The following is a 144,179-nucleotide window of genomic DNA, read 5'->3' as shown; positions in this document are numbered from 1 at the left end:
TATGGTGAATTTACTGTCTATTGATGATGGGTCTACGTTATAGTTTAAGGACTATTAGCATTTGGAATTAACCAAAACATTATGAACCATGGCTTAGAAGCAAATCAAACCAGGACCCGTAATTCAATTTACTCAGTTCCATAACATCCCGTCGTTCAAGTTTTATTAAGCCAGAAATTAAACTCGACTTGGGCGATGAACACCACTCTGAATCATTGAACTGAAATAGATAAATTGAAACTTTAACATATTACATATACAAATTTTGAATCAAAAGAGTTTTTTTTTTTTTTTTTGAAATAAAAAAAGAGTAAGATATTATTATTAAGGTTTGGTCACTGACAGAATACATCTGTTTCAACCAGTAATTTTAATAGAAGACTGCAAAAAGTCGCAGAATCATAACTAATATGAAAGTGAAACAACTTGTTTTCGCTTTTTTTTTTGTACAAAACTTTGAAAGCAGAAAACAATCTACACGTTCTGTAAATAAAACTCCTTCACAAACAAAAATTTGTGTTCCATTTCTCTTTTTAAGCTTAATTTATAAAACATCACATTGTTTGGACTTCCTTTTCTATTTTCAAAGTTTTACTTTATTGTACAAGAAACAGTAACAGACCCTATAAGTTTACATCGCTGCTTCCATTCCATTAAAGCTTAAGCTTATAATGTGCTAAAAAATTGGCATGAACAGAAAGAAAAAAAAATACACTACTAGAAATCTCAGAATCAAGACATTACCATCATATCAACTAAGTAAAGCACAGCAGGAAGCACACATTGACAGAACATGATAATCACTAGTAAGCATTCACCTAAAGAAGTAAAAATTCTGAGTTGTTTCCCATACTGATTATTTTAGAAGATAGGAGACTGACTTTTAGCAACAAAAGGGTTACACATCAAGTCAAAAAAATCCAGAGTCATGGCATTACAATCATACATGTCTTCACACCAGCCACGATGCCAAAGATCGCAGTACATACGAGACAAATTTGTTGGAGCTTAAGTTATGCCGAAACTAAAACATCTTTCTGATTGTCATTACATTTCAATTGATACTATGATCTGATTGAAGTCCTTCTTAATCGGCCTAGCTGTTTGTCATCTTATTTTCAAAACTGGTTAAGTTGAAAAATTATGGAATCAGGGAGAAAATTATAGCAGTGATTGTCTATAAAAAAGCTCACGTTTTAGGCAGTTTTTTTCCCTTAAGTTTTGTTTGGGATAAGATTATGTTTTTGACTTTCTTATGGTACTGCTTTTCAAAAGAGTTGCAATATCAGGCTTTCATAGCCATTGGGAAAGAAACATTTTACTATACTTTCTTCTCATTGTTCACCGAAGGACTTCTCATAAGCACTTACAAATAAGTTATTTCTATTACAAAAGGTAAAATCAAATCAAATCATTTTCTTGTAAATTATAAGCCGTTTTCAAAGCTATCTAGACTGAACTTATGAAAATAAGCTGAAAACAGCTTATGAACATGCCATTACCTGTTATAAAAGTTTTTCGTAACAGTCTCACAAGGGCTTTTATATTAATAGATAAGCTAAAATAAGTCAATCCAAACATGCCAAAACTCACAAACAATACCCGAAGCATCAATAACAGTTTCATCAAGGGATATAAAACTAACATGAGATGCTAGAACAATAACAGTTTCATCAAATCGGAAGCGTCAATAAAAATTGAAAAACCCTAAAAAAAAGAAAAACCCTAGTTTGGTGGGTTTTGCAAAAAGAGAGAGAACCTGAAGGAGTGTTTGTTGATAACGAAGAAAAGCGATTGCGAGACTGTGATCGGAGCAAGTGAATGAAACTCATTGCATCAAACTCTGAATCTCACTCTCTTTCTCTCTTTGTGTGTGTAATGTAATAATCAAACCAAGTATCGTATAGTACAGTGATTCGATTCAACTCAACTTAACTAACACGGGTTTTGTATTGTTTTAATTACTCAATATTCAGATTCTTAAACATCAAAAAGGGCATTTGGTCTAGTGGTATGATTCTCGCTTAGGGTGCGAGAGGTCCCGAGTTCAATTCTCGGAATGCCCCTGTTTTTATGTTTTTTAAAAAGTTATATTCTCTTAAAGTAGAAAGGGTATTCTTTCATAGTCAAGTTATGTAGCACATATTTACTCTTGTTTTGTGTTACAGAAACACACATGTTTTTATAAATGATTATATACACCTGTATCTCCCTTCTTTAATTATATATGCAACGATCTCTTCTTAATATTTTCTTTTCTTTTTACCAAAATTTTCTTTTTTACTTTTAAAATTTTAACAACTTTTAAACTATTTTTTTTTGTTGGCAATGCAAATAATTGTTTGATTAATTAACATATTAAAATGTACATAATTTAGACATTATATATATATATATATATATATATATATATATATATATATATATATATATATATATATATATATATATATATATATATATATATATATATATATATATATATTGATGTATATATATTGATGTAATGATGTTGATCTCTGATACAATGACGCAATTGTAGATTTGCAAGGTTATCACTTTAAGATCCAAGTCAATTATAAAGTCTAAGATGAGTGAAGTGAAATTATGAGATCAGAAAAGTGTATCTTAAGTCTCACATGTGTAGATTATATAGGTTGGATAATTATGATTGGGAGTTACATTTTTAGGTTGAATATTTGGATCTTATTCGTATTGGGTCTTTCATCAGTCAAAAACAGTTGCCCCTAAGGTTTGCCGAGTGTTATATCAGTCGGTAAGTATTCTAGATTTGAGATCAGTATCTTGATATGGGAAGGCCATGAGACTATGGCAAGGTTAGTTGGGAACAAGCACATTGAATGTATTTCCCATTGTTGAGATGATTCGTCGATTTTTCAAGCACATGGTCTTAGGGTCGCAAGTTAGGGTGTGACACTCTTCTATAGGGCATTCAAGTGCACTTGAGTTTGCTTATGTTTCCAATGTGAAATCTTACTGTTGATTTTTAACTTCATGTTTCCCTTTTGATCTGACTCGCTGCTCGGTTCCACTATATAAGGGTTCCTTGGTTCTTTGGGTGAACCTCGCCCTTCTTGAAAGTCAACTTCTCCTTTTGTAAAAGCAATTCCCTTTATTTCCAAAAGCCTCTGATTGAGCATTTGTCTTCTTTGAAACATGGTTTTTCCAATTTGAATTTAACCTTTACCTTTGTTGTCAGCTTCCATTGTCTTAAAGTATCATTCTTACCTTGAGCTTGTTTTTTGTATCTCGTCTTTATTTTTGCTATGACTCATATAAATGATCATCCTGTAAACCTGTATAGTGATTCAAGGAATATTGGTTTCTCTTATTTAGTTAGAATATAAGCATATACTAATTCAAACTCCAACTTTTCAGTTAATAGCTGTCATACGGTGAACTGGACTTTTTTGTGGTTTTAATCGCAATGTCGCGGTTAGCAAGAGTCGCCACCGACTTTTCTTTTATCCAATAAGGAAAGGTGGAAAAGAACAGGAAAGACCTTAATTTAGATTTTGGGTTCGGGAGGTACATTATACAAAGGGAAGGTGTTAGCACCCTTTGTATCCATGGTTATCCATGGGCTCTTAATTGCTCGATCACTTATATTATTTTTGTCTAAAAAAGTGTTTGTGAATTGTTTGGAAAATTGTTTTGAAAAGAGAATTTAACTTCGTAATGATTCTTGTATGAATGTATACAAAGTGGTTATCCCGTTTTAGTTTTGAAAATTGTTTAGAAAAATATAACTCGGTAATGATTCTAGTATGAATGTATACCAAGTGGTGATTTTCTAAAGGCATTTTGAAAGGTGTGAGGTGCAAAAAAAATGTTTTAAGTTGTGAGCCAGCAATTAAGAGTTATACCGACCCAAGGTCTTTACGGGCATTTCCTATCCTTATGAGGGTAAAACTGTCCTTATTATTGAGAAATAAGTAGTTTTATCCTTTGGATGTAAAAGGGTCATCGTAGGGTCATCGATTGGTCATTGAAGGCAACAGTTATGAGGATACCTTAGCATTCGAAGGGACTATCATCATTTAACCGTAGGCAACATCGGAGGGTCATCGAGGGACAAAGTTGTATATTCGAAGGCAACATCCGAGGGACTATAATTTATTTTATGATGATTTAACCGAAGGGTCTTTGCTAAGGGTATCCCCACGTTCGCGGGACATGACCGTAATATCGTAATCGTAAGGCAACAAAGAGAGGTCCAAGATCACTTATTCAAAGGCAAAGTTTTACAATTAATTATATAATTAGGATGAAACTCCACATTAAAATTATTAAAAATAATATATTAAAAAATTAATACATTAGAAATTAATACATTAAAAAATTAATTTAGGGTGAAACTCCACAAGGGTATCCCACAAATAAAGTGGAATACCTAGCCAATAACCTTTTCCTGGGATATGTGAACCTTTACGAAACTCAAAAAAAAGAAACATGTCAGAACACCAAATCAGGGTGCAATCGAAGATTACACCGGAGAAATATCACAACAATAAATAGGATAGGATGAATAATGCATGGCTATGATAAAAACATAAAAAAAAACAGACTAGAAGAATCAGGTACTGTCTCGTTCGCCTCTGCCTCGCCTAGCGAAGGCCACGGATTTTGAATTTGAAAACAGCCCCATGTTAGGAACTTTGAATTTTATGGCATTTTATCACAGGAATAACATGGTCAAACATTCAGGGTATTCAGGCATATTTAAATTCCCATACGAAAGCAAATTATATATCAACATTTAATCATGATGCATTATATATGTAGATATGGCCAATTGAAAGTATAAACAATAGAGATACGCAAACCTGTTTGCCAATTCAAGGTTGAAGGGATTGACCACTTGTAGTATCGGAATAAGTTAGGCAGCGGGAATTGGACGGCGATGGCTTCGGTGCAGATGGGCTGCCTTCAGGGTTTCTTTACTCTGAATTCTCCGGGTAGGCAGGGTTCCTATGCCAAAGTTTCTATCCGTCCTTCTCTGTTCTCTCTCTTTCTTTTTCCTCAAGGTTTTGTTCCAAGGAAACATCAGAGTGTTTTGCTTCTCTTCCTTCTTTCTCCAGTGAATCTCCCAGTGTAAACTCCAAGTGTGACTCCCCTACTGAAACTTCAGTATTTATAGACTAATTTCGTGGGTAATGGGCTTGGAATGAGGGAGACCCAAGTCCAAAATAATTTGTTATATTTTATTTATTTATTTATTTTAATTATTTAATTAATTAATTAATTAATTAATTAATTAAAAAAAAAATCTCTTTTTTTTTTTTTTTCGTTTCTCGTTTTTTTTTTTTTTTTTTTTGGGCTCAGAATGAAGCCCGAAATTTTTGTTGTCTGTCAGCTTCGCTAGGCGAGCGCGTAGCGAACAGGCCAGTTTGGGCCATTTTCTGGATTGGGCCATCCGTGAGCTGGGCCTTTGTTTCTTCAAGATCAGTGTTATATATGAGTCGGAATGCCTTGCAAAATGTCTTGAAATATTAATGGGCAAATTTTGGGGTATGACAGCTGCCCCTGTTCAATATTCTTGGACCGAGAGAGTTAGAATGGTGTGTACGCCATTCGTGGTCTGGAGGTGGAAGATTATTGAACACTAGAATGCCCCAAAAATTTGCACTTGAGAATCGACAGTTGGTCTTGATGGAGATGGGCTTAAAGATGCCATCCGGGAGGTTTGATGACGAAAGCTTCAGGTCGCGCCGTATATTAGGCCAATTTGAAGACATGGGTGCCACACTGGGTCGTACGTTAGACCGTATAATGAGTCATCCATTAGGCTGCCGACTTCGCTGGGGAGTCGGAGTGTGTCATATGCTGTTGGGGATAAAGGATCAGAATGGACCATACGCTAGATCGTATCTGAGTTGCAGAATGAGCCGTACGTTAGGCTGAATCTGATGACGAAAGGGGTAGTCGTACGTTAGACTACACTTCAGAAATGTACCGTATGTTAGGTAGGATCTGATGATGAAAGGGGTAGTCGTACGTTAGACTACACTTCAGAAATGTACCGTATGTTAGGTAGCATCTGAGGGGATGGACATCCGAACGGGTCGTACGTTAGACCGTCGCAGAATGAGTCGTCTGTTAGGCCGCATCTGATGATGAAAGCGGTAGTCGTACGCCAGACTACACTTCAGAAATGTACCGTACGTTAGGTAGCATCTGAGGGTTGTAAGATCCAAACGGGTCGTACGTTAGACCGCGTTGGGGTTGTTGAAGTTCAGAATGGATCGTACGTTAGATCGTATCCGAGTTGTAGAATGAGCCGTCCGTTAGGCTGCATCTGAAAAAGAAAGTAGTCGTACGCTAGACTACACCCCTGAATGTACCGTACGCTAGGCAGCATCTGAGGATTTGAAGGTCCAAATGGGTCGTACGTTAGACCGCATTGGAGTTGCTGAAGAAGTCATATGTTGGGCTGAATCAGAATGAACCGTACGTTAGGCTGTATCTGATAACCTGTATATGTTGTACTTGCAATAAATGTCTGGGATGGGCTTAGAGATGCCATCGTTAGGAGGATATCGAAGTGTTGTCAGAATGAATGTTCCCATGAACTGTATTTGAAATATGTATCTGAATCTTGAATGTGATTGATAAAGGTGTCTGTCTGAATGAACCTTCTACTTTGACTATATCAGGAGGATAATTAACCTGCAAAGAAAAAGTTAGCTTCATGCTATGTCATGATGCATGAGATGTTTCGTGTTATGCTAAAATAAATGTGAATGTTGTATGCATGCGCATGCTGTGAAAGGATGTAATGAATGAGTTATGCGTATGAGAAGTTCTGCTTGGGGACTCTACTGGGGAAAATAAATCCCCATCTACTGATTTGAGACATTTGTGTCGATGACCCTTTCTCGGCTGGGGATGCTTGATTTCTGTCTGATGGTGGAAATATTCAACAGAGCCTGGCTGGGGATGGATGAGATGATCAATCTGTCTGGTGACGCCGACCTCTGTTGGGGAGTAACTGGCTGTGCCTGGGGATACTGCCATTTTCTGAGGAAAAAAAAACAGGCTTGCTGGGGAAGAGAATTGGTAGCGGATTCATTGGAAGCATGATTAGACCTTTTCCTTGATCCTGAAGTCGGGTAGTAATTGCTATTGCTATTCTATGCATGTATTTTTTGGTAAACATCAGTCATATTCAAATGCACATATTAATTCAAATTAAATCAATGGACATTTACGCAACCAAAACAGAAAAGTAAAAACAAAAGCATCTTTTTTTTGAAAGAGGGTTGTATTGATTTTGAAAGGAGGCCTATAAACAGGCAATTTGTGTACAAGGAGACAGAAATCCTAGTAAGAGGAAATTGTCGAAAACAAAGAGAAAGCTATGTGGAAGAAGTCCTATTGATTTTAAGCCTACTACTGTCATTATGTCTTCGAGCATCTCATCCCTTGCTGTCGGATAGAAGTGATTGGCTTGGTCAGTCCCTCGAACTTGGATGAAAGTTGACTGAGAACGGGACACAGTCATACGCTTTAATCCCTAATTTTTGCCTGGACCGCCTTTTCAGGTTTTCAGTCCACCAGGATACCCTTTTTTGCCCAAGCCGCCTTTTCCGGTTTTCGACTTGCCGGGTGTATATTTTTTTTTATATATCCCTAATTTTTGCCCGAACCCTTTTGGTTCGCCGGGATGCCCTTACTTTTGCCTAGATACGTCGATCTAGCGGGTCTCTTTTATGCGTAGTATTTTTTAACTATGTCCGCGTTCACGGGATGTGGGAAGTCTTCACCATCCATTGTAGCGAGTATCATGGCTCCACCTGAGAATACCTTCTTAACTACAAATGGCCCTTCGTATGTGGGAGTCCATTTGCCTCTGGGGTCAGTTTGTGGTAGGATGATGCGTTTGATTACCAAGTCGCCAATTTGATACACTTGTCTCTTGACCTTTTTGTTGAATGCCCTGGTCATGCGCTTCTGATATATCTGCCCGTGACATACAGCCGCAAGTCTCTTCTCATCCATCAAATTTATCTGATCGAGTCGAGTCTGAATCCATTCGTCCTCGTCTAAGCCCGCCTCTTTCATGATCCTTAGAGAGGGAATCTGAACTTCCACTGGTAAAACGACTTCCATTCCGTAGACTAAAGAGAAAGGAGTTGCCCCTGTCGAAGTTCGCACGGAAGTACGATAACCATGAAGAGCAAATGGTAACATCTCATGCCAGTCTTTGTATGTTACCGTCATCTTTTGTATAATCTTCTTAATATTCTTATTAGCCGCTTCTACAGCGCCGTTCATCTTTGGCCGGTACGGAGAAGAGTTATGGTGTTTTATTTTGAACTGCGTGCAGAGTTCAGTAATCATCTTGTTGTTCAAATTAGTGCCATTGTCAGTGATAATTCTCTCAGGGACGCCGTATCGGCAGATGAGGCTGTTCTTGATGAATCGTGCCACCACATTCTTAGTAACAGAAGCAAATGAGGCTGCCTCCACCCACTTTGTGAAGTAATCAATAGCAACAAGGATGAAACGATGTCCATTAGAGGCGGTAGGTTTAATCTCGCCAATCATATCAATGCCCCACATTGCAAAGGGCCACGGCGCGGTCAACACGTTTAATGGAGCAGGAGGCACATGTACTTTATCCGCATAGATCTGGCACTTATGACAAGTTCTGGAGTGATGGTGGCAATCAGTTTCCATGGTAGACCAATAATACCCTGACCTCAGAATCTTCTTGGCCATTGTATGTCCACTAGAATGAGTCCCAAAGATACCGTCGTGCATGTCTTCCATAATCTTCTCTGATTCCTTTCTATCCACACAGCGAAGCAAAGTCGAATCATGGTTACGTTTGTACAATATTCCATTACTCAAAAAGAATTTAGCGGAGAACTTCCTCAGAAATTTCCTGTCATTGATGGATGTCCCTTCAGGGTATTCCTGAGCTTCTAAATATCTTTTTATCTCGTGGAACCAAGGCTTCTCTTCTACTTCATCAGCGTTAAGTTCATAACAATATGCTGGTTCGTCTAGTCGTTCAATGGTAATCCGGGGAGCTTCATTGTCCCATCTGACCCTGAACATAGATGACATGGTAGCTAATGCGTCTGCCAACTGGTTCTCCTCTCGTGGAATATGTTCGAATGTGATCTCTTCAAAGTATGGGATTAATGTCAACACCCGTTCTCGATAAGGGATGAGATTCGGATGTTTAGTGTCCCATTCTCCTTTGACCTGACTGATTACCAAGGCTGAGTCTCCGTACACCTTCAAGAACTTGATTCTTAGGTCTATAGCAGCTCTGAGTCCCAAAATACACGCTTCATACTCAGCCATATTGTTGGTGCATTCAAAACATAGTCTAGCGGTGAAAGGCGTATGGCCACCCTTGGGGGAAATGATCACGACGCCAATACCGTTGCCCAATGCGTTAGACGATCCATCAAAAACCATAGTCCATCGGGATCCTACTTCGGGTCCTTCCTCTGGTCCAGGTTCTTCATAATCAGTAACAAGCATGACATCCTCATCTGGGAACTCAAAATTCATAGACTGATAATCATTCACTGCCTGATGAGCCAAATGATCAGCTAGCACGCTTCCTTTGATTGCTTTTTGGGTGGTATACTGGATATCATACTCTGTTAAAATCATCTGCCATCTTGCTATTCTTCCGGAGAGGGCGGGTTTCTCAAATATGTATTTGATAGGATCCATCTTAGAAATCAACAAAGTGGTGTGATTCAACATATACTGTCTTAGTCGGCGAGCAGCCCAGGCCAAAGCACAGCAAGTTTTCTCGAGCAGTGAGTATCTTGTTTCACAGTCGGTAAACTTTTTGCTAAGGTAGTATATGGCATGCTCTTTTCGACCAGACTCGTCATGTTGCCCCAACACGCACCCCATTGAGTTTTCTAAAACGGTCAAATACATGATTAGAGGTCTTCCCTCAACTGGTGGTACCAGAATCGGAGGTTCTTGGAGGTACTTCTTGATTTTGTCAAAAGCTTCTTGACATTCATCATTCCATATCATCTCTTGATTTTTTCTCAGTAACTTGAAGATGGGTTTGCAAGTAGCGGTCAAATGGGAAATAAATCGGGCAATGTAATTCAAACGTCCCAAGAAACCTCTGACTTCTTTATCCGTACGGGGAACTGGTGTAACACCTCAAAATTTGCCCTCCTCTCTTGGGACTAAGCTTAACATATTGCATACATGTTTAGGTCATTAGGCATTGCATATTGCATATCATGTGGTTACATTGTGCAAGTCATCTTCCCAAGTCTTGGTCAGAGGATGAGAAAATCAAAGTGCAAGCCTAGGGTTTATTAAATGATCATTGGCCATCTGAGGATTGGACTGTGGATTAGGGTTTCATGATTCTCAAAGGATGCTGGTCTTCATCTTGATAGCAATGATACATCATCATCATCATGGTTGGGTGTCATCAGAAGATTGAAGCGGATTCCTTGAGATTAGGGTTTTGACCACTGGTCAACCCTAATCAGTTGCATTGGGCCAATCAGGGCATAATCAGGAGATGAGGTTTATGATGGATATGGGGTTCATTCTTTGATTATATTGTGCTTATGGAAGCTAGGGTTTCACCCTTGAGCCATTTCAGTTGGAGATTGGGGTTCAGATTGATCAATGCATGGCCAGATTCATCTGTCAGATGAAAAGTCAACTGTGGTCAACTGTGCATGATCTGATGGATTTGGAGGTGAAAATGAGTTGGATACACTTCATTCATGTTGGAACAAGTGTTAAAGGACATTGCAAAGCTTAAGAATGAATAAAATCAAGTCAGGACAAAAACTGTCAAAAATAGAAAGTGACTTGTAATGGAAGTTTCCAAAAATGGAAAGTTTTGGACCTCAAAGCCACGTGTCCAAGGAAGCTTCAAATGAAAAATTGTTCAACATGAAAGTTGTAGATCTTGTTCTCACCTTTCCAAAAAGTCCAAGAACTTGAAAATCCAATGTATGGTTGGAAAATTATGGCTCAGTGAAATTCAAAAATGACCCATAATCAGGAGGCCATATTTTCCACATGCTTTGTCCAAATTGCAAGTTCTTTATATGCACAAACTCCATTTGACATGTACTTTCATGGTGCATAATTGGATTTTTCCAAAAGTGGTCAATGCAAAAAGTCAATTTTCAACTGGACAGTTAAATGGACCAAGGGCAAAATGGTCCAACTTTCAAAATAATTGGAATTTTTGAGTGGGGATTTTTGATACACCTCATGAATGGCATTTAAAATGTGTTGGAATCATCACTTCATGGCTAGGCTTCATGGTTTGGGATTTGGCTTGAAAAATGGAAGTTGTAAATTGGACATAAACCATCCACATGGTGAAAATGAGAATGGCATATCCAATGAGCATGAACCAAGTTTCAACAGCTCACACATGGTATTTGGAAGTTGTGTGAGCTGTCAAATAGGTGGCAATGAGCTGTCATTGGAAATTCCCCTTTTGCCCTCACTTGAAAAATTAGCACTTTCATTAACAATTCCAATTTGCATAATTACATGATTAAGCTTGGATTAGTGCATCATATATAATCTTAATCACATGCTAAGCATAACAGAAAATCATTTTCACCAAAATTCAGATCTAAAAACTTTCACATTCTCTCAATTTCATCAAGAACACCATAAACACAAGAATTCATCAAACTCCTTCAACTCTTGCTCAAATTCGAGGATTCTTGCTGTATCAATCTTTATTCAACCTCTACTCCATCTGTTTTTGTGTATCATCATCAACTACACCTTGAATCGTGGCTGTCAATGCAAGCTCCATTAATGGTGAATTGAGGTTTTCATGCACGAAAGGCCATAGCAATTGATTCTGAGCACATCATTCATCTTCATGGAGCTTATGTGGCGTCTGTTTCGCATCAAGACAGCTTGAAAGCTTCGATTTCCACACTGCCATAACAGGTATCACCAGAATTCGATCATCATGATTTGCTTCATGCTTATGTGCGTTCTATAGGTCATGTTATGTAGATTACAGTGATGTGTTTGGTCTGTGAAATGATGAACCGTAGCTTAAGAAATCTGGATTTGAAGTTTCAATGTCAAACCCTAACTCGTTCGATCTGAGAGTTTTAGGAATTGTTAGGATAAATCGGGTTCATATTCGTGATCTACAGGTTCATACGGTTCTAACGGCTATCTATTTGCTAGTTTTGGTGATGATTTGAGAAATTCGTGTTCTTGAGTGGCTGGAGGAAGGAGATGAAGTCTTCTGCGCCATTTACTGTTTGATTTTCATTTCCATTTGAAAATTCAAATTAGCGTTTCCCGCTCCCGCCATCACTATTTACAAAATTGCCATTACTGAAAATTAATTAATTAATTTAATTCATTAAAAATGCTAAAAAATTCATATTACCTTAAAAAATTCATAAAAAATTGTAGAAAATTCAGAAAAATGTGGAAATTTTTGTGTTGACTTTGTTGTTGAGTGTAGAATTTGTTTGACCTATTGGTCAAAGTTGTGCATGGCAAAAATATTGTTTGACCTAGGCTTGTTTCACATGTGTCCATTTTTGATACCGTGCACCATTTGGTTCATGAAATACTCATAGTGTTAAATAAATTCTTGAAAATTTTTGTGATGATTCTTGACTGATTGATGCTCATTTCCATGTAAATTTCATGAGTTTTTGATACCTGATCATTGAGTTATGAATTTTGGAACTTAGGTGTGACAATTTGTGTCACACCTCTTTATGTCAATTTGCTGGATTTAATTGAGTGACCTATACTTGGTGAAATGATGTGAAATTTTGCATGATGGTTGATTAACATGTCAAGATGCTAGGTGAATTTTTGTGGAATTTTACATTGCATTTTCAAATTGATTGTGATTTTTCATTTCTGGTGGTTGAATTTACAAGCTCATGTGATACATGTTGGTAGATTTAATGTGAAATGCTCATATGGTATTGAATAATCATGAAATTTGATATGCTTGTAATAGACACATTGTGTGACATCCCTGTTTTGGTCTCATCCATTTCTTTTTTGTTTTCATTGAGTTATGAATTTTTGAAGTGGATGTATGTGTTGATGTTGTGATTTGGAGCCTATAATTGTGTCTGTTTTTGTTGATTTTCATTGACATGGTTCCATTTGCCCAATTAAGCTGAAATTTGGTGTGCCATACCTGGATTAGGTCCTGTTTAGGTGTAATTTATTTGAGAATTTTTGAAGTTGTTTTGGTGTGGATTTGAATGCAATAGTTCTGTTTGCATGTTTGATGCTTCATTTGAACTAGTTTGCCTTATTTTGTGCATAACATGAGCATGATGAATGATATAAACATGAGACTAATTATGTTGACTCTTGTTTGACTTTAGCTTGAGTTTGGTTAGAGATACCTTGCTGTTTAGGAATTTTTCTTGCCTTTGGACCCTAGGCTTAGCCTAGTGGTCTTGTTGCTAATATTTGCTTGATTTTTCAGGATCAAAAGCATAATGCACATGGAGAATGAATCAAGTTAAATGCAATTGATGTTGTTTGATGTTTGTACACTAACATAACATTGTTTTGTAGGTTGTGAAGTTTGGGCTTGAACTTTGAGCTTGCTTTGTTGTGCATTGATCTGTATAGATTAACTGATTGAACTTTTGCTGTTTAGTTTGTCTGTCTGAGTACTAACTGTGTTTGACTGTTTCCAGGTACTTTTAGTTGCTCAGTTCCTTGTGAACTTTTGCTTTGCTTTGCTTAAGCAACTTGCATTGAGGTAGGTCCTCTTGACTTCATGTAGTCTGGAGACCCGGCTGTTACCGGGCCGGGCAAATAAATGTCTGAAGTCCTCCTTAAGAGGCGATGATTGTGATTGTTTAATTTTGTGCCTAAGCAGGTGAAAGTCCTCTAAAGAGGCAATTGGTGGAAGTTAGGGATAAGCAATCTATCCCCCACTATTCTGTGAGTCTTCTCCTTGCTCCCATTACATGGTTGTAGCATTGAGATCCAAGCCCAAGATCCTGTGCAGTGCACATTGTGTCAGAGTCTCTGAGTATAGAAGGGTTCCCCTATTCTGGACCCATGCTCATTTGTCAGAAGCTCTCCCTGGTTAGGGATAAGAGCTGTGAGGTCTGATCCTCACTTCATCCTTTCATCTGCTTCACCTTAGCCTCGTAATGGCAAGGTTAAGAGCAAACACAGCCCGTACAGACGACTTGTTGAGGCAGTCAAACCTATTGTGTGAGCCACTTGTTTGGTTATAGTGCGTGCTATGTGGACATCTGTTTGAGATGCTTGTTCTCATTGGATGTATGCTTGAATTATTCTGTATGCTTGCTTCTTTCCTGGATAGGAGTAGTTTGCTTATGCAAGTAGGATAGAAAACTGAACTTAGGGTAAACGATGCATGACAACACTAGGCTCGAGTCCAGCTCCCTAGTAGTGTGTCGTTCCCCGGTTTCTGGCTGAAATCTTTTTCCCTTTCAGGGGAACTACATCGCCCTGATCCTCGTTCCAGACGAGGTATGTAGGCAGGGGGTCGTGCGAGACCTCTCCGGGCAACCTTTTTCTTTTTTGCGTGTGTTTGCTTGTTATCTGATTGTATGCTTGGGTTCGGATGCCGACGTAAGCCCAGTGATTGGCTGTCGGGCTCCACGTTTGCCCTTTTGAGCGTGTTTTGGTTCGGATGCCGACGTAATTCCATCAAGTGGTTGTCGGGCTCCATGTTTGCCACCCTTGCTTGTTTGTATGTTTTGTGTTGTTTGGCGTGCGTAAGCCGAACTACAGTGGCTCTGATTCTTGTTCCAGACAAGATATGTAGGCATAAGGTGCGATACCTTATCGAGCTCCCTTCTCCTAACCCCACCTGTGTTCCCTTGTGTGTGTGTGATGTTTTAGCAACCTTTTCTTTTCTTAGAACGTGGATCCCGTCGAGTACGACGGACGTGAGGGGTGCTAATACCTTCCCCTTGCGTAACCGACTCCCTTACCCGTTCTCTTTGGTCGCAAGATCATTTCCTTTCCAGGTTTCTCTGAGCGTTTCCTTTCCCTATTTTGGGATAAATAACGTGCAGTGGCGGCTCTGTGTTGTATTTTTGTTTGAGTCTCGCCGGTTGGTTTTCGCAGGATGCGACAACTGGCATCTCTTGAATAGCTCTCACCTTGGCTGGGTCGACCTCAATACCTTTACCACTGACAATAAAGCCCAAGAGTTTACCAGATCTTACTCCAAAGGTGCATTTGTTCGGGTTCAATCTCAACTTGTATTTCTTCAGCCTCTCAAACAGTTTGTATAAATGATCGAGATGTTCTTCTTCAGTATGAGACCTGGCTATCATATCGTCCACATATACTTCTATTTCATGATGGATCATGTCATGGAACAAAACCACCATAGCACGCTGGTACGTTGCTCCTGCGTTCTTTAAACCAAACGGCATTACTTTATAACAGAAGGTGCCCCATTGCGTCACAAACGTAGTCTTCTCCATGTCCTCAGGTGCCATTTTGATCTGGTTATAACCCGATAATCCATCCATGAAGGAGAATACCTTGTGTTGAGCGGTGTTGTCTACCAGAACATCAATGTGTGGCAGTGGGAAATCATCCTTGGGACTCGCTCTATTCAAATCTCTGTAATCCACACACATTCGCACCTTACCATCCTTCTTTGGCACTGGTACCACATTAGCAACCCATTGAGGATAAGAAGTAACCGCCAGAAAACCAGCATCGAATTGTTTCATGACTTCGGCCTTGATTTTCTCGGACATTTCAGGACGCATGCGACGAACCTTTTGCTTAACAGGACGACAATCTTCCTTCGTCGGCAAACGATGCACTACTATATCGGTATCTAGCCCTGGCATGTCTTCGTAAGACCAAGCAAAAATCTCCACATAGTCATGTAGCATTTGAATCAATCTTCTTTTGACACTGATTTCCAAGCCTGCTCCTATTTTGACTTCTCTCTTGTCCACCTCGGTACCCAGATTTACAGTCTCAACTGACTCCTCATGCGGCTGTATAGTCCTTTCTTCTTGTAGTAACATTCTGGCAAGTTCTTCAGGTACTTCACAATCTTCCTCACTTCCGTCTTCGGCTCGGTAGATCGGATTTTCAAAGTCATAATGAACAGTAGTAGAACTATTATCAACAGGATCCAGAGTGGATAGGGATCTGCAATTCGTTACGTGTGTGTGTATAAGAAAACATAGCTCGTTCGAAAGATAATAGGAAAGACAAAGAGCGCAATATTTGAATGCAAAACGTCCATTGATTTATTGAATATAAATATGCTTATGAAAATGACAAAACCCTTAACAAATTAGCTATTGTGCCTCGGGCATAGACACAATGCTTTAAGAAGTTTGATTGTAAAAGAAAATTAAAATTTGCAATTCTAGAATAAACAATAACAATTACTCCTGACTAAAGGAAATCGGGATAATGTCTTCAGTCTTCCAATTGTTGAGTCCGTCACCAATTGTTGGGAAAATCCAGCTATCCAAGTCACAATCACTATCAGCATCTTCCATAGCATTAATCTGATTTTTGACTATCTTTCCAGAGTTAAACCCCAGGCCAGCTTTATCAGACTTGTACGGTACATTGATCAGTTGACCCCAACCAGCACGATCACCATTTTCAATCGCGGCTTGAGCATCTTTCAGAGAGATCATGACAGGGGGAGCACGAACAACCTTGGGCACAAGGGGAGTTGGCTTAAGGACAGGACTGGGTGGAGGAACCACTTCAAATGACTGAGAAGGAGTCTCAAAGAATTCACCATCCATCTCGACGTATTTGAAGGCTTGCACACTACTGACAATATACTCTTCTTCTCCACATACAGTGACAACCATGCCTGCTATTGGATACTTCAGCTTTTGATGAAGCGACGAAGCTACCGCACCTGCCCCATGGATCCAAGGGCGCCCCAACAAGCAGGAGTAGGCGGGACGAATGTCCATCACGTGAAAGGTAGTGTTGAAGACTTGAGGTCCTATCTTGATAGGGAGAACCACTTCACCATAGACAACACTCTTCGCACCATCGTAAGCACGCACCACAACATCACTAGGTTTCAGTTCAATGCCTTTGTAGTCAAATTTATCGAGTACAGCTTTCGGGAGCACATTCAAGGAAGAGCCGTTGTCGATCAACACGTGAGCCAGGGTGATCCCCTCACACTCGATGGAGATATGCAGAGCTTTATTGTGATTCTTTCCTGCTGGCGTCAGGTCAGCATCGGAAAAGCCTAGGCCATTGTCAACAGTCAAATTAGCAACATAATGTTCGAATTGATCGACGGATGTTTCTTGAGGCACATGAGCGGTCTTCAAGAATTTCATCAATGCATTGGCATGGGATTCAGAGGATAATAACAAGGACAACATTGAGATTTTAGACGGAGTATGCCCCAATTGTTCCACTACATCAAAATCGCTCTTACGGATGATTTTCAGCATCTCTTCCATTTCCTGTTTGGCAACATCTTCAAAGTAACTTCGACCGATGTCTCTGACTGAGGAGGATTGACTGGTCTTTTTCCTCGAATTTCGGGAGCGGGAGGTGAGATTTCTGGGGAGTAGATCCTTCCACTTCGAGTAACTTTACTAGTCCCCACAATATCATTAGGATTAGCAGAACTACCAACTTGCTTTATGCCATGGATGTAAACGTCGCCTCCATAGTTCCACGGAATAGCTTTGCTGGAGGAATATGGCACGGGGCCAGGTGCGGTAATAATCAGGGGAGCCACTTTGGGCTCAGCGGTAATCTTCACAGGCACTCTAGTAGCGGTAATCTTCACTGGAGCTTTGGACCTAGCAATCACAGATACCTCTTCAATAGAGTTGTCCACCTTAGGAACCCTTTCAAATAGAATTGTACGATCATCCATCAGCCGTTGAATGCCGTTCTTCAACTTCAAACAATCATTGGGTCGGAGTACACAGAGATCGCAATCTTCAGCACAACCTGGAAATAAACCAGCTTGCAATAAATTCTTCTTAACAATCAAGAGAGGAGATGCTAAATCAGCAACGTCAGTAACGTGAGAATTGTCGTCCACAACATTAACATTCTGGTCATGATTAGGCATAGGTGCTGTGATGACATTGGGGGTCGCCGGAGGATCAAATTCAATTTCTCCAGCGTCGATCATATCCTGAATCTTGTTCTTCAACAACCAGCAATCATTCGTATCATGCCCGGGGCTATCGGAGTGATAGGCACACCTGGCGTTGGGATTATAACGAGGAGAAGTAGTGTTGGGATTTGCAGGAGGGCCTCTGAGGGTAATCAAATTGGCCTTTAACATACTCTGCAGTGCTTGGGTTAAAGTCATATTGATCTTGGTAAACTGTCTTCTTGACCTGTCTTGTCTGTGTTGGAAGTTCTGAGATGGCGGTGCGGCAATTGTAACTGCCCCAACAGTATGGTCACGATTCTTCTTGTTATGCTTCCTCTCACTGTACACAGCATTTGATTCATTCTTTCCCTGATAGGACTTTTTGGTGCTTGCAGAAGTAGCTGCCTGTATCTTTCCACTTCGAATGCCGCTTTCAACCCGTTCACCTGTCAAGATAAGTTCAGTGAAACCTGACGAGGAACTTCCCAGTAGATGGCTGTAGAATGGGCCAGTCAGTGTACCCATGAACATGTCCACTAACTCTCGATCAGTCATAGGGGGTTTGACTCTGCCAGCCAAATCTCTCCACTTTTGAGCATATTCTTTGAAACTTTCTTTAGAGCCCATAGTCATATTTTGTAGCTGTAGCCGAGTAGGCGCTAACTCAGAATTATACTGGTAGTGCTTGTAGAAAGCTGTTGCTAAATCAGTCCATGTGCGGATGTTAGAGCTCTCAAGCTGATAATACCACTCTAACTGTGTGCCAGACAGACTCTCTTGGAAGAAATGGATCCACAGTTTCTTATCAGTAGTGTGCGGCTGAATCTTTCTCACATAAGCCCTTAGATGCATCTGAGGACAAGAGGCACCATCATACTTAGTGAAAATGGGAACCTTGAATTTGCGGGGAATGACCACATCAGAGACCAGACCCAAGTTTTCGAAATCCAGACCGGGCACTTTCTGCCCCTCCATAGCTAGCATACGTTCTTCCAGCAACTTGTACTTATCATCCTTCGGAGAGTACTGTTCATGTTCATAATCTTCATCGTCGTCCTCAGAATTGACGAGATTAGGATTCTCATCTTCCGAATCATTCTCGGTCTCTTCTTCTGAATCCTTCGGAATTCTAATCTTGACTCCTGTAACCTGTCCCTTAAGCCTTCTCCCCGGGTTGATGTAACCCACAGATTTCTGGTCCTTCTTCTTCTCCATCAAAAGAGCTTTCAGTTCTTCCTGCCCCTTAGATAAGCTCAGCATCATTTCCTGGAATTGAGCATTCTGGGCCTGGAGATCTTTGACAGTTTGTTCGAGAGCCATTGTTCAATCTGTTTGAATCTGCTGGAATCTGTTTGATAGGAAAATCGTGAGAACACTGATCCTTTAGAATACCTGTTATGCGATGCAATGCAATGTATGAAATGTTTTCAAGGACTTTCGGGATTTAACTTTGCATAAACTACCAAAAAGAGCTTTTTTTTTCTTTTCTCTTTTGTTTTTGCTTTTGTTTTTGTTTTTTCTGTTTTTTTTTTTAGCAGAGTTAAATCCCTAAATCCTTGAAATGGTTAGTACAATGCCATGATGTTATGATGTTATGTTGTTATGATGTCATGTTGTTTAGATAAATAACAAGCACAAGCAAGTCACACAACAATCATTCCTAGGTTTTAAGGCTTGCGTGAGTTCCATAGGTAAATACCCTCCCCACTGAAGTTTGGTTGGTTCAACCTGTCTTAGAATAGTAACCGGGTTCTAGAAGGATCTCAAATCATTGACCTTTCCTTAAGTCCACTTCAGTGCAACACCAAGTGGTTGACCGAAGCTTCCCTAAAGTCCAATCTCAAAGAGTGTAGTATCGAGTCTCAACCAACTCCAATCGGAACCGAAGCCAGTTATCTCACTACTTTCTAATGGCCAGGATGAGTCAATTAGGGTTCTAAAGGTCTGGTTAATGCTTTTATGACACCACGCGAATGCCAAATATTTCCTCAACTAACATGAGGAACATCAGGACATCCAAAGTGCCACATTAACCGTAGCCATCATTTTGACCATTCCAGTATACGCCGGACAGTCGCGATGATCTCTTGCTACTTACCTAAGGTACACTAGATCCGGGTCTAGGATCTTTCACTCAAGCATAACATACCCAAGCAATCCCTTAAAAATAAATCAGACAAATTGAATAAGTGATCTTGTTTTTAAGGTAACCTCTCTTTTTAAATATTTAGGGTCCCCAGCAGAGTCGCCAGTTCTGTCATACGGTGAACTGGACTTTTTTGTGGTTTTAATCGCAATGTCGCGGTTAGCAAGAGTCGCCACCGACTTTTCTTTTATCCAATAAGGAAAGGTGGAAAAGAACAGGAAAGACCTTAATTTAGATTTTGGGTTCGGGAGGTACATTATACAAAGGGAAGGTGTTAGCACCCTTTGTATCCATGGTTATCCATGGGCTCTTAATTGCTCGATCACTTATATTATTTTTGTCTAAAAAAGTGTTTGTGAATTGTTTGGAAAATTGTTTTGAAAAGAGAATTTAACTTCGTAATGATTCTTGTATGAATGTATACAAAGTGGTTATCCCGTTTTAGTTTTGAAAATTGTTTAGAAAAATATAACTCGGTAATGATTCTAGTATGAATGTATACCAAGTGGTGATTTTCTAAAGGCATTTTGAAAGGTGTGAGGTGCAAAAAAAATGTTTTAAGTTGTGAGCCAGCAATTAAGAGTTATACCGACCCAAGGTCTTTACGGGCATTTCCTATCCTTATGAGGGTAAAACTGTCCTTATTATTGAGAAATAAGTAGTTTTATCCTTTGGATGTAAAAGGGTCATCGTAGGGTCATCGATTGGTCATTGAAGGCAACAGTTATGAGGATACCTTAGCATTCGAAGGGACTATCATCATTTAACCGTAGGCAACATCGGAGGGTCATCGAGGGACAAAGTTGTATATTCGAAGGCAACATCCGAGGGACTATAATTTATTTTATGATGATTTAACCGAAGGGTCTTTGCTAAGGGTATCCCCACGTTCGCGGGACATGACCGTAATATCGTAATCGTAAGGCAACAAAGAGAGGTCCAAGATCACTTATTCAAAGGCAAAGTTTTACAATTAATTATATAATTAGGATGAAACTCCACATTAAAATTATTAAAAATAATATATTAAAAAATTAATACATTAGAAATTAATACATTAAAAAATTAATTTAGGGTGAAACTCCACAAGGGTATCCCACAAATAAAGTGGAATACCTAGCCAATAACCTTTTCCTGGGATATGTGAACCTTTACGAAACTCAAAAAAAAGAAACATGTCAGAACACCAAATCAGGGTGCAATCGAAGATTACACCGGAGAAATATCACAACAATAAATAGGATAGGATGAATAATGCATGGCTATGATAAAAACATAAAAAAAACAGACTAGAAGAATCAGGTACTGTCTCGTTCGCCTCTGCCTCGCCTAGCGAAGGCCACGGATTTTGAATTTGAAAACAGCCCCATGTTAGGAACTTTGAATTTTATGGCATTTTACCACAGGAATAACATGGTCAAACATTCAGGGTATTCAGGCATATTTAAATTCCCATACGAAAGCAAATTATATATCAACATTTAATCATGATGCATTATATATGTAGATATGGCCAATTGAAAGTATAAACAATAGAGATACGCAAACCTGTTTGCCAATTCAAGGTTGAAGGGATTGACCACTTGTAGTATCGGAATAAGTTAGGCAGCGGGAATTGGACGGCGATGGCTTCGGTGCAGATGGGCTGCCTTCAGGGTTTCTTTACTCTGAATTCTCCGGGTAGGCAGGGTTCCTATGCCAAAGTTTCTATCCGTCCTTCTCTGTTCTCTCTCTTTCTTTTTCCTCAAGGTTTTGTTCCAAGGAAACCTCAGAGTGTTTTGCTTCTCTTCCTTCTTTCTCCAGTGTAAACTCCAAGTGTGACTCCCCTACTGAAACTTCAGTATTTATAGACTAATTTCGTGGGTAATGGGCTTGGAATGAGGGAGACCCAAGTCCAAAATAATTTGTTATATTTTATTTATTTATTTATTTTAATTATTTAATTAATTAAAAAAAAATTTCTCTTTTCTCTTTTTTTTTTTTTTTCGTTTCTCGTTTTTTTTTTTTTTTTTTTTTTTTTTGGGGCTCAAAATGAAGCCCGAAATTTTTGTTGTCTGTCAGCTTCGCTAGGCGAGCGCGTAGCGAACAGGCCAGTTTGGGCCATTTTCTGGATTGGGCCATCCGGGAGCTGGGCCTTTGTTTCTTCAAGATCAGTGTTATATATGAGTCGGAATGCCTTGCAAAATGTCTTGAAATATTAATGGGCAAATTTTGGGGTATGACAATAGCCATTTTGCCCCAATCATTATAAATGTTTCTAATAGTTATGAGTCTGAGAGGTTCACTAGCGGTTCTCTTAATATAGAAACTTCATTTGATGAATTTTCCTTCGATGCTCTCCTTTTTGGTGACAATGCTATTAGTGACCGCGCAGTCGGCTCTGCACCTGTCCCCTCTGCAACTGTCGAGGATTCAACTTTTCATGCTTTAACTTCACCGGAGGTGGAAGTTACTATTTTGAATAAGGAAGAGACTTATACTTTCATCATAAATTACTAGTCCAACATGTTAGACGATAGTACCGATCTAGAAAGGGGGTTGAATAGATCAATTTTGAAATTTAGCGCTTTTTAAAAATGTTTTCAACGGTTGCGGAAGCACCTTAGATTGTAATCGTCTAAACGATCAGTTAATGGAAAGATCGGATATGCGTGAAACCGAATGGAATTACTTAAGATATAGATCATCAACCTCTATCTAAATCAATCGTTAACCACTATGATCCTTGATATCGTTACCTTTAATAATGCTTAACACAATAAGAGATCAAGGAAAATATTACTAAATTTGTGTGAAATTAATTTTATCGAACATTTGGTGTGCACTCCACACCAAGTTTCAATTTCACTCAAATTGAATGTGCAGAATTTTACTCAGTTACAATCAAAGTGATTGCAACGATTTATCGAACAATTACTATGCACAACAATCAAGCGATACTGATTTTACTATTAATTTCACACAAACCGTAATTAATGCAGAATTTAAAGAGTTAAGAGATAGAGAGAACAAGACCGGATTTGCTGAGGAAGTTCCCCTATCGTCCTCGCTTAGGGTACGCCTGCCCTCAATTCTAAATCTAGAATTGAGATGTTTTTATAAACACATTACACAGTCAATACAAGAGAACAAATGATCACCACCAATCAACCCCTAGAGTTGTTGTAGATCCTATTCTATTCTCTCCCCTTGATTCTAGTTGAACCAAGTCCTTCAAGCGCTTCGAACAAACCTCTGGTTACCGCTACCTTATTGCAAGAACGCCATGTTCTCCAAAACTTTAGCTCGACTGATTTCGAACGCAAGTCGCTTAAACCCTAAACTTTCTTCATAATCCTCTGGTTACCGCTACTTGTTTGACCGAACCTTCCGTTCTTAAAACTTTTCACTCGGCTGAATCTGTGAAGCAAAGGTTAGTGCAAAAACCTCCAATTCTTGGAGGACAAAACCTCAATGGTTTTATTCAAGAAAAACCCGCACATAGTCTCAACCCAAACTAAGATAATCCAATCTTATTTGAACGTTATCACAACTGCAATGCACATACTCAACAAAGATTATTATGTGTGATTATTGAGAAATGTAATGAAGAATGAAGATGATGAGCACTTTGGTGTATATCTTTCACTTTTCTTGTTGCCTTTCTGAAGAAGAGACAAATGAATATTTATATGATGCATGGACCAAATAACTAACATAATAGAAATATTTTGCAAAGTTACACAATAGAAAATTAAGTAAAACAGGCTATGAGTCGACTCAAACAGGGGATAAGTCGACTCAAATAGAGTTTATTTCAGGGTTGAGTCGACCTGTGACTCGACCTATTCGGACCCGTGGCAATATGGTTCAAATGAAAGTGGGAAATGAGTCGACGTAAGGAGTGGATGAGTCGACTCATTCAGGTTTCCCAGGAATGAGTCGACCTTTGACTCGACCTGTTCAGACCCGAAGGTTTTGCTCCGAGTCATGAGTCGACTCACAAAGCTTAAACTTCCAAAAATGAGTTTTGCAACATATCATGACCAATTTAAACCGATCTCCTATGATCCTAGGATATTTACTATGATTAAGTGCATGATTCACATATAAGATATGCTCATATATGCTTGGACACACCGAGCCTATATTTTTAACATGTTAAAGGATGAATGCTTTCTATGCTATGATGATATTATCCAAAGACACGTTGTGGGCGACTAGAGAGGTTTGACATCATTAAAATAAGGACTAGGCATATTTACCCTCACATACTCCCCCTTTTTGATGATGGCAAACCGTGGCACAAACGCGTACTTTGATGGATATCCTCCCCCTGATTTTATGCATGCCCTTGAACATTCTGCTATTATCCATCTGCTAAATCTGTTATTTTGTTTGTTTCCATTTCTTGATTCTCCCCCTTTGACAACATCAAAAAGAGACAATGAAACGGTCAACATGAAATAAAAATATTCAGAATCACTTAGACAGCGACTTTGCAACATATAGTCATCAACAATCATGCACATAACAGGCAGTTAATGGAAGAAGTATATGCATAATTATCTCACGGAGCAAAACATAATAAGGAAATAATATTACAATAATTGTTCAATGGATACATTAAGACAAATAAGTAACTAGAATAATATGCACACATAAGAAAATAGAAATGCATTGAATTTGAACAATCATCTAAGGTCGTCATCCACGGAACGATTCATGTCTGCCTCTATAACCGGAAGGTGGACGCGAAAGTCTATCTTCTTCATAGAGGTTGGTTAATTCAATGACGTACGTGTTCATCGTGTTTACGGAGCCTACGGGAACGTGATTTGAGCCATCAATACTTTGTAGGATGGTGGAAGAAAAGGAGTTGAAGTTGTCACTGTGAGTTTGGATTTGACTCCTTAGGTCCGCATACCGTTCCTCTTGGATGGAAGAAAAAGATGCAAAGTTGTCACCTTGAATCTGAATTTGTTCCTGCAAGGCTGTGAACCTCTCCTCTTGAAGTGTAGTGAAATTTTGCTGTTGGATTTGCATGTTTCTCAACATTTCCATCACTTCAGAATTTCCAGGTTGAGAAGAGAGTGTAGGCATTTAGGATGAATGATTGTTGGTCCATCCGGTGTGTTTCCAATCACCCCATCCTTGATTATTGGATGGATGTTGTCCAGGAGTAGGACCAAGCCAATCACCATGGTCAGTGACTTAATGGTCGTGCTCCATAGGTTGAGAGTTGTCTTCATTATTTTCTCCCTCTTCTTCACCTTCTTCATCTTCATCATCATCATCATCATCATCATCCTCACATTCTTTCACAGGCCGAGCATTAGTGCCTGGAATTGGTTGACGGGTTTTGTATAGTTGCACTGAGCGATCCCAAGTGTAGCCCATCAAACTCAAAGTTTTTTGACAAAATTCTTGATGTACGGTTATGGATTTGTATGAAAGTTCTTGAACTGACACATTTTCTCTATGAAGTATACTTTGAATAAATGAGGGATAACAGAGAGAAATGCCTCTACCTGATTCTTTTAGAGCAAAGATCCTACTTGCAACATAGTGCGGCCAATTTACTTTTATTTTGTGTTTCAGCACATAAACCAGGTGTACTTCGACCTTGTCCACTCGGGAGTAACTGCCTTGTTTAGGACGCAAAATATGCGTCACAATCCAGTGTAAAATCCTGTCAAGAGGCTTCAACTGACCCGTAGTCACATTAGTAGGGAATATAGTGTTTTGAAAAACATCTTGAGAAAACGGTTTCCTCAGCATTTGGTTTAAGGCAGTCCTAAAATCATAGTCGGGAGCATACACATTGTCGGTAATCTTGAGGTCATTTGGAGACGATAGTGGAGAGATCTCAAATGTAGATTTCCGCACGTCATCATTCACTTCAACAACATTATTACCAATGTTGCATGTAAACTTAAAGCCCTTGAACTTTTCATCCACGTCGGTATAAAACAATTTGACTAAATCCTCATTATACTCAGTGATGCAGTTTAAGAATAAATCAATTCCTTAAAAACTAATATGTTCAACAACGTTTGGAATGTGCATGCATCCAGCCACTAACGGTGAGTAAACGTATTGCTTTATAACAGTTCTGTTTTTAAACTTTTTTTCATAGATTTCAGCAAGATCATCAGAGAGTAAGGATAAAGCGGTTACCGGAACATGTGATCGAGATGGTACATTTCTAGTGTGAGAAGAGGGTCATCTAGCAAATCTTTTTCCATATGCTCTTGAAGCCATTGAAGTGTTGTTAGTAAGAATATATTAGGGTTTTTGTGTGAAGGATAATGATAGAGAAAGGGAGAAGATTGAGTAAAAAATTGAATTAATGATGCAGAAAAAGTGAATTCTTGATAACTGAGTCAACCAGATCGAGATACATATATGATGTATCCAACAACGAAGAGTCGACTCATGGGTCGACATAGTGGGACCCGAAATAAATGCAGTCCCTGTATTGAGCAACGAAGAGTCGACTCACACGTGTGATGAGTTGACACACTGATGTTTGAAATCCAAAAAGAGTAGATCTGGGTAGCGATGAGTCGACGCATAGGTCGACCTGTTGGGACCCGAGGAAAATACTGGGATTGAGTTCTTAGTGATGGATCGACGCATGGGTCGACCTATTGGGACCCGAGGAAAAAAACAGAGATTGATGAGTCGACACATAGGTCGACCTATTGGGACCCGAGGAAAACGCATAGATTGATGAGTCGACTCACAGGTCGACCTGTTGGGACCCGTGTTACTAGTTATATGATATAAGGTTCAAGCTAATTTTTTTAACGCATAATGCATGATAAATGAGATACCTAAGCAAGTTCAAGCATAATTCAAGCATAGAAATGGATCACACCTAGTTCAAATCAAGCAATCATGAATATCAAAACTTAACAAGTATATATACATACATAATTGATCAATATAGGTCAAATGGATATGAACAATATTACCTCCAATGGTGATAGACGACAAATGCCCTCATATAGCCCTCACTTATAAATCACGGAATGGACATGCATGATATATATATATATATATATATATATATATATATATATATATATATATATATAATATATATATATATATATATATATATATTATATATATATATATATATATATATATATATATATATATATGTTTAAACGCGATCGCAAGTGGTTTTGTGAAAATATCGGCAAGTTGATTTTTGCTATCAACATGCTCGAAGACAACATCACCTTTCTCAACATGATCCCTACGGAAGTGATGCCGAATTTCAATATGTTTAATGCGCGAATGTAGTATAGGATTTTTGGTTAAAGTGATGGCGCTTGTGTTGTCACAAAAAATGGGAATACGTTCAAGTTGAACGTCGAAGTCGAGTAATTGTTGTTTGAGTCACAAAATTTGAGCACAACAATTACCCGCAGCAACGTATTCCGCCTCGGCGGTTGACAAAGCAACTGAAACTTGCTTTTTGCTGTGCCAACTTACCAAGGAATTTGAATAAAAATGACAAGTGCCATTGGTGCTTTTCCTATCCGATTTGCAACCGACAAAGTCGGAATCGGAGTAACCAACCAAAGAGCAATCACTTCCCTTAGAGAACCAAAACCCATACTTTGAAGTACCACAGAGGTATCTAAGTATGCGCTTGACGACTTTTAAATGTGATTCTTTGGAACATGATTGATACCTAGCACACATACATACACTAAACATAATGTCTGGTCGAGATGCGGTAAGATAGAGGAGAGATCAGATCATACCTCTATACCTTTTGATATCTACGGACTTACTATTTTCATCTCGGTGCATGTTAACAGCGGTAGGAATTCGAGTGGCGATCACTTTGGAGTTTGCCATATCGAAGCGTTTAAGTAGCTCATTATAATACTTCGTTTGGCTCACGAAAGTTCCTTTTTCAAGTTGCTTGATTTGAAGTCTGAGGAAGTAATTTAGCTCTCCCATCATGCTCATTTCGGATTCTCCCTGCATCAACTTAGAGAACTCCTTGACCAAATTAATGTTAGTAGATCCAAAAATAATGTCATCTACATAAACTTGAACTAAGATTGAGTGTTTTCCTTGACGCCTAATAAAAAGGTAGTATCAACCTTCCCTCTTGAGAATCCTTTCTCTAGTAGGAATTTTCTAAGACACTCATACCATGCCCTAGGGGCTTGTTTGAGGCCATACAAAGCCCGCTTGAGCTTATAAATATAGTTTGGATGCTCGTGGTTTTCAAAGCCGGGAGGTTGAGATACATAAACCTCTTCATTTATGTGACCGTAAAGGAAAGCACTCTTGACATCCATTTGAAATAATTTGAAATTTTGAGAGTAAGCATAGGCAAGCAAAAGGCGTATAGCCTTAAGTTGAGCAACCAGAGCATAAGTTTCCTCATAGTCTATGCCTTCCTCTTGGTTATACCCTTGAGCAACAAGGCGAGCCTTGTTGCGAGTTATGACTTTGTTTTCGTCTAACTTGTTCCTAAACACCCATTTAGTGCCGATTACTCAATGGTCTCGCGGAGGGGGAACAAGATCCCACACCTAATTTCTTTTAAATTGATTAAGTTCCTCTTGTATAGCTAAAATCCAATTTTCATCGAGTAATGCGTCTTTGGAGTTTTTAGGCTCATTTTGAGAGACGAAAGCGAAGTGATAACAAAAGTTACTTATCTTTGACCGTGTGCTAACTCCCTTTGATATATCTCCTAGAATATTATCAATGGGATGATCCCTGGAATATTTCCATTCCAAAGGAAGATCATTGTTATTGATGGAATGATCCTCCTCTTTCTTTTTGGGATTAAGATCCGGCTCCTCCTCAGCTTTTTCCGGATGGGTTTCAACATGATTTTCTTTTTGATCTTTTATTATATCTTCCTAAGGAACACCTGCACCATCAACAATACTACCTTCTTCGACAGTTTTCAGATAAGACTCATCGAAGGAACATGCACTGATTCTTCAATAATAAGTAACTATTTGTTGTATACTCTATATGCTTTACTAGATAGAGAGTATCCGAGAAAGATACCTTCATCAAATTTTGAGTCAAATTTACCAAGGTTTTCTTTACCATTGTTTGATATAAAGCACTTACATCCAAAGATATGAAGATGTGAAACATTTGTTTTCCTTCCCTTTAGCAATTCATAAGGGGTTTTGTTTAGAATAGGATGAATGAGTGTCCTATTCAATACATAGCAAGCAATGTTTATGGCATCGGCCCAAAAATATTTAGGAAGGTTGTTTTCTTTGATCATAGTTCTTCCAAGCTCTTCTAAAATTCGGGTTTTACGTTCCACAACTCCATTTTGTTGTGGAGTTCTTGGAGCAGAAAAATTATTATCAATGTCGTTTGTTTCACAAAATTTCTCAAAGAGGTGGTTTTCAAATTCACCTTCGTGATCACTTAGAATAGTAACTATGCTAGTGTTCAATTTGTTTTGAGACATCTTGGCAAAATTTTCAAAAGCAAAAAAAGTGTCGCTTTTACTTGCTAAGAAGATAGTCCAAAAAAATCTAGAGTAGTCGTCCACTATGACAAAACCATAGTAGTTTCCACCTAGACTTTTAATTCTGTATGGCCCAAAGAGGTCCATATGGAGAAGTTCAAGGGGTCTTGTTGTGGAAACAATATTTTTAGATTTAAACGAGATCCTTGTTTGATTTCCCATTTGGCACGCATCACATAAGTGATCTTTTGAAAATTTGATTTTGGGAAGACCAACTACTGGATCTTTTAAGACAACTTTATTAAGCAAGTCAAAGTTGACATGTGTTAATCGCTTATGCCAAAGCCACGAGTCTTCACTCATGGAGACGAGACATTTAGCGCTTGTCGAGGATACTTCATTCAAGTTAAGCATGTATACATTATTTTCCCTCCAACCCTTAAGCACATCATTCTTATTATCATTATGTTCAATCATGCAACAATCTTTTGAAAACGATACTTTAGATCCTTTGTCACATAATTGGCTAATACTAATGAGATTGTGCTTAAGGCCTTTAACTAAAAGGACGTCTGAGATAGTAGTAGATGGGGGATTACCTACACTACCTTTTCCGAGTATAGCTCCCTTGTTATTGTCACCGTAGGTCACAAACCCTTTCTTATTAGCCACAAAGTCAAAGAATAAGGAAGAGTCACCCGTCATGTGTCTTGAGCATCCACTATCGAGAACCCATGTTCTCTCCGTATCCTTAAGACATTCCACCTACAAATTTAAATAAGGGAAGGAGGTACCCAATTTTCATTGGGTCCTAGTGTGTGAATGAAACTTTGTTTGCATTTGGGCAACCATTGAAAAATGCCTTTAGGAACTAAAAATCTCCTAAATCGACATTTAGCAATAGTATGTCCCTTTTTGCAACAATATAGACAATTTAAGTTCAGATGAAATTTGCTTTTGATAACTTGATCCTTAACCACATAAGTGTATTTTTGATAAGGATTGTTCATATTGCTTATAAAATGTGATTGATCAATAGCAAAGGTAACTTTAGGTTGTAAAGCCTTATCTAATTTATCTTGGAGAGTTCTGACCTCTCTTTGCCAAATGTGACAAGTTTCACATCCAGACCATCTAAACCAAAATCCCTTATCGTCTTCCATTCTGCCTTTAGTAGCCTCTATCATAGATTTCTTAAGAGTTTTTATATCCTTTTCGGAATCATAAATCTTCTTTTCTAAATGACTGGAAATTTTCTTATTAGAGGCCAAGCGCTTAAAAGCTTCCTTGGCCTTGTTGTGTAGAGTACTAAAGACATTTTGTAAATCAGCATAAGACATTTTATCAGTATGATCATATTTGGAATGACTTACATTCTTTTTCTTCTTTTGATGAGCTGTAAGACAAAGATTGATAATTTTTTCTCCATCACTTGAGTTATCATCGCTTGAGGGCTCGATATCGCTCTCTCATGCGATGTATGCTCTTCTAGGTTTGCTAGTTTTGTTATGGAGTTTGTCTTTTCCTTTGTCTTTCTTCAATAAGGGACACTCCAGCTTATAGTGACCGAACTTTCCGCAATTAAAGCATGATCGTTTTGACTTGTTTGTCTTGCCTTCCTCTCGATTCGGGAATTTTGATTTTATTCTGTTGTTGACAAGATTTTTGTCCGAATGTTGGAATTCATTTTTTCTAAGGTATCGGTTGTACCTCCTAACGAACAACCCCATGTCTTCATTCGAATCTTTGTCATCATCACTTAACTCACTTTCACATATATCATTGGTGGATAACTTATATCTTGAAGCCTTTAAAGCAATAGACTTCCTTTCGGTGTTCTTGTCTTTCTCCTTCTTCTCCTTCTTTTGATTCTTCTCATGTTTATCAAGATTCACGAGCTCTTGCTCATGCTCTTGAAGCTTGATGAACAATATCGTCATGTCCAATGTTCTTAGATCATTGGCTTCCTTGATCGCGGTGACTTTTGGTAGCCAATCCCTGTTAAGACATCTTAAGATTTTATTAGTAGCAACATCATTAGGGGTATTTCTACCAAGAGCATTTAACTGATTGATTAGATGAGAAAATCTCTTTTTCATATCGGTAATGGTTTCACCATACTCCATATGAAAAAGGTCAAATTCTTGAGTTAGGGTGTTGATTCTAATTAGTTTGACATCATTGGTTCCCTCATGGGTAATTTGCAATGAGTCCCACATAGCTTTAGCACTAGTACAATGGGAAACCCTATAATACTCATAAACACCTAAAGTGGAAATGAGCATATTTCTGACTTTCCAATCATAGCTATACTTTTTCTTATCTTCTTCATTCCATTGTGCTTCAGGTTTAGGTACAACAAATCCATCCACATTGGTTATAGTTATTTCCATAGGACCATCTTGGATGACTTTCCATACTTTCCTATCAATGGAGTTGATATGGATACACATACAATCTTTCCAATAACTATAGTTTTCACCGGTAAAAATAGGCGCCCTATTGTACGCTCCTTTAGGATCGTTACTCATTTTCTAAAACGTTATATGCGAAGCACTAGATGAACCAGACTCTGATACCACTTGTTAGACGGTAGTACCAATCTAGAAGGGGGGTTGAATAAATCAGTTTTGAAATTTAGCGCTTTCTAAAAATGTTTTCAACGGTTGCGGAAGCACCCTAGATTGTAATCGTCTAAATGATCCGTTAATGGAAAGATCAGATATGCGTGAAACCGAATGGAATTACTTAAGAGAAAGATCATCAACCCTTGTCTAAATCAATTGATTAACCACTATGATCCTTGATATCGTTACCTCTAATAATGTTGAACACAATAAAAGATCAAGGAAAATATAACTAAATTTGTGTGAGATTAATTTTATCGAACACTTGGTGTGCACTCCACACCAAGTTTCAATTTCACTCAAATTGAATGTGCAGAATTTTACTCAGTTGCAATCAAAGTGATTGCAACGATTTATCGAACAGTTACTATGCACAATAATCAAGCGATATTGATTTTACTATTAATTTCACACAAATCGTAATTAATGCAAAATTTAAAGAGTTAAGAGATAGAGAGAAGAAGACCAGATTTATTGAGATAGTTCCCTATCGTCCTCGCTTAGGGTACGTCTGCCCTCAATTCTAAATCTAGAATTGAGATGTTTTTATTAACACGTTGCAAAGTCAATACAAGAGAACAAATGATCACCACCAATCAACCCCTAAAGTTGTTGCAGATCCTATTCTATTCTCTCCCCTTGATTCTAGTTGAGCTAAGTCCTTCAAGCACTTCGAACAAACCTCCGGTTACCGCTACCTTATTGCAACAACGCCACGTTCTCCAAAACTTCAGCTCGGCTGATTTCGAACGCAAGTCGCTTGAACCCTAAGCTTTCTTCACAATCCTCCAGTTACCGCTACTTGTTTGACCAAACCTTCCGTTCTTCAAACTTTTCACTCGGCTGAATCTGAGAAGCAAAGGTTAGTGCAAAAACCCTCAATTCTTGGAGGACAAAACCACAATGGTTTTATTCAAGAAAAACCCACACAGAGTCTCAACCCAAACTAAGATAATCCAATCTTATTTGAACGTTATCACAACTGCAATGCATAATGCCCAACAAAGATTATTATGTGTGATTATTGAGAAATGCAATGAAGAATGAAGATGATGAGCACTTTGGTGTATATCTTTCACTTTTCTTGTTGCCTTTCTGAAGAAGAGACAAATGAATATTTATATGATGCATGGACCAAATAACTAACATAACAGAAATATTTTTGCAAAGTTACACAACAGAAAATTAAGTAAAATAGGCGATGAGTCGACTTAAACAGGGGATTAGTCAACTCAACAAGAGTTTATTTCAGGGTTGAGTCGACCTATGACTTGACCTATTCGGACCCGTGGAAATATGCTTCAAATGAAAGTGGTAAATGAGTCGACGTAAGGAGTGGATGAGTCAACTCATTAAGGTTTCCCAAGAATGAGTCGACATGTGACTCGACCTGTTCGGACCCGAAGGTTTTGCTTTGAGTCATGAGTCGACTCACAGAGCTTAAACTTCCAAAAATGAGTTTTGCAATGTATTATGACCAATTTAAACCGATCTCCTATGAACCTAAGATATTTACTATGATTAACTGCATGATTCACATATAAGATATGCTTTTATATGCTTGGACACACCGAACCTATATTTTGAACATGTTAAAGGATGAATGTTTTCTATGCTACGATGATATTATCCAAAGACACGTTGTGGGCGACTAGAGAGGTTTGACATCATTAAAATAAGGACTAGGCATATTTTCCCTCACACAACATTGGTTGGGATCCAAGTGATGTCGAGATTAGGGATCATCGTACGTGTGAGACTCACTGTTGGCATCGATTAGTGTTCGAGTTGCAGTATAGCGGCAGGTCGAGAAAAAGTTAGGTTGGAAGTATTTCGGGTTTTATCGTATTCACATGGATCAGTGTGACCTTGAATGTCGTTCAACGGTCCCTACGTTTATAAGCTTGAGGTTTGAAAGGTTTGAAAGTAAAAAGATGCGGAAAGTAAAACATATGCACAAGTAATTAAAGTAACAGAGAGAAATCATCAGGAATGAATTTCATCCACCTATCTAATATGCAAATCTACCGTTCAATTGCACACAACCCAAAATAGTCATCAATATTATCACGTATCCCTCACATCAATGTTCATGTCTGAAATGCCGATGAGAGTTCTACAGTATTGTCTCATCGGTGATGTCTCACACAACTAAACTACACTTAGCATTAAGAATCGATACCCACGATGAATATTATATTTAAATTTATATCTAGAGTTTATAGCCTAACATATGTTCATCTTAGATTTAGGTCTAAAGAGTATCTCTCAATAGCGGTTCAAATCCAAATATAAAGCAAGTAAACAAAGATGGCATTGTTACACCCTCGTAAAATAGATTGTATACAACGTCATGATCAATAAATATACATACTATAAAAGTAAACTTACTTATAAACCCTAACAAGAAAGGTACAAATAGAAGAAGGAATATCAAGAAAAATCTCTCGTTGTGTCTAGCAAATTGGTGCAAATCCAACTCCAAATCTTCAAGATGCAACCCATAACGCTGTTTCTAAGCTACTCTCCCCAAAGAATTGTGTTGATGGAAATATGGTTAAAAGTTCGCAAAACCATACCTAAAAATCTATTCACAAATGAATATATAGCAACTCAAAAAGCGAAACCGCGCTAAGCCCAATAATCTGGGTTAAGCACAAACATGTTCGAGCTAAGTGTGACCTGACCGGGCTAAGTGCGATCTACTGGGGTTAAGCCCAACCAACTGGGGATAAGCCCAATAAGGAAATCCCAAAACTTGCATCCTTTAAGCCATGCTTTTTCCTTTGATCCCAAGGCTTCAATTATGCATGAAAACCTATAAAAATAGATGAAAACTATCAAACTAAGGAATATTTACATGATAACGCAAAATATATAATATATACACAAACGTTGAGGTTTATGCATGAAAATCAATTGAAACAAGTCAATAAGTGTCAATTCTTCACACTGAAATTCACCATAATTTAGCACTTATCAAACTCTCCCCAACTTAGAACTTGTTTGTCCTTAACCAAGAATAAATCAAACCTAAAGGAACAAGAGAATTTACCAAGAAATCATGATCAAATAAGTTTTTACAAATGGAACAAATGCATGATTCAAATTTCAAAAATACAAGCAAAGTAATGCTTACCACTATACTACAACGATACCATGATCATAAAACACATTCTAAGCACAACACATTTGTAAATAATTCTAAAGAGATACATATTCAAGAATGAATTCCACCTAATACACAAATTCATCAAGAGATTAAAAACAAAACATGAGGGACTTAACTCACATCCAACAATCTTGCTAACATCTTGATCAAATTATGCACTCATCTAAAAAAAACCCATATTAAAAGTATAAAAACACAAATCACTAAGGACTTTAAAGGATTATGATGTGGCTTGGGTAATAAAGAATGGTCTTATCTCAAGGTAATTGAAACAAAAACTTGCTTAATCAAATGAGAGTGATCACTTCTCCCAATCTCAAGCATTCATAAATTTCATTCACACTTCCTCTTTGCTCAATTGTTACACCCTTTAACACAACTTATTAGCACAAAACATTAGATCTTTTTTTTTCTTTTTCAAGACTTTTTATTTTTTCGTTTATTTTTCACTTTTCTTTTCTTTTTTTTTCTTCAATTTTTTATTTTTCTTTCTCAATCAATTAGCAACAAACCTTTTCTCCCAAACTTGAATACAACCAAACATTGTAATGTAAATACTCCCAACCTTTCTAAGGCAAGAGTAAACATTCAAACCATAATTTATGGTTGAGGGTTTAAGAAAAAATATCAGAATCCAATCTAAAATCAATGATGAACCACTCTTTGCATTCAAAGGAAAAATCACACAGTTCAAAATTGATATAGATCCTGATAGTAAGGCTCAAAGAGGTTAACGAATACTCACTCACTCACAAGGTAGGCTACTTTTTGGTCAAGTGGTTGTGCTCAAAATCAAACAAAAATCCTTGATCATTTTAGTACTTTCATACAAATAAACTCGAATTCAAGATTAAACATAATTCAAACGAGTTTAAATAATAATTGTTGGTCTCGTTTGCATATAGTAAATAACGGAAAGTTTCCTCACATTTGGTTATGACCTAAAGTAATTCAAACATAAACATGTATAGCAAAAGAATGAATGACATAAAATTGGTAAAAAGCCTAAGTTTCATATTCATTTTATGTTATAGAAAGCTTTAAACGTGTACCTTGACAATGTAACTTCTTTTCAAACTTTTATTATTACCATGGCATTTTCTTGTTGATCCAATCAAACTTGAAACAATCACTCCATATTTCTTCAAGCCAATCAAAATCAAGATTAAGAATAAACACAAAATTTCTAAGTTATAACAACTAAAAACTACTAAACTACTAAACTACTAAACTACTAAACACATAACGGTAAAGCTATAAAAACTTATGAAAGTTAGGTTACCTCCTAACAAGTGTTTGTTTTACGTTGTTAACTCGACACCTTTATTTATTTGACGCTCATCCATGTTGTTTCTTTTGCGTGCCTAGTTGTTCACCAATGACTAACCCTAACCAACAATTGAACAAACATGAAGGGAAACAACAATATATACAAACACTTGAACAAACATGATGGAAAACAAGTATATACAAACACTTGAACAAATGCTATGAAAAACAAGAATATATACAATATAAACATGTATGGAAAAAAAAGTACAAATAAAGAATTTGTACAATATAGACAAGTTTATATACAAATATCTATACACTATGCACAAAGGTACAAATATTAAAAAAGATAGAAACTATTGTGATGCTTTCAATATCTAAACACCAATCCTTGATAACAACGCCATTTTATTGGAGCTGCAGTATAACGGTGAGTCGGGCAAAAGTTAAGTTGGAAGTATTTCGGGTTTCATCGTATCCACAAGGATCAATGTGACAGCAAAGGTCGTTCAACGATATCTACGTTTCTAAGCTTGAGGTTTGAAGGGTTCGAAAGTAAAAAGACGTGGAAAGTAAAAGATATGCACAAGTAATTAAAGTAACAAAGAGAAATCATCAATAAATTCCATCCACCTATCTAATACGCAAATCTACCGATCAGTTTTACACAACCTAAAACACTCATCAATATCATCATGTATTCCTCACATCAGTATTCATGTTTGAAGTACCAACGAGAGTTCTACCGTATTGTCTCATCGGTGATGTCTCACACAACTAAACTACACGGAGCATTAAGAATTGATACTCACGATGAATATTAGATATAAATCTATATCTAGAGTTTATAACCTTACAAATGTTCATCTTAGATCTAGATCTAAAGAGTATCTCTCAAAAGCAGTTCAAATCCAAATATAAAGCAAGTAAGCAAAGATGACATCGATATAGATTCGTAAAATAGAGCGTATAAAACGCCATGATCAATAAATATACATACTATAAAAGTAAACTTACATACAAACCCTAACAAGAAATGTACAAAGAGAATAAGGAAGATGAAGAAGAATCTCTCGCCGTGTCTAGCAAATTGATGCAAATCCAACTCCGGATCTTCAAGATGCAACCCTTAACATTGTTTCTAAGCTATTATCCACAAAGAATTGTGTTGATGAAAATAGGGTTAAATGTTCCCAAAACAATACATAAAAATCTATTCACAAATGAATATATAGCAACTCAAAAAGAGGAACCGCGCTAAGCCCAAAAATCTGGGCTAAGCACAAACCTGATCGGGCTAAGTGCGACCTGGCCGAGCTAAGTGCGATCTGTTGGGGCTAAGCCCAACCTGATGGGGTTAAGCCCAATAAAGAAATCCCAAAACTTGCATCCTTTAAGCCATGATTTTGCCTTTGATCCCAATGCTTCAATTATGCATGAAAATAAAAAAAAGATAGATGAAAACTATCAAACTAAGCAGTATTTACATGATAATGCAAACTATACAATATATACACAAAAATTGAGGTTTATGTATGAAAATCAATTGAAACAAGTCAATAAGTGCCAATTATTCACACACAAATTCCCCATAAATTAACACTTATCAAACTCTCCCCACTTAGAACTTGTTTATCCTCAAACAAGAATCAATCAAACTTAAAAGAGCAAGAGAAATTACCAAGAAATCATGATCAAACAAGTGTTTACAAACTGAACAAATGCATGATTGAAATTTCAAAAGTACAAGTAAAGTAATGCTTATCATGATCATGAAACACATTCTAAGCACAACACACATGTCAAAAATTCTAAAGCAATACATATTCAAGAATGAATCACACCTAACACACAAATTCATCAAGGGATGAAAAACAAACATGAGGGACTTAACTCACACCAACAATCTTGCTAACATCTTGATCAAATTATGCATTCATCTAAAAAAACTCATATTGAAAGTATAAAAGCACAAATCATTAAAGACTTTAAAGGGTTGTAATGTGACTTGGGTAACAAAGAATGGTCTTATATCAAGGTAATTGAAACAAAAACTTGCCTAATCAAATGAGAGTGATCATTTCTCATAATCTCAAGCATTCATAAATTTTATTCACCTTTCTCTTTGCTCAATTGTTACACCTTTTAACACAACTTATTAGCACAAAATATTTGATCTTTTATTTTTATTTTTCAAGACTTTTTATTTTTTCTTTTATTTTTTGCTTTTCTTTTCTTTTCTTTTCTTTTTTTCTTCAATCTTTTATTTTTCTTTCTCAATCAATTAGCAACCAACCTTTTCTCCCAAACTTGAATACAACCAAACATTGTAATGTAAATACTCCCAAACTTTCTAAGGCAAGAGTAAACATTCAAACCACAGTTTATGGTTGAGGGTTCAAGAAAAAATCTTAGAATCCAATCTAAAATCAATGATGAATCACTCTTTGCATTCAAAGGAAAAATCACACAATTCAAAATTGATATAGGTTCTGATAGTAAGGCTCGAAGGGGTTAACGAATACTCAATCACTCACAAGGCAGGCTACTTTTTAGTCAAGTGGTTGTGCTCAAAATCAAACAAATTTCCTTGATCATTTTAGTGCTTTCATACAAATCAACATGAATGCAAGATTAAACATAATTTAAACGAGTTAAAATAATAGTTGTTGGTCACCTATGCATGTAGTAAACAATGGAAAGTTTCCTCACATTTGGTTATGATCTAAAGTGATTAAAACATAAACATGTATAGCAAAAGAATGAATGGCATAAAATTTGTACAAAATCTAAGTTTCATATTCATGTTATGTTCTAGAAAGCATTAAACATGTACCTTGACAATGTAAATTCCTTTCAAAATCTTATCATTACCATAACATTTTCTTGTTAATCCAATCAAACTTGAAACAATCATTCAATGTTTCTTCAAGCCAATCAAAATCAAACTTAAGAATAAACACAGAATTTTCTAAGTTCTAACAACTACAAACTACCAAACTACTAGACTACTAAACACATAACAACAAAACTATAAAAACTTATAAACATTGGGTTGCCTCCCAACAAGCACTTGTTTTACGTTGTTAGCTCGACGCCTTTATTTATTAGACGCTCCTCCATGTTGCCTCTTTTGCATGGCTAGTTGTTCACCAACGAATACCCCTAACTAACACTTGAACAAATGTGAAGGAAAAAAAATATACAAACACTTGAATAAACTTGGTGGAAAACAAGTATATACAAACACTTGAACAAACATTATGAAAAACAAGAATATATACAATATAAACATGTATGTCAAACAAGTCCAAAGAAAGTATCTAAATAATATAGACACATTTCTATACAAGTATCTATACACTATACACAAATGTACAAATCTTAAAAAAGATAGAAAATATTGCGATGCTTTCAATATCTAAACACCAATCCCCAATAACAATGCCATTTTGTTCGAGTTGTGGTATAACGACGAGCTGAGCAAAAGTAAAGTTGGAAGTATTCCGGGTTTTATTGTATCCACAAGGATCAGTATGAAATCAAATGTTATTCAACGATCTCTAAGTTTCTAAGCTTGAGGTTTGAAGGGTTTGAAAGTAAAAAGATGCAGAAAGTAAAACATATGCACAAGTAATTAAAGTAACAGAGAGAAATTGTCAAGAATGAATTTCACTCACCTATATAATATGCAAATCTATCGATTGGTTATACACAACCTAAAACACTCATCGATATCATCACGTATCCCTCACACCAGTGTTCATGTCTGAAGCACCAATGAGAGTTCTACCGTATTTTCTCATCGATGATGTATCATATAACTAAACTACATGGAGCATTAAGAATCGATACCCATGATGAATATTAGATCTAAATATATATATCTAGAGTTTATAATCTAACAAATATTTATCTTAGACCTAGATCTAAAGAGTATCTCTCAACAGCGGTTCAAATCCAAATATAAAGCAAGTAAGCAAAGATGACATCGATATAGATTCGTAAAATAGATCGTATACAATGCCATGATCAATAAATATACATACTATCAAATTAAACTTACATACAAACCCCAACAAGAAAGGTACAAAGAGAAGAAGGAAGATGAAGTAGAATCTATCGCGGTGTCTAGCAGTTTGATGCAAATCCATCTCTGGATCTTGAAGATGCAACCCTTAATGTTGTTTTTAAGCTACTCTCCATAAAGAATTGTGTTGATGGAAATGAGGTTAAAAGTTCCCAAAAACATACCTAAAAATCTATTCATAAATGAATATATAGCAACTTAAAAAGCGTAACTACGTTAAGCCCAAAAAAATGGGCTAAGCACAAACTTGACCGGGATAAGCGAGGTCAACTGGGGCTAAGCCCAACCTGCTGGGGCTAAGCCCAATAGGAAATCCCAAAACTTGCATCCTTGAAGCCATGTTTTTACATTTGATCCCAATGCTTTAATTATGCATGAAAACTTACCAAAAGAGATGAAAACTATCAAATTAAACAATATTTACATGATAACACAAACTATACAATATATACACAAAAGTTGAGGTTTATGCATGGAAATCAATTGAAACAAGTCAATAAGTTCCAATTATTGACACATAAATTCACCATAATTTAGCACTTATCAATTAGTTCAGGCTATCATATATCTTTTGGGCTGATGAGATACCTTGAAGAAGTATCGATCTTGTGGATTCAGTTGATGCCAGAAAGAATAACTGGGTGGATTTCGAAATATTAGGAATCCCTTCTACTTTAAATAGTACTGCATCCGTAAGAGGGGCTAATATCTAAGTAGGTTATCACCCTGATTGGTTGGTTCTCCTCGTGGAATCAAGCAAAAGGATTTGTAGCAACTTCAGGGAATGCTCTATTTATTTCTATGATTGTTTGCTTACTCGAATAAATTTGCAGTTACCTTTAATCGAGTTTGAAGATGAGGTGTTGAAGTTCTTGAAGATTTCCCCCTCACAGCTTCATCATAGCGCTTGAGCTTTAAAAAGGGTGTTCCAACTTTGGGCTGATTATCGGGTTTGGAAACCCTCATACCAGCTATTCTCCCATCTTTTTGTTTTGGTGCAAACTTCACGGAATAATATTCAGGATCAATGGTTCATCTCTCTGTTCCAGGAAGCTCCCCTATTTAGCACTTGCGTTGAGAGCTAAGGCAATTTATGGGATTGTTTCGTGTTGGTAAGACCTCATACTTTGGGAGCTAATTCCACCTTCTACTAGGTTCCCAATGAGTTTCCTCTCATTGTCGGTTTCCAAGGCCTACCCCCTAATACATCTACAGATAAGTTTCGAAAGTATTGGACTTGGATCCACTTTAAACGTGGGCCTTGTGAGTATTTTGTCCCTTTGGATTTTCTTGCTCTTTAGGAGATTACCATGAAGGAAGGCCTTGATACTTTCTATGAGTGGATTGTCTATAAAGAGGGGTTTGATACTTTAAAGGTATGTATTATCTTGTTTCTCCTCTCATTGGTACCACTCACCATATCCTATGCAAAATTCCAACAGGGTTTTTTGACCGCACCAAATATATCAAAATATACTTTTTTCCATTCCCTATACTTTTACTCCCCTATGCAGATAAATTTTAAAAATTTTAAAGTCGAAATTTCTTTCTATTGGGCCTAAGCACTTACATATATCACCATCATGATCTATATGAAGTAGAGTCTTTCCAAGTTTTGAGAAGATCTTGGCTATGTGGAGGAGGTGGATCATTTCGGTGCCAATCCACCAAAGTAGAAGAAACATCACATCCAAACTTGCATATTAGTTGAGGTGACCAGTAATAAAGATATGACAACATTTTTTGTAAGGAGTTATTCTCTTGTGAAAGCTTGAATACCTAACATTTCTTCAGAATGTTATATTTTGTACTTAACATGATTTGTAATGTTTTACGGATAACATGAGTTGTCTCGATGTCACGCTTTAGATGAAGAAGGGAATAAAAGGCATATTTCCCCCTCATTCACCCCTAAAGTGTTGTTCATAGAGGTCATGAATAAGAATATGAAGGGAATTAGACTTGAAGAGTCTTCTCGAGTTTTGGAACATGGAATAGTTGTCTTACAGGAGGAAACTCGCAGATGGGAGGAAGGGAAGTACTAGAAGGAAAGGTCTTCCACTTCCCAAAGGTGATCAAACAAATAAGTCCCAATAACGGTTCGAGGACAATACTATTGGGAAGTCCTTATTTAGGTCGATCAATGAAGATTCTAATAAGATAAGGACATATAAAGGTCTCATTATGGATAAACCACCCTTAAAGAGGTCCCAATGGGCTTAAACAATAGAGGATGAATTTTTGAGGGAATGAAAGAGCTTATCTTTCTTACACAATTCAACCTTTATTCGTCACTCATACCCATGATGACTAAACATCTTCAGAATATTATCCAAGAAAATGGCTACCCTTGTTTTGCTAACATGAATGAGACAATTTATCGAGAGGTGATGATGGAGATGGTATATAAAATTAATTGTGTTTATACTTTGTTGGATTTTGGTGTTGTAGGTATATGTTACTTATTATCCTCTATGAACCTTTGAAATGATAACGAGGCTTTGTAGAGACACCTTAGTTCTCCCACTTCTGAGAAGAATAAACTCATTAAGGAGTTTTGCAATGCGAAAAATATTTTGAAGGATGTTGCTAACAATGTGAAGCATATTTTGAAGGATGTAGTTGTGGAACCTTATTTTGCAGGTTATTAATCAATGAAGCTCTACTAAAAATGAACATGCTTTTGATGACAAATAGTTCTTAACGACAACAAATAAAGTTATGTATAAAGCGGTTAAAGATGCAACCAAATCAATAGGGTTTGATAAACTTTATTATTTGATGATGGCATCTAAATGGAATATAACTCAAACATCATCTAAAAATAAAGTTCAAGCAAGTGTCTACAAGAATGTAGTGTCTGGCAAGACATGAAGTGTGTGAAAGCTCACCCTGACGCGTCTGAGTGACACATGTGTAAAATCTCATATTGGTTGGTGGTTATCCTGTGTAAAACCTCTTTTTTATTCAAGCTCATCCCGGTGTTAAAAACTTGCTAAGGTTGGAGATCAAACCAATATAAAATCTCCTATGTTCTTGAGTTCAACCCGAATTAAAAGCTCACCCAAATTCAAGATCAGTCCATGTAAAATCTTGGTTTGAAGCTTGAATACTAACCACTATAAGTTTCTTGTGGAAAGGTGAATAATCGCTTTAATCCATCGCTTGAAAGGAAGACTCACCGTTTTTCTCTGTGTTTGTTGTTTGGTTGGAAGTTAGCCATAAATTTCATTTTCCTTATATGAGGGGGTTTGAGAGTTCAGCCAACTAAAAACTTTTAAGATTATTGAATACTCTCAATATCAAATCTAGGGGAGAGAATTAAGTATTTTTCTTTTTACCGAACCTTTATAACTTCTGGTGTTTTCTCTTTTCCCTTAATTTTCTACTTTACGCACATTACGTTATGAAATTTATTTTCCGTTGTTTATTTCTAAAACTCTTCTAAAATGTTTTTAATCTCTGAAATTGATTCTTAAAGCTACTCAAAATCAAATTTTCTGAAAACACACAATTTACCCCTCTTGTATGTGGAGTCATATGTCTGACAATTGCCAATGTCGTGAATAAGCTTGTCTCTCCTTTATGCTTTGAATAAAAGGGTAAAAGAGCTTGGAAATATGGATGACAAGAAATATGTGGCCTTTGAGTGTCATCCAAAAATATTTAATTGACACATAAACTGTTTTGGTATGGGTCAATGAAGCTTTTCAATATTGCTAATAAAATAGTGGAAGACATGGAGAACACATTGATGGATTTGGGAGCGCCCATGCTCAAATATCTATAGGATTTGAAGAAATATTTGGAGTTATTGAAGGAGATGGAAGCTGAGATAATTTCTCTTAAGAAAAAACATGTGAATGCTATTGAAATTTGTTGTGGAGTCATGCAAGCTTTGTAACACCCTTCTAAATACCCCAAATTATTTAATTAAAAATATTAACATATTAATCAGAGTAATTATGCCCCGAAGGGTGTCACACAATCATTTCACAAAAATCATCAAATTATCCTGTCATGCTCATTTATTTAATCAAAATAAGATTCTTTGCATAATTCGCAGCGGATACAAAATATCAACATTCAAATCATGTATTACATTACATGTAAAGTTAATCAACAACTCAATTCAAACATAGTCAAACATCCCCTCCCGATGTTACATCTACCAGAGCATGACCCACTAAGGACGACACTAGACTCCATAGTACTAGCTTCTACTCAACATCACTGCTCGTTATCTGAAAAGGAGTTGTAAGGGTGAGTTCCTCAATCAATATAATAAGCATTATAGAACAACATGTAATGCCAAGTAATTAACACATTAATTCACCCTAATCAGACTACGCATTCAGCAACAATTCAACATCATACTCAACAGGAGATTCTCAACCATAATCAACATCAACAACACGTCACACAACAATACAACACACAACACACATATGATACTGGAATACATCCATTCATATCATATGCCATACATTCATTATGCAATGAGACTCTATGCATGCGGTACCGACTATGTTGTGAACATATAGTTCAACCTCACTGTCCAAATCCAGGCACGGCTACCAAGCTCACTAGTCCCACTCATTTGAGACATAGTGACTCACTCACTAATTCCTCACCATGGGAATTAGCTACCACCCCAAATGGGCCATGAAATGCACGCTACTCACCTAGTATGCAACAATCAACAACAGTCCAATAATGACTAAACTCACTAATTCCTCACCATGGGAATTAGCTACCACCCGAAGGCCACAATATGCATGCTAATCACCTAGCAATGCAACATCAACAATAATCAAGAATAGACACATGCTCACACTCTAAGCCATAAGATAGTCTATTCACAAATGCATACATTCACAATATCATGTATACCATCACACATTGTCAACACAATTTATCACAAAAGCATATTATATCATGCCACATAATCAAACACAGTATTAGCACACTCTACTAATACCTATGCTACTCAAAACAACGGGAAATGATCCCTATCACATCATACCTCAGCTAAGTCGCATCACTCAGCCTAAACAACCAAAACTGCACAACAACAGTTCAGGAAAATCCCAACTCTGCCCATACGCGTACTGCCCATGCCATACGCGTATTGCCCAAACCTGGCCAACTTCATACGCGTAATGCCCACTCTCTTACGCGTATTGCGCATTTCCTCGCCCAACTCATACGCGTATCACCTGTCTCATACGCGTATGCTACGCGTAACAATCTCCCATTACGCGTACCAACAGAGACCAATTTACGTTCAATTGTCATCTTTTTCTCCCATACGCGTAAGGCTTCCCCCCATACGCGTACCAACATCTCATACGCGTATTGCCTAGTGCCATACGCGTATGACCAGAAGCCAGAACTCTCAGATCTGCAATGGCTTTCTCTGCTACGAGATCTATCCAACCCCACCTTCCACAGTCCAATTTTCACACAAAAATCACTCATATCATCTAACACGAATCATTCCCTGTTCTATTTCCCAAATCCTAACATCATTACTTACAATTTCTACGAATTCCTTCGATTAAAATCCCAATTTCGTTCATCCCAAAAATTCAGATTTCCAGCATACAACAATCTAATCAGAGGTAAAACAATGGTCTATCACTACCCATGACATATTATCATATAATACCCGTTAACCGATGATAAACCCCCCTTACCTGAGTTAATCCGGCAGCTTCCGAGCTCCAAGCTTCTCCTCTTCTCTTGCTCTGCCTTTTGCTCTTTTCCTCTTTCAGCAGCTTCTCTGAGTTTCCTTTTCACGTGAAAACCCTTTTTACCAAAAATGGGACTTTTTATTATTCCAACTTATTTTATTCCAATAAATAATAACCCAATAATTATTATTTCAAAATAATAATAATAATCCAAACTCCCAATTATTCGATTAAATTAATAAATAAAATATTAATTTAAATTAAATAATTATCTTATTTTAATTGGAGTGTTACAACTCTCCCCCACTAAAAGAGTTTTCGTCCTCGAAAACATACCTCAATCGAACAACTCCGGATAAGACTCCTTCATCTGGCTCTCAAGTTCCCAAGTCACATTGCCACCTGCTGGTCCTCCCCAAGCTACCTTCACTAAGGCAATCTCTTTACCCCGCAACTGCTTCAACTCTCGATCCTCGATCCTCATAGGTGATGTTTCAACAGTCAGGTTATCTCTCACCTGTACATCATCTACTTGGACAACGTGCGACGGATCATGAATGTATCTCCTCAACTGAGACACATGAAAAACCTCATGCAAATTCGCAAGCGACGGCGGCAAAGCGATACGATAGGCTACCTCTCCTATCCTCTCTAAAATCTGATAAGGACCAATAAATCGAGGTGTCAACTTCTTCGACTTCAAAGCTCGACCAACACCAGTTATCGGAGTAACACGAAGAAACACATGGTCTCCCTCTTGAAACTCAAGTGACTTCCTCCTCTTATCATGATAACTCTTCTGACGACTCTGAGCAATTCTCATCTTATCCTGAATCATCTTAATCTTTTCTGTAGTTTGTTGAACAATCTCCGGTCCAACCACAGCACTCTCATCGGACTCGTACCAACATAAAGGTGTCCGACATCTCCTACCATACAAAGCTTCAAACGGTGCCATACCAATACTCGAATGAAAACTATTGTTGTAGGTAAACTCAATCAAAGGCAAATAACAATCCCAAGCACCTCCTTTTTCCAAAACACAAGCTCTCAAAAGATCCTCCAATGACTGAATCGTCCTCTCAGTCTGACCATCAGTCTGCGGATGATATGCAGAACTCAATCTCAGCTTAGTTCCCAAAGCCTTCTGCAAACCTTCCCAAAACTTCGATGTAAATCTAGGATCTCTGTCCGAAACAATACTAGACGGAATACCATGCAAACTTACAATCCTTTCAATATACAACTCAGCTAGTCTTTCCAACGGATAATCCATTCTGATCGGAATGAAATGAGCCGATTTTGTCAATCTATCCACAATCACCCAAATAGCCTCAAAATTCTTAACTGTTCTCGGTAAACCCGAAACAAAATCCATACTGATACTGTCCCACTTCCACTCTGGAATAGCCAACGGTTGCATTAGCCCAGACGGCTTCTGATGCTCAATCTTCGACTTCTGACAAGTCAAACAGGAATACACAAAACTTGCAATTTCTCTTTTCATTCCCGGCCACCAAAATAACCTTTTTAAATCATGATACATCTTCGTAGCTCCAGGATGAATACTCAAACCACTACGATGCCCTTCTTCAAGAATACTCTTCTTAAGTCCGGTAATATCTGGAATACACACCCGACTACCAAATTTCAAAATACCATTCTCATCAACTCTGAATTCACCACCTTGACCTTGATTCACTAAAGTCAACTTATCAACCAAAAGCATATCGGATTTCTGACCCTCTCTGATCTCATCCAGAATACCACTCGTTAACTTCAACATTCCCAATTTAACACTACTGTGAGTACTCTCACACACCAAACTCAAGTCTCTAAACTGCTCAATTAAATCCAATTCTCTAACCATTAACATAGACATATGTAATGATTTCCGACTCAATGCATCAGCTACTACATTTGCTTTACCCGGATGGTAATTCAAACCAAAATCATAATCCTTCAGAAATTCTAACCATCTCCTCTGTCTCATATTCAGCTCTTTCTGATCAAACAAATACTTCAAACTTTTATGGTCACTGAAAACTTCAAATCTTGATCCATACAAATAATGCCTCCACAACTTAAGAGCAAATACCACAGCTGCCAACTCTAAATCATGTGTCGGATAGTTCCTCTCATGAACCCTTAGCTGTCTCGAAGCATAAGCTATAACCTGCTTATTCTGCATCAACACACCACCTAAACCCAACAATGAAGCATCACAATAAACCTCAAATAATTCCGACGAACTTGGTAATATCAGAATAGGAGCAGTAGTTAACCTTCTCTTTAACTCTTGGAAACCTCCTTCACATTTTGAATCCCAAACAAACGCTTGCCCCTTTCTAGTCAACATTGTCAACGGTAACGCCAACTTGGAAAATCCTTCAATGAATTTTCTATAATAACCTGCAAGTCCAAGAAAACTCCTTATCTCAGAAACTGACTTTGGAGCTTCCCACTTAGATACCGCTTCTATCTTAGAAGGATCAACAGCAACACCACCTCTTGAAATCACATGACCAAGAAAACTAACCTCTTCTAACCAAAATTCACACTTTGACAGTTTAGCAAATAACTTCTTTTCTCGTAGAACTTCCAACACCACTCTCAAATGTTCAGCATGCTCTTCTTCAGATTTCGAATACACCAAAATGTCATCAATAAACACCACGACAAACTGATCTAGATACGGATGAAAAATCCTATTCATATACTCCATAAATACTCCAGGCGCATTAGTCACACCAAAAGGCATTACAGAATACTCATAATGTCCATACCTCGTTCTGAAAGCAGTCTTCTAAATATCTTCAGTTTTCACACGTATCTGATGATACCCAGATCTCAAGTCTATCTTGCTGAACACACTAGCACCAACCAATTGATCCATCAAATCATCAATCCTCGGTAAAGGATACCGATTCTTGATCGTCACTTTATTCAATTGCCTGTAGTCCACACACAACCTCATAGTACCTTCCTTCTTCTTAACCAATAGCACTGGTGCACCCCACGGTGACACACTCGGACGAATAAATTTCTTATCCAACAAATCTTCCAACTGACTCTTCAATTCAGCTAGCTCAACAGCAGACATACGATACGGAGCCATCGATATCGGTCTAGTACCAGGTACCAAATCAATCGAGAACTCAACTTCACGTTCTGGTGGCAATTCATTCACTTCTTCCGGAAACACATCAGGAAAATCACACACTACAGCTAGATCGCCAATCACCAGTTTATCTTTAGCTTCCAAAGTCGCTAACAGCATAAACAACTCTGCCCCATCTGCCACTTCCTCATTCACCTGCCTGGCTGATAGAAACAAACTCTTTCCTTCTTCAATCTCAGGAAATATCACAGTCTTATCAAAACAGTTGATAGAAACTCGGTTGAACACCAACCAGTTCATACCCAGAATAACGTCAATCTTCACTAATGGAAGACACACAAGATCTATCCCAAAGGCTCTACCAAAAATACTCAAAGGACAATTCAAACAAACAGAAGTAGTAGTCACTGAACCCTTCGCAGGAGTATCAATCACCATACTACCCAACATCTCAGATATCTCTAACTTAAGTTTCACAGCACAATCCAAGGATATAAAAGAATGAGTCGCACCTGTGTCAATAATAGCTACAAGAGGAAAGCCATTAATATAACACGTACCTCGGATCAAACGATCATCTGCAAAAGTCTCAGAACCTGATAAAGCAAAAACCTTGCCTCCTGACTGATTTTCTTTCTTTGGCTTAGAACACTGCGGACTGATATGACCTACCTCTCCACAGTTGAAGCAAGTCACAGTCTTCAACCGGCAATCTGCAGCCAAATGACCACCTTTTCCACATTTGAAACACTTCTTCTCATTACTGGTACACTCATGGATACGATGTCCAGCCTGACCACATCTGTAACACTTAACAGGAGCACTAGAGTCTCCCCCACTAGGCCTCTTCATCCCACTCTGCCTCTGGAAACCTTTGCCAGCTGCATACGGTTTTCCACGATCAATCTGATTCTTGCCTTTCCTATCAACCCTTTGCTGATAGCTCTCTGCTCTAGCCTTGGAATCCTGTTCGAAAATCCTGCAACAGTCAACCAAATCAGAAAACACTCTAATCCTTTGATACCCAATCGCCTGCTTGATCTCGGGACGCAACCCGTTCTCAAACTTCACACATTTGGAAAATTCCCCAGCAGCCTCAGCATAGGGAGTATAATACTTCGACAGCTCTGTGAACTTAGCAGCATACTCCGTAACGGACCTGTTACCCTGCTTCAATTCCAAGAACTCTATCTCCTTCTTTCCTCTGACATCCTCGGGAAAATACTTCCTCAGAAATCTCTCTCTGAACACAGCCCAAGAAATCTCAGCATCTCCAGCAGTTTCCAACTCAGTGCGGGTAGCAACCCACCAATCATCAGCTTCTTCTGACAGCATATGCGTACCGAACCTGACCTTCTGGTTATCGGCACATTCAGTCACTCGGAAGATCCTCTCTATCTCCTTCAACCACTTCTGAGCGCCATCTGGATCGTATGCTCCCTTGAACATTGGAGGATTGTTCTTCTGGAACTCACTCAGTTGACGAGCAGCTCCCATTCCCACAACATTCGGATTCCCTCCAAGTACTCCAGCTAGCATACCCAGAGCCTCAGCAATCGCAGCATCATCTCTACCTCTTCCAGCCATCTCTATTCTGAAAACCCAAACAAGCTAAACAAATAAGTACTAATAGGGTTACACAACACCTATCCCGTACAGGGGAAACAGAATAACTACGACTCGACACGACCGACTATGCTCTGATACCACTAATGTAACACCCTTCTAAATACCCCAAATTATTTAATTAAAAATATTAACATATTAATCAGAGTAATTATGCCCCGAAGGGTGTCACACAATCATTTCACAAAAATCATCAAATTATCCTGTCATGCTCATTTATTTAATCAAAATAAGATTCTTTGCATAATTCGCAGCGGATACAAAATATCAACATTCAAATCATGTATTACATTACATGTAAAGTTAATCAACAACTCAATTCAAACATAGTCAAACATCCCCTCCCGATGTTACATCTACCAGAGCATGACCCACTAAGGACGACACTAGACTCCATAGTACTAGCTTCTACTCAACATCACTGCTCGTTACCTGAAAAGGAGTTGTAAGGGTGAGTTCCTCAATCAATATAATAAGCATTATAGAACAACATGTAATGCCAAGTAATTAACACATTAATTCACCCTAATCAGACTACGCATTCAGCAACAATTCAACATCATACTCAACAGGAGATTCTCAACCATAATCAACATCAACAACACGTCACACAACAATACAACACACAACACACATATGATACTGGAATACATCCATTCATATCATATGCCATACATTCATTATGCAATGAGACTCTATGCATGCGGTACCGACTATGTTGTGAACATATAGTTCAACCTCACCGTCCAAATCCAGGCACGGCTACCAAGCTCACTAGTCCCACTCATTTGAGACATAGTGACTCACTCACTAATTCCTCACCATGGGAATTAGCTACCACCCCAAATGGGCCATGAAATGCACGCTACTCACCTAGTATGCAACAATCAACAACAGTCCAATAATGACTAAACTCACTAATTCCTCACCATGGGAATTAGCTACCACCCGAAGGCCACAATATGCATGCTAATCACCTAGCAATGCAACATCAACAATAATCAAGAATAGACACATGCTCACACTCTAAGCCATAAGATAGTCTATTCACAAATGCATACATTCACAACATCATGTATACCATCACACATTGTCAACACAATTTATCACAAAAGCATATTATATCATGCCACATAATCAAACACAGTATTAGCACACTCTACTAATACCTATGCTACTCAAAACAACGGGAAATGATCCCTATCACATCATACCTCAGCTAAGTCGCATCACTCAGCCTAAACAACCAAAACTGCACAACAACAGTTCAGGAAAATCCCAACTCTGCCCATACGCGTACTGCCCATGCCATACGCGTATTGCCCAAACCTGGCCAACTTCATACGCGTAATGCCCACTCTCTTACGCGTATTGCGCATTTCCTCGCCCAACTCATACGCGTATCACCTGTCTCATACGCGTATGCTACGCGTAACAATCTCCCATTACGCGTACCAACAGAGACCAATTTACGTTCAATTGTCATCTTTTTCTCCCATACGCGTAAGGCTTCCCCCCATACGCGTACCAACATCTCATACGCGTATTGCCTAGTGCCATACGCGTATGACCAGAAGCCAGAACTCTCAGATCTGCAATGGCTTTCTCTGCTACGAGATCTATCCAACCCCACCTTCCACAGTCCAATTTTCACACAAAAATCACTCATATCATCTAACACGAATCATTCCCTGTTCTATTTCCCAAATCCTAACATCATTACTTACAATTTCTACGAATTCCTTCGATTAAAATCCCAATTTCGTTCATCCCAAAAATTCAGATTTCCAGCATACAACAATCTAATCAGAGGTAAAACAATGGTCTATCACTACCCATGACATATTATCATATAATACCCGTTAACCGATGATAAACCCCCCTTACCTGAGTTAATCCGGCAGCTTCCGAGCTCCAAGCTTCTCCTCTTCTCTTGCTCTGCCTTTTGCTCTTTTCCTCTTTCAGCAGCTTCTCTGAGTTTCCTTTTCACGTGAAAACCCTTTTTACCAAAAATGGGACTTTTTATTATTCCAACTTATTTTATTCCAATAAATAATAACCCAATAATTATTATTTCAAAATAATAATAATAATCCAAACTCCCAATTATTCGATTAAATTAATAAATAAAATATTAATTTAAATTAAATAATTATCTTATTTTAATTGGAGTGTTACAAGCTTCATTTGAGAATACCTTAGAGCAGGTGGGGATTTTAATTACACTAAAATAATGAAAGTGCATAAACCGTTTATAAGAAGAGGGTGAGTGAAAAAGAAGAGTGTAAAATCCTATTTTTGTAATTAAAATAAAGCATAAGGTCTCTTTAAATAGTAGACATAATTTGGCCAAAAAAGGAAAGAAACCATTGGCCGATGTCAATCTCTAGTCGATTATACTACAACGTTAGTCAATTAGATCTACCTAATTGGGAAATAAACTCTCCAGATTCAGAGTCTAGTCGATTAAGAGGATTCCTAATCAGTTAGATGGCGAATTTGCTCCATAATCAATTAGATATATGTTCTAATAGAATAAAGAGCGAGTTTTTGCATTCCTATTTGGTTAAGACACTTCATAATCGATTAGCAAAAGGCCATAAATAATATTTAAGAAAGTTGAAACATATGATGTTTGAAAAAATCATTTTGAGTATACGTGCATCATTTTAGTATCTTGCGAAGTACTCACACTTAATATTGACCCTAAATAGATAAAATTACATTAAGACTCAAGATCAAGCAAGACTTAAAGAAATTTTGTTCCTTTGTTATTGATCTTATCATTTGACTTCCTTTGATGTAAACACCATAACCTTTTTGACTTTGATTTTTGATAAACTTTAATCTTTTTCTTCTTTGATGATGCTCATGATTATTAATTTTTTCCGTCTTGTCATCATCAAAACTACAATTGATTTCACAAATACATTATAACACATATAACCATAATATCTTAAAGCATTTGATCATTGATCAGCCACCAGGAACGGGAACTATGATGCATTGAGTTGTAGATCGACTTGCCTTGGATGCTACCATTGAATATGATAATAGGAAACAATTGCAAATAAATTAACAATGGTCGAGATTAATAACATAAACAATTACAATGCTCAGAACGTTCAATATAAGCAGTTGACATAAGGGGATACAACGACATAACTGAGTAGATTTGAGAAAATTGATGAAGTATTCACAAGAATCAGAAAACTATTCCCACATACGACACCATTAATATGTATTGGAACATAAAAGCATGGTAGGTTGAAAATGACCATTATGGAAGGTCTTGTGGTATAATGGTAAAAGTTTTTGGTGATCCGAGAGGAGGAGGGGGTGAACCTATAAGGTTAATACTTCAACGCTTAAGTCATTCAATGAGAGAGAATGAACTTGTAAGTGTCATAGTGAAAGAATATCTGGTTGTGACTCAGAGCCACACTAAAATAGGGATGATGACTAGAGCCGTTGCTAGTTAGTTTAACGTAGGATGCAAAGACTCGTTAAATAATCATTCACGATTGAGATAAAGATGAAGTCTTACTTCTATATGGTGCTTTGATATGAAGATTTATCTGTTCACCAGCTGATGTGCCAATCTTATTTCGTTTATGGAGTAGATCGATCTTATTGTGTTTTTAATCAGGATGAACAACTTCTAATTCTTCTTTAAAGGTGATAAGTTAAAGTTACACTTTTTAAATGTAAATGATATTTTAAAATGATTTTTACATAAGGTGAGCAAATTAAATTACTTTGATTCAATCTTATGCATTTAAAATCAATTTTTTTTAAATTGTAAAGGATATTCGGTGAAGTGATATGATTCTTGCTTAAAGTAAGAGATGGATTGAGTTCAATTCTCAAAAGGCCCTAAATTTATTTTTTGATCTCTTTTAATTTAATAAAAGAAATAGGTAATTAAAAGTGTAAATTGTAGGAATTTTACTCGATCATTGATATTAATGTAAGAAAAAACACCAAAAAAATCAATTAATTAGAAAAATCTGATAGTGTTAATTTATTATTATTTTTAATAATTAAAAAAAGATAATCTACTAATATTTTCAAAAAAACAACAACGCACCCCACATAACATGTCAAAATTTTGAAAAATTCAATGTCATCTTATAACAATTTTTTAATCCAAATAACTCATTTTTTAAGTAAATATTCAAACTAACTCACTTTTCCACACATTTCCCAAAATAATCCACTTTCAAACATCAAAACAAAGGAGACACCAATTCAATTGCATGTGTACAACACATAAATGGAAACGTCAATTCAATGAGTGACAATGTACAAACACGTAGGAGAGAGAATATACTCTCTCTCCTATATGTTTGTACACTGTCGCCAATTGAATTGACATCTCTTTTTATGTGTTGTACACATACGTCAATTGAATTAACGTCTCATTTATGTTAAAATATTTTTTTATTATTTAAAAGTGAGTTATTTTGAATAATAGATGAAAAAGTGGATCAATTTGGATATTTATTTTTAAAAATAGATTATTTAGATAAAAATTTCCCTTATAACACGTATCGAATTAAAAAAAATGATATTGTTTGCTTTATATATATTTTTGGAATTGAAAAAAAGCCTAATAATTTTTAAGAAAAACTTCAGTGCACTCCTACATCATACCAAGTTTTAAAAATATAGTGACACCATAAAAAAAATCCAAAAGTGACTTTATGTTTTATGAAATAGCCTATCAGATAAAAAAAATCAATGCACCCTAATAAACATAATATATTGTTTTAAAAAATTCAATAATGTTAACTTTGAGTTTTTTAAATTATTACAAAAGAATAATTTACCATATATATAAAAAAATATGATGCACCCTACATATATAATTTTTGAAAAACCCTATGAAATATTAAATTTATCAAAAAATGTGGTAGCAATAACTTCGTGTTTTTAAATAATTACAAAAAGATAGTCTACTAGACGAATAAAAAATCGGATGGATCCCCAACATCACAAACAAGATTTCGGGAAGAAAATATAAATGAAGTAATTTATTTATTTATTATTTTATTTATAGAGAAAAATGGTTAGTTCAAGTGAAATGTAGGGGTGTGGGATGCATGCCACGGGGTGCCAAGTACAAATATCTATGATGTGTTATGATATGTGTTGTTTTGTTCATATGTTTACCCACACATGTTTACCCATACGTGTAAAGCTCCCATGTTTACCCACACATGTAAAGCTCGTATGCTTGAAATATTTTTTCGTAGAAACTATCTGATAAACCATGTTCTCATCCTATGTTCCATTATTTGATTATCTCTTAAAATCTCTAACTGAATTCAAACAATCAATTTCAAAATTTAAACTTATAAAACCATAATCTATCACAAATTTGATTTCAAAATTTAAACTTATAAAACCACAATCTATCACAAATTTGATCGTTTAAAGCATAGAAAAGCTCAAACGTCTTAGACTGGAACCAAATGATTTTCCATGTCGCATACCATGTTCTTTATAGATATGACACACATATTATGACATAGAGAATGGTTCACGAAATTAAACTTTATTTATTAGGATAGTCATCTCAAATTTTTGGAGATCCTATATAGATTAGCTACAATTTAATCATGAAGAAATAAATGGAGGTTCTATATATTCACGATTTAACATAACAACTATTTTATAAGATTTTATTTAACTATAATTTAATCCTAAAAAATTTGAGATTCTGAACGATAACCCGCTTTATATGCCCTCAAAGACGATCATGTTCATTCGTAATAAGAATACCGCACATACATAATATTTTAATATACAAAACATCAATACGTCTTTATAGATAAACATCATTACATATTTATAGATATGGCATAGAGAGTGGTTTACAAAAATAAAACTTTATCCATTAGCAAGATTGTCACACTTATACAATATTTTAATATACAAAACATCATTACGTCTTTATAGATGAACTTGAGAAATAAAAATATTCAATCCATTGAATAATAACGCTCTATTTATAATTGATATTGTAATACACAACATCAGTGTAAGCTCATACAATATACATAAAGATTGAGAAACAAAACATTGTGCACATAAACCTACAAAAATATCCGTACAACATCCCAAGTGAAAACATTTTCATTAAATTTTTTTTTATTTGAGCCCAAAATAAAAACTTGATGCATTCATTAGTATAGTAAATAAGATTGAAATAAATCAATTCAAAGATACTTGTTTATAATAATTAAGAAAGATTAAAGCTCCCATAACATTATTGCAAACAAATATAGCATAGAAAACACTATTAAAAATATCTTGACTCATAGGTTTCTTGCACAAACAAAAATCTTCTCTTGAGAGATAACGAATTCTAAAAAGAAGAGATACAATCTTTTAGTTTAAATATTTTAGAAGATTGTTATCCTTTATTATTAGATTCTATGTTCTACTAAAACTAATTCAATACATCTTATTTTGTTTTTAGTTAATTTAATTTCACTTCTAAAATTAATATTTGACCCAACTTTATTTATTTTGTGAAGTCAAAAAGAAATACTCTAACACCATTTGAATTCAATATTAATAATTAGAACCCTAAAATATCGCACCTCTATAAAAAGTAAAAAAATATGCAAAGCTGCCGCTTTGGCCTTTTTGTATGAAAATCTCTCACTGAACTCAACTGCCCGGAAACCGCCGACAGGCTTTCTCCTCCGCCGTCAGAAACGGTTACCAACTCCGTTTTCTTCCGTTCTCCTCCGAGAATTCGACTCTAGCGCTATTTGAAGTGGTGGTTTCACTTCCCGCCTCTGCATAAGGAAAAGTAGAGGTGGTTGAATTGCGTTGCGGAAGAGAAGATAAGAGATTGATGGAGTGTTTCAACTTCAAGAACCGCGTTGATGAGCTTGTTTCGAAAGTTGATCAGGTAAGTATATGATATTGTTCAATCAAATGGATCGTGTTTTTGTGAACTAGGCATTGTGTATTTTTTTAGAGATGCTGCTTCCTTTGTATAAGTGTTTGGATAATTGAATGTGTTGATCAATATTTAACTATGGCATTGTTTGGATGAGCAACTTAGGGTATTTTAGAATTGATTATTTGAGATGATCTAGTGTTAAAGAGTTTACACAAGATGAAATATGACCCGAACATATGTTTACAAATGGTGAAATCATCACCTTACAAGTCAATTTTATATAGTTGAATTAAACGTAATCTAAATTCTAAGATGTTCGGAATGTCTTATTTTAGTTGATCTAGTTTTAAAGCCCATATCAGATGAGATATGACCGATTTTGTTTATAAGTGAGTGCAATCCTCATCTTACAAGCCGGTTTTGTAAGGTTGAGTTAGGCTGGATATAAATTCTAAGGTGTAAATATTGACTTATTTGAAATGATCTAGGGTCAGAAGTACTTGTGAAACTGTTTGGAAGAACTTTATAAAACAACTTATGACATGTTCATAAGTTGTTTTTAGGTTATTTTCGTAAGTTCTAATAATTAAATTTATTTTATCTTTTGTTATCAAAATTTTATACGGAAGTGTTTATCACGATGATAAGAAGTGCTCATGGTTTAAAATGGAAATTAAGTTGTTTATCCAAATAGGGTCTTAATTTGTAGCTTATATAGTATAAGATTTGGTCATATTGCAAAAAATTATTCACTGAAATTTTGCAATTATTGCAAGCAGTAAGGACATATCTGATAACATGAAATAGTATCACATTCTAGGACTTAATTCAATTAAATTATATTATTATTTACTTCAATTTATTTCATTTTACTCGATATTACTCGGTATTTCCTTTCTATTTATCTCAGGTAGTTTATTTGAAGCACAAGTAAAAAAAGGAAGAAAAGGAGGTGCAGAAAGAAGTTTTTGGAAACAAATATCAAAAGCCAAAGCCCAGCCCAAAAAGCACAGACGTTGTGCCTGTGACGAGCGTCACGCCTTGCACACTCCTGTGACGAGCGTCACACATGGTGTGACGGACGTCACACCATTCCCCTATACTTTTGGCACCAGGAACGCAACAGACCACGTTGAAGCTACTTTCACGCTTGACCCTTTTACAACGTAATGGCTATATTTACGGAAAACCCTTGGAAGAGGTTGCAATAAGTATCAGTATAAATAGAGCTTTTTGGAAAGCTCTCGGTTCCACACTTTTTCCAGCTTTCGCTTTTTCGCATTTTTCTTTTTCCAGCAGCTTAAGCATATTTTTACAGTACTACTTTTACAATTTTTATATTGTTTCTTTTGCAATTCTATTTTCTTTTCTAGCATTTAATTAATTTTTCGCACAATAGTTTCTACACCGGAAACTATTGTGTACCTTTTACCGGATCTAACCTTACGTTAGAATCTAGTTTTTATTCCTTCGCTTTTATTTTCCTGCCTGATTGAAGAATTCAAGAACAGATCCAACCGACTTATGGTGGAGTGTTCAAGACTGCTATTTAATTTCTCAGGTTCTTTAATTATTGTTTGAATTTATATATGCCCTGTTTTACTGTTTATTTATATTATTTGCCTGAGATGAATCTGTTTATGCATGATATTCATTTAAGTCTGTTTAGTATGTCTGGCTAAATTATTTAGGTATCGGTATGTAAAGTAAGCGGAATGAAGGAATCAAAACTAAGTTGGTTTAATTAAGTTTAAAATTAAAATCACTCTTTTTACGGTCTCAATTTACAGGTTTAATAACAAAGTTTTTGTACGAAAGTAAAAGACATAAAGAAGTTAAAATCAATAGAGCGAGAGTTTGAGGTTTTGACTGGACAGTGTAAATTGGACATTAATTCTAGATCAGGGCGAGAGCAATTTTTAGAGTTAATTAAATTCTAATCTTTTCCAAAAAGTATTTTTAAAGATTGAATGTGAGGACGAGAGTTAAGCATTTGAATTTAATTATATAACCTAAGTCAACAGAGCGAGAGTTTGAGATAAGGGTGTTTAAACGATTAGTGTTTTCTTAAAAAGAGTTTCTACGGATTCTATTGTTTTCAAAAAGTGGTTTTTGACTTAACTATAAGTGACAGCTATGTTAATATAAAATCATAGTTTATTCAACAGAGCGAGAGTTTGAGATAAAACTTTTAATCAATAGCGTCAACTGAAAAGATTTATTTTAAAACCAAGAAACCAATAAAGAATTGATTCCCTAATTACGACGAACTGCATACCGATATCCGCTTATTAGATATTTATTTTAGATCTTATTTTAGTTTTAGCTTTTCCCCCAAACAATCAAAGTATTACCTGCCTTAGCTTTACGAAGTAACCTTAGATAACGGTATATCGATTCATAAGTCCCTGTGGGATCGATATCTTTTAAAACTACGCGATAGAACTGTGCACTTGCAGTTTGTACCCCAAATTCGACTCATAAAGTCACGATCAATATCCGATTTGAATAAAAATGACAAGTGCCACTGGTGCTTTTCCTATCTGATTTGCAACCGACAAAGTCGGAATCGGAGTAACCAACCAAAGAGCAATCACTTCCCTTAGAGAATCAAAACCCATATTTTGAAGTACCACAGAGGTATCTAAGTATGCGCTTGACGGCTTTTAAATGTAATTCTTTGGAACATGATTGATACCTAGCACACATACATACACTAAACATAATGTCTGGTCGAGATGCGGTAAGATAGAGGAGAGATTCGATTATACCTCTATACCTTTTGATATCTACAGACTTACTATTTTCATCTCGTTCCATGTTAACAGCGGTAGGAATTGGAGTGGCGGTCACTTTGGAGTTTTCCATATCGATGCGTTTAAGTAGCTCATTATAATACTTTGTTTGGCTCACGAAAGTTCCTTTTTCAAGTTGTTTGATTTAAAGTCTGAGGAAGTAATTTAGCTCCCCCATCATGCTCATTTCGGATTCTCCCTGCATCAACTTAGAGAACTCCTTGACCAAATTAATGTTAGTAGATCCAAAAATAATGTCATCTACATAAACTTGAACTAAGATGGAGTGTTTTCCTTGACGCCTAATAAAAAGGTAGTATCAACCTTCCCTCTTGAGAATCCTTTCTCTAGTAGGAATTTTCTAAGACGCTCATACCATGCCCTACTTGTTTGAGGCCATACAAAGCCCGCTTGAGCTTATAAACATAGTTTGGATGCTCGTGGTTTTCAAAGCCGGGAGGTTGAGATACATAGACCTCTTCATTTATGCGACCGTTAAGGAAAGCGCTCTTGACATCCATTTGAAATAATTTGAAATTTTGAGAACAAACATAGGCAAGCAAAAGGCGTATAGCCTTGAGTTGAGAAACCAGAGCATAAGTTTCCTCATAGTCTATGCCTTCCTCTTGGTTATACTCTTGAGCAACAAGGCGAGCCTTGTTGCGAGTTATGACTTTGTTTTCGTCTAACTTATTCCTAAACACCCATTTAGTGCCGATTACTCAATGGTCTCGCGGAGGGGGAACAAGATCCCACACCTCATTTCTTTTAAATTGATTAAGTTCCTCTTGTATAGCTAAAAACCAATTTTCATCGAGTAATGTGTCTTTGGAGTTTTTAGGCTCATTTTGAGAGACGAAAGCGAAGTGATAACAAAAGTTACTTATCTTTGACCGTGTGGTAACTCCCTTTGATATATCTCCTAGAATATTATCAATGGGATGATCCCTGGAATATTTCTATTCCAAAGGAAGATCATTGTTATTGATGGAATGATCCTCCTCTTTCTTTTTGGGATTAAGATCCGGCTCCTCCTCAGCTTTTTCCGGATGGGTTTCAACATGATTTTCTTTTTGATCTTTTATTATATCTTCCTAAGGAACACCTGCACCATCAACAATACTACCTTCTTCGACAGTTTTCAGATAAGACTCATCGAAGGAACATGCACTGATTCTTCAATAATAAGTAACTATTTGTTGTATACTCTATATGCTTTACTAGATAGAGAGTATCCGAGAAAGATACCTTCATCAAATTTTGAGTCAAATTTACCAAGGTTTTCTTTACCATTGTTTGATATAAAGCACTTACATCCAAAGATATGAAGATGTGAAACATTTGGCTTCCTTCCCTTTAGCAATTCATAAGGGGTTTTGTTTAGAATAGGACGAATGAGTATCCTATTCAATACATAGCAAGCCATGTTTATGGCATCGGCCCAAAAATATTTAGGAAGGTTGTTTTCATTGATCATAGTTCTTCCAAGCTCTTCTAAAATTTGGTTTTTACGTTCCACAACTCCATTTTGTTGTGGAGTTCTTGGAGCAGAAAAATTATGATCAATGTCGTTTGTTTCACAAAATTTCTCAAAGAGGTGGTTTTCAAATTCACCTCCGTGATCACTTAGAATAGTAACTATGCTAGTGTTCAATTTGTTTTGAGACATCTTGGCAAATTTTTCAAAAGCAAAAAAAGTGTCGCTTTTACTTGCTAAGAAGATAGTCCAAAAAAATCTAGAGTAGTCGTCCACTATGACAAAACCATAGTAGTTTCCACCTAGACTTTTAATTCTATATGGCCCAAAGAGGTCCATATGGAGAAGTTCAAGGGGTCTTGTTGTGGAAACAATATTTTTAGATTTAAACGAGATCCTTGTTTGATTTCCCATTTGGCACGCATCACATAAGTGATCTTTTGAAAATTTGATTTTGGGAAGACCAACTACTGGATCTTTTAAGACAACTTTATTAAGCAAGTCAAAGTTGACATGTGTTAATCGCTTATGCCAAAGCCACGAGTCTTCACTCATGGAGACGAGACATTTAGCGCTTGTCGAGGATACTTCATTCAAGTTAAGCATGTATACATTATTTTCCCTCCAACCCTTAAGCACATCATTCTTATTATCATTATGTTCAATCATGCAACAATCTTTTGAAAACGATACTTTAGATCCTTTGTCACATAATTGGCTAATACTAATGAGATTGTGCTTAAGGCCTTTAACTAAAAGGACGTCTGAGATAGTAGTAGATGAGGGATTACCTACACTGCCTTTTCCGAGTATAGCTCCCTTGTTATTGTCACCGTAGGTCACAAACCCTTTCTTCTTAGCCACAAAGTCAAAGAATAAGGAAGAGTCACCCGTCATGTGTCTTGAGCATCCACTATCGAGAACCCATGTTCTCTCCGTATCCTTAAGACATTCCACCTACAAATTTAAATAAGGGAATGAGGTACCCAATTTTCATTGGGTCCTAGTGTGTGAATGAAACTTTGGTTGCATTTGGGCAACCATTGAAAAATGCCTTTAGGAACTAAAAATCTCCTAAATCGACATTTAGCAATAGTATGTCCCTTTTTGCAACAGTATAGACAATTTAAGTTCAGATGAAAGTTGCTTTTGATAACTTGATCCTTAACCACATAAGTGTATTTTTGATAAGGAGTGTTCATATTGCTTATAAAATGTGATTGATCAATAGCAAAGTGTAAGACCCCAATTTTGTCCCTAAGATCCGTCATGGCATCATAACATTGCAGTTGGCATTGCCTCAAGGATCATTAGCATCTTGGTTCCCCTTGCCTTTGGGTGAGACTCCTTGTGAGTGGTTTGAGATCACCAAGCATGCTTGAATTGTATATCATTACTTTTCTCATTTTATTTACTATCCAAAAGCACAAAAATATGTCACTAACATCTTGTGTTTGTAGCTTGAGCAATCACAAGGTCAAAAGCTTCAAGGAGATCATTGGTACAAAGACATGGTCAAGAGGAGATGATAGAAAGCATGGTAATGGTCCCCAAAGTCCTCATCCATCAAATATGCCTCCCTAGTACCTCAATTCATCATTTTGATCAAAGCAAGTCAAAGGGTTTGAGGTCTTGTTCTTCAAGGAAACCCTAATTCATCTGTGCACCACAATGCCTTGCTCCTAAAGCAACCTCAGCCCATGATCAAATACAATCAAGGGAAGTTCTTTAATTCATCACTTAATGCATATTTGAACTTATTTGAGTGTCCTCAATCATCAACTCATCAAGATATGAGGCATGGACTTGAGAAGTTGATCAGTCAATTCATTTGACTATTTTGAAATGCATCGAGACTTAAATTTTTATGTGTTGGTCATATGGAGATGGTTCCAAACGAAAAAATGTTCTTAAGGACAATATGAACAAATTTCATGTTCATCAAAAATTGATTTGAAGCTTGGAAGGCCATCTGTCATTCCAATACATTATGGGTCATTTTGACTGAAACCCTAATTGTGGGTCAACTTCCCAAGGACATAACTCATTCATTTTTTATTATTTTGAGGTGGGATAAAATTAATTGGAAATCTTAAGATGTCTACCTAAATGTTATGTTGAACAAAATTTCAAAAACTCAAAGGAAATACATGTGATAATGCAAGACAATATAGGTCCTTTTGGGCCAAATGCATTAAAAGGCAAAAAAGTCCAACTTCAAGTGCCCATTACTCTTTCATAAAATATCAAAATTATGCAAAATTTAAGTCCACTTTGATTGTCTTGAAAATATCTACAACGTTTATGTTGGAGATGTTTCCATTTGGGGCATGAATCATCAAAATAGAAGGGCTTGAACATTGGCCAAATTTGGAAACCTTGCACTGACATTTTTTGCACATCACGCTTTAAACTCAAATTTCATAAATTTCCACACTTCAAATGAGTTTTTGTCCAACATAACATATGTTCCTTATACAAAGACCTTTCCAACCATTACCCACATGCCTATGTGTGGATTTTCTAAATAGTATTTTCGAAGAGGTGAATGTTTAGGTTCAATTGTGGAATTCATGTTGAAATCTTGTTGAACAAGCCAATTCAGAGCAAATTACACGTCCAAACCTTTGGCATTTGAGTTCAACTTGCAATTGGCATTGTTTTTGGGCCTTGTGCATTATCATGCAAGCCCATGCAAGTGGTATCCAAATTCATGCACACGGATCATTTCATCATTCCCTTGCCTTTCCCTCTATAAATAGAGACCCTATGCCATTCAAATTTCACACCTGATTCAACCTGAATTGCTGCAGAAATCAAAACTCAACCTCTCACCAAAGAAGCAATTTCATTTTCTTCAAATTTTTCAGATCCAAAATTCAACTTCATCTGGTTGAATTCTTGGATCTTAAGCTTCTAAACCTTCATCATTCATCTCACTGATCTTCTGTTTTGGCAAAGCAAGCAAAGAATCGAGCTCAAGTTCCCAAAATTCAAGCTTACTCTTCAACTGGTATTTTCTTCGAATCTCATCATCCATTGACCTATTTGCTTGAATCTAGTGTTTTCGGAAGTCCTCATTTGAGAGGCAAACTAGTGGTAACTTCAATTTCGTTTTTCCTTGATCTGCATTTTCCATACCTGAATCTTCCACCTCAGATTTCTCAACCTATAGGAATCTTGAGTGTGATTCAAGGTTATAGGGGTGATGTACATCACCCCAGCTTCATTTTGGTATAAGGATCGTGTACTTTGGTTGCCTTTTGAATCTCTGCAATTTTGGCCGGAAAATCCAAGCTCACCGGAGAAGACGGTGGCTCCGGTGGCTTCATCATTGTCAGATCAATCCCTGGCCGTGTGATCTCTTTTCCAGATCTAATCTGGATCCTTCATTGTTATGACTTTTTATTGGTTTCCATGTGATTGCATTGACCGTGGACTACAATAGGTGCGCACCTCTGGATGCTTGGATCTGCCAGCTCAATTAATAAGCTCAGATCCAAGGGCTCTTGTTTTTTGCCATTTTCTATTTTCTGATCTTATTTTCTTTAATTCCAATTATTTTCAAAAATTCATAACTCTCTCATTTTTAATCCAAAAATTATGGGACCAATTGCATTAGTCTCCAAATAATTTCTAGTTTCTACTTCTGATTTTTAATATTTTTTATTTTGTCATTTGATATTTTTTGTGAATTTTCTATTTTCTGGTTATTTTTAATTCATTTTAAATAGTTTTTGATACTCAAAAAATACAAAAATATTTTCCTAACCTATTTGAATGATGATGGATCTATGAAAAATATTCTCATCAATTTTCAAATTGATTTGAGATTTATTTGAGATTTTAGTTCAATTAGGTTATTTTTATTCGTTTTTAATTGATTAAAAATAGTTTCTGACTTTTAAAAATGCTGAAATTTTTTGTCAAAACTTTGTTTGACCTTGTTGAACTTAGGATAAATTACTTGGACCTTTCAAGGTTGATGTGAAGTTATTTTGAAGTTTGACCTTTTCTTTTATTTTTAATTCAAGTTTATTTTAAATATTAAAAATGCCAAAAATATTTTATTCATTTCTTGATTTCCAATCTTCATCTCACTCCTGTTTTTGATTGTTTGACCTTGACTTTCAATGTTATTGGTCAACATATGAGGATTGGTACATTGTATTTCATTTAATGCACTTTAATTTTGCCATTTCCATTTCTCTTATCCATCTCCTTCTTCTTCTCCTTCTTATTTTCTTTTTGATCAATGAGTTGAAGGTTGATAAGTTAGCATTTGTTAGGGATATTTAATCTTCCTTGATTCAAATCTAATTCATCTTGATCAATTGATCAAGTGAATGGCTTTGCATTAAGGATAGGTTGTCTTCTAAATCATGCAAAAGGCTTAAACCAATACAAGATCAATTCTCATTTTCTTTTTGGCATGGCAAGTTGTTGGAACTTGGTTCCCTAATCAAGACTTCTAACATGTGTTGTTGCCTACATTATTATTGACCGGCCTTAGATAGTTGTGACTTCTACATAAGTCCAATTACGATTGCTTAACATAGCGCTAAATTTGCCTTATGGCACACTAACTACTAATACTAACCATTGACAATTAACATTTACTTTATGCAATTTACTTTCATGCAATTTACTATTCTTGCACATATTATCCATTTGCTTTTCTCTTTGCTCACTTGAGCACATGTTTATGTTAATGCCATTTGCCTTTTGCTCACTTGAGCACATAATTGTGTATATATTATTGTGCTTGTGTTTTGTTTTGATTGTTGTGGACCAAATACAAAGAAATGGACTTAGTTTCTAGGACTTTCCCTATGCAAAGAAATGGAGAATTGGACTTAGATTCTAGGACCTTCCTTATGCAAAATTGGAGTAAAAGGATCTTAATGATGAAGATGGATTAGAAGAACTAAATCTCCAAACCCACTCTTGTCCATTCTTGTTTTATTTCATAAAACTTTTGATGTGTGTGCTTTTATGCTAGGGATTCTACTTGAGCTTAATTGGAGGACCATTGCCATGCTCATTCAAAGTGAAAGACACAAGACACATTGAGGATCTCTTAAGAGACTTGTTTGATTGCTTATGCTTTGTGATTTGCTTATTCCAAAGGGTGGGAGCTACTTGGATCATCAATATGATCTCAAGAGAGGAACTCCATTGTGGTTTTATTTCTTTATCCCTCACCTTTTTGCTTTACTTAGGACTTAGCCCTTCTTCTTCTTCTCTCCACTCTAACCTAAGCCAAAACTTTTATGCAAACATTTAACACTTGTTTTCAACATTAGAAACCTAAGCCTTATGCTTTTGATTTTCAAACTTTCTTTTCTTAATACTTATTTTGAATTGAACCCTTAAATCCACTTTGACCATTTTTGTATATACTTCTAATTTGGTAAATATAACCCATTCAAATTTCTTTTTATGGTTCCAATGGCCACTTTCTTAATCAAATTTTCCATAACCTTTAGTTATTAGGTTTGAGTTATCTTTGTGGTAGATGTAATACTCACCTATATCCTTAGTGATGGACAATGAGTCTTCCATGCTTATTATAGGGTTAACCCCACACTAGCATGTTGAAGCTATCCTCACATGGTGGATTTGTGGTTTGGTTGAGTTTTCTCCCTTTGATGACAAAAGACCTTAAGGCTTTTGGACCAATCAATTCACCAACTTGTTTTGAGATTTTTACCCCGAACTACGAGGTTTTGATTCTAATCTTTTTTAAGATGGTACGTAGGCAATGGGTTTATCCATCCAAACAAAAATGTAAATAATTTGTATATTCTCCTCTCATCTCTTCAATCATGTTTGCACAAATAAATTTTCACAAAACGACAACCTTTGCAACAAGTGTGAAAAGGGCTCCCTAGGAGTACCTAGGATGTTTTGGGTGCCTAACACCTTCCCATTGCATAACAAATCCCCTTACCCAGATCTCTGTTTCTTTTACTAGTTTTTGTTAAAACTTTTAGGTTTTTGTTCGCTTTCTAACCATTCCTTTGGATAAATAGAAGTGCGGTGGCGACTCGACTTGTATGATTTACCTTGGATTTAGTCAATATCTCTAATGGTAACGAATACCCCGCTACAGAAAAGTGGCGACTCTGCTGAGGAGTCATTTGCCTAATGGGTTTTGCCAACTTTTCATGCTTGTTGTATTGTATTGTCTTGTGACATATTTTTTGTGCAATTTGGGATTACTGTATTGTATGTAATGATTGATTTGCTTGATATTAATTCCTTGTATGTTTGGTGATCTTTGTGAGATGAGTTCTATACCCGGACTCGAGTGCACTTAGGATAGGAGAATGGCGTAGTCTTGTTGACATGTGTGGAGTTATTCCTTAGCAAGTTGACTTGCAAGTCCATTCACTTGGTGGAGGTCATGTTGGGATCAATAATGTCACACAAGTAAGTTGTGGTTAGACATTACTCTTTCCAATATAGACCTTAGAAGCCAAGGACCTTAGTTTACCAAGCCCATCTTGGCCTATTCTTAGGATGTAGTGCGAAAGTCGTTCAAATGTAAGATTTGATACGATTGTTACGCGATACTACACTCATAAGAGTCTCTCTTGAGAATAATTTTGGAATACGAGTAGTCGTTTCTCCGATAATATCCGAAAGATGGGATGATGACTATGGGAACCTCTTGTAGAACATGTTTGGCAAGTTTAAACCCTAGTACACTCCCTTTGGGTGGTTCTTAACCTAAACCCCATGCTCGTGACTTACAACAAATCCTTGATTCATGGTTGATCCGTTCATGTGTTCTTAATATCAATGGAACTTGGGTGTTGATAAGGTGTAAACCATAATCCACCAAAATGGATGATTGATATTAAGGATAACATGATCCATCCCATGACCTGTTTTTGGTGTGCTTTGCTTGATCCTTGAGTGTGATTGTTGCATTCATGCATTCATGCACCCATCTGCATTCATGTCATCAATAATGAAGAAAAGTTTCAAGGAACTTAAGGGGTTTATTTGCAAAATTTTCAGACATGGAAAGACAAAGAAGGAATACAAAGAAGTACAACTTCAGAAAACCAGATTTGAAAGAGTTAAGGAATCTGACATCCTATGTATTGGATCCTTTGGGTTTCAAAGCTCATTTTGGGAAGCTTCTTCCTCTTCTGACTACTCAGGTGGATGAAGGGTTGATGAGTGTATTGGTGCAGTTTTATGATCCCTTGTACCGTTGCTTCACGTTTCCGGATTTCCAACTTTTACCTACGCTTGAGGAGTATGCCTATCTTGTGGGTATACCTATTCTAGACCAGTTGTCGTTCAGTGGCTTGGAGAGTATTCCTACTTCTCAAGGGATAGCTGACATGTTACACATAGATGAATCTCTGGTTGATGCTCATATGACTACCAAAGGTGGAATTCAAGGTCTCCCTTCTGAGTTCCTCATTGCTCAAGCTACTATCTATGGGAAGGCCATGAGTGAGGATGCCTTTGAAGCCATATTTGTACTTCTCATCTATGGATTGGTATTGTTCCCCAACATCGACAAGTTTGTGGATGTGAACGCTATTAGGATCTTCTCTGCTCTTAATCCCGTTCCGACTCTGTTGGGTGATACTTATTTCTCTTTGCATATGAGGAATACAAAGGGTGGTGGCGCCATTGTATGCTGTTTGCCTCTGTTGTTTAAGTGATTTATTTCTCACTTACCGCAGACGGTCGCCTTCAAGGAGAACAAGGGATGTCTAAGGTGGTCCACAAGACTTATGTCTCTCACTAATGATGATATCTCTTGGTATAACCGTGTGTATGATGGTGTGCAGATTATCAACTCTTGTGGTGAATTCTCCAATGTACCTCTTCTTGGTACATGTGGTGGGATTAACTACAACCCTGTTTTAGCACGTCGTCAGTTTGGGTTCCCCCTAAAGGATAAACCTAATAACATTCTATTAGAGGGTGTGTTCTTTCAGGAGGGTAAATATCCCTAAAACTTGAAGGGCAAAATGGTCCGCGCTTGGCGCAAGATTCATAGGAAAGGAAGGAAGGAGTTGGGTCCTAAGAATTGTGTTTCTATGGAGCCTTACACTACTTGGGTTAGGAAGAGAGCGTCTGAGTATCTCATGCCTTACGAGTATCCGAGACCTACACCTTTGGTTATGGTTGGACCTTTAACCCTCCCTGACCAAGGAGTAGAGGAGTTGAGAGACGAAGACCGATCACGTGCTTGGATCCGTGAACGTGAAGAGTTGCTTCAGCAGATTAAGGAGAAGGATGCTTTGATAGAGTTCCTCGAACATCAGGTTATGATGATCCTTATGATGCATGGACTTCTCTACTTCCTCAGTCTTCCAAGTTTTGGAAGAGGAAGTACGATCGACTCTCCAAAGAGAAGGCGGATATGGAGGCAGCCTACGAGAGGGAGGTGAAGAGATTTCGCGCATCCTATCTTCCTGTGTCCCGACTCCCGAGCTTTAGATGATTGTTTCTAGGGATCCATAGGATGATTATTTTCCTTTTCTCTTGTATATGATTGACAATGTTGTACTTCTTTTCCCTGGTATTATTTTATGAGATATTTCCATATGTGATAAATGTTTAATATTTCCAAAATTTGCAAATAAAACCCTAGAGTTCCTTTGAAATAAAAACAAATCATATGCACAAACATTGCATGTATCATGTGCATAAGCAGGTTTTGTTCCCGGCTTCTTGTCCTATGGTCTAACTCTGTGTTCTTCATTTATTTTGAAGACAAGCTGACTCACCGGTACTACACCAGAGACAACATTTCAAGACTGATGGATCATCTAAAGCAAGAGAACCGCGAGCCGAAAGAGGAAGTGGCCAGACTGAGTGCCTTGATGGAATCATTCTTGGCTGCCCAGAGCCAGTCTTCTCCGACGCCTTCAACTCCTCCCCAGAGGACAGTCATCTCTGAGATTGTCTCCTCAACTGTGCCTGCAGCCAGTGCATATTTTGCTCCAGCGGCCATGCCAACCAGGTTCTCATGGGGGATGCCTCCTAATTTCATGCCTGAGGGTCCTGCTCCAACTTTTGCTTCTATGTCGGCATCTAGCCCGGTCCTTGTTGTTCCTCCTCCTGTCGTGCATACTCTACCCAGAGTAGACGACACCATCTATCATTATGAGCCATCTGAAGGCCCAGATGTCTATGAAAAGATGGAGGCTATGAACGATCAATTTCTTGAGCTCCGCAAGGAATTGAAAACTCTTAGAGGAAAGGATCTTTTTGGCAAGTCTGCTGCCGAACTGTGCTTGGTCCCCAATGTGAAGATCCCTGTGAAATTCAAGGTCCCTGACTTTGAAAAATACAAGGGAAATACTTGTCCTCTCAGCCACCTGGTCATGTATGCCAGGAAGATGTCAACTCAGACCGACAACGATCAGTTACTCATCCACTACTTTCAGGACAGCTTGTCCGGTGCCGCTCTGCGTTGGTATATGGGTTTAGACAGCGCGAACATCCGATCCTTCAACAATCTTGGCGAGGCCTTCGTCAAGCAGTACAAGTACAATGTGGATATGGCTCCCGATAGGGTTCAATTGAGGGCCATGTCCCAGAAGGACAAGGAAACATTTAAAGAATACGCCCAGAGGTGGCGAGAGTTAGCAACACAGATTGTGCCCCCGCTGGAAGAGAAGGAAATGACCAAGATCTTTCTGAAGACCTGGAGTTTATTCTATTATGAGCGGATGATCGCTAGCGCTCCTTTTGGCTTCACCGAGATGGTGAATATGGGGATGCGTTTAGAAGAAGAGGTTAGAGAAAGACGTCTAACTAGAGAAGAAGGCTCTTCTGCCAAACGTTATGGGGCGTTTGCAAAGAAGAAAGATGGAGAGGCACATGCTGTGACCTCCCATGTGAAACCAAGAAGACCCTCGGTGAGAAGGAAGACCGTGCGTCCCGCTGGTAACCAGCACCAGGTGGCTCATATAGCACCTGTTTTCAGAGACAATCAACAGTATCAGCAACATAGCAACAATCAGCAACCACATCCGTAATATCAACATGAGTAGCACCGTCCGCAGCAGCAGGCCTACCAGCCTCGAAACAGTAATCAAACTAGCACGAGTTACGGAGGAAAAGGGTCACTTTCGATCCTATTCCAATGACGTATGCAGAATTATATCCCTCTTTGATAGAGAGGAAGTTGATTACTCCGAGAGACCCACCGGCTATACCTGCTAACCCCTAGTGGTAGTATAAGCCTGAATTACATTGTGTTTATCATTCTGGTGCTCCCGGCCACGACGTGGAGAATTGTTACCCTTTGAAGACCAAGGTTCAAGACCTTGTGAGGTGTGGCATTCTGTGTTTCGAGGACGTAGGTCCTAATGTGAAGAAGAACCCATTGCCCGAGCATGGGAAATCTGTCAACATGGTCCAGGGCTGCCCTGGCAAGTACAAAGTCAAATATGTCAGTCATATTCGACAGTCTCTTGTCGAAATGCATCGTTTGCTATGTGATTACAGTCATTATGAGCACGACCATGATAGATGCCGAGTATGCTCTGTTAACCGATTGGGTTGTCACCAGGTGCGCAAGGATATTCAGGAAATGTTGGATGAAGGAGTCATTGAGATTCTTCAGAATAGGAATGTTGACGAAGATGAGCCTGAGGTCAACGTAATTTCCCCAGTATTCCGGATGCCCGAGCCTGTTATCATCAAGTATGATGGTAGCAAGCAGAAGGCTTCTCCTGTTCTTATCATTAAGCATGTCGGTCCGGTACCGTACTCTTCCGAAAAAGCAATTCCCTTTCGTTACAACGCTGTTGCTGTAGAAGATGGGAAAGAAGTATCCTTACCATCCTTCGTTGTTGTTAGCATTGCGGATGTAAGTGGTTTGACCCGCAGCGGTCGTGTGTTTTCAGCACCTCCCAAGCCCCAGGCTAATGCTGATTTTGTTGAACGCCCGATTGGGAATGCTGTGAGCACCCCGAATCCGGCACCTGTTGTTAAGCCCTCCTCTACATTGATAACTCCTACTTTTGTTGGCCTGAGCGGAAATATGAAATAAGACTGTGATGAGATGCTGAGGCTCATCAAGAGAAGTGAGTACAATGTTGTAGACCAGCTTCTACAAACGCCATCCAAAATATCGGTGCTATCATTGCTTTTGAATTCAGAACCACACCGAGAGGCTATGCAGAAAGTTTTGGATGTGGCATATGTAGATCATGATGTCACAATAGAACAGTTCGATAGCATTATTGCAAACATTACTACTTGTAACAACTTGAGTTTCTGTGACTCTGATCTCCCTGAGGAGGGAAAAGACCACAACTTGGCTTTACACATATCTATGAACTGCAGAGACGACGCCATGTCCAATGTGCTGGTGGAAACTGGGTCATCACTAAACGTATTGCCAAAAACCACTCTTTCGAAACTGTCATATCAAGGGCCTCCCATGAGGCAGAGTGGAATAGTTGTGAAGGCTTTCGATGGGTCTCGCAAAACTGTGATTGGGGAAGTTGATCTCCCAATCAAAATTGGACCAAGTGATTTCCAAATTACCTTCCAGGTTATGGATATTCACCCATCATACAACTGTCTCTTAGGCAGACCATGGATTCACGAGGCAGGCGCCGTGACATCCACCCTACACCAGAAACTGAAATTTGTGAAAAATAAGAAGCTGGTAGTGGTAGGGGGAGAAAAGGCTCTCCTGGTCAGCCACTTGTCTTCCTTCTCATATATAGATGCTGAGGATGAAGTTGGAACTCCTTTCCAAGCTTTCTCTATAGCTGAGCCTACTGATAAGAGATCTCATTCATTTGCTTCCTATAAAGATGCAAAGTTGGCCATTGAGTGTGGTGCAACTGCTGGTTTAGAAAAAATGATTGAGCTAGAAGACAATAAGTCTCGGGCTGGAATAGGCTTTTCTTCTGGGGTCTTCAACATCAAAGGGCTGTTCAAGAGTGGAGGTTTCATCCACACCGGTCAGGATGAAGAAGCTGCTGCTGTCTTGGAAGAAGATACAGAGGATTCTGGCAATTTCATAATCCATGGAGGGGTCTGCAACAATTGGGTCGCTGTGAATATTCCTACAGTTATCCATAAGTCAACATAATGATCATTTTGTTTAAAAAAACCCTCCTCCCATGCCAAAAGTAGGAGTGATGACATTGTTGGCACATAAATACAATGATATTTTCATTCAATAAATTCATGTTAAATGTTTGTTTTTCCAATTATTTTCCCTTTTCGTTTTTGCATGAAATTGGTGATCACATAAAACCCTAAAAAACAAAATAAAATCAATCTTTTCATCTGCATAATGATTTGCCTTGTTTGATTTCTAAAAGCTTTTCATATCCAAAATCATTATGCAGGTTGATCAAACTCATTGGACATAATGATCCAACACCATCTCCCAATTTTGAGTTCTCTGTATTTGAGGCGGAAGAAGATGATGTTGAAGACATTCCTGACGAGATTACCCGTCTACTTGAGCATGAAGAGAAGATCATTCAGCCGCATCTTGAGAATCTGGAAACAGTTAACTTGGGGTCTGAGGATTGTGTTCGAGAAGTAAAGATTGGGGCACTCCTTGAAGAATCTGTTAAGAAAGGGTTGATCGAGTTGCTATGAGAATACATTGATGTCTTTGCATGGTCATATGAAGACATGCCTGGTCTAGATACTGATATTGTGCAACATTTCTTACCTTTGAAGCCTGAGTGCGTGCCTGTGAAGCAGAAGTTCAGAAGAACTCATCCTGATATGGCAGTGAAGATCAAAGAAGAAGTTCATAAGCAAATTGATGCAGGGTTTCTGGTGACTTCTACATATCCTCAATGGGTGGCTAATATTGTGCCCGTGCCTAAGAAAGATGGAAAAGTCCGGATGTGTGTGAACTATAGAGACTTGAATAAAGCTAGTCCGAAAGATGATTTTCCTCTACCACATATTGATATGTTGGTAGATAATACAGCTAAATTCAATGTCTTCTCATTTATGGACGGATTTTCCGGATATAATTAGATTAAAATGGCACCTGAGGATATGGAGAAGACAACATTCATCACACCTTGGGGAACATTCTGTTATCGAGTGATGCCCTTCGGTTTGAAGAACACCGGAGCCACGTATCAACGAGCTATGACCACCTTGTTTCATGATATGATGCACAAGGAGATTGAGGTATATGTTGACGATATGATTGCTAAGTCAAGAACGGAAGTTGAACATGTAGAGCATTTGTTGAAGCTTTTCCAGCGTTTGAGGAAGTACAAGCTTCGTCTGAATCCCAACAAGTGTACATTTGGAGTCCGTTCCGGCAAGTTATTGGGCTTTATTGTTAGTGAAAGAGGCATTAAGGTTGATCCTGCAAAGGTCAAAGCAATACAAGAGATGCTTGCGCCCAAAACTGAGAAGCAAGTCCGAGGTTTTCTTGGCCGTTTGAATTACATTTCCAGATTCATATCCCATATGACTGCCACATGTGCACCGATATTCAAGCTCCTCTGGAAAGATCAGTCCCATGATTGGACCGAAGATTGCCAAAAAGCTTTTGATAGTATTAAAGAGTATTTGTCTAAGCCTCCGATCCTGTCTCCGCCGGTGGAAGGGAGACCGTTGATTATGTATCTGACAGTTCTTGAAGATTCGATGGGTTGTGTCCTTGGTCAGCAGGACGAATCAGGGAAGAAGGAGTATGTTATTTACTACCTGAGTAAGAAGTTCACCGATTGTGAGTCTCGATACTCAATGCTTGAGAAGACATGTTGTGCGTTGGCTTGGGCTGCTAAGCGCTTACGCCAGTATATGATAAATCATACGACTTGGTTGATATCCAGAATGAATCCAATCAAGTACATCTTCGAGAAGCCTGTTTTAACAGGAAGGATTTCCCGTTGGCAGATGCTGTTATCTGAGTATGATATTGAGTATCGAGCTCAAAAGGCTATTAAAGGTAGTATCTTGGCTTACCACTTGGCACATCAGTCGATCGAGGATTATCAGTCAGTTCAGTATGACTTCCCAGATGAGGAGATTCTATATTTGAAAATGAAAGATTGCGATGAGCCTGCACTCGATGAAGGGCCAGAGCCTGGTTCCAAATGGAGTATGGTATTTGATGGCGCTATAAATCAGTATGGAAATGGTATTGGGGCAGTGATTATTACTCCTCAGAGCGCACATATTCCTTTTACAGCAAGGCTAACTTTCAAATGCACGAATAATATGGCGGAGTATGAGGCCTGCATTATGGGATTGGAGGAGTGCATTGATCTAAGGATCAAGCATCTTGATGTATATGGTGATTCGGCCCTCGTTGTCAATCAGATTAAGGGTGAATCGGAAACGAATCAGCCTGGTCTCATTCCATATAGGGATTATGCGAGGAGGATTTCAACGTTCTTTACTGAGGTTGACTTCCATCATATTCCTCGAGATGAGAATCGGATGGCAGACGCTCTTGCTACACTTGCTTCAATGATCGTGGTAAAACTTTGGAATGAAGTCCCCAATATCACTGTGATGCGCTTGGACAGACTAACTCATGTATTTGCAGTAGAAGAAGCGAAAGATGATAAGCCATGGTATTATGACATCAAGTGTTTCCTTCAGAACCAGGTTTACCCGCCTGGGGAATCTGTGAAAGATAGGAAGACTTTGAGGAGATTGTCAGGCAGTTTCTACCTCAATGGCGAAGTGCTTTATAAGAGAAATTTTGACATGGTTCTGCTCAGATGCGTGGATAGACACGAAGCAGACCTGTTAATGACTGAGGTCCATGAGGGTTCATTTGGTACTCATTCCAATGGACATGCTATGGCTAGAAAGATGTTGAGAGCAGGCTACTATTGGCTGACAATGGAGTCTGACTGCTGCAAATATGTGAAGAAATGCCATAAGTGTCAGATTTACGCGGATAAGATTCATATTCCTCCGACACTTCTGAATGTGATTTCGTCACCATGGCCCTTCTCCATGTGGGGAATTGACATGATTGGCATGATAGAACCGAAAGCGTCCAACGGACACAGATTTATTCTCGTAGAAATTGATTACTTCACCAAATGGGTTGAAGCGGCATCATATGCAAATGTGACCAGGCAGGTGATAGTGAAGTTTATCAAGAATCAGCTTATATGCCGTTATGGTGTGCCAGATAAGATCATTACTGATAATGGATCCAACTTGAATAACAAAATGATGAAAGAGCTGTGTAGTGAGTTCAAGATTGCACACCATAATTCTTCTCCTTACAGACCCAAGATGAATGGGGCTGTTGAAGCTGCTAATAAGAATATCAAGAGGATTATCCAGAAGATGGTTGTCACGTATAAGGATTGGCATGAGATGTTGCCATTTGCTTTACATGGATATCGGACGTCTGTCCGCACTTCAACAGGGGCAACCCCTTTCTCTCTTGTTTATGGCATGGAGGATGTACTCCCAGTAGAGGTGGAGATCCCATCAATGAGAGTCTTGATGGAAGCCAAGTTGACTGATGCAGAATTGGTTCAGAGTCGTTATGACCAGTTGAATCTGATAGAAGAGAAGAGATTGACTGCCATGTGCCATGGACAATTATATCAGCAAAGGATGAAGAAAGCTTTTGATAAGAAGGTCAAGCCTCGTGTGTTCCGAGAAGGTGACCTTGTGCTCAAGAAAGTCTTGTCTTTCACGCCCGATTCCAGGGGCAAGTGGACTCCAAACTATGAAGGTCCATATGTTGTTAAGAGAGCCTTTTCAGGTGGTGCTTTGATACTTACAACTACGGATGGGGAGGATTTCACTCGTCCTGTGAATTTAGATGCATTCAAGAAATACTTCGCCTAGAAATAAAAACAGAATAGCTCGCTAAGTTGAAAACCCGAAAGGGCGGCTTAGGCAAAAATGAGCGTCTCGGTGGATTGAAAACCCGAAAGGGCGGTCCAGGCAAAAGTTAGAGACATAAAAAAATGAATATTTGTATCCCGCTAGATTGAGTACCCCACCCTGGGACAATCTAGGCAAAAATTAGGTATTTGGCAAGTAACTGCATCCTGACAAGACTTTGTTCTACAACTGTCATCCGTCAGAGATTCTTGCTCATTCGTCATCAACCGAAGCTTCAAATACATCGAATTCAGAATGGGTGGAGAAATGGTCATTATGTTCAATGTAGACCTTTTCCAATATATATCACCAATTTCAAATTTGTAAAGATCTATGGAGTCTTGCCATTTGCAGACTACCATTCCATCAAATAAATTTGAGCCTTTTATCCAATTATTTGCACTCTTATTTGTTTCTATTCAACAAACGTTTTGCATGCTTTTAATTGAGAAAATATCATTGTTTTGAAAAAATGAATTTTTCATAACTTGTTTTTAAACAAGGTGAACATTCATAATGATGAAAAGGATACTTAGGAGATCCTTAGTGCTCTCCCAAGGATGGTATGATCTCCAACAGGGTAAGACATTTGTTCATATTCCTGGCATGACTGTATTTTCTTCCTCCGGAGCCCTGAGTGGTATGCTTGTTGAGATATTCACCACTCTCCCCTTCAGCAGGAGAGCAACCTTTCCTCCTCAGCAGATGTGATCGCCTTGGTGGGTACGGTACTTGGTGGTTGATCCCCAGAATCCCTTTATCCCTCGGATAGATTCCCCAGTAGAGTTGCTTATGTGGCAGATTCTACCTGTGCAATAAACTCTTTTCCCCAGCTGTGACTGATGATTCATCCCCTGCGGAGGTCTTTTCTTCCTGGTATCTTTGATTCCCGACAGATTGGATACTCTCTATTGAACCTGACTTTCTCTCTTGAGATGTAGTACCGGATGCTTATCTCCTTGGAGCCGTTTGGGTTAGAAATGTCTGTTTGTCAGCATTCATCAAACATAAACCACGCATGTGTGCATATATTTTTCAAACATTCGGATATCCATATTGCATTTTTGCCATATATCTTTGTTTGTTATTCTCTGCTAGTTGATAATACATTTCCCAAGCAGATGTCGGTGTTTGATCCTTCAATGTAGAGTCAGCCCATTAAGCAGAAAGTGTTTACCTTTCCTTCCGCATTCCCCACTGAGTTATATCCTCGTGGACGACGGTCGTTTTCGCTTCCTCCCAACACATATATTGGGATGGGTTTCCCTATTGAGTTATATCCTCACTAGGATGAGTCTTGATTCAGTTGGCTCTTTGGTTTGATCCTAAATTGGCCTCTTGTGACTGTTTCCTTTGTTTCCCTGTGGTATAAATGAATAATGGCTCAGTAATCGGTAATCATTCATCTTATCCCTGGCGGAGTTTGTGGTTTACTACCCTTATACCGGTAGTTGTAAACCCTATTTTTTCCCCTTTGTAGAGTTAACCTTTTTGTTCATCCTAAGTTGATGACGGTTACTTTTCCGTGGTTTTCTACCCAGTATCCGGTAGATGTAATCCCCTCCTTGATGGTTATCATTATCCAATATGCGGTGATGATATTCCTTTCTCTTGGATAATTGCTCTGATTAGACAATTTATCCCCAACAAGTCATCTTTCATACCGGTTGCCGGTAATGTTTGTTGCTCCCCTTGATTGGTCATCATTATATACCTAGTTTTGGTATCCCGATGCCTTTCTCTTTGTCGGTCGATTTATCCTTTATTAACCCAGTAACTGGTTGTGGATAATCTTCCATGCGAGTGTATTATCTACGTTTTGACGGTAATAGATAATATATCTCATGCACTCTTTGGTCAAAGCTTTTGTTCTTCCCCAGTTGAGTAAGATTCGTATCCCTGTTTTGGAATCGAATGTCCATCCCTTAATCGAGTTTGCTTTTTGCCCTCTTTTTGGATGATGAGTGTTTTGGGAATATTCCCCAATTCACGCTTTGGTTGGTCACCTATTATATGCCCAGTAACCGGCATCCCTGGTGTTCCTTCCTTCTGCTCCCTATTATGACTTTTTGTCCCCTGTGGAGTCAGATGTTCCTGAGTTGAAATATACCTTTTAGGTCTTCCTCAGATGATTTGGTTGATTGATATCTCTCACTCTTATACCGGTCTTAGATATTCATTCTTCCCGAGCATGTTGTTCTCTCACCCTTATACCGGTGTTCAAATCGCACGTCTCTTTGAGCTTATTACCCAGTAACCGGTAATACCTCATCCCGTTGCTTCCCCAGGAGAGTCCTTTTTGGATATCCCCAGCGAGGTCCCTTAGTGGATTATCCTCACCTGAGTCCGGATTTTTATCCGAAGTATCCATTGTGGATAATGTTGTTGTGTTGGCATATTCCCCAACACATGCACCTTCGAGTCAGCTCGAGTCTTTCCATTGGATTTACTCCCTTTGGAATTCTGTTCCCCAAGTTTTGAGTCGTGACCTGCTCACGCGTTTTCACCCTTTACTCCCCCAGAGTCTCTATCTCCCTAGTGAGTGTATTACTCCTATGGATTGTCGATTTCTCCGAATTTCTTTTCTTCTTTATGGACACATATCCCCACAGAGTTTGTACTATTTGCATGCATACATCTGCATCATGAGGTCTCTTAGGGACCAAAATTTGTCTCTTTGTTATTATTTAAGCCCATTCTACCCCGTCGAGACGAAGATTTTAACCTTCACTTCTCCGGTTAGAATGACCTTAAATAGGGGCATCTGTAAGACCCCAATTTTGTCCCTAAGATCCCTCATGGCATCATAACATTGCAGTTGGCATTGCCTCAAGGATCATTAGCATCTTGGTTCCCATTGCCTTTGGGTGATACTCCTTGTGAGTGGTTTGAGATCACCAAGCATTCTTGAATTGTATATCATTACTTTTCTCATTTTATTTACTAACCAAAAGCATAAAAATATGTCACTAACATCTTGTGTTTGTAGCTTGAGCAATCACAAGGTCAAAAGCTTCAAGGAGATCATTGGTACAAAGACATGGTCAAGAGGAGATGATAGCAAGCATGGTAATGGTCCCCAAAGCCCTCATCCATAAAATATGCCTCCCTAGTACCTCAATTCATCATTTTGATCAAAGCAAGTCAAAGGGTTCGAGGTCTTGTTCTTCAAGGAAACCCTAATTCATCTGTGCACCACAATGCCTTGCTCCTGAAGCAACCTCAGCCCATGATCAAATACAATCAAGGGAAGTTCTTTAATTCATCACTTCATGCATATTTTAACTTATTTGAGTGTCCTCAATCATCAACTCATCAAGATATGAGGCATGGACTTGAGAAGTTGATCAGTCAATTCATCTGACTATTTTGAAATGCACTGAGACCTGACTTTTCATGTGTTGGTCAAATGGAGATGGTTCAAAAAGCAAAAATGTTCTTAAGGACAACATGAATAACTTTCATGTTCATCAAAAATTTATTTGAAGCTTGGAAGGCCATCTGTCACTCCAATACATTATGGGTCATTTTGACTAAAACCCTAATTGTGGGTCAACTTCCCAAGGACATAACTCATTCATTTTTTATGATTTTTAGGTGGGATCAAATGTATTGGAAATATTAAGATGTATAATTCAAATTTTATGTTGAACAAAATTTCAAAATCTCAAAGGAAATACATGTGATAATGCAAGACATTATAGGTCCTTTTGGGCCAAATGCATTAAAAGGCAAAAAAGTCCAACTTCAAGTGCCCATAACTCTTTCATCAAAAATCCAAATGATGCAAAATTTAAGTCCATTTTGATTTTATTGAAAAGAACTACAACTTTGATGTTGGATATTTTTCCATTTGGGGCTTGCATCATCAAAACAGAAGGGCTTGAACATTGGCTAAATTTGGAAACCTTGCATTGACATTTTTTGCACATCACACTTTAAACTCAAATTTCATAAATTTCCACACTTCAAATGAGTTTTTGTCCAACATAACATTTATTCCTTATACAAAGACCTTTCCAACCATTACCCACATGCCTATGTGTTGATTTTCTAAATAGTATTTTAGAAGAGGTGAATGTTTAGGTTCAATTGTGGAATTCATGTTGAAATCTTGTTGCACAAGCCAATTCAGAGCAAATTACACGTCCAAACCTTTGGCATTTGAGTTCAGCTTGCAATTGGCATTGTTTTTTGGCCTTGTGCATGATCATGCAAGCCCATGCAAGTGGTATCCAAATTCATGCACACAGATCATTTCATCATTCCCTTGCCTTTCCCTCTATAAATTGAGACCCTATGCCATTCAAATTTCACACCTGATTCAACCTGAATTCCTGCAGAAATCAAAACTCAACCTCTCACCAAAGAAACAATTTCATTTTCTTCAAATTTTTCAGATCCAAAATTCAACTTCATCTGGTTGAATTCTTGGATCTTAAGCTTCTAAACCTTCATCATTCATCTCACTGATCTTCTGTTTTGGCAAAGCAAGCAAAGAATCGAGCTCAAGTTCCCAGAATTCAAGCTTACTCTTCAACTGGTATTTTCTTCGAATCTCATCATCCATTGACCTATTTGCTTGGATCTAGTGTTTTCTGAAGTCCTCATTTGAGAGGCAAGCTAGTGGTAGCTTCAATTTCGTTTTTCCTTGATCTGCATTTTCCATACCTGAATCTTCCACCTCAGATTTCTCAACCTATAGGAATCTTGAGTGTGATTCAAGGTTATAGGGGTGATGTACATCACCCCAGCTTCATTTTGGTATAAGGATCGTGTACTTTGGTTGCCTTTTGAATCTCTGCAATTTTGGCCGGAAAATCCAAGCTCACCGGAGAAGACGGTGGCTCCGGTGGCTTCATCATTGCCAAATCAATCCCTGGCCGTGTGATCTCTTTTCCAGATCTAATATGGATCCTTCATTGTTATGACTTTTTATTGGTTTCCATGTGATTGCATTGACCGTGGACTACAATAGGCGCACGCCTCTGGATGCATGGATCTGCCAGCTCAATTAATGAGCTCAGATCCAAGGGCTCTCGTTTTTTGTCATTTTCTATTTTCTGATCTTATTTTCTTTAATTCCAATTATTTTCAAAAATTCATAACTCTCTCATTTTTAATCCAAAAATTATGGGACCAATTACATTAGTCTCCAAATAATTTCTAGTTTCTACTTCTGATTTTTAATATTTTTTATTTTGTTATTTGATATTTTTTGTGAATTTTCTCTTTTCTGGTTATTTTTAATTCATTTTAAATAGTTTTTGATACTAAAAAAATACAAAAATATTTTTCTAACCTATTTGAATGATGATGGATCTATGAAAAATATTCTCATCAATTTTCAAATTTATTTGAGATTTTAGTTCAATTAGGTTATTTTTATTCATTTTTAATTGATTAAAAATAGTTTCTGACTTTTTAAAATGCTGAAATTTTTTGTCAAACTTTGTTTGACCTTGTTGAACTTAGGATAAATTACTTGGACCTTTCAAGGTTGATGTGAAGTAATTTTGAAGTTTGACCTTTTCTTTTATTTTTAATTCAAGTTTATTTTAAATATTAAAAAATGCCAAAAATATTTTATTCATTTCTTGATTTCCAATCTTCATCTCACTTCTATTTTTGAATGTTTGACCTTGACTTTCAATGTTATTGGTCAACATATGAGGATTGGTACATTGTATTTCATTTAATGCACTTTAATTTTGCCATTTCCATTTCTCTTATCCATCTCCTTCTTCTTCTCCTTCTTATTTTCTTTTTGATCAATGAGTTGAAGGTTGATAAGTTAGCATTGGTTAGGGAGATTTAATCTTCCTTGATTCAAATCTAATTCATCTTGATCAATTGATCAAGTGAATGGCTTTGCATTAAGGATAGGTTGTCCTCTAAATCATGCAAAAGGCTTAAACCAATACAAGATCAATTCTCATTTTCTTTTTGGCATGGCAAGTTGTTGGAACTTGGTTCCCTAATCAAGACTTCTAACTTGTGTTGTTGCCTACATTATTATTGACCGGCCTCAGATAGTTGTGACTTCTACATAAGTCCAATTACGATTGCTTAACATAGCGCAAATTTGCCTTATGGCACACTAACTACTAATACTAACCATTGACAATTAACATTTACTTTATGCAATTTACTTTCATGCAATTTACTATTCTTACACATATTATCCATTTGCTTTTCTCTTTGCTCACTTGAGCACATGTTTATGTTAATGCCATTTGCCTTTTGCTCACTTGAGCACATAATTTGTATATATTATTGTGCTTGTGTTTTGTTTTGATTGTTGTGGACCAAATACAAAGAAATGGACTTAGTTTCTAAGACTTTCCCTATGCAAAGAAATGGAGAATTGGACTTAGATTCTAGGACCTTCCTTATGAAAAAATGGAGTAAAAGGATCTTAATGATGAAGATGGATTAGAAGAACTAAATCTCCAAGACTCATTCAAAGTGAAAGACACAAGACGTATTGAGGATCTCTTAAGAGACTTGTTTGATTGCTTATGCTTTGTGATTTGCTTATTCCAAAGGATGGGAGCTACTTGGATCATCAATATGATCTCAAGAGAGGAACTCCATTGTGGTTTTATTTCTTTATCCCTCACCTTTTTGCTTTACTTAGGACTTAGCCCTTCTTCTTTTTCTCTCCACTCTAACCTAAGCCAAAACTTTTGTGCAAACATTTAACACTTGTTTTCAACATTAGAAACCTAAGCCTTATGCTTTTGATTTTCAAACTTTCTTTTCTTAATACTTATTTTGAATTGAACCCTTAAATCCACTTTGACCATTTTTGTATATACTTCTAATTTGGTAAATATAACTCATTCAAATTTCATTTTGTGGTTCCAATGGCCACTTTCTTAATCAAATTTTACATAACCTTTAGTTATTAGGTTTGAGTTATCTTTGTGGTAGATGTAATACTCACCTATATCCTTAGTGATGGACAATGAGTCTTCCATGCTTATTCTAGGGTTAACCCCTCACTAGCATGTTGAAGCTATCCTCACATGGTGGATTTGTGGTTTGGTTGAGTTTTCTCCCTTTGATATCAAAAGACCTTAAGGCTTTTGGACCAATCAATTCACCAACTTGTTTTGAGATTTTTACCCCGAACTACGAGGTCTTGATCCTAATCTTTTTTAAGATGGTACGTAGGCAATGAGTTTATCCATCCAAACAAAAATGTAAATAATTTGTATATTCTCCTCTCATCTCTTCAATCATGTTTGCACAAATAAATTTTCACAAAACGACAACCTTTGCAACAAGTGTGAAAAGTGCTCCCTAGGAGTACCTAGGATGTTTTGGGTGCCTAACACCTTCCCATTGCATAACCAACCCCCTTACCCAGATCTCTGTTTCTTTTACTAGTTTTTGTTAAAACTTTTAGGTTTTTGTTCGCTTTCTAACCATTCCTTTGGATAAATAGAAGTGCGGTGGCGACTCGACTTGTATGATTTACCTTGGATTTAGTCAATATCTCTAATGGTACCGAATACCCCGCTACACAAAGGTAACTTTAGGTTGTAAAGCCTTATCTAATTTAGCTTGGAGAGTTTTGACCTCTCTTTGCCAAATGTGACAAGTTTCACATCCAGACCATCTAAACCAAAATCCCTTATTGTCTTCCATTCTGCCTTTAGTAGCCTCTATCATAGATTTCTTAAGAGTTTTTATATTCTTTTCGGAATCATAAATCTTCTTTTCTAAATGACTGGAAATTTTCTTATTAGAGGCCAAGCGTTTAAAAGCTTCCTTGGCCTCGTTGTGTAGAGTACTAAAGACATTTTGTAAATCAGCATAAGACATTTTATCAGTATGATCATATTTGGAATGACTTACATTCTTTTTCTTCTTTTGATGAGCTGTAAGACAAAGATTGATAATTTTTTCTCCATCACTTGAGTTATCATCGCTTGAGGGCTCGATATCGCTCTCTCATGCGATGTATGCTCTTCTAGGTTTGCTAGTTTTGTTAAGGCGTTTGTCTTTTCCTTTGTCTTTCTTCAATAAGGGACACTCCATGTCTTCATTCGAATCTTTGGTGGATAACTCACTTTCATACATATCATTGGTGGATAACTTATATCTTGAAGCCTTTAAAGCAATAGACTTCCTTTCGGTGTTCTTGTCTTTCTCCTTCTTCTCCTTCTTTTGATTCTTCTCATGTTTATCAAGATTCATGAGCTCTTGCTCATGCTCTTGAAGCTTGATGAACAATATCGTCATGTCCAATGTTCTTAGATCATTGGCTTCCTTGATCGCGGTGACTTTTGGTAGCCAATCCCTGTTAAGACATCTTAAGATTTTATTAGTAGCAACATCATTAGGGGTATTTCTACCAAGAGCATTTAACCGATTGATTAGATGAGAAAATCTCTTTTGCATATCGGTAATGGTTTCACCATACTCCATATGAAAAAGGTCAAATTCTTGAGTTAAGGTGTTGATTCTAGCTAGTTTGACATCATTGGTTCCCTCATGGGTAATTTGCAATGAGTCCCACATAGCTTTAGCACTAGTACAATGGGAAACCCTATAATACTCATAAACACCTAAAGTGGAAATGAGCATATATCTGGCTTTCCAATTATATCTATACTTTTTCTTATCTTCTTCATTCCATTGTGCTTCAGGTTTAGGTACAACAAATCCATCCACATTGGTCGTAGTTATTTCCATAGAACCATCTTGGATGACTTTCCATACTTTCCTATCAATGGAGTTGATATGGATACGCATACAATCTTTCTAATAACTATAGTTTTCACCAGTAAAAATAGGCGCCCTATTGTACGCCCCTTTAGGATCGTTACTCATTTTCTAAAACGTTATATGCGAAGCACTAGATGAACCAGACTCTGATACCACTTGTTAGACGGTAGTACCAATCTAGAAGGGGGTTGAATAAATCAGTTTTGAAATTTAGCGCTTTTTAAAAATGTTTTCAACGGTTGCAGAAGCACCCTAGATTGTAATCGTCTAAACGATCCGTTAATGCAAAGATCAGATATGCGTGAAACCGAATGGAATTACTTAAGATAGAGATCATCAACCCTTGTCTAAATCAATCGAATAACCACTATGATCCTTGATATCTTTACCTTTAATAATGTTGAACACAATAAAAGATCAAGGAAAATATAACTAAATTTGTGTGAGATTAATTTTATCGAACACTTGGTGTGCACTCCACACCAAGTTTCAATTTCACTCAAATTGAATGTGCAGAATTTTACTCAGTTGCAATCAAAGTGATTGCAACGATTTATCGAAGAGTTACTATGCACAACAATCAAGCGATATTGATTTTTACTATTAATTTCACACAAATAGTAATTAATGCAGAATTTAAAGAGTTAAGAGATAGAGAGAACAAGACCAAATTTGTTGAGGTAGTTCCCTATCGTCCTCGCTTAGGGTACGTCTGCCCTTAATTCTAAATCTAGAATTGAGATGTTTTTATTAACACGTTGCAAAGTCAATACAAGAGAACAAAGGATCACCACCAATCAACCCCTAAAGTTGTTGCAGATCCTATTCTATTCTCTCCCTTTGATTCTAGTTGAGCCAAGTCCTTCAAGCGCTTCGAACAAACCTCCGGTTACCGCTACCTTATTGCAACAACGCCACATTCTCCAAAACTTCAGCTCGGCTGATTTCGAACGCAAGTCGCTTGAACCCTAAGCTTTCTTCACAATCCTCCAGTTACCGCTACTTGTTTGACCAAACCTTCCGTTCTTCAAACTTTTCACTCGGCTGAATCTGAGAAGCAAAGGTTAGTGCAAAAACCATCAATTCTTGGAGGACAAAACCACAATGGTTTTATTCAAGGAAAACCCACACAGAGTCTCAACCCAAAATAAGATAATCCAATCTCATTTGAGCGTTATCACAACTGCAATGCACAATGCTCAACAACAATTATTATGTGTGATTATTGGGAAATGCAATGAAGAATGAAGATGATGAGCACTTTGGTGTATATCTTTCACTTTTCTTGTTGCCTTTCTGAAGAAGAGACAAATGAATATTTATATGATGCATGGACCAAATAACTAACATAACAGAAATATTTTGCAAAGTTACACAACAGAAAATTAAGTAAAATAGGCGATGAGTCGACTCAAACAGGGGATTAGTCGACTCAACAAGAGTTTATTTCAGGGTTGAGTCGACCTATGACTCGACCTATTCGGACCCGTGGAAATATGGTTCAAATGAAAGTGGGAAATGAGTCGACATAAGGAGTGGATGAGTCAACTCATTAAGGTTTCCCAAGAATGAGTCGACCTGTGACTCGACCTGTTCGGACCCGAAGGTTTTGCTTTGAGTCATGAGTCGACTCACAGAGCTTAAACTTCCAAAAATGAGTTTTGCAACGTATTATGACCAATTTAAACCGATCTCCTATGAACCTAGGATATTTACTATGATTAAGTGCATGATTCACATATAAGATATGCTTTTATATGCTTGGACACACCGAACCTATATTTTGAACATGTTCAAGGATGAATCCTTTCTATGCTATGATGATATTATCCAAAGACACGTTATGGGCGACTAGAGAGGTTTTACATCATTAAAATAAGGACTAGGCATATTTTCCCTCACACAACATTGGTTGAGATCCAAGTGATGTCGAGACTAGGGATCATCGTACGTGTGAGACTCACTGTTGGCATCGATTAGTGTTCGAGTTGCAGTATAGCGGCAGGTCGAGAAAAAGTTAGGTTGGAAGTATTTCGGGTTTTATCGTATTCACATGGATCAGTGTGACCTTGAATATCGTTCAACGGTCCCTACGTTTATAAGCTTGAGGTTTGAAAGGTTTGAAAGTAAAAAGATGCGGAAAGTAAAACATATGCACAAGTAATTAAAGTAACAAAGAGAAATCATCAAGAATGAATTTCATCCACCTATCTAATATGCAAATCTACCATTCAGTTGCACATAACCCAAAATAGTCATCAATATTATCACGTATCCTTCACATCAATGTTCATGTCTGAAATGCCGATGAGAGTTCTACAATATTGTCTCATCGGTGATGTCTCACACAACTAAACTACACTTAGCATTAAGAATCGATACCCACGATGAATATTATATTTAAATTTATATCTAGAGTTTATAGCCTAACATATGTTCATCTTAGATTTAGATCTAAAGAGTATCTCTCAATAGCGGTTCAAATCCAAATATAAAGCAAGTAAACAAAGATGGCATTGTTACACCCTTGTAAAATAGATTGTATACAACGCCATGATCAATAAATATACATACTATAAAAGTAAACTTACTTATAAACCCTAACAAGAAAGGTACAAAGAGAAGAAGGAAGATCAAGAAAAGTCTCTCGCTGTGTCTAGCAAATTGGTGCAAATCCAACTCTAAATCTTCAAGATGCAACCCATAACGTTGTTTCTAAGCTACTTTCCCCAAAGAATTGTGTTGATGGAAATATGGTTAAAAGTTCGCAAAACCATACCTAAAAATCTATTCACAAATGAATATATAGCAACTCAAAAAGCGAAACCGTGCTAAGCCCAATAATCTGGGTTAAGCACAAACATGTCCGAGCTAAGTGTGACCTGACCGGGCTAAGTGAGATCTACTGGGGTTAAGCCCAACCAACTGGGGATAAGCCCAATAAGGAAATCCCAAAACTTTCATCCTTTAAGCCATGTTTTTTCCTTTGATCCCAAGGCTTCAATTATGCATGAAAACCTATAAAAATAGATGAAAACTATCAAACTAAGGAATATTTACATGATAACGCAAAATATATAATATATACACAAACGTTGAGGTTTATGCATGAAAATCAATTGAAACAAGTCAATAAGTGTCAATTCTTCACACACAAATTCACCATAATTTAGCACTTATCAAACTCTCCCCAACTTAGAACTTGTTTGTCCTTAACCAAGAATAAATCAAACCTAAAGGAACAAGAGAAATTACCAAGAAAGATCAAATAAGTTTTTACAAATGGAACAAATGCATGATTCAAATTTCAAAAATACAAGCAAAGTAATGCTTACCACTATACTACAATGATATCATGATCATAAAACACATTCTAAGCACAACACATTTGTAAATAATTCTAAAGAGATACATATTCAAGAATGAATTACACCTAATACACAAATTCATCAAGAGATTAAAAACAAAACATGAGGGACTTAACTCACATCCAACAATCTTGCTAACATCTTGATCAAATTATGCACTCATCTAAAAAAACCCATATTAAAAGTATTAAAACACAAATCGCTAAGGACTTTAAAGGATTATGATGTGGCTTGGGTAATAAAGAATGGTCTTATCTCAAGGTAATTGAAACAAAAACTTGCTTAATCAAATGAGAGTGATCATTTCTCCCAATCTCAAGCATTCATAAATTTCATTCACATTTCCTCTTTGCTCAATTGTTACACCCTTTAACACAACTTATTAGCACAAAACATTTGATCTTTTTATTTTTATTTTTCAAGACTTTTTATTTTTTCGTTTATTTTTCACTTTTCTTTTCTTTTCTTTTTTCTTCAATTTTTTATTTTTCTTTCTCAATCAATTAACAATAAACCTTTTCTCCCAAACTTGAATACAACCAACCATTGTACTGTAAATACTCCCAACCTTTCTAAGGCAAGGGTAAACATTCAAACCACAATTTATGGTTGAGGGTTTAAGAAAAAATATCAGAATCCAATCTAAAATCAATGATGAACCATTCTTTGCATTCAAAGGAAAAATCACACAGTTCAAAATTGATATAGATCCTGATAGTAAGGCTCGAAGAGGTTAACGAATACTCACTCACTCACACGGTAGGCTACTTTTTGGTCAAGTGGTTGTGCTCAAAATCAAACAAAAATCCTTGATCATTTTAGTACTTTCATACAAATAAACTTGAATTCAAGATTAAACATAATTCAAACGAGTTTAAATAATAATTGTTGGTCTCCTGTGCATATAGTAAATAACGGAAAGTTTCCTCACATTTGGTTATGACCTAAAGTAATTCAAACATAAACATGTATAGCAAAAGAATGAATGACATAAAATTGGTAATGTAACTTCTTTTCAAACTTTTATCATTACCATGGCATTTTCTTGTTGATCCAATCAAACTTGAAACAATCACTCCATATTTCTTCAAGCCAATCAAAATCAAGATTAAGAATAAACACAAAATTTCTAAGTTCTAACAACTAAAAACTACTAAACTACTAAACTACTAAACACATAACGGTAAAGCTATAAAAACTTATGAAAGTTAGGTTACCTCCGAACAAGTGTTTGTTTTACGTCGTTAACTCGACACCTTTATTTATTTGACGCTCATCTATGTTGCTTCTTTTGCGTGCCTAGTTGTTCACCAATGACTAACCCTAACCAACAATTGAACAAACATGAAGGGAAACAACAATATATACAAACACTTGAACAAACTTGATGGAAAACAAGTATATACAAACACTTGAACAAATGTTATGAAAAACAAGAATATATACAATATAAACATGTATGGAAAAAAAAGTACAAATAAAGTATTTGTACAATATAGACAAGTTTATATACAAGTATCTATACACTATGCACAAAGGTACAAATATTAAAAAAGATAGAAACTATTGTGATGCTTTCAATATCTAAACACCAATCCTTGATAACAGCGCCATTTTATTGGAGCTGCAGTATAACAGTGAGCCGGGCAAAAGTTAAGTTGGAAGTATTTCGGGTTTTATCATATCCACAAGGATCAATGTGACAGTAAAGGTCGTTCAACGATCTCTACGTTTCTAAGCTTGAGGTTTGAAGGGTTCGAAAGTAAAAAGACGTGGAAAGTAAAAGATATGCATAAGTAATTAAAGTAACAAAGAGAAAGCATCAATAAATTCCATCCACCTATCTAATACGCAAATCTACCAATCAGTTTTACACAACCTAAAACACTCATCAATATCATCATGTATTCCTCACATCAGTGTTCATGTTTGAAGCACCGACGAGAGTTCTACCGTATTGTCTCATCGGTGATGTGTCACACAACTAAACTACACGGAGCATTAAGAATTGATACTCACGATGAATATTAGATATAAATCTATATCTAGAGTTTATAACCTTACAAATGTTCATCTTAGATCTAGATCTAAAGAGTATCTCTCAATAGCAGTTCAAATCCAAATATAAAGTAAGTAAAAAAAGATGACATCGATATAGATTCGTAAAATAGAGCGTATACAACGCCATGATCAATAAATATACATACTATAAAAGTAAACTTACATACAAACCCTAACAAGAAATGTACAAAGAGAATAAGGAAGATGCAGAAGAATCTCTCGTCGTGTCTAGCAAATTGATGCAAATTCAACTCCGGATCTTCAAGATGCAACCCTTAACATTGTTTCTAAGCTATTATCCACAAAGAATTGTGTTGATGAAAATAGGGTTAAATGTTCCCAAAACAATACCTAAAAATCTATTCACAAATGAATATATAGCAACTCAAAAAGAGGAACCGCGCTAAGCCCAAAAATCTGGGCTAAGCACAAACCTGATCGGGCTAAGTGCGACCTGGCCGAGCTAAGTGCGATCTGTTGGGGCTAAGCCCAACCTGCTGGGGTTAAGCCCAATAAAGAAATCCCAAAACTTGCATCCTTTAAGCCACGATTTTGCCTTTGATCCCAATGCTTCAATTATGCATGAAAATAAAAAAAGATAGATGAAAACTATCAAACTAAGCAATATTTACATGATAATGCAAACTATACAATATATGCACAAAAATTGAGGTTTATGTATAAAAATCAATTGAAACAAGTCAATAAGTGCCAATTATTCACACATAAATTCACCATAAATTAACACTTATCAAGCTCTCCCCAACTTAGAACTTGTTTGTCCTCAAACAAGAATCAATCAAACATAAAGGAGCAAGAGAAATTACCAAGAAATCATGATCAAACAAGTGTTTACAAACTGAACAAATGCATGATTGAAATTTCAAAAGTACAAGTAAAGTAATGCTTATCATGATCATGAAACACATTCTAAGCACAACACACATGTCAAAAATTCTAAAGCAATACATATTCAAGAATGAATCACACCTAACACACAAATTCATCAAGGGATGAAATACAAACATGAGAGACTTAACTCACACCAACAATCTTGCTAACATCTTGATCAAATTATGCATTCATCTAAAAAAACTCATATTGAAAGTATAAAAGTGTAACACCTCAAAATTTGCCCTCCTCTTCTTGAGACTAGTTTGACACATTGCATCTCATATTTTAGAGCATTAGGCATTGCATTGTGCATATCATCTGAAAGTGAGAAGATCATCCTCCAAAGTCTTTTTCAGAAGATGGAGAAGTTACATGATTCAAGCTTGAGGGTCTTTATGAATTGATGATCAACCATCTGAGGGTTTGCATTTCAATTAGGGTTTCCTGATCCTTCAAAGGGTCTTAAGCATTATCTTATTTGCAAGGATATATTACCATCATCATGGTCATGTCATCATCAAGGATTTCATTATGCATTCTCAAGTTCCTTTGGATTAGGGTTCTGACCTCTGGTCAACCCTAATCAATGACATTCTTCCAACTAGGGTTTCTCAAGGAGATGAGGTATTTTATTGGGATGAGTATCACATGATTGTTATGAGGAGCTTACATGAGCTAGGGTTTCATTTTTGAGCAATTTCCCTAGGTGGTAGGGGCTCAAGCTGATCAGGGCATTTCAAGGTCATCTGAGGACCAAAAAGTCAACTGTGCAGTCAACTGAGGGCTACGAGGTGGGGAAATGAGTTAAGACACCTCAGTCATGTTCAAAAGAGGTCCATTTGTCATTCTAAACATCTATCTTGAAGATTTTGAAGTCATGGCAAAAGTTTCCAAAAATGGAAAATGACCTGTAATTTCAAGTTTCCAAAAATGGCAAGTTTTTAATCCACATTCAACTTGACTTTTCAACATCAAATAAGCTTCAAATGGATTTTTGGTGAACATGAAAGTTGTAGGTCTTTGTCTCCCCTTTCCAAAAAGTCCTAATTCATGTCCATATGATGATTGGTTGAGAAGTTATGGCTAAATGATCACAAAGTATGCATGGAATTTCAAAGTGACATAACTTTTGATACAAAGCTCCAATTTGGTCCATTCTTTTTGAAAAGTGCTCTTCATGACCAAGGGATTCCAAATCAATATTTTCCATGCATGAGAGAAGCTTGTATGCTCACTATTCCATTCATGTTCATTTTGGAGGGAAATTTCACAATTCAAATTTGACTTAGGCAACAAGCAAAATACCATTCAAATCTTGTTTATTGGTTGATTTTAAGTGAAATCATACCCTTGCATGGTATTGTTCACGTGCACATGGCCACATGCTAGCTCACTTTTGCAATTTTGCAATTTACTTCATATTTCCTTAATCATGATTAGGGAAAGGTTAATTGGGATTTTAGTGTCATTAACACATGATATAAAAGCCAAACCCTAACTGTCTTTGCACATAACAGAATTTGAGATCTAGAATTTTCATTTTTCCCTCCATTTTTCTCTCTCTTCAAATTCTTCATTTCTTCACACAAACACCAAAAATTCTTCAAGATTCTTGATCATCATCCTTCATTGATCAAGAATCAACCTCTGTTTTGGACAATTGAGCAAGATTCGTGCAGGTTCATGAACATGAACATGTTAATGGAAGTTTGAAATTGAGTTGGATTCGAGTGTTTTCAATTGCTTCTTTGTGCATGAAGCTTCAATAGAGGTTCAGTGGAGTAGATCTGGAACATAGGAGATCTTGATCACGCAAATTCAACAAACTGCATTTCAAGTAGGTGAAAAATTGATCCTCTCCTTTTGTTGATTTCTTGTTATCATTGTGTAGATCTCTTGTAGTAGAGCATGCTGATAGGTTTAGATTTAAAAATGGATGAGAAATGAGCATGTGGTGAGGAATTGAAGTTTTGATGTCAAATATGTTTTTGCTCGATCCATGAAACCTAGCATGAATTAGGTTAAATTAATATGATATTTGAGATCCTTGTTGAAAACTGAGTCGATTGGTGTATGAGTTCTTCAATTCTGGAAAAATTTCGTGTTGAATTCCGCCGGAGCTAGCCGGGGAAGACGGCCGGAGCTACTGCTCCGGCGTCTGCAACTTCCTAGGGTTTTGCCTCTTTGGCATCCACGTATGCGCTTATGTGTTAGTTTCATTGGCCGTGATTTGCTTTGACCGTGCCAAATATGCGTTGAATGCTGATGGTGTTGATGATTAGGATTAATGAAACGCGGTGTTTCATTTAGCTTGTGTGGACGCTGACTGTGTTGCATGCGTGTGTATTCCATTGGTTACCATTGTTTTGACTGTGCCATGTATTTGTTTGACTGATGATTAGGCTGGTGATGTGTATTAGTGATGATGTGCGTTTTGACCTTTCAAATATGATCCGTTGATCTTGTTTTCGCGCCTGATCGTGTGGCTGGCATTTATTCTGAGTATTATTTGAAATATTATTTCCATGCATAGATCAAATATTTGTTCATCTTTAAAAAATCATAAAAAATAGTAAAATTATCCAATTTGACTCCAATTTTTTTTCATGATCTTGTTTTGATCTCTAGTTTTTTATAGTGTTAATTTCATGATTTGTTTGTTTCTGGATTTTCATTTGTGAATTTTTGAATTGAAGTTATGCTATTTTGACATGTTACATTCAATGCTTGGTGAAATGCTATGTGTTGATCCAATTGATCTGATTTTTTGCATGATTGATCTTCACATGTGATATAAATTTATGAGCACTGGTTTGGAATTTTTATCATATTTATCACTGTTTTTGACACATGAAGATATAGTGTGACAATTTGTGTCACATTTTTGGCATTGCATTTATGCATTTTTTTTACCTATCATTTGAGCTCTTTTGGATCTAATTTTTTGCATGATTTTTGTTCATAACCTGAGAAGATTGCATAAAAAATCTCAAGGCCATTGGATGCTTTTCTGTTTTGATTTGGATTTTCTAATTTGGATGTCCATTTTGGGCACATTTGTTTGCCTATGCTTTACGTGGATCATTTGATGTACTTGCCTTATGAATGGATGCTGGTCCTTTTGAGGACATCTTGTGACATGTTTGAACTTGCTTTATGCAAAAGATTGACTTCTGTTTTGATCATTTGGTTTGGTTTTGGACCTAGTCTCTGTACTAGTGTTTTGTACATGAACTAACCTTGACTTGTGTTTCAGGTTTGGACACTTAGCATTAATGGTTGAGTTGCTCACCTTTTGAGATGCAAATTGGATTGTGTTCTAACTTCTTTGTGTTTTGTAGGGATTTAAGTTGATGAGTTGAGCTCATTGCTTCATTTGATTGCTTGAACATTGCTCATTGAATTGTGTACAGTTGATTGGTTTCCCTGTCTGTTTTCTGATTGGTTGTCTGAAATATTAACTGTTTAGCTTTTGTACAGGTACATTAGTTGCTTGCTTTTAGCTCTTGATTGAGCTTTGGATTGTGGTTGATACACCACTTAGGTAGCTATTCTCTTACTCCATGTAGTCTGGAAGTCCTGTCACCTTTTTGGCAGGCATTTTGGCTGAAGTCCTTCTTAAGAGGCTCTGTTTGTGTTTGTTTACATTTGTGCCAAAGACCTCCAAGATGAGGCATGTTACTTGATAAGTCCTCCTAAGTGAAGAGGCAATTGACGGATAAAAGGGATTAGCAGTCAATCCCCCGTTATTCAGTGAGTCGTTCATTATGCTCGCACTACGTGCTGATGCTTCTGAACATGAACCCAAGATCTTTGTCCAGTGTCTGTCAAGTGGAATAGGGTCCCTCTTTCTGGATCCCCACGCTTTCTTTGATATGAGCTCACCCTGGCCAGGGTTAAGAGCATGAGGTCTCATCCTCATTACCATCTTTGATCAGCTTCACTCTAACTCTCAATGTTAGTGGTTAAAAGCTACAGTTTACCTTGTATAGTTTGGCTTGTTTGTCGAGGTTGATATGACCCCTCTTGACTAAATCCTACCCATTGTTTGGGCCTCTTGTATGGATATAGTGTGTGATGCTTGTTCACTTGTATTGACTTGCTTCCCGTGTGAGTTAGTTTCTAATTAGAGATCTCAACTTAGGGATATTGTTTACATGACAACTATTAGGCTCGAGTCAGTCTCCATATTAGTTTGTTGTTTCTCTGGTCTCTGGTTAGGAGAGAGTTTTACCCCTGTTAAGGGGAACTACGTCGCCCTGATTCTCATACCAGATGAGATACGTAGGCATGAGATTGAGCGAGATCTCTCCGGGCACCCTTTTGTTTTTTTGTGTGTTCACCCTTTGTTTGTCTTCTTTGGTATGAGTACTTGTTTGTTCAGCGCGTGTGTGTGTGTGTGGTATGTTTATACCTTAAGGATTTCTTCTGTTATCACTTGGGGTTCATATTGGGGTTTACCTATATCACTCGGGGTTCATCTTTGGGGTTCATCTTTGGTGTTCGCTGGTTAGCGTTTGTTATTGTTTGGAGTCGGATGTAAGTCCATGTATTGGCATTCTGTTTCCTTTTTTGTTGTTTGGAGTCGGATGTAAGTCCATGTATTGGCGTTCTGTTTCCTTTTGTTGTCAGGAGTCGGGTGTAAGTCCATGTATTGGCATTCTGTTTCCTTTTGAGTGTTTCTTTTGACGTCTCAGCGTCTCTTTTCGGTGTTTTGTTCCGGCGTGCGTTAGCCGAGCTACGAGTGCTCTGATTCTTCTCTGGATAGAAAAGATACATAGGCATAGGATGCGATATCCTAGCGAGCATGTCTCCCTCTCCCCGAACTACGTTGACTCTGATGTCTGTTTCTGACAAACTACGTAGGCCCATGATGCGACATCCTGCCGAGTCCGCTTCCTCCGTCTTCTTCCACCTGTTTTATTATTCCAGTTTGTGCAGATTTCTTTGGGCAGTTTTTATTAGCAACCTTATCCTATTCTTTGAGCTATCTTTTGAGCGTGGATCCCATCGAGTACGACGGACGTGAGGGGTGCTAATACCTTCCCCTTGCGTAACCGACTCCCGTACCTTGTAATCTCTGGTCGTAAGACCGTTCCTTTCCCTTTCTTAGGTTAGTCCTGCGCTTCCTTTCCGTCATAGGATGAATAGCGTCGGTGGCGGCTCTGTAAACTGTTTTTTTTTCCGCCGGTTGTTTTTCCCGTTGCGACAAAAAGCACAGATCATTAAGGACTTTAAAGGGTTGTGATGTGACTTGGGTAACAAAGAATGGTCTTATATCAAGGTAATTGAAACAAAAACTTGCCTAATCAAATGAGAGTGATCATTTCTCATAATCTCAAGCATTCATAAATTTTATTCACCTTTCTCTTTGCTCAATTGTTACACATTTTAACACAACTTATTAGCACAAAATATTTGATCTTTATTTTTTATTTTTCAAGACTTTTTATTTTTTCTTTTATTTTTTTCTTTTCTTTTCTTTTCTTTTTTTCTTCAATCTTTTATTTTTCTTTCTCAATCAATTAGCAACCAACCTTTTCTCCCAAACTTGAATACAACCAAACATTGTAATGTAAATACTCCCAAACTTTCTAAGGCAAGAGTAAACATTCAAACCACAATTTATGGTTGAGGGTTCAAAAAAAAATCTCAGAATCCAATCTAAAATCAATGATGAATCACTCTTTGCATTCAAAGGAAAAATCACACAGTTCAAAATTGATATAGGTTCTGATAGTAAGGCTCGAAGGGGTTAACGAATACTCACTCACTCACAAGGCAGGCTACTTTTTGGTCAAGTGGTTGTGCTCAAAATCAAACAAATTTCCTTGATCATTTTAGTGCTTTCATACAAATCAATATGAATGCAAGATTTAACATAATTTAAACGAGTTAAAACAATAGTTGTTGGTCGCCTATGCATATAGTAAACAATGGAAAGTTTCCTCACATTTGGTTATGATTTAAAGTGATTAAAACATAAACATGTATAACAAAAGAATGAATGACATAAAATTTGTACAAAACCTAAGTTTCATATTCATGTTATGTTCTAGAAAGCATTAAACATGTACATTGACAATGTAAATTCCTTTCAAAATTTTATCATTACCATAACATTTTCTTGTTAATCCAACCAAACTTGAAACAATCATTCAATGTTTCTTCAAGCCAATCAAAATCAAACTTAAAAATAAACACAAAATTTTCTAAGTTCTAACAACTACAAACTACCAAACTACTAGACTACTAAACACATAACAACAAAACTATAAAAACTTATAAACATTGGGTTGCCTCCAAACAAGCACTTGTTTTACGTTGTTAGCTCGACGCCTTTATTTATTAGACGCTCCTCCATGTTGCTTCTTTTGCGTGGCTAGTTGTTCACCAACGAATACCCCTAACTAACACTTGAACAAATGTGAAGGAAAAAAAATATACAAACACTTGAACAAACTTGGTGGAAAACAAGTATATACAAACACTTGAACAAACGTTATGAAAAACAAGAATATATACAATATAAACATGTATGTCAAACAAGTCCAAAGAAAGTATCTAAATAATATAGACACATTTCTATACAAGTATCTATACACTATACACAAATGTACAAATCTTAAAAAAGATAGAAAATATTGCGATGCTTTCAATATCTAAACACCAATCCCCAATAACAATGCCATTTTGTTCGAGTTGTGGTATAACGACAAGCTGAGCAAAAGTTAAGTTGGAAGTATTCCGGGTTTTATTGTATCCACAAGGATCAATATGAAATCAAATTTTGTTCAACGATCTCTACGTTTCTAAGCTTGAGGTTTGAAAGTAAAAAGATGCAGAAAGTAAAACATATGCACAAGTAATTAAAGTAACAGAGAGAAATCGTCAAGAATGAATTTCACTCACCTATATAATATGCAAATCTATCTATCGGTTATACACAACCTAAAACACTCATCAATATCATCACGTATCCATCACACCAATGTTCATGTCTGAAGCACCGATGAGAGTTCTACCGTATTTTCTCATTGGTGATGTATCATATAACTAAACTACATGGAACATTAAGAATCGATACCCATGATGAATATTAGATCTAAATATATATCTAGATTTTATAAACTAACAAATATTTATCTTTTAGATCTAGATCTAAAGAGTATCTCTCAACAGCGGTTCAAATCCAAATATAAAGCAAGTAAGCAAAGATGACATCGACATAGATTCGTAAAATAGATCGTATACAATGCCATGATCAATAAATATACATAATATCAAAGTAAACTTACATACAAACCCCAACAAGAAATGTACAAAGAGAAGAAGGAAGATGAAGTAGAATCTATCGCGGTGTCTAGAAGATTGATGCAAATCCATCTCTGGATCTTGAAGATGCAACCCTTAATGTTGTTTTTAAGCTACTCTCCATAAAGAATTGTGTTGATGGAAATGAGGTTAAAAGTTCCCAAAAACATACCTAAAAATCTATTCATAAATGAATATATAACAACTTAAAAAGCGTAACTACGCTAAGCCCAAAAAAATGGGCTAAGCACAAACTTGACCAGGATAAGCGAGGTCAACTGGGGCTAAGCCCAACCTGCTGGGGCTAAGCCCAACAGGAAATCCCAAAACTTGCATCCTTGAAGCCATGTTTTTACCTTTGATCCCAATTCTTTAATTATGCATGAAAACTTACCAAAAGAGATGAAAACTATCAAATTAAACATTATTTACATGATAACGCAAACTATACAATATATACACAAAAGTTGAGGTTTATGCATGGAAATCAATTGAAACAAGTCAATAAGTTCCAATTATTGACACATAAATTCACCATAATTTAGCACTTATCAATTAGTTCAGGCTATCATATATCTTTCGGGCTGATGAGATACCTTGAAGAAGTATCGATCTTGTGGATTCAGTTGATGCCAGAAAGAATAACTGGGTGGATTTCGAAATATTAGGAATCCCTTCTACTTTAAATAGTACTGCATCCGTAAGAGAGGCTAATATCTAAGTAGGTTATCACCCTGATTGGTTGGTTCTCCTCGTGGAATCAAGCAAAAGGATTTGTAGCAACTTCAGGGAATGCTCTATTTATTTCTATGATTGTTTGCTTACTCGAATAAATTTGCAGTTACCTTTAATCGAGTTTGAAGATGAGGTGTTGAAGTTCTTGAAGATTTCCCCCTCACAGCTTCATCATAGCGCTTGAGCTTTAAAAAGGGTGTTCCAACTTTGGGCTGATTATCGGGTTTGGAAACCCTCATACCAGCTATTCTCCCATCTTTTTGTTTTGGTGCAAACTTCACGGAATAATATTCAGGATCAATGGTTCATCTCTCTGTGCGAGGAAGCTCCCCTATTTGGCACTTGCGTTGAGAGCTAAGGCAATTTATGGGATTGTTTCGTGTTGGTAAGACCTCATACTTTGGGAGCTAATTCCACCTTCTACTAGGTTCCCAATGAGTTTCCTCTCATTGTCGGTTTCCAAGGCCTACCCCCTAATACATCTACAGATAAGTTTCGAAAGTATTGGACTTGGGTCCACTTTAAACGTGGGCCTTGTGAGTATTTTATCCCTTTGGATTTTCTTGCTCTTTAGGAGATTACCATGAAGGAAGGCCTTGATACTTTCTATGAGTGGATTGTCTATAAAGAGGGGTTTGATACTTTAAAGGTATGTATTATCTTGTTTCTCCTCTCACTGGTACCACTCACCATATCCTATGCAAAATTCCAACAGGGTTTTTTGACCGCACCAAATATATCAAAATATACTTTTTTCCATTCCTTATACTTTTACTCCCCTATGCAGATAAATTTTAAAATTTTTAAAGTCGAAATTTCTTTCTATTGGGCCCAAGCACTTACATATATCACCATCATGATTTATATGAAGTAGAGTCTTTCCAAGTTTTGAGAAGATCTTGGCTATGTGGAGGAGGTGGATCATTTCGGTGCCAATCCACCAAAGCAGAAGAAACATCACATCCAAACTTGCATATTAGTTGAGGTGACCAGTAATAAAGATATGACAAAATTTTTTGTAAGGAGTTATTCTTTTGTGAAAGCTTGAATACCTAACATTTCTTCAGAATGTTATATTTTGTACTTAACATGATTTGTAATGTTTTACGGATAACATGAGTTGTCTCGATGTCACGCTTCAGATGAAGAAGGGAATAAAAGGCATATTTCACCCTCATTCACCCCTAAAGTGTTGTTCATAGAGGTCATGAATAAGAATATGAAGGGAATTAGACTTGAAGAGTCTTCTCGAGTTTTGGAACATGGAATAGTTGTCTTACAGGAGGAAACTCGCAGATGGGAGGAAGGGAAGTACTGGAAGGAAAGGTCTTCCACTTCCCAAAGGTGATCAAACAAATAAGTCCCAATAATGGTTCGAGGATAATACTATTGGGAAGTCCTTATTTAGGTCGATCAATGAAGATTCTAATAAGATAAGGACATATAAAGGTCTCATTATGGATAAACCACCCTTAAAGAGGTCCCAATGGGCTTAAACAATAGAGGATGAATTTTTGAGGGAATGAAAGAGCTTATCTTTCTTACACAATTCAACCTTTATTCGTCACTCATACCCATGGCGACTAAACATCTTCAGAATGTTATCAAAGAAAATGGCTACCCTTGTTTTGCTAACATGAATGAGACAATTTATCGAGAGGTGATGATGGAGATGGTATATAAAATTAATTGTGTTTATACTTTGTTGGATTTTGGTGTTGTAGGTATATGTTACTTATTATCCTCTATGAACCTTTGAAATGATAACGAGGCTTTGTAGAGACACCTTAATTCTCCCACTTATGAGAAGAATAAACTCATTAAGGAGTTTTGCAATGCGAAAAATATTTTGAAGGATGTTGCTAACAATGTGAAGCATATTTTGAAGGATGTAGTTGTGGAACCTTATTTTGCAGGTTATTAATCAATGAAGCTCTACTAAAAATGAACATGCTTTTGATGACAAATAGTTCCTAACGACAACAAATAAAGTTATGCATAAAGCGGTTAAAGATGCAACCAAATCAATAGGGTTTGATAAACTTTATTATTTGATGGTGACATCTAAATGGAATATAACTCAAACCTCATCTAAAAATAAAGTTCAAGCAAGTGTCTACAAGAATGTAGTGTCTGGCAAGACATGAAGTGTGTGAAAGCTCACCCTGGCGCGTCTGAGTGACACATGTGTAAAATCTCATATTGGTTGGTGGTTATCCTGTGTAAAACCTCTTTTTTATTCAAGCTCATCCCGGTGTTAAAAACTTGCTAAGGTTGGAGATCAAACCAATATAAAATCTCCTATGTTCTTGAGTTCAACCCGAATTAAAAGCACACCCAAGTTCAAGATCAGTCCATGTAAAATCTTGGTTTGAAACTTGAATACTAACCACTATAAGTTTCTTGTGGAAAGGTGAATAATCGCTTTAATCCATCGCTTGAAAGGAAGACTCACCGTTTTTCTCTGAGTTTGTTGTTTGGTTGGAAGTTAGCCACAAATTTCATTTTTCTTATATGAGGGGGTTCGAAAGTTTAGCCAACTAAAAACTTTTAAGATTATTGAATATTCTCAATATCAAATCTAGGGGAGAGAATTAAGTATTTTTCTTTTTACCGAACCTTTATAACTTCTGGTGTTTTCTCTTTTCCCTTAATTTTCTACTTTACGCACATTACTTTATGAAATTTATTTTCCGTTGCTTATTCCTAAAACTCTTCTAAAATGTTTTTAATCTCTGAAATTGATTCTTAAAGTTATTCAAAATCAAATTTTCTGAAAACACACAATTTACCCCTCTTGTATGTGGAGTCATATGTCTGACAATTGCCAATGCCGTGAATAAGCTTGTCTCTCCTTTATGCTTTGAATAAAAGGGTAAAAGAGCTTGGAAATATGGATGACAAGAAATATGTGGCCTTTGAGTGTCATCCAAAAATATTTAATTGACACATAAACTGTTTTGGTATGGGTCAATGAAGCTTTTCAATATTGCTAATAAAATAGTGGAAGACATGGAGAACACATTGATGGATTTGGGAGCGCCCATGCTCAAATATCTATAGGATTTGAAGAAATATTTGGAGTTATTAAAGGAGATGGAAGCTGAGATAATTTCTCTTAAGAAAAAACATGTGAATGCTATTGAAATTTGTTGTGGAGTCATGCAAGCTTCATTTGAGAATACCTTAGAGCAGGTGGGGATTTTAATTACACTAAAATAATGAAAGTGCATAAACCATTTATAAGAAGAGGGTGAGTGAAAAAGAAGAGTGTAAAATCCTATTTTTGTAATTAAAATAAAGCATAAGGTCTCTTTAAATAGTAGACATAATTTGGCCAAAAAAGGAAAGAAACCATTGGCCGATGTCAATCTCTAGTCGATTATACTACAACGTTAGTCAATTAGATCTACCTAATTGGGAAATAAACTCTCCAGATTGAGAGTCTAGTCGATTAAGAGGATTCCTAATCAGTTAGATGGCGAATTTGCTCCATAATCAATTAGATATATGTTCTAATAGAATAAAGAGCGAGTTTTTGCATTCCTATTTGGTTAAGACACTTCATAATCGATTAGCAAAAGGCCATAAATAATATTTAAGAAAGTTGAAACATATGATGTTTGTAAAAATCATTTTGAGTATACGTGCATCATTTTAGTATCTTGCGAGGTACTCACACTTAATATTGACCCTAAATAGATAAAATTACATTAAGACTCAAGATCAAGCAAGACTTAAAGAACTTTTGTTCCTTTGTTATTGATCTTATCATTTGACTTCCTTTGATGTAAACACCATAACCTTTTTGACTTTGATTTTTGATAAACTTTAATCTTTTTCTTCTTTGATGATGCTCATGATTATTAATTTTTTTCCTCTTGTCATCATCAAAACTACAATTGATTTCACAAATACATTATAACACATATAACCATAATATCTTAAAGCATTTGATCATTGATCAACCACCAGGAACGGGAACTATGATACATTGAGTTGTAGATCGACTTGCCTTGGATGCTACCATTGAATATGATAATAGGAAACAATTGCAAATAAATTAACAATGGTCGAGATTAATAACATAAACAATTACAATGCTCAGAACGTTCAATATAAGCAGTTGACATAAGGGGCTACAACGACATAACTGAGTAGATTTGAGAAAATTGATGAAGTATTCACAAGAATCAGAAAACTATTTCCACATACGACACCATTAATATGTATTGGAACATAAAAGCATGGTAGGTTGAAAATGACCATTATGGAAGGTCTTGTGGTATAATGGTAAAAGTTTTTGGTGATCCGAGAGGAGGAGAGGGTGAATCTATAAGGTTAATACTTCAACGCTTAAGTCATTCAATGAGAGAGGATGAACTTGTAAGTGTCATAGTGAAAGAATACCTGATTGTGACTCAGAGCCACACTAAAATAGGGATGATGACTAGAGCCGTTGCTAGTTAGTTTAACGTAGGATGCAAAGACTCGTTAAATAATCATTCACGATTGAGATAAAGATGAAGTCTTACTTCTATATGGTGCTTTGATATGAAGATTTATCTGTTCACCAACTGATGTGCCAATCTTATTTCATTTATGGAGTAGGCCGATCTTATTGTGTTTTTAATCAGGATGAACAACTTCTAATTCTTCTTTAAAGGTGATAAGTTAAAGTTACACTTTTTAAATGTAAATGATATTTTAAAATGATTTTTACATAAGGTGAGCAAATTAAATTATTTTGAGTCAATCTTATGCATTTAAAATCAAATTTTTTAAAATGATAAAGGATATTCGGTGAAGTGATATCATTCTTGTTTAAAGTAAGAGATGCAATGAGTTCAATTCTCAAAAGGCCCTAAATTTATTTTTTGATCTCTTTTAATTTAATAAAAGAAATAGGTAATTAAAAGTGTAAATTGTAGGAATTTTACTCGATCATTGATATTAATGTAAGAAAAAACACCAAAAAATTCAATTAATTAGAAAAATCTAATAGTGTTAATTTATTATTATTTTTAATAATTAAAAAAAGATAACCTACTAATTTTTTCAAAAAAACAACAACACACCCCGAATAACATGTCAAAATTTTGAAAAATTCAATGTCATCTTATAACGATTTTTTAATCCAAATAACTCATTTTTTAAGTAAATATTCAAACTAACTCACTTTTCCACACATTTCCCAAAATAATCCACTTTCAAACATCAAAACAAAGGAGACACCAATTCAATTGCATGTGTACAACACATAAATGGAAACGTCAATTCAATGAGTGACAATGTACAAACACGTAGGAGAGAGAATATACTCTCTCTCCTATATGTTTGTACATTGTCGCCAATTGAATTGACATTTCTTTTTATGTGTTGTACACATACGTCAATTGAATTAACGTCTCATTTATGTTAAAATATTTTTTTATTATTTAAAAGTGAGTTATTTTGAATAATAGATGAAAAAGTGGATCAATTTGGATATTTATTTTTAAAAATAGATTATTTAGATAAAAATTTCCCTTATAACACATATCGAATTAAAAAAAATGATATTGTTAGCTTTATATATATTTTTGGAATTGAAAAAAAGCCTAATAATTTTTAAGAAAAACTTCAGTGCACTCCTACATCATACCGAGTTTTAAAAATATAGTGACACCATAAAAAAATCCAAAAGTGACTTTATGTTTTATGAAATAGCCTATAAGATAAAGAAAAATCAATGCACCCTAATAAACATAATATATTGTTTTAAAAAATTCAATAATGTTAACTTTGAGTTTTTTAAATTATTACAAAAAAATAATTTACCATATATATAAAAAAATATGATGCACCCCTACATATATAATTTTTGAAAAACCCTATGAAATATTAAATTTATCAAAAAATCTGGTAGCAATAACTTCGTGTTTTTAAATAATTACAAAAAGATAGTCTACTAGACGAATAAAAAATCGGATGGATCCCCAACATCACAAATAAGATTTCGGGAAGAAAATATAAATGAAGTAATTTATTTATTTATTATTTTATTCATAGAGAAAAATGGTTAGTTCAAGTGAAATGTAGGGGTGTGGGATGCATGCCATGGGGTGCCAAGTACAAATATCTATGATGTGTTATGATATGTGTTGTTTTGTTCATATGTTTGCCCACACATGTTTACCCACACGTGTAAAGCTCCCATGTTTACCCACACATGTAAAGCTCGAATGCTTGAAATATTTTTTCGTAGAAACTATCTGATAAACCATGTTCTCATCCTATGTTCCATTATTTGATTATCTCTTAAAATCTCTAACTGAATTCAAACAATCAATTTCAAAATTTAAACTTATAAAACCATAATCTATCACAAATTTGATTTCAAAATTTAAACTTATAAAACCACAATCTATCACAAATTTGATCGTTTAAAGCATAGAAAAGCTCAAACGTCTTAGACTGGAACCAAATGATTTTCCATGTCGCATACCATGTTCTTTATAGATATGACACACATATTATGACATAGAGAATGGTTCACGAAATTAAACTTTATTTATTAGGATAGTCATCTCAAATTTTTGGAGATCCTATATAGATTAGCTACAATTTAATCATGAAGAAATAAATGGAGGTTCTATATATTCACGATTTAACATAACAAATATTTTATAAGATTTTATTTAACTATAATTTAATCCTAAAAAATTTGAGATTCTGAACAATAACCCGCTTTATATGCCCTCAAAGACGATCATGTTCATTCGTAATAAGAATACCGCACATACATAATATTTTAATATACAAAACATCAATACGTCTTTATAGATAAACATCATTACATATTTATAGATATGGCATAGAGAGTGGTTTACAAAAATCAAACTTTATCCATTAGCAAGATTGCCACACTTATACAATATTTTAATATACAAAACATCATTACGTCTTTATAGATGAACTTGAGAAATAAAAATATTCAATCCATTGAATAATAACGCCATATTTATAATTGATATTGTAATACACAACATCAGTGTAAGCTCATACAATATACATAAAGATTGAGAAACAAAACATTGTGCACGTAAACCTACAAAAATATCCGTACAACATGCCAAGTGAAAACATTTTCATTAAAAAAAAATTATTTGAGCCCACAATAAAAACTTGATGCATTCATTAGTATAGTAAATAAGATTGAAATAAATCAATTCAAAGATACTTGTTTATAATAATTAAGAAAGATTAAAGCTCCCATAACATTATTGCAAACAAATATAGCATAGAAAACACTATTAAAAATATCTTGACTCATAGATTTCTTGCACAAACAAAAATCTTCTCTCGAAAGATAACGAATTCTAAAAAGAAGAGATATAATCTTTTAGTTTAAATATTTTAGAAGATTGTTATCCTTTATTATTAGATTCTATGTTCTACTAAACTAATTCAATGCATCTTATTTTGTTTTTAGTTAATTTAATTTCACTTCTAAAATTAATATTTGACCCAACTTTATTTATTTTGTGAAGTCAAAAAGAAATACTCTAACACCATTTGAATTCAATATTAATAATTAGAACCCTAAAATATCGCACCTCTATAAAAAGTAAAAAAACATGCAAAGCTGCCGCTTTGGCCTTTTTGTATGAAAATCTCTCACTGAACTCAACTGCCCGGAAACCGCCGACGGGCTTTCTCCTCCGCCGTCAGAAACGGTTGCCAACTCCGTTTTCTTCCGTTCTCCTCCGAGAATTCGACTCTAGCGCTATTTGAAGCGGTGGTTTCACTTCCCGCCTCTGCATAAGGCAAAGTAGAGGTGGTTGAATTGCGTTGCGGAAGAGAAGATAAGAGATTGATGGAGTGTTTCAACTTCAAGAACCGCGTTGACGAGCTTGTTTCGAAAGTTGATCAGGTAAGTATATGATATTGTTCAATCAAATGGGTCGTGTTTTTGTGAACTAGGCATTGTGTATTTTTTTAGAGATGCTGCTTCCTTTGTATAAGTGTTTGAATAATTGAATGTGTTGATCAATATTTAACTATGGCATTGTTTGGATGAGCAACTTAGGATATGTTAGAATTGATTATTTGAGATGATCTAGTGTTAAAGAGTTTACACAAGATGAAATATGACCTGAACGTAAGTTTACAAGTGGTGAAATCATCACCTTACAAGCCAATTTTATATAGTTGAATTAAACGTAATCTAAATTCTAAGATGTTCGGAATGTCTTATTTTAGTTGATCTAGTGTTAAAGTCCATATCAGATGAGATATGACCGATTTTGTTTATAAGTGAGTGCAATCCTCATCTTACAAGCCGGTTTTGTAAGATTGAGTTAGGCTCAATATAAATTCTAAGATGTAAATATTGACTTATTTGAAATGATCTAGGGTCAGAAGTACTTGTGAAACTGTTTGGAAGAACTTTATAAAACAACTTATGACATGTTCATAAGTTGTTTTTAGGTTATTTTCGTAAGTTCTAATAATTAAATTTATTTTATCTTTTGTTATCAAAATTTTATACGGAAGTGTTTATCACGATGATAAGAAGTGCTCATGCTTTAAAATGGAAATTAAGCTGTTTACCCAAATAGGGTCTTAATTTGTAGCTTATATAGTATAAGATTTGGTCATATTGCAAAAAATTATTCACTGAAATTTTGCAATTATTGCAAGCAGCAAGGACATATCCTATCGACCTGTTTGTGTGGTCTTAGCTTTTAAGCGGCTTTTACGATTGCTTATCATTTTTATGGACAATTGTTTGTGCTTCATTTGTGCGTCTGTTTATGATTGCAAATTCTTTAATTTTACACCCCAAGAAGTTATCTCTAACAAGTAATATGCTTCTTTTCCTGCAGCTTGAGCAGAAAGGGCAAGTGATTGGTAGTTTTTTCTCCAGCGCGAATAAAAAGCAAACAGACATGCTGAAAGGTAACTCAACTACGAAGGACAAAGATAAGGACAAACATGTTCCAAGTATTAAGAAGCAACTGCAGGATGCATCACGTAGAGAAGCGGCTGCTCAGAAAAGAATGCAAGATCTTATACGCCAATTTGGCACAATATTACGCCAGGTAGCGATTTTTCATTTATCATCAATTTTTGTGGTGGTTTGCCGTGATTGTGAAATATGACATATATGTGCCCCATTACCAATGTGTTAATTGTCGATAACTGTACAATGATATGTAGCTTAATTTTTTTTTTGCGTATCAAACTCGGTCGTTCCGACCGTTATCTCGGCCCTGAATAGCATAACCAAAAAATCTGTGACAGGCCGTGTCGTTCCGGCTCAGATGGGTGACTCGGCTGGAACAAACGCGATTATGGGATTGGATTCGGAACGATGCCGTGTTGACGTGGCCGAGGGAGCCACATCAGCCGTATCCGTTATTACTCAATTTTTTAACGATAGCAAGGTTATTTTATTGGCATTTGCAAGTGTGTTTTGCTCAAGCCTTATGACTTTTACTACCATTTATAAATACTTCATTAATTTTGAGTAATTATTATTTTAATTCTTAACAATTATGTGATTATTAGTATTATCTGTATTAGTGTGTGTCTGCGTCATTAAAATAACGTCCGTTCCGCACCCCGCTTCTGTTTCGCTCCCTGCTCTCGTTCCGCTCCATTTTTGGAGATAGCCCTGCCGCGCCGCTTTCCGAGATTGATAACATAGTCCTAAATACTTTTGTGCAATTCTTTTTTTCCCTTGATATTCTCAAAGTAAATGATCACAATTCATAAAAAAAACTGAGAACGTTATTTATAACGTCCGTTCTGCACCCCGCTTCCATTTCGCTCCCCGCTCTCGTCCGCTTCATTTTTGGAGATATCCTTGCCGCGCCGCTTTCCGAGATTGTTAACATAGGCGTAAATACTTTTCTGCAATTCTTTTTTCCCCTTGATATTCTCAAAGTAAAAATGACCACAATTCAAAAAAAAAAACTGAGAAGCTTGCTATAGAACAAATGGGATTACTGACCTAAGTATTATTGAATAGATTATAAAATATCTTTTGAGGATTCCATCAAATAGTCAAATGTTTATTTATTTGTTTGGTTTGTTTTATGCATTTGAAAACCGCACCAAGTCTCAAGCTTATTTTTCCGCATCGATGTTTTACTCAGCAACTTCCCTTTCATTTGTAATTATGTGATACATATGCAAAATGAAATGCCTGGTGTCTTCGTTCTGTATTTTTGGCTGATAAGATGGAGAACACATTTTATTGTGCGTCTATTTTGAATTATTTGTTAAAAAAATCATCAGTGACAAACTTTTACTCAAAGATTTCCATCGCTAGAACAATCAACAGAAGATATTGTTAATAATTCATTTTCCGATGTCACATGGTGTGGTTACTTGCACTTTTCATCTTAATTCAAAAATAAATATTTTTTATGTACATTTTGTAAATTTATTGAGCCCATACACGTAGAGGTGAAAGTTGTCCGGGTCTTAGATGACAGATGAGGTTAGGATAGTGAATGGCTCTGTCTGTTTCTGAATTATAAATTTATTTTCTAATGCTCTTTTTCTGTCAGATGACACAGCACAAATGGGCTTGGCCTTTTATGCAACCGGTGGATGTTGAGGGCCTTGGCTTAAATGATTATTATGAGGTATATATGTATGCATGTTTTCAATGTTACATTTGCATTAGTAATGGCCTTTATTATGAGGTATGGTTCATACATGCATTTTCCATTGTTACATTTGCATTAGCAATGACCTTATGCTAAATACTGGATCGGAACATAGATGGAAACTGTGTTTATTGATATAAACCTCTATTATGTTCCAAGTATTCGAAACCTCTATTATGTTCCAACTCCAAGTATTCGAGAGACTTAGCTCTCTCCCATGCTAAAGTCCTCTCCAAAACCAAAGGACACCCTCTTTAAACTACCTTTCTTCTTATTAATAAACTATACTCTCTCTTATTTTACCAACTATCTAATTAACTGTAGAATTACAGAATAGAGATAGTGTATTCTCATACTTTAGAAAATTGGGTTACAAAGGAAACAGCATTAGTCCTAATAAAACAAAATCACAAAACAGAAACTAGGTAATTTGGAGATATGGTAACAGAACTACCAAATCTCTCCTGTTTCAGGAAACAAATAATTCAAAATACAACAAATTAGTTGGCCAGATTTCTACACTAACTAACTATTCGAAGTTCCAGCTTCTAAACATTCACCTTTTCATCATGGTTTGTGAAAGCTGAAGAGAGTTCCACTGCCTTAAATTCTCTGAATTTCTAAAGGACCACCATGCATCGTCTCCTTTAATACATAATAAGTCGACATCTCTCAGATTGAAACTTTTTGATACAACCTCAGGATCAGTTTGAAATATGCAAAATAGTGCATGACTGATTTTGGCTTGACCCCCCTTTTTCATTCCCTAATGCTCATCTTTTCTTTAGGGCATCCATATTCTCTCTTGTGGTTGGGCCTATACCATCTTAGAATTTGGGGCTGGGCCTAACTCGTCAACACAAAGTCGGCTTTTAAGTTGAGGGATACCTACCTTTCTTAGGCCATGTCACATGTGATGTGAGACTCTCAACAAAACATTGTCTTCTATTTTCTTTTATTTTTATCTTGTCCTGGAACTCATTCTCTTTTCCTAATAAATACTATGGAAAGAAAGTAATTTTTAAAAAAAAATAATTGGCATATAATTTTTGTAATGGATTAATTAATAGACACTTACGGCTTGTTTATAAAGCTACAAATGCTTATTTAATTAAAGCTATGCACATTGTTTTTAATGAAACAAACCTTCCCTTTATTAAGTGACTTATTCTTTAATTTGCATTCAACTTTTTATGCTTGAGTTTTGATTAATCTGTTGTAATATGATGCATGCTAGGTCATTGACAAGCCCATGGATTTCAATACCATTAAGAACCAAATGGAGCTTCAGGATGGTATTGGATATAAGCATGTTCGGGAAGTATGTGCTGATGTGAGGTTAGTTTTCAAAAATGCAATGAAATATAATGACGAAAGAAGTGATGTTCATGTGATGGCAAAAACTTTACTGGAAAAGTTTGAGGAGAAATGGTTGCAATTTCTCCCCAAAGTTACTGAAGAGGTAACTTCATTCCAACGATTTGTTTCCCTAGACCAATTGTTGTGTTGGACAAAATTTGATTACTAATTGTTTATTTTTCTGGTCCTATTTAATCTTGGAGACTGCTTGAATATTGTTTAAGAACATTATCTTATTAACTGTTTTCATCTGGGGCTATGAAATTGTAGGAAACAAGACGAGAAGAGGAAGAAGCTGAAGCACAGTTAGCAATGCAAATTGCTCAAGAAGCAGCTCATGCTAAAATGGCTAGAGACTTGAGTAATGAGGTATTCACAACGTTATTGAACAGCTCAATATGCAACACAATTGATCAAATAACCTATATGATAACTAGAGTAGTTAAGAGTTAGTTAGCAAGTTGATAAGTTTGTTAGTTGGTTGTTAAGAGTTGTTATTCTGGTTTTTCTGAAGAAGTCTTTAAATAGACCTCAATTGGTAGAGTGGAAGGGGCAAGCTTTGAATAATTAAATTGTGACTAAAGAGCTATCTAGTATGAGAGGGGAGTGCTCCTTTGAGGTAGCCTTGTGTGTAAGGTTATCATTTTCATTGTTTACCTTTTGTATCTTCTCTTTCAATCTCTCTACACCAACAAGAACCCTTCATTTGTTTACAATCTGTTTTCATTTGAATCTGTTTTTAAACCACTATTCTAAAAATTCTTTCTTGCTCAAAGAAAGGATCCTAACAGTATCTAATATGTGGATAGAATCATATGAAGCTTATTTAGATGATGTTGCCTTGTCTTTTTTTATTCCAGCTGGATGAAATTGATGTACATTTAGAAGAATTGCGAGAGATGGTTGTTAAAAGATGCAGGTTAGCTTTTGTGTTTCCTTAAAAATGTACTTGGTATATTGTGAAATAGTTCTTATTTTCATATATTTCAAAGCATATGATGTTAAACTTCAGATATGATTTATAAGACAGTAAAGATTGGTGTAATGGTGTTTCAGTTTAATTCCGGTACAGTTTGATCCTCGTCACACCAAACACACATATATTGATTATTAGAAGGAAAGGACGTCGCAACATTACTAAACACACTTAAATTTTTAAATAGTTCTGCCCTTCATTTTGCACCTTCCTCCTTGCCTGTCTCATAGTTATTCTAATTGCTGCTTTTATCTGTTCTTATCTATAATACTTTGTTACTGTCACAAATCTAAATTTGAGAAAAAACTTTACAGAAAAATGTCATCGGAAGAAAAGAGAAACCTTGGTATTGATCTCAGCAGACTGTCTGCCGAGGATCTTAGCAGAGCATTGGATATTGTTGCCGAAACTAATCCAAGCTTCCAACCAAATGCTGACGAGGTGGAACTCGACATCAATGCTCAGGTCACAACACAAATAGAACAGTTGTTCCTTGGATTTAACTACTTCTGTTTGTATCAAATTGATACGATATTGATTATATATTATCCGTATGCTAATACTAATAAGTATATTGTTTTTCTTTGCAGAGTGAGTCTACCTTGTGGAGGTTGAATTTTTTTGTTAGGGATGCTCTTGAAGTCCAGAGCAAGAATTCAGGAAGCATGGATGTAGATGAAAACCCGAACAACAAACGTAAAAGAGAATTGTGCGATGCTATTGCAAAAGTATCGAGAAAGAAGAAGAAATCCAAGAAGCTTATTTGAGCGTCATTTGGAGATAACATGTTTACTCTTAGGTTGTCTTGAGTTAGTGATGATAACCCAAGGAGTTCTTTCCTGAATAAATTAAGCCAAACCACCTTGATTTATGTAAAAAATTTCCTGGAAACTGGCACAAATTTTGTTGCTCACATTTGTCTCTTAGTTCAAGCATAATTTTGTTTAGGTGGTTTGTTTTTGCTTTCAAAGAAATCCTTGAAATTTAACCTAGTATTGAAGGCATTTTTTTGCGGTCCCTTTGTCTTCAGGACCCTGTAACATTCATTTCTTCATTTACAATGGTTTGACTGATAAAATTTTATTACATTATGGTAGTTTGTTTCTTTACAATGGTTGTGTTGTGAAAGGAATTTGGATTTGTAAAACATATTGAGTTTGTCTGAAGGTGAAATGCTTACGAAGAGGAGAGCATCAGAGCATCGTTAACTTGAATGCTTACGTAGAGGTTAAGTCAGAGCGTCGGTAACTTGAACTTCAATCGTTAACTTGATCTTCAATCGAACTACTTATAGAGGTTTGGTGCACCGGTTAAATAAAAAACTAAAATATACTCTTTTGAGCTGAACTGTTTCTTTCCTTTTAATCAAATTGTACTAAATCATTATATTCTATATGATTCTCACACATGCTGAATGGAAATTAAAAAATTCTTCAATCTAAAAGTTAACTTTCACACACACCGTACACTTTTGTTTAGTTGATTTCACGCAAAGAAATATATGTATGAAAAATAACATCTGGTCACATTCATTTCTGAAAAATTAACTTCTTGACAGAGTTTATTTAGTTGTAAGAAATTGTGTCCAATATCTCATGTGTAATTAGTTTCATATGAGTGTCATTGTTTTATTACGCAATCCTTCAAAGATGTATTTATAAGCAACATTGGTCTTTTGAAGTTGATAAATTTTAATTTTGGGGTGGTGTTTACCACAATTCACTAATTTTATGCAAATTCAAAAATACCCTTCGCAACATAACATTTGTTGACTGAAATTCAGACGCACAAGTTATACAACAATTCTTTTCATCAGAAAAACACTCTTATTCAAGTAAAAAGTGTATTTGAATTTTAATCTCCAAACTATCTCCTAATATAGTATTGCATTAATGTTTTGTTTGTGTGTGTTAAACAAATGGGTGAATTTAGATTTTAAAATCCGAACACCCTTAGAAAGTATTTTATTCATTGGACGGGTCTTTACTTCAAAACAATGGGGTGCACCTAGATTTTAAAATTCTGACAATAAATAGAATGAAATTTTCTTATCATTTAAAAATCACAAGTCATTCACAAAACAAAAATCATACACATAAGTCAATCATAACCAAGATAAAATTTTCATAACTCATTGGTAAATCATACATCATTTATTCATTCATAAAATACAACTAACCTTACAAAATTTCAAAAATATTTATAAAATAAAAATAAAAATACTGTATATCCAACGCCTTTATTCTTCCTCTACCTTCTATACTATAATGCATGTCATGTCTTTGCTAAGATTGTTTGTAGAGTGACCCTCTCAAGAGCTCATTCCTGAAACTCTCCTCTAACTATGATCTCTTTTCCAATAACAACAATACAATGATATATCTGCAATACATCCACAACATGATCCTCCCTTAACTGTTCCTCTTTTAATAACTCTTGTTAGGCTGGTCTAAGGTACCTTCTTTTGGCTCTATTGTCATGTAAGGATGAAACACTAGATAAAATTATTAGATGTAATTGTATAACGTACTCCATGAACGAGGATCTGATACACTACATACATTCTTTGCGACCAGATGTTCATGGTAGCATGTAAATATCACATCAATATCTTTGCAGAGGGCAATGACAATAACACTAACTATGGGAATTCTTAGGTACATTCTGTAGATACCCGAGCTGTCACAATACTCACTCAGGTTGTTGCATGTACATAAGTCAAGACCCACATGCCATCCGTAAAGAGTACTAGGATATCACCTATAACAATTGTGTACGATGGTGCTCACAGTATGATGTGAAACATATATCATCCGCCAAGACGCAGTCAAAAGCAAATATGTACGACTCATATGCCAGATTACCCATGAGTGGGATAATCGAGCACACAAGTGGAAAATCCTTAGAGTACTCTTTAACACACTCCTAGTCGGTGATACCTAAAAAATGATAGAGGATCCAATCATGAAATGGTTCAAATGAAATATCAGTAAGTGTTTAACACAAATATTATGAAATTAATATCAATAAGGGTGTAAATACATTACCTGAAATAGACAGTTGCTTTCTGTCATCTATCTCGTCTTCCATAAACTACCTTAAGGTAATTTGGAGTAGAATTAAACCAAACAAGGTGCCCCCAATTATACTCACGAATCCTCTCCATAGCCATGAAGTATTGAATGCAGACAATGTCGACATAGGTCAGTCCACTAATATGCCTTTGCCATCCAAAACCAAGAAGTATGTCCTCAACACACATATTTTATGATAGGAAACTTCTGCCTCATCACATGCATCATCCACAACCACATTCGGCAAATTAATATAATTTTCCAATAGGAATGAAAATCTAGTATGGCATCTCTTGGTATCTTCTATCTCTCGGATCAACCCCTAATTGTATCACCACCAGGTCGAGGACCTCAGGTCTACTAATTCTAGAGTGACTCAAAAATCTTTCTGTGATCGGAAGATGTATGAGGCATGATACATCATCAAGGTGATAATCATCTCACCAATCAGAAGATGAAATGATGATGTCTCTACATGCCATTTCTCAACAAATTCAAACAATAGACCTTGGCCAATATAACCATATCCAGTCATATTGAAGTCCTTTATCCCAAACATCTCCAATACATCCTGAAACCATGGTTCATTAGGATGCAACATCTTTGAAATCTTTCTACCACGTGTTATACATTTCAACGTCTCACAATAGTGCAAAAGTAAAAACATCAAAGCCAAGGAATTCAATTAGTATAAAACAAAAGTTTAAAAGAGTAATTAAACATGTATGCTACCTCTACCTACCACTCGTGAACTGTAGCATGGTGTGCATATAGAGGAAATAATGAAGTGTCTTCGGAGCTTCCTAGAAAACCATTAGGTGCGACAACATCAGGTTCGACTGCAGGATATGGATCATGCACATGTACATAAGCATGAGCGAGAGCTGCAGGTGCTTCATCATGAGCCGAAGATACATGACCTTGGGAAAGTGATCACTCAAAAATACATGACAATTCTTCAACTACAGGTCATGAGAGTCTAGCTTTTTTCCTACACACTGGAGCATGTTGGGTCATTCTACCATGCCTTTATCTATGTTGTTTGTCAGTCATTTTTTCTATAATCAAACAAGAAAAGACATATCATAATCAAATAAGTGGAAACAATGTATTAGCAAACAAAATTAAAAAATAGAATGAAAAATAGAGAAAATCAAATTTTGTTATCCTTACAAAGAGTTCGAATCTCAAAATCCAGACTAAACGCACCAAAGCAGAACCCATTCATGCATATATCCTAACCCTCAAATGTCCCAAATTCATGTTAAATATTATTAGGACCAAACAAACCATGTGTTTCTATTTGGTGTATCCTAATGTAACATGACTATAACCTACTAAGGAATTGCATGCATCACAAATAAAGAAAGGAAGGATATGAAAAACTTACCAAATGTGAGAGATGAATGTGCTTATCTTGAATGAAGAGGAATAAAAGTTGATGAAGATCCTTAGTTTGAACGAACAAGAGTAGAACTTTAGAGAAATATTGGAACAGGAGTAGACACTAGTGAGAGCTCAGTTTTAAACTTTTTTTTTTTGTTTCAAATGGAAGGGAAAGAAGAGGGAAATACAAGACATAATTACTTAAATGAAAGCATATGAATTTTAATATCTATAAGTTGAATTCAGATTTTGAATTTCATACATATTTTTTAGTTTTGATTTAGTTATGGTTCTGAGGTTGGGTTTGTTGTGGTGTGTTAGAGTGCATTCAAATTTTAATGTCCGTATATTTTTTACTTGTATTTGGCTTGTGATTTGGTGCATCTAGAATTCAAAATCAAGATTTTTGAGGTATTTTAGAAATATTTCCAGGGTGGATGAGTAAGGAATGAGGTATAATGAGCAATCCTCTTATTTTCTCCCACTAAGGTATTGAAAACGAATGGTCCATCCTTTTGATTTTCATAAACATTATATTTTCTTAAGAAGAAATTTATGCACATTGTGATAATTATGATACTTAGGTTTGAAGGTTAATGAAATAAAAATTGATAATCTGAAACACTTATCCTGACTTGTTGAATATTTTAGCATAAATGATTAGATACCATTGAAAGAAACTTGCATGGAAGTTAATGTTAAAAAAATGAGTGAATCCAGATGTTACTTTTCAAACGCACTTTTTTGAATTTTCTTATGTGAAGCCAACTGAATAGTGTAAATGGTACATTCAGAAGTTAATTGAGAGAGAGAGAGAGAGAGAGAGAGAGAGAGAGAGAGAGAGAGAGAGAGAGAGAGAGAGAGAGAGAGAGAGAGAGAGAGAGAGAGAGAGAGAGAGAGAGAGAGAGAGAGAGAGAGAGAGAGAGAGAGAGAGAGAGAGAGAGAGAGAGAGAGAGAGAGAGAGAGAGAGAGAGAGAGAGAGAGAGAGAGAGAGAGAGAGAGAGAGAGAGAGAGAGAGAGAGCGAGAGAGAGAGAGAGAGAGAGAGGAGAGAGAGAGAGAGAGAGAGAGAGAGAGAGAGAGAGAGAGATAAGAGAGAGGATAGAGAGAGAGAGAGAGAGAGAGAGAGAGAGAGAGAGAGAGAGAGAGAGAGAGAGAGAGAGAGAGAGAGAGAGAGAGAGAGAGAGAGAGAGAGAGAGAGAGAGAGAGAGAGAGAGAGAGAGAGAGAGAGAGAGAGAGAGAGAGAGAGATAGAGAGAGAGAGAAAGAGGAGAGAGAGAAGAGAGAGAGAGAGAGAGAGAGAGAGAGAGAGAGAGGGAGAGAGGAGAGAGGAGGAGAGAGAAGGAAGGAGAGAGGAGAAGAAGAGAGGAGAAGAGAGAGTTTAATAGGGTTTGTGAGAAAAACATAAAGTGTAACAAACTGTATCAAATTAATTTGAGGAAAAACCTATTAAAGAGTCCCACATCGGACAATATATGGCTTGAACATGTGTTTATAAATTAAGAGAATCCTTAAATTACAAGCCAAATTTGTAGGATTGAGTTAGGCCGACCACACATTTTAAAGATGGTATCAGAACCTGGTTCAAGATCCATTGGGCCATCCACCATTTAGTTCCATGGATAGACACAAATCCTGGGCATGCGAGGGAGTGTTAAGAGTCCCACATAGAATAATCTATGGCCTGAACATCTGTTTATAGTAGGGTCAATCTTCATCCTACTAGCCGATTTTGCTGGGTTGAGTTAGGCCCAACTATAATACCCCAAAATTTACCCTTCATTTTTCCTGGAAGCATACGCTTTACACCTCATGCATGCATTCATTTTTAGGTCATTTAGCATTTGCATTTCATCATGGCAATCGGAATCGGATCCAAGAAGCTTGAACATCATCCAGGACACTTTGTGGGCTCTATTTAGATGATCAGTCAACACAAGGGAAAAACTTGAGTTACTTCCAACAGGGGTCTATTCGTCAGTCAAAACGTTAATCTTGAAGGAGCAAAAGTTTGTTCATGAGCTGTCATGCTCGCTAGGCGAAGCCCACGTGTTTTGAAAAAAAAAATGAAAAAAAAATGAAAAAAAAAATGGAAAACGAAATAAATAAATAAAAGAAAATTTTGGACTTGGGCCTCTCTCATTTGAGCCCACAGGTCCACAAAAATCAGGTTATAAATTCAGAGTTTCAGTGAAACAAAATTTCATTCTATTCCTATTACCCTGGCTGGAAAAAGATAGTGAGAGAAGAGCTAACAGAGTTCAGAGCAACCTCCAAACCCTGAAGGGAACTCAACTGCACAGAGTCACCTCTGCCTCACATAAACCCTAAAGATTGTTTTGTAAACCTCACGGGTGCAACTCAATTTCAATCAAGCTCTCCAATCAGGTTTTCCCTATATCCATCATCTCTATGCTTTCAATTTGAATTTTCTGAATGTATGAGGTATTATGGGAGGTTTAGGCCTCCTAGCCTTGGTTGCTTTTTGTGAGCTTTTTGTGAATTGAAAGGGCATGATTCATGTGGTTACATTTTGATTTGGGGGCAACCCTTGATTATCCTTTTTTTCTCTAACCTGTTTGTTGAGTTTTTTTTTGTGAGGGCTCACATGACGTTTGCAGGGATAACTTGCGTGGTTTCCCACTTTATTTGTGGGATACCCCCTGGAGGTTCATTCCGATTACCTGTACTGACCCACTTTCTTTAATGATGTTAGCTTGGAAGGATCTCAGGGTTTATCATTCCTTTAATTGCTATTACTTCGGATCTTCATCCGTGTGGTACTTTTACATTTTTCCCGCATTTTACTGCTTTCCTAGCTGGAAGACCTCGATAGGAGGCAATGTTTTTGTGTTTACTTTATGCAGGTTCCTTCGTCGAGGACTGCCTTTTTGCATAAGCATCCCTAACCCTACAAACCCATTGATTTTTCTTCTCCTAACACGTTTACTCCTTCTACTACAGGCGAGTAAGTCTCCAAAGGTCGAGCATCCGATAGATTGCGTAGTGACGTCGTTCGTCCAAAACCCAATCCATAACCCCGTAGTTAGCCGAACTACGGCTTGCTCTGATTCTTATTCCAGATGAGATACGTAGGCATAAGACGCGATGTCTTAGTGAGCACAATTACCCCAAACCCATAGGTCAGCCGAGCTACGAAGACTCTGATTCTCATATTCAGATGAGATACGTATGCAGTGGATGCGACATCCGTGCGAGTCATTTCCTTTTGACCCTTTTTTTTAGTAAATAACACATTAGATAAACCCACACCCTTTAGACAAGAACTACAAAAGTGGATCCCGTAGAGTACTACGGATGCGTAGGGGTGCTAATACCTTCCCTTCGCATAACCGACTCCCGAACCCAAGATTTGGTTGCGAGACCTTGTATTTTCCTTTCCTCTTTTCAGGTTTACTTCGAGCGTTTCCTTTCCCTCCTTTGGGATAAATAACGCACGGTGGCGACTCTTCTGTCATTTTCTTTCGCTGGATGTTTTTTCGCACACTGTATTTTTCAGGTTGCGACAGCTGGCGACTCTGCTGGGGACCCGGTTTCCCTAAGCGAGTCCCTCCTAGCTTTTGTAGTTTGTTTGTTTATTGGGTGTTCATGCTTTTGTACAGTTATTTATTTACCTGCTTTACCTTATTGCATTATGTACATATCATTGTTGTATCTGTTGGCTGGCTATGGCTGCTTGGTGATCTTTGTGAGATGAGTTCTATACCCGAACTCGAGTGCACTTAGGATAGGAGAATGGCATAGTCTTGTCGACTTGTGCGGAGTTATTCCTTAGCAAGTTGACTTGCAAGCCCATTTACTTGGTGGAGGTCATGTTGAGATCAATAATGTCACACAAGTAAGTTGTTGTTAGACATTACTTTTTCCAATATAGACCTTAGAAGCCTAGGACCTTAGTTTACCAAACCCATCTTGGCCTATTCGTAGGACGTAGTGCGAAAGTCGTTCAAGTGTAAGATTTGATACGATTGTTACGCGATACTACACTCATAAGAGTCTCTCTTGAGAATATTTTTGGAATACGAGTAGTCGTTCCTCCGCTAATATCCGAAAGATGGGATTATGACTATGGGAACCTTTTGTAGAACATGTTTGGCAGGTTTAAACCTTAGTACACTCCTTTTGGGTGGTTCTTAACCTAAACTCCATGCTCGTGACTTGCAACAAACCCTTGATTCATGGTTGATCCGATCAGGTATCCTTAATATCAATGAAACTTGGGTGTTGATTGTCATACCCCAATTTTGTCCGGCCATTTGTGGTTTATCCATGAGATCTCTTTGTTTTAAAGGCCTATTTGCATAAGTGTATCCATAATCTAAAATATGGTTTGAATCTTTTTACATTACTAATCCAAAACTTTTTTTTATTAGTAAGTATTAAGAGCCATGTTATTATTTCTATGATCACTATTTACTAGTCCATTTACACGTCCCAAGTATTTATACAAAGTTCTAAGTTCTTCATGGGTTCCCAAATTAAATTTGCATTTTTTAGAAACATGTATGTTTTTTTAATTAAAAGTCTCATGTTTAGATTTTTGTGTTTAAAATAGAATTGTGTTGTTTTTAAACTAAAAAGTTCCATATTTAGATTTTTGTATTTAAAATAGAATTGTGTTTTTTTTTTAAATTAAAAGTCCCACATTTAGATTTTTGTGTTTAAATTAGAATTGTTTTTTTTTAAATTAAAAGTCCGACATTTAGATTTTTGTGTTTAAATTAGAATTGTGTTTTTTTTTTTAAAATTAAAAGTCCGACATTTAGATTTTTGTGTTTAAATTAGAATTGTGTTTTTTTTTTAAAATTAAATTACTATACTTAGTTTTTGTGTTAAGTTAGAAATATTTTGTTTTTAAAATTAAGTCATTATATTTAAATTAAAAATTTGTTGTTTTTAGAATTAAGTCATTATACTTAAATTAGAAATTTGTTGTTTTTAAAATTAAGTCATTATACTTAAAGTAGAAATTTGTTGTTTTTAAAATTAAATCATTATACTTAAATTAGAAATTTGTTGCTTTTAAAATTAAATCATTATACTTAAGTTAGAAGTGTATTGTTTTTAAAAGTTGAATGATTAGCATAATTAAAATATGGAAATACGGTTTGAATGCTTAAAAAAGTAATTACATAAACAGATTTTAAATCCAATAGGTTACAAATAGTCCAAATATACATTTAACCTAAATACTTAATTGATTACACCCTAATTTAATAAAAAGCTGTTGCAATTTCAATTGATAAGAACCATTGCCCCAAGAGACCAAAGCCAGAGACCGTTGAACCTTCCTTGGAACTGGTACGACTCAAACTTGCTTCCTTGAAGCTTCACGCAACCACCTCCCATCCCATCAAAGTCACTTCAAGTTGTAACCTGCAGAGATAAAAATAGCTTAATTAAAAAAGCACTTTTCATAAGCGCTTAAAGAACTGAAAAGTAACTAATAAGTTAATCAGTTTAACACTTTATCCAGAAGTCCAACATGAATACTCAAAAAGCATTTTGAAAATAGCTTAAAACAGTAACACATTTACAAAAATGAAATCCACAATAACCGGGAATGAAAAGGCATAACAGACAGAGTTTTTTTTTTAGGCTTAAAAATTCATCTGTAAAGAGATCATCGGATAAGATAACGCAGCAAAAAAATCCAGAGAGGAACTTTTTTCACAAAAACTCAAGTTTTCAAAAAATCTAAGAAAGTTTTCTCGTTGAAAATCTGGCCTAGGTGAGGTTAGATCCTCCTACCTCTTCAAAAGCGCAACAGTATTAGAGGAGAGAAGAAAATTTCTTCTGAAAACCCTACCGCAACTCAAAAATACAAGGGGAAATTCAGAGCTCCTCGGTTGAAGCTTGAACTAACCAAGCTAAACCGCGAACAAATCGAACACAGAAAAAGAATTTGAAAGAAAAAGGCACCGATGTTCTGCAGAAATTCATTCAGAAATACTCATTGAAGATTGGGTAAACGGAGCTAATCTCGGACCAAGCAAATCAAGCATAGGAAACTTGAAGGAGAAAGCCATTTGAGTTAGATAAAAAAGTAAAGAGAACGCTCACCTGAGATCCGACTATCTCGGTAAGCTTCCGACCAATATTTTCTTCTCTCTGATTTTAAAGCGTTAGAACAAGCACTTGAGCATGATAGGTTGTTACTAAAAATCACTCTTTGCCTTGTATATATGCAAATCAAGCCTTGACTTTCGTTTTCCATATAAATCTCTTTGTGTGATGCATGTTGGATTCAGATGATTTGATTTGTTTTGATTAACTCGAAACTAGGTATGACAAAGTTGAGGTTAATATTTCGATCTGAATAATCGGTGGGGATTTAGAAGGAGATAGATGTGGTTTCGTGTTTAGGAGTAAATTAAAGGAGAGTTTATGTTTTGGATTTTTTTTAATTTGTTAGTGGTTAGTCGACCGGCCGTCGCGCCGCTCCGACGAAGCCATAGGGAAGAGAGGATCGGAGTTGAGGGAGAGAGAACAGAATGTGGAAATCTGAGCAAGGAGGGGACATATCACGATAAAAGATAATTTCTTTTTTGGTATTTATGTGGATCAATTAATATTTTCAATGTCAATTAATATTTAATAATATACTTGTCTTTTCAATGCCAAATGCCAAACGCTCTCTATTATTTGTATGCCAAATGCCACCATAACGTGTTTTACTGTACTCACTTATTTGTTTTTACATATTCATGTGTTTTTTATCCCATTTTCATGATTTAAAAAGAGCTAAGGTGGATTTGGATTTTGGCTTTAAGCTCATGGTGATGTCTAGACCCACCCTTTATTTTTGCACCTCCTAAAGTTAGTAATATGCAAAATATAATTTTGTTTTGTAAATTTATCCCATCTTTCTAGCCCGATTAAATTAATGGATTCGACATTTACATGTCGTTAAGCCACCAAAAATTACAACACATCAACAAAATACTTCAATCCGATCATTTTTTAAAATCAACATTGTCAGTTATTTATTTCTTTTTAATTAAATTAATTTATTGATTAAAATTTTACTTAATTAGTTTAATTTTGATTAATTATTTTTAATTAACTTGTTTATCTAATTTAGTTAAATAATTTTGATAAATAATCTTAATTGACTTAATTAATCGGTTTAACTGAATTTTAATAAATTAATTTTAATAATTAAACATTGAACAATTTTTTTTTTCATTATCACATCTAAACAACATTTCACTTAGAAATAAAAAGGGGGATGGTTTTGAGTTTTCAACTCCTCTCCTCGATTATTTGAATACGAGTTTTCTTACTCGGTTAGTCAAATGGTCGTCATTTCTAATTAATTTAAACATAAACAAATCAAATCATTTTATAATAACAAAACAAAAAGGGATATGACTTTGAGTCTTCAATTTTTCTCCTCGATTATAAGAATACAAGTTCTCTTACTTGATTAGTCGAATAATTGTCGTTCCTCTACAAACTTCCAAATCCGATTAAATCGAAATATTTTCACAATAAGCTAAATGAAAAAAGAGATGACTTTGAGTTTTCAACTTCTCTCCTCAATTGTTTGAATACGAGTTCTCTTACCCGGTCAGTCGAACAATTGTCATTTTTTCGCAACTTAATAAATCATACAAAGCTATACGAAAAAGGAGATGGTCTTGAGTTTTTAATTCCTCTTCTCAAATGCTTGGATATAAGTTGTCTTACTTAGCCATTCGAGCACTTGTCGTTTATTCTAAAAACATCAACCATATACAACCTTATTTTCATAAATATTCAGATGAAACAGAAAGTGGTCTAGAGTCTTCTATTCTCTTTCCTGATTATTAGGATACGAGTTCTCTTACTCGATTATCCGAGTAATCGTCATCCAACCAAAAACATCTCAACCAATCAAAACACCCAACATATTAATCCAACTTGTCACTTCCGTATGACCAAAACTCTTTTCAAAAAGAACACTATTTAATCCTTTCTAATGCGCATAACAAACCAATGCTTAAGCCTCCGCCGAGAGTAGACAAGCCAACGTTTAGCCTTTAGAACGCAATCTAAATAGTTGTTCACTAAAAAACACCAACTAATCGTAGTCCCCGAACTACGAATGCTCTGATTTCCTTATTTAAGGATACGTAGGCAGGAGATTACTGTATCTTCGCGAGCACACTAATAAAAAACCTCCCCTTTCCTTTTCTGAGGTTCCCATCCATTTCTATTCTCAATATCTTATAACCCAAAGATAACAAACAAACATAAATTAACACACGAAATACAAATTAGAACTAAAAGGTTCCCGTTGGGTACAACGGACGTAAGGGGTGTTAATACCTTCCCCTTACGTAATCCACTCCCGAACCCGAATATGGTTGCGACAACCATTATTCTATTTTTCAAAGGTTTTATCGATATTTCCCTATCCCTTCATTGGGATAAATAAAGTTCGGTGGCGACTCTGTTCGAACGTAATTTTTTTCCGCGACCATCGCGAGGAATCACATTTTTCGAGATGCGACAGATGGCGACTCTGCTGGGGACTAGCTCCAAGCAAAAGAGAGTGAAGCCTAATCTAGTTTAGTTTCTGTATTGTGTGTTAATCTTGTTCGTTTGACTGTTATTTTTCTATTATGCTATTATTATTCTGTCATAATTATTATATTGTGATTTATTGACTATGTCTTATTGGGGGTGCTCTGGTTGATGATACTTTGTGAGATAGGCTCTCCACCCGAGTTTGAGAAAAACCATAAGATTAAGTTGGTGGTTGCATAGTGGGCGCCCACAAGGAGTCTTCCTTGTTGGGAAGAAACGAAGACCCCGCCTAGAGGAGATTCTCTTGAAATATTATTGCCCGACGAGTTTTCGTCACGGTGATAGTATTCTCAAGTTGGATCAATGACTCTAGGGACCTTTTAACCCATTATATCCGGTGGTTATGTAGTATTTACCTGAAAAGTCTCTGACCTATTAGGGTAATACGAAAGCCCCAATCAGATGAGATCCCTTGGGCGTATTACTACCTTACAGTGGTATTCCCAACCTCGATCTATGACTCTGAGAACCTTATTAGAACCTTGGACTCGAGAGTTGTCTAGTATGGACCCACTAGGAGTCTTCCTCTTTGGGACTATACGAAGGCCTCACCCAAACGAGACTCTGTTTAGGGATGTTATTAGCGGATGAGTTTTCATCATGACAATAACTTTCTTAAACATTGATTGATGACTTTGGGAACTTCTTACCTTTAGCATTCTACCAAAAGGGTTTTGTTTAGAAACCAAGAATACCCGCTCTCATATATCAACCTACATGTGACATGCATAACATCATTCATAGCATATCATTCATATTATTTTATTTCCAAGGAATCTGAGTATCATGAGTTGCAGGAATTCAAGAAACATGGAATCAAGCAAAAGGAACATTTACTCATTCAAATTCAAAGATCCCGATCTAAGGAGCTTACGTAGCCTGATCTCTCAGATGCACCCTGTATACAGAATCAACTTTGGAAAGAACTATGGCAATTTGCTCAGCATCCTCAATCAACAAGTGGACCATACAGCCTTGATCACTTTAGCCCAATTTTATGACTTACCTTTAAGATGCTTCACATTCCAAGACTTCCAGCTAGCACCAACGTTGGAAGAATTCGAGCGTCTTATTAGGATCCCTATGAAGGTGTTCGTAGTGAATTTTGGCGAACAACCTCTGGTTTACCAAAACTTGTAGAATTGGGTTACTTGCAGGATCAACCACACAAATCCTAGGACATGTGCAGATCTAGATGGTCTTGAAGATGTCTAGAATCACTTTCATATATTTCATTTTTGTTCTCTAAGTGTTTTACGTCGAAATATGTTGATTAAAACGTTAAGTAGATGTAAATTTAACAAGATAAAGTAAATGGCGGAAAATAACTGACAAAATGTAAAGTGTCGAAAAGGAGAAAGTGCAGAAAGATAAATGACTGGAAAACATAAAAGAGATTTGTAAAGAACTTTAAACTTTATAAAATAAACTTTGAAGGAATTGGTGTTTGTTTACACATACATTTTCCAAATATGACTCTTTTCTCTCACACGGGTACTTTGAGCGTTTTCAGGAATTTTGTACAAGTAATTCTTCACACCCCCTTTTTTCGATAACAACTACCCTATTTATAAACAAAATAACATAACTGTTACTAACGACCAAATCCTAAAACTGTGACACATGGGTTTCTTCCTTTCGCCAGATGCTTCCACGCGTCTTCTGCCAAACGTTACAACTTTTTAAAATTCAAATTTACACTTTAAGTCGAAACGACGTCTTCCTTCAGGATTTTGTCGAATTATCAATATACTGTAATGTCTTCCATGTCTTGTCAAAAGTACTTTTCTAGCTGCAAATATCATGTCGAAATATCAAAGCTTCCATTTTGTCGAAGTGTCGAGCCACACTTATCAACCAAATCGTTTTATCCCATGTCATCATTTGTCGAAAAAGTCATTCTGTACACCAAATCTCATGGCGTCGAAAACGCACGTATACAAATTGCCCCCCAGCAAAGACGTTTCGACTGTTGTTCTGGAGAAACAGTCATTTGTTGTCAACTAGTGTTTTGATGCCATGTCATTTAATCTTCATTAAATGCAAGTCTGATAATCTCAATTTCCAATGCAGGTTCATCATTACACTTTCTTCACAATGTCACGTCTAGCCCACGTTCACAGCCTACTTCCATCATTCCCTCACATCATGGTCTCTTTTCAACTTCCACCTCTTTATCATTCCCATCAGAAATGGCCACGTGTCCCACTAACATCATTACCATCCTAAAACGTTTCAACATCTTCTTCCTATAAATACCCATAAACCTTTTCTTTAAATCCTTTTCCGTTTCAGATTTCCTTTCCTCATACCCATTTCTTAAGCTTTCACATTTTCCTGAGAAAAACTCCCAAGCTCTTCTTAACAATGGCTACTAACAAACCTTCAAGCAGCCAACATTCCAAGAAGAAACAGAATCCAGCTTTCCCTCCTGTACATGATCTGAAGGTGCCAATGACCATTGGAAATCAACAGTATGTTCCAGAACCTCCAAATGAGAAAGAGAAAGACTGCATCTATAAATCTCAGGTACTAATCCCTGTTCTTATTTCTGGAAGTTGTCATGCTATGTTAGGTCCCCTTCCAAATCCAGAGATTAAACCAGAGCGCTTAAGAGAATTTTTTCCCTCTTACTTTCACACAAAACCCATAGGCGCTGGAAGAAAACCTCAGCCTAAAGAGAAAGTTGTAGAACAAAAAGATTCATCGAGTTCGACGGATATTGGAGAGTTGGACTTAACCTATTTGAACTATCCCAGGATTTTTAGAACTTGCCCATGGTCGAAAGATCCTTCTGATTACGTATCTTGGTTAGATAAAATTGAAAAAGTTAAAGGGGCTTTTTGGAAAGAGGTAGGCATTTTCGACCTTATCCAGTTGTCGAGAGTAGGACCCAATATCTGCCCAAATATGCTTTTGGCCTCTCTCTACTTTTGGGATAGTACTTACAACACCTTTCACCTTCCTTGTGGGATGGTTACGCCTACCCTTTTCGACGCAGCAGCCATTGTTGGTCTTCATCCCAATGGTATAGATTTCGACCCTACTGTCTTAAATGAAGATACCATTGCTTTCGAGACTAGCCTTGCACCCTACTCCTTATTCATGTCCTATTACCATGATAAGAGTACTACTGAAGTTTTAGATGTCGAACATATAGCTTTTTTAACACTATGGCTATCCAAATATGTGTTCTGTTCTCGCTCTCTCTAGGTTGCTAAGAGATTCATTACCATAGCCAATCAACTTCATGCAGGCACAAAACTATGCTTAAGCGAAATGATTCTGGCGAACCTTTATGAGTCTCTGAGTGAGAGTGTACATCTTTTAAAAAACACCAAAACCCAAGGTAAAATCAACTTATCAGGACCTTTCTGGCTCTTGCAATTATGGCTCAATGCCACATTTGAAGCCAATCTTCCTGTAGCACCAGAAATAGATGAAGAAGAAGTGAAAAATAGGACTGCAGAATGGCCAAGGTTGGTGCTAATAACGCCAACTGACGAAGGAATCAGCCTTCGACAAGCTTTCAAAAGCTATGTCATGATGTTTGCTAAGAGTTATCAATTTACTTCGACCATGGCACCTTTCGCTGATAGAAAAATTGGACCTAAGTGGTTTACCCAACAACTACCTTTGGAGATGCAAAAGGATGAAAATACATTTCTGAATGTTTGGGAATCATTCTTAACCCCTAGGCTCCTTTTTTCTTACCGTAACACCACTAAAAACCAAATTGCTTTGATAGTTTATCAACCCAACCTTGTTTCTAGACAGTTTGGCCTAATCCAAATCAAACCTCAACCTATATTTCCCAAGAAAGGATCCCTCATCTTTTATAACTCCCTTCATACTGAAGACGAAGGCAAAGAGCTGTCGAAGAAACTAGCTGATGATTCTCTCGACATTCGACCAGTTATTTTTCGACCATCATTCTTATGCACTCCTGAGTTTGATGAATGGTTGGAGGATTATTATTCCAAATTTTTTTCGACGTAGCTGCTTTCGCTACACATTTGACAAATGCTTTCGCTTTTGTGCAGGATCGGACCAAAAAAGGTATTCAACGACACATTAAGGAAATACAGAAATTTCAAAAATATTTTGAAACTGCGTATAGACCTGATGATCTTAGTCGAACCATATACGAAGCAGCGGCCGAATTAAAACGTAAAATGACGGAGAAGTTTAAAAAACTGTCTTTGCCTTCCAATCTTTCACCAGAGGCGCGCTATGACCTGGCTTTCAGTTGTCATCCACCAAAGTTTCCTCCTTTGCCAACTGCTGACTTTGGGGTGGCGTTTAGTTTTCCACTTCCAGACTGGTTCCTTTGTGGGGATTTTATGAAAATTCTTCGTCAAAAGTATCAAAAACCTGCTGAGCGTGTGGTTCCGACTAAGTATCATCTGTGCGAATATCCAGGACACCTTCATATTGGAATAGAACACGTTCGCGTGGAAGATCCCATTCTTGAAGGTGTTCACAGAAAAACATGATTTTTCCTCCTGTTATTCTAACTGTCTTATCATGTCTCTCTTATATTTGTTTCTGAATTTTCTTTCTTTCCTTAGCCGTGAAGATCCCTGCTAAGAAAGCTGCTGTCGAAGCGACGCCCAGTACTGCTAAGAAACCTTCGACAAAGGTACAAAACTTTTCTCTTCTTATTATTCATCTTCCCTTTTTCAAAACTAACTGGCTTTGGTCTGCATGACTAGGTAAGTCGAAAACCCCCAACAATCCAAAAGAGAAAGAGTGAAGAGGAGAAAGAAGAGGCTAAAGTCCCCAGTGAAGAGTCTGGTGACGAATCTCCAGAGTTAATCCCTCCCCCTCAGAAGAAGAAGAAACTCACGAAGGTCTCTTCCCAAAGATCTATCATTAAATCAACTAGGAAGGATTCTGCCAGTACTCCCCCTGCTAAACATCAGTCGAAAGATACGGAGAGTGCACTACGCTAAAAATGACTTTTAACAGCGCATCTTAGACAACGCTTTTAAAAGAAAGCGCTGTCTAAGGTTAAAATTAAAAACAAACACGGAAAATGTTCCAAGAAAATAATAAAAGCGCTGTCTAAGGGGGGGTCTTAGACAGCGCTTTCTAAAAGCGCTGTCTAAGACCCCCCCTTAGACAGCGCTTTTAGAAAGCGCTTATAAATATAGACTTTAGACAGCGCTTTTGGTAAAGCGCTGTCTAAAGTCTTTAAATTAAAAAAAAATTAAAACCAAAAGCGCTGTCTAAGGGGGGGTTTAGAAAGCGCTTTTGGAAAGCGCTGTCTTAGGCATACCTTAGAAAGCGCTTTCCACAAAAGCGCTGTCTAAGGTCTTATTAAAATAAAATTTCAGGATTCTATTTTCGTTCTCAGTCTTTTTGTTTTCCCTCTTCTTCACTCACCTCTCAGACACCCAAAACACGACATCCCCATTTTCCTTCAACTTTCGAAAACCCTATTTTCCGCCTTCGAGGGTCCCTCCGCCGTCACCCAAACAAGCGACCGCCGCACTCGCCTCTCTTCTCCGAACCTCCACCGTTTCCGCCACCGCACTCCTCATCTCAACAATCTCAACCGTGCCGATATTCCCAAAATTTTTTGTGTGTACTGTATTCTTGATTTTTTGTGTGTACTGTATTCTTGATTGAGTAAGATACTGGACACAATTACACTGTTCCTGTTTTACCTGCAATGTTCCATTGCTTACTGTATCATTTAATATCATTATATATTGTTCAGGCCAACGCCAAGGCAAAGTTTGACGAAACTGTTGAAGCACATATAAAACCGGGCATCGATTCCAAGCGAACAGAACTGGTATGTTTCAAGATACTTCTTTTTCTTTTTTATTGTTTTTCTTGTGTTTGTGTGTTTTTTCTGAGCTAGGGTGATTCTATGAGTACCATGTAAATTTTAAAGCGCATATTCAATGAACAGAACTGGTGTGTTTGACTTGTGGACTTAAGTTCTTTAGGTTTGGCATATTCAATGAACTACATCCTATCTTTAATGATGCTTTGAAATCAATTTGAATGTTCATTGAAACTACTATGGAATATGGTTGGTTTATTGATTTTGAATGTTGATGTTAATTGAATTAATTCTAATTTTATTATGGTTAACTGTTTGTTGAAAATGCTATGCTAATCGGTTAGTTGTTGGTGTTACAAATGCAATGTTTAATGATAGTTGGTGATTTGGGAGTTGTTAGTTTGTGTATGTATGTATATTGAGTTGTGTATGTATATGTGTATGCAATTTGATTTTCTTTATACTTGCTTGGTATGCATGATGAATTTTGAAATGCATTGCATGTTGGGGCTGTCGTCATGACTAGGCTTGGATTTAGATGTTCAATATTGTTCAAACTTCATGTTTCCTTAGTGATTATACTTGAAGATTGAATAGGTAGTTTTTTTTCTTTTTAACTGTGAAAGTGTTGTTCATCTCACTTTCATTCTAAAGGAACAAGATTTCTCCCATAAAATGATTGAACGAACTCTAATATAGTTATAGGTATAGTTATAGGTATATTGTAATAGAAAAAGTTTGATTCTTGTAATATAAAAAATGAAAGTGATGAGGTAATTAAAGTTGGTATATTGGCGTATCGGATACGTTATTGAAGTTTATATTAACATTGGTTATGTATAGGTTTTTGAAGTTTAAAATGAATTAAAGCTTATAATTGTTAGGATATTCAAAGATACTACCTTAGTTATGTATTTTCGTCTGGATTAATTGTTTACTTTAATAAGTAGGAAAACCATGGATAAAACATGGATCTGTGCCGATCGAATGACCAAAGAGTACGAGAGTGGGGTTTTGGAATTCGTTAAGTATGCTGTTCAACACGCTGAAAACCCCAGACGAATGCATTGTCCTTGCTTGCGTTGTTGTTATATTGGTAAGGTTGACGCACATGGATTGAAATCGCATTTGCTGAGGCATGGAATTGATCAAAGTTATCAGTGTTGGATATTTCATGGTAAGAAAATTAACGAGAATGTTGAATCGAGTGGAAAAAGTAATACGACCTATGCTTCATACGACAAAGACACGGAAACATACGATTGTGATCGAGTTGAAGAGATTGTAGAAGCACTGGAAGAAGATCTTCATGATTGTCCTGAAATGTTTGAGAGGATGGTAAGCGATGCAGAGAAACCGTTGTACAAAGGTTGCACTAAATTCTCAAGACTTTCTGCGGTATTAAAGTTGTACAACTTAAAGGCGGGCAATGGATGGTCGGATAAAAGTTTCACAGAGTTGTTGGCCCTTATGAGAGAAATGCTACCGGATGATAATGTTCTTCCTAATCGAACCTATGAGGCAAAAAAAATGTTGTGCTCTATTGGCATGAGCTATGATAAGATACATGCTTGTCCTAACGATTGCATTTTGTTTCGTAACGAATATGCAATGTTAACTGAGTGCCCTAAATGTGGTTTGTCTCGATATAAGAAAAGATTATCTCCCGCAAAAGTCTTATGGTATTTTCCGATAATTCCGAGATTTAGGCGCATGTTTCGTAGTGAAACCGATGCAAGACATCTTACTTGGCATGCAGATGAAAGAATTATTGATGGAATGTATCGGCATCCGGCTGATTCACCACAGTGGTCGAAGATTGATAATGATTATCCTGAGTTTGGATCAGAAGCAAGAAACCTTCGATTGGCATTATCTACTGATGGAATGAACCCACATGGTCTTCAAAGTATCTCACATACCACATGGCCTGTGATTCTTATGATTTATAACCTACCTCCGTGGCTATGTATGAAGCGTAAGTACATGATGTTATCTATGTTAATCTCTGGGCCTAAACAACCAGGGAATGACATAGACGTATACTTGACACCTCTGATCGAAGATTTAAAGATTTTGTGGGAGAACGGTGTGGAGGTTTATGATGATATAGGAAAGAAAGTTTCAATTTGAGGGCAATGTTGTTTGGCACAATTAATGATTTTCCAGCATACGGGAATCTATCTGGGTATAGCATTAAAGGTCAACGTGCGTGTCCTGTTTGTGAAGACGGAACCGATACGATTCGATTGGAACTTTGCCAGAAGAATGTGTTTCTCGGTCATCATAGATTCTTACATTCTAAACATCACTACCGTGGGTGGAGAAAAGCATTCAATGGAGACACCAAACATCGTAGAGCTCCACCCGCATTGTCAGGTGAACAAGTTTTTGAAAAGGTGAAAGATGTGCGTACTGAGTTTGGCAAGCCTTTTGCACATAAGATTGTGAAAGGTGGGTGGAAGAAAAGGTCGATATTTTTTGAATTGCCATATTGGAAGTCTTTGTACGTGAGACATTTTCTCGATGTTATGCATATTGAAAAAAACGTATTTGAAAGTGTTATCGGTACATTACTCAATATAAAAGGCAAGTCTAAGGATGGCCTTAAAGCAAGGGAGGACATGTTAAAAATGGGAATGAGAACTGAATTAGCACCCGTGAAGAAAGGAAGACGAACATATCTACCACCTGCTGCTTTTACTTTATCTAGAAAGGAGAAATTTTTTTTGTGTAAGTCTCTGAGTGAAGTTAAGGTTCCAGAAGGATACTCATCTGATATCAGAAGACTTGTTTCTATGAAAGACCTCAAGTTGAAGAATTTGAAGACACATGATTGCCATGTTATAATGGAACATTTTCTACCGATAGGTATACGTTCTATTTTGCCAGAAAAAGTAAGAAGTGCCATAACTAAATTGTGTTTTTTCTTTAGGTCAATTTGTAGTAAGGTGATCGATCCCGAGATCTTACCAACACTACAAAAGAGATTGTAATTACCTTGTGTGAGCTTGAAATGTATTTTCCTCCGTCTTTTTTTGACATAATGGTTCATTTAGTTGTTCATCTTGTGAAAGAGACACAGTTGTGTGGACCAGCTTATATGAGATGGATGTACCCTGCTGAACGGTATATGAAAATATTAAAAGGGTACGTGAAATCCCGAAGTCGACCAGAGGGTTGTATTGTTGAACGATACATTGTTGAAGAAGCTGTTGAGTTTTGTACTGAATATTTGTCTAACGTTCAATCGATTGGACTCCCCAGAGCTCAGATTTTCGATAAAATGGAAGGTAAAAAATTAATTGGGAATAAAATTGTGACAATATCAAGGGATGAACGGGATCAAGTTCATTTGTATGTTCTGCACAATAATAATGAGGTTGAGCCATATGTTGAAATGCACAAGGATGTACTCCGAAGGTTAAATCCGAACAGAAATGAAAATTGGATAGTTATAGAGCACAATCAAAGTTTCATACAATGGTTGAAGGATCATATTTATTTGAAGCGCTCTTCAGATCCTTCTTCGGTAACAGAAATGTTGAGATGTTTGGCATATGGTCCAAGTTTGCATGTGTTTTCTCATAGCGCATATTCAATTAATGGATACACATTTTATACCAAAGAACAAGATGATAAGAGTACTATGCAAAATAGTGGTGTCACCGTGCTAGCTGAAGCAATGCATATATCAAGTATGAAGGACTTAAACCCCAAATATGCAAATTTGTCATATTTTGGAGTTATTGAGCACATTTGGGTGTTTGATTACGAGAAGTTTCAGATTCCCATCTTTGGTTGCAAGTGGGTGAATAGTAGTGGCATACGAATGGATAAGTCTGGATTTTTGCAAGTTGATCTTACTAGGGTGGGGTACAAAGATGAACCTTTTATTCTAGCATCTCAAGCTAAACAAGTGTTCTATGTGAATGACCCGAAGAGTACAAAATGGTCTATAGTGCTTTTCTCTAACAAAGTGACTGATGATAGCGGTGTCGATCAATGTGATATTGATGTTGAGAATGAGTCATGCATTAGACGGAATGAGTTGAATAGAAATGATGAAGTTGAGGATCTTATACCGGATGAGTCATATATAAGAAACGATCATAATGAGGGAATTTGGATCAATTCATCCGTACGCATTGCTAAGAAACAAGTGATTAATATTCCAACAAAGAAAAGAAAGAGATGTTAGTGACTTAGGTAAATTATCCATGGTTTCTTTATTTTTTTTTCATTTGTTTTGATTATAAGTTATATGTGATAATGCATGATTTCATTATATTTTTGTTTTCAATTGCTTTGATTATAAGTTATATCTGATAATGCATGATTTCTTTATTTTTTTGTTTTCAATTGCTTTGATTATAAGTTATATTTGATATTTGATGGTTTCCTTGGTTTATTACAGGTTAGACATGGCTGATGACCAACATGAGGAAGTTAGTAAAGTATCCGCGGAAGAAGAAATTCGAAGAGGCATCACAGTAATGCGAAGGGTGGTCCAAGGAAGATCTCGAGGCATCATACTAGATGTCTCTTGGAACAACCAGGGACAACTTATAGAACCTAATGGGCATACCTTAACTAGTTTCATCGGTGCACTAGTAAGGAATGAAATTCCCATTACATGTGATGATTGGAGAAATAAAGAGTTGAAAGAGTCCAAAGAAAAAATTTGGAGTGAGATAAAGGTACAATCATTTGGCCCTTAATTATACGGTATCAATTATGTTTTTTCAATTACCGATACTAACTATCAATCTGTATGTTTTTCTTAGCGATGTTTTAACATCGAAGAAGAAAGAAGAGGGTTTTGTATGAAATTGGCCGAAAAGCTTCTTAGAGGGTTTCGGACATTTTTATCATCCAAGTTCCTTAAGGATGCGGATGGTAATTTTGTGGATGCGGAGCTTCCTAGAAAATATGAAAGTTTGATATCGGCTGAAGAATGGGAAGCTTTCAAATCCAAAAGACAAGACCCGACTTTTCAAAGAATAAGTGCTACAAATCGGGAAAGAGCATCAAGTCCCGCATATCCGTACCGAAAAGGACGTGTCGGATATGGACGCTTAGAACAATCCATGGTAAGTATTTATAAATTGCGAAAACAAATTTGTTCATCATATATTAGTTTTATCTGATCAAATTGTATGACTTAATGTGTAGCTGCAGAAGGAGGAAAGTTCAGAAACATCTCTTCCTGCACATGTTTTGTGGAAGGAAGCCCGTGTGGGCAAATCTGGAGTTCCTCAAGAAGAAGTTTTAAACGTATACCAGAAATGTGTAAGTATAACATTTTTTCATTAATTGAATAACATTTTTATACACAAATATTTGACAAGTATACGGTATTCATCTGATTTTTCAGGAGGAGCTATCTCAGTCTCTATCTCCCGATGATACTAAGAGCATACTTAGTCGGGCATTAGATGTCCCTGAGTATTCTGGTCGGGTGAGGGGTAAGGGATTTGGAGTCACTCCGACCTCCCTCAGTGTTAAAAAAGGAAAGGCTCCTAGTAATCAGGAGCTTCATGCAAGATTGGAAGCCATGCAAGCTGAGCTTGATGCATTGAGGAGAGAAAGAGAGGCTAGCGCCTCAACGGTATACAGAGATGCTTCGGACAAAAACAGTATCAACTGTACCTTTCAGCCGAACATTCCAGAGGTAATTACATATAATTGTCTTAAATTGAACTATTTGCTTAAATTATGTATTTGACATATATACACATTAACGATTTCTTGTTATTATTGGTTTTAGGGCATTTCCCATTGTCAGCTGTATTTGTCGTCACCATACTATCGGATGGTTGGCAAGGGAAAAGTGCATAACGTTAGCGGAGTATTACTCCACACTAGAGAGCTCCCTGCTGGATGTTTGAAGGTATCAGTTGATATTGCAGTTGAGCCGAATGCAGCATTACCATATCCTAGCGATGATTCGGATGCAACAACGGTGCACGAAGCAGTAGGTTCGTTTGTTGCATGGCCGACAAACCTCATATGCGTAGGATATGAGGTATGCTTAAAACTTATGTTAACTTTAATGTGTATATTCAAAGTTTAAAATTTATGCTTAAAATTTTACTTACATATTTTCCTTGGTTATGTTAAATAGACTCCCACAAAATCCAAATCAAAAGAAAATGAGGTTAGCAATGCCTCCGCACAACAAAAAAAGGAGGTTAGCAACGCCTCCGCACGGGTAAAAAGTTCTGGTGCTAAGAAGACCGTAGCTAGGAAAAAACCTACCACCAAGTATAGGTCGTGCCTCAGGACATTTCTAGAGATGACCGATATACCGACCGGAGGTGTTCGGAATGTACATATGGAGGTAGGGATTTTCGGCTTTGATTACGACCAAATGATTGGTAATGAAGACTTCATGCAAGTTTTTGGTCATGAAGAAATCGGCGTCAACGTTGTCAATACATATATTAGGTAAATCCGGTCTACTTTGTTTTATTAATTAAACAACTTATGTTAATGATGTTTACTTTATGTTAATCCGGTTTACTTTATGTTTCAAAAGAGGTGTTAATGATGTTTTTATATTAGGTTTTTGTATGACAAATTGATGCGCCCCAATGATTTGGACGAGTCATTCGGATTCTTAGCACCCGCGACCGTCAACTTAGGTTTAATCTTAAGTAGACCGCATACCGTGACGGAGTATGTTCTTCGGATCCTCATGGACAATAAAGATGCGGAGAAGTTGTTTTTTATACCGTTTAATACCGGGTTAGCATTTCATTCTAAATTCATCTATTATAATTATTTTCCAAGTTACCATCTAACATTTGCCTAATCATTACAGTGGACATTGGTTGTTGCTCGCAATCAATCCTATCCGAGAAATTGTGTATTATCTTGACTCGTTAGGAAATGATTGGACAACATACCCGGATATGAAGGTCCTAATTGACACGTAAGTGAGAATGTTCAAAATTTTTCTTAGTTTATGTGAATTGTTCTAATTGCTTCATTTTTATTTTATTAGCGTCCTACAAGCTTTTCGGGCCCAACGAGATATCCAAACCTCAAGGAGGGGCGCCAACTGCATTACATGGATTAAAGTGGCGGTATATTTTTAATTACCACATTTTTTATTATATTAGTGATGACACTTGATAAAACTTAGGATTTATAATCCATATTTTTTTTTCATGTAGTGTCCTCAACAACGTAATCAAATAGATTGCGGGTATTTCGTGTTGAGGTTTATGCGAGATACTCTTGCTTTGGGCCGATTAGTGATTCCCACCGATGTATATATTTCTAACTTATGAGTTATTTTTATATTTACACATATCTCATATAATTAAATAGTTGGAATTAATTCAAAATATGTTATATTATTATGTAGTACTTTGAGGAATTCAAGTGTGCATTTTATACAAAGGATCAAGTGGACGAAATCAAAGAGGAGTGGTGTCAATTCATGATAGAGCTCAAAGTTTTTTCATAAATTTGTGTAATTAATGTGTACATTTGTAGTATATGTAATGACTTGTAAATGTGTACATAAATTTGTATATATTTTGATACATTTAAGGCAAAATTGGTTTGAATTGGTATATATATATTTGTTAGCCAAAAATTGGTAGAAAAAAGGCCAAAATGGCATGTATAAAATGTGATAATTGTCTGTCAAAATCTGGTTGAAAACAGGTAGAAATTCTGGTTTATAAACCTGGAAAAAATGTGGTTTAAAACAAAAGCTTCAAAAAATTTCGTATACATTAGACAGCGCTTTTGTAAAAAGCGCTGTCTAAGGGGGGGATTAGAAAGCGCTTTAGGCAAAAACGCTGTCTAAGGGGGGGGGGGGGGGGCTTAGACAGCGCTTTTTGAAAAGCGCTGTCTAAGCCCCCCCCTTTAGACAGCGCTTTTGCCTAAAGCGCTGTCTAAGGTATACCTAAAAAAATTAAAATAGGGGGGCTTAGACAGCGCTTTTTGAAAAGCGCTGTCTAAGCCCCCCCCCCCCCCCCCCCTTAGACAGCGCTTTGGCCAAAAGCACTGTCTAAGGTATACCTAAAAAAATTAAAATAGGAGGGTCTTAGAAAGCGCTTTTGGCCAAAGCGCTGTCTAAGGGGGGGGGGGGGGCTTAGACAGCGCTTTTAAGATTTAAAAAAGCGCTGTCTAAACCTTTAGCAGCGGAGGTTTAGACAGCGCTTTAAAGCGCTGTCTAAGGCTAAAAAAAGCGCTGTCTAAGGTCTTGTTTGGCGTAGTGGTGGGAAATCCAGCTTTAATACTGAGATTCCTGAGGTAATTTTTTATTTCGACAACATACATTCGCCTTTTCTGCATCTTTTTCTTCTAAATCTTAGAATTATTTTCAGGAACAAGTGGCTGTCGAAAGAACGTCTGAGAAAATTCGGGAGGAAACAGCCCCAGAAGAAGATATCCCCACAAGTGATCATGACATGCAAACTGTAGCAGAATTCGACACTACAGTGGGTGAAGCTTCTGAAGATGAATCTCCTCCTCATCCAGGGTTAAATGTTGCACCTCAGGGTGATGACATTGATATGGAGGTTGTGGTCGAAGATGATCCTGAAGATGGAGCTGCCAGAGATGGGGACAACCAGTCGAAACAAACAGAGGTTGAGCATGCTTCGACGCGAAACACTCCACCTGCTCCTGACCGGGCCCAAGGGAGTAGCAAATCAACTGGTTCGACCAGTTTCTCTCGCGAGGAACTTGAAAATATCAAGGTGCAAAGACCTTTGGAGTATCTGAAAGCCATGCTTAGCACCCGTTTTAATTTCCAGGATTCTTCGCAGAGTAGTTCGACCACTTCTGGGGCAACTTCTGAAGCACCATCACTTGGCAACATCTTGACCAAAATCAAAACGAAAATCCTTGATGTCGATTTGTTTAAAGTCTTGGAAGAAAATTCCCTTGCTCAAATTGATCTTAAGAAAATTTTGAAGCAAGTGAATGTCCTGGAAGCTTCTTCTGAGATTGGAAGTTTTGTGATGGAGCTGATGACTCTCATTGACTTGGCCACTGCAGATCTCCATCGTCGAAGAGACCTCACCAATCAGATCTCCTCCAAGTCTGAAACTCAAACTGCTGAATGGGATGCCGTTTCGACTTCGACTGACAAAGTTTCAAAATTGCAAAAGCTCTCTGAAACTTATGTCAAAGAAGTTGCTGCTTGTGATGACAATATCCAAAAATGGAAAACACAGATAGCAGCTCTTCAAGAAAAGATCTCTCAAGAGGAGAAACGTAAGGCATCCATACAGCAACCCAAGCAGAGCGAGATTGACGAAGAATTGAGGGTGGGTATTCGACATGCAGAAAAAGCCCAGCAACTTAGTCAGGAGATTGAGACTCTCTCTACTCACAAGAGTCTCTGTGATCATCGACTCCAGTTTCAGAGGCAGAAATTCGCCGCTTTGAAGGATATTTTTGCCAATTTTAATTTGTAGTCGAATTTATTTAGCAACTCTCAGCCCTTTGAGGCTTTCTTTGTAATAACTTTGAATGCCATTTTTATTTGGCCCATCTTATCAAAATTATGTTTGCACTTATTCTGTTACTACTTTTACTTCCTGCAATATAGGCTTATACTTTTTCAAATACTTGCCATTTATTCTTAGGATTCTCTTATCCTTCTCTATTTCTTCTATTTCGTATGCGCCGTTTGAAAATGTTCTCAAAACCTGGAAAGGTCCCTCCCATTTAGGAGACCACTTTCCCATTAATTTATCCTTTCGATCCATAGGAAGGATTACTTTCCACACAAGGTCACCTATTAAGAAGGTCTTGAATCTTACTTTCTTATTGTAAAATCTTTCGACTCTCTCCTTTTGTCTTCTTATTAGGTCTAGTGCGCGCAACCTTTCTTCGTCTAAATCAACTAGTTCGTCCATCATCATACTCCAATATGTATCTGATGGGATTTCATGATGCCTTTGCACTCTAACCGACTGCAGATATATTTCGACTGGCAAAACTGCATCATGTCCGTAAGTCAACTTGAATGGAGTCGAATTCGTTGCCTCTTTGGGGGACGTTCGACAAGCCCATAAAGCTTGATCCAAAGTCTTATGCAAATTTCTAGGTTTTTTCCCCACATGCTTCTTAATCAAGTTTATCACTACCTTGTTGGCTGCTTCAACTTGCCCATTTGCTTGAGCGTAGTAAGGTGTCGAAGTAAGGAGCTTAAAACCTGTTTCTTGTGCAAATTTCTGCATGTTTTTACCGGTGAACACAGATCCTTGATCTGTCGTTATTGTCTCAGGTATCCCAAATCTGTAAATTATGTATTTTTGGATAAAGTCTATGACTGCTTCTTGATCCACATTCGCCAATGGTATAGCTTCGGTCCATTTTGTGAAATAGTCTATCCCAACCAAAATGTACCTTTGTCCTTTTGAGGAAGCTGGTCGAATCTCCCCGATCAAGTCCAACGCCCATCCTCTGAATGGCCAAGGTTTTATAATTGAGTGCAACTCACTTGCAGGGACATGGTGTATGCCTGCATGTACTTGACATTCCTGACAACCTTTTGCAAATTCGACACAGTCTTTCAGCATTGTTGGCCAATACATTCCTTGTCGAAATAATAGCCACTTCATTTTGTGACCTGCTTGGTGTGCGCCACACGCTCCACTGTGTATATTCGACAAGGCTATGTAGGCTTCATCTTCACTAAGGCATTTCAACATGACTCCTTCTGCAGTCTTTTTGAACAATTCATTTCCCAAAAGTACGTAACTCAAAGCTCTGTATTTTATCCTTCTCTCTGCTTTCTGATTTGGGTCTTGTAGATAATTCTTGATAGGCTTTCTCCAGTCTGTTATTCCTG

The 144,179-nt window shown here is 36.7% G+C and overlaps 2 protein-coding genes, 1 long non-coding RNA gene and 1 other non-coding gene across 5 annotated transcripts in view; 2 read left to right on the top strand and 2 right to left on the bottom strand.

Moving 5' to 3' along the window:
- The window catches only part of LOC127126591 (uncharacterized), a 3,312-nt gene extending 1,384 nt beyond the window's left edge, over positions 1-1,928 (bottom strand). Inside the window, exon 1 of the mRNA XM_051055547.1 lies at positions 1,760-1,928. Coding sequence (XP_050911504.1) covers positions 1,760-1,832 — 73 coding nt within the window. The 5' untranslated portion in view covers positions 1,833-1,928. The remainder of the gene's footprint in view (positions 1-1,759) is intronic.
- Positions 1,929-1,994: 66 nt separating this feature from the next.
- Positions 1,995-2,066, top strand: TRNAP-AGG (transfer RNA proline (anticodon AGG)). The gene has a single exon. It is a non-coding gene; the product is annotated as a tRNA-Pro (tRNA).
- A 56,130-nt stretch (positions 2,067-58,196) lies between these two features.
- On the top strand, positions 58,197-115,614 carry LOC127126578 (transcription factor GTE6). 2 transcript variants are annotated; one of them, XM_051055536.1, is made up of 8 exons: positions 58,197-58,268; positions 110,374-110,589; positions 112,066-112,143; positions 113,405-113,629; positions 113,797-113,895; positions 114,387-114,445; positions 114,817-114,967; positions 115,093-115,614. In XM_051055536.1, exons 1-8 carry the CDS (start codon positions 58,212-58,214, stop codon positions 115,267-115,269), a joined length of 1,062 nt encoding a protein of 353 aa, XP_050911493.1. In that variant the 5' UTR covers positions 58,197-58,211; the 3' UTR covers positions 115,270-115,614. The 2 variants fall into 2 exon arrangements, with proteins under 2 accessions (XP_050911493.1, XP_050911485.1); XM_051055528.1 differs by lacking the exon at positions 58,197-58,268 and adding an exon at positions 109,087-109,418.
- An 8,468-nt stretch (positions 115,615-124,082) lies between these two features.
- Positions 124,083-125,566, bottom strand: LOC127115603 (uncharacterized). Its single transcript, XR_007800800.1, has 2 exons — positions 125,044-125,566; positions 124,083-124,356 (listed from the first exon to the last, which is right to left on the bottom strand). It is a non-coding gene; the product is annotated as an uncharacterized LOC127115603 (long non-coding RNA).
- Between the last annotated feature and the right edge of the window lie 18,613 nt (positions 125,567-144,179).

Source organism: Lathyrus oleraceus, chromosome 1, assembly GCF_024323335.1.
Source record: "Lathyrus oleraceus cultivar Zhongwan6 chromosome 1, CAAS_Psat_ZW6_1.0, whole genome shotgun sequence".
Classification (NCBI taxonomy): Eukaryota; Viridiplantae; Streptophyta; class Magnoliopsida; order Fabales; family Fabaceae; genus Lathyrus; species Lathyrus oleraceus.
Note: the sequence above shows the minus strand (reverse complement) of the source record. Positions and strands in the feature narration are given on the sequence as shown.

Excerpts from the sequence above, each read along its gene's own strand:
- LOC127126578 (XM_051055536.1), top strand. The coding sequence starts at position 58,212 with ATGGAGTGTTTCAACTTCAAGAACCGCGTTGATGAGCTTGTTTCGAAA. Across the intron at positions 58,269-110,373 it reads TTGTTTCGAAAGTTGATCAG|CTTGAGCAGAAAGGGCAAGT; the intron begins GTAAGTATATGA and ends CTTTTCCTGCAG. Across the intron at positions 113,630-113,796 it reads TCCCCAAAGTTACTGAAGAG|GAAACAAGACGAGAAGAGGA; the intron begins GTAACTTCATTC and ends ATGAAATTGTAG.